General features: G+C 40.8%; 13 protein-coding genes across 14 annotated transcripts in view; 6 read left to right on the top strand and 7 right to left on the bottom strand.

The window, feature by feature from the left end:
- The window catches only part of LOC109622522 (NADH dehydrogenase [ubiquinone] 1 beta subcomplex subunit 7), an 11,352-nt gene extending 8,073 nt beyond the window's left edge, over window positions 1-3,279 (bottom strand). The window contains exons 1-3 of the mRNA XM_029870430.2: window positions 3,139-3,279; window positions 2,907-3,064; window positions 2,448-2,616 (exon numbers count right to left, since the gene is read on the bottom strand). Of these exons, the coding sequence (XP_029726290.1) occupies window positions 2,448-2,616; window positions 2,907-3,018 (281 nt within the window). The 5' untranslated portion in view covers window positions 3,019-3,064; window positions 3,139-3,279. The remainder of the gene's footprint in view (window positions 1-2,447; window positions 2,617-2,906; window positions 3,065-3,138) is intronic.
- Window positions 3,280-7,823: 4,544 nt separating this feature from the next.
- Window positions 7,824-20,770, top strand: LOC109408976 (vacuolar protein sorting-associated protein 8 homolog). Its single transcript, XM_019682374.4, has 4 exons — window positions 7,824-8,132; window positions 8,196-9,718; window positions 11,904-13,380; window positions 19,545-20,770. Exons 1-4 carry the CDS (start codon window positions 8,028-8,030, stop codon window positions 20,220-20,222), a joined length of 3,783 nt encoding a protein of 1,260 aa, XP_019537919.3. The 5' UTR covers window positions 7,824-8,027; the 3' UTR covers window positions 20,223-20,770.
- Window positions 20,771-25,236: 4,466 nt separating this feature from the next.
- On the bottom strand, window positions 25,237-27,070 carry LOC109408956 (uncharacterized). The gene is made up of 2 exons (XM_062849378.1): window positions 26,687-27,070; window positions 25,237-26,612 (listed from the first exon to the last, which is right to left on the bottom strand). The coding sequence occupies exons 1-2, from the start codon at window positions 26,708-26,710 to the stop codon at window positions 25,695-25,697; spliced, it is 942 nt and encodes a 313-aa protein (XP_062705362.1). The 5' UTR covers window positions 26,711-27,070; the 3' UTR covers window positions 25,237-25,694.
- A 957-nt stretch (window positions 27,071-28,027) lies between these two features.
- Window positions 28,028-28,907, top strand: LOC109622582 (adenosine 5'-monophosphoramidase HINT3). Its single transcript, XM_020076974.3, has 3 exons — window positions 28,028-28,409; window positions 28,483-28,679; window positions 28,754-28,907. The coding sequence occupies exons 1-3, from the start codon at window positions 28,199-28,201 to the stop codon at window positions 28,811-28,813; spliced, it is 468 nt and encodes a 155-aa protein (XP_019932533.3). The 5' UTR covers window positions 28,028-28,198; the 3' UTR covers window positions 28,814-28,907.
- Window positions 28,908-40,100: 11,193 nt separating this feature from the next.
- Window positions 40,101-48,772, bottom strand: LOC109408903 (regulator of MON1-CCZ1 complex). Its single transcript, XM_019682281.4, has 4 exons — window positions 48,408-48,772; window positions 41,258-42,131; window positions 40,329-41,198; window positions 40,101-40,265 (listed from the first exon to the last, which is right to left on the bottom strand). The coding sequence occupies exons 1-4, from the start codon at window positions 48,519-48,521 to the stop codon at window positions 40,204-40,206; spliced, it is 1,920 nt and encodes a 639-aa protein (XP_019537826.4). The 5' UTR covers window positions 48,522-48,772; the 3' UTR covers window positions 40,101-40,203.
- Window positions 48,773-48,941: 169 nt separating this feature from the next.
- LOC109622517 (folliculin) lies at window positions 48,942-57,928 on the top strand. The gene is made up of 4 exons (XM_020076883.3): window positions 48,942-49,162; window positions 49,403-50,548; window positions 57,370-57,472; window positions 57,554-57,928. Exons 1-4 carry the CDS (start codon window positions 49,120-49,122, stop codon window positions 57,669-57,671), a joined length of 1,410 nt encoding a protein of 469 aa, XP_019932442.3. The 5' UTR covers window positions 48,942-49,119; the 3' UTR covers window positions 57,672-57,928.
- On the bottom strand, window positions 57,686-58,869 carry LOC109408924 (large ribosomal subunit protein eL18). Of its 2 annotated transcripts, none has more exons than XM_019682319.4 (3): window positions 58,821-58,869; window positions 58,427-58,513; window positions 57,686-58,275 (listed from the first exon to the last, which is right to left on the bottom strand). In XM_019682319.4, exons 1-3 carry the CDS (start codon window positions 58,821-58,823, stop codon window positions 57,796-57,798), a joined length of 570 nt encoding a protein of 189 aa, XP_019537864.1. In that variant the 5' UTR covers window positions 58,824-58,869; the 3' UTR covers window positions 57,686-57,795. The 2 variants fall into 2 exon arrangements, with proteins under 2 accessions (XP_019537864.1, XP_019537873.1); XM_019682328.4 differs by lacking the exon at window positions 58,821-58,869 and adding an exon at window positions 58,766-58,811.
- A 5,270-nt stretch (window positions 58,870-64,139) lies between these two features.
- On the bottom strand, window positions 64,140-66,207 carry LOC109622518 (putative glycerol kinase 5). Its single transcript, XM_062854392.1, has 5 exons — window positions 65,971-66,207; window positions 65,812-65,905; window positions 65,257-65,756; window positions 65,103-65,195; window positions 64,140-65,023 (listed from the first exon to the last, which is right to left on the bottom strand). Exons 1-5 carry the CDS (start codon window positions 66,091-66,093, stop codon window positions 64,232-64,234), a joined length of 1,602 nt encoding a protein of 533 aa, XP_062710376.1. The 5' UTR covers window positions 66,094-66,207; the 3' UTR covers window positions 64,140-64,231.
- A 140-nt stretch (window positions 66,208-66,347) lies between these two features.
- On the bottom strand, window positions 66,348-86,206 carry LOC115265421 (putative glycerol kinase 5). Its single transcript, XM_029870434.2, has 8 exons — window positions 85,994-86,206; window positions 75,699-75,811; window positions 75,477-75,570; window positions 69,478-69,646; window positions 69,088-69,418; window positions 68,933-69,025; window positions 68,513-68,851; window positions 66,348-66,865 (listed from the first exon to the last, which is right to left on the bottom strand). Exons 1-8 carry the CDS (start codon window positions 86,046-86,048, stop codon window positions 66,398-66,400), a joined length of 1,662 nt encoding a protein of 553 aa, XP_029726294.2. The 5' UTR covers window positions 86,049-86,206; the 3' UTR covers window positions 66,348-66,397.
- A 476-nt stretch (window positions 86,207-86,682) lies between these two features.
- Window positions 86,683-87,474, top strand: LOC109408898 (uncharacterized). The gene is made up of 2 exons (XM_062854406.1): window positions 86,683-86,985; window positions 87,062-87,474. The coding sequence occupies exons 1-2, from the start codon at window positions 86,861-86,863 to the stop codon at window positions 87,243-87,245; spliced, it is 309 nt and encodes a 102-aa protein (XP_062710390.1). The 5' UTR covers window positions 86,683-86,860; the 3' UTR covers window positions 87,246-87,474.
- On the top strand, window positions 87,248-108,555 carry LOC109622400 (uncharacterized). The gene is made up of 5 exons (XM_062854405.1): window positions 87,248-87,384; window positions 87,494-88,983; window positions 102,020-103,932; window positions 107,845-107,997; window positions 108,063-108,555. Exons 1-5 carry the CDS (start codon window positions 87,248-87,250, stop codon window positions 108,183-108,185), a joined length of 3,816 nt encoding a protein of 1,271 aa, XP_062710389.1. The 3' UTR covers window positions 108,186-108,555.
- An 8,379-nt stretch (window positions 108,556-116,934) lies between these two features.
- On the top strand, window positions 116,935-130,295 carry LOC109622515 (Golgi-associated plant pathogenesis-related protein 1). The gene is made up of 4 exons (XM_029860798.2): window positions 116,935-117,215; window positions 117,297-117,618; window positions 129,794-130,032; window positions 130,102-130,295. The coding sequence occupies exons 1-4, from the start codon at window positions 117,160-117,162 to the stop codon at window positions 130,181-130,183; spliced, it is 699 nt and encodes a 232-aa protein (XP_029716658.2). The 5' UTR covers window positions 116,935-117,159; the 3' UTR covers window positions 130,184-130,295.
- Window positions 130,296-138,713: 8,418 nt separating this feature from the next.
- Window positions 138,714-139,516, bottom strand: LOC109622581 (uncharacterized). The gene is made up of 2 exons (XM_020076973.3): window positions 139,259-139,516; window positions 138,714-139,192 (listed from the first exon to the last, which is right to left on the bottom strand). The coding sequence occupies exons 1-2, from the start codon at window positions 139,264-139,266 to the stop codon at window positions 138,751-138,753; spliced, it is 450 nt and encodes a 149-aa protein (XP_019932532.3). The 5' UTR covers window positions 139,267-139,516; the 3' UTR covers window positions 138,714-138,750.
- Between the last annotated feature and the right edge of the window lie 2,786 nt (window positions 139,517-142,302).

Below are 142,302 nucleotides of genomic sequence, written 5' to 3'. Positions count from 1 at the left end.
TAACATTATCAATTTTACGTAAGTATTACTTGGAGAATCTTATCTTGAATTGAACCATTTGTAATCTAAATTTGAACTAGTGAGAGGGGGCGAGCTTCTAGTGTTGGCCTGCAGACTGCGCTAGTGGCTGCTTTGTTTACTCTTGGAAGATGAGAAACTTCAAATTTTGTTTCCGAATTCCTGAAGAATTCCGAAGATTGAGTTGAAATTCGAGATTTGAGTTGAAATTCCACTGCCTAATGAAACATAGTTATGGGAATTAGCAGATCCATGTGAATTTTAGTTGTTTAGCATGAAATTGGCTGCTGTGGGAAATGCTCGAGCTGCTGCCGACAGTAGTTCAAAACTAGATTAAAATTGGTTCAAATTATGATTACGATGGTTCAAATTAAGATTACGGGCTGTTCATAAACCACGTAGACCAAAATTCCGCAAATACTAGACCGATTTTGATGAAAATTTTATAATGTACCATTACTGATCCAAAAATCAGCTGTTTTGGTGTACGCAGTCTAAAGTTATGAAAAAAAAAAAGTGTGTAACCAAAATTTAACTTGACTTGACAAAATTTGACCACCCAAACAAATATAACTTTGTAACGGCTGGATCAAACTGAATGAACTGAATTTTTACACAACATTTTGATATGTATACTTTACATACAGAAAATTTTTCATTGATATTGGTTTAGTATTTCTGGCTCTATAAATAAAAGAGTAAAAATGTATTCTTATTTTTTAATCCTCTTTGTACAAAATTTTAAACTTGCAGTTTTCAGGATTCACAATATCTTCGCAAATACTAAACCGATTTTGATGAAAATTTTATGGTATAAGCTACATATAATGTATCATTACTGGTAAAAAAATCAGCTGTTTTGGTGTACGTAGTCTCAAGTTATGAAACAAATTGTGTGGCCAAATTTTGACCGTACACCCTTTATAAGGACATTCCACACATATCGTAATGAGTGGGAAGGCCATCAAAAATAAAGTAATTTCAATGGTACGTAATTTGTCAAACATTCATTAGATAACCCATTGTCTAAGTCATCAACTAATGAGCCTCTGCACTGATTTTTCATTTGGAACTAACTGACTTTTTCGAGTTTTCTTCATCAATTCTCTCTTTGTGTTATCACAGACTGTGTTTTGAAGTTTCCAAAGATTTTTTGGTTGAAATGCGAAGAAGACGACTACATGTTGCTATAGGAACAAAAAGAATAATGATTTTGTTTGTTTTGATCAAGTAATTAAGAAAGGTGTAGTTTCCCCCGGTTCGATGTGTCAATTTAGCAGGTGATCGGCGTCGCGTGCATTTTTCACCAACATTAAGAGGCGAGAACAGTCCGAATCAATAGATATATCTGTACCTCATTGAGTCCGAACTACACTTTATTTTCAAAATGACCGTTAAATCGTGCGATGATTGCGATTTGCGTACTATGCATGTTTGTCTATGGTCATACTACCCACGCTTATTGCGCCATTACATTGCAAAAACGGAGACTGAGTCTTGGCCTAAGTCTTTGCCTTAATCTCACCATACAATATGTAATTCAACTCATTTACTACAAATCTAGTACTTCACCGATTGTGTCATTTAGCATAAGGTCACTTGGCATAAAGACATTTGGAATAACGGCCATTTGGCATAATAAAGAAGGGTGCAATTCGATTATGCCAAATGATTTCATACCAAATGTCCCGATTGTGTACTATTGCGAAAGAATCTACTGCGAATATTAGTTTTTAAATTACTCAGCAACTGTGCGCAATAGGACAGATCGGTGAAGTACTAGATTTGTAGTAATGAGCTGAATTTTAGTATGGTGAGAAGGCCAATTCTCCGTTTCTGCAATGAAATGGTTCAAAAAGCGTGGGTATTATGATTTCTTGTCTAATTTAATGCTGTTTGAGCAAAACTTTGAGTAACCGTGTTGTTGTTTTCTCCATTTCTTGCAACATAAACAACATAGTTATCCAAAGTTTTGCTCAAACAGCATTAAATTAGACAAAGAATCACAATACCCACGCTTTTTGAACCATTTCATTGCAGAAACAGAGAATTGACCTTCTCACCATACAAAAATTCAACTCATTACTTCAATTCTAGTACTACACCGAACGTGCCCCATTGATGCGAGAGGTCAACAAATCGGAAATAAAGATCGCTTTTGACACTTTTGCGACGGGGATCAAGAGTATCTAGTAATCTGGTAATAAGACGGCAACGATCCTTATTAACCAATCCAGGTCTGGAACATTTAGGGAAGAGTTTAAAAATCCAAAATATATCCTTTACTAAAAGATTGTGGACCGACCCGGAATCAAACCCGTCACTCTTTAGCACGGTCTTTCTGACTACCCGTGCGTTCAATGTATATGGATCCTGTAGGACGGGGATAAACGAGCTTCTACGCACTGCAATCAATGTTCAATACTCACTCATCGTATTCACAGTTGAGATAATCGTGCTTTTCGTGGGCACACTTGTACGCCCACGGCCAAACGTCCGCTCGGCAGGCACGATAGGCGATCAGCTTGTGGGCACAGTAATCCCGATCGGCCAGTGGCAGTTTGGCGGCTTCCATTTCCTGTTCGGTGGCAATCATCACTAGAAGAAGCAAGAAGAAAGTAAAATTTAGAATCACACTACATCTCATCAACCTATTGTTTTGGTTTATCTTCTGAGTGGCTGGCTCATGTCGATCGCTCTGTCGCTCGTATCTCTCTTAACCTTTTTTGTTATGTAATTTTCAACGTAAACAGTCACGAAATTACGGACCAATTACACTCGATTTTACAATCCTGCATGTCCACCCAGTCATCGGCCGATAGTTTTCAGTTAGGCTCGGGGCCAAACCCGATTCTAACTCTTATTCTTTAATCCCGAAAGCCACATACCTCTTTCTTTCCGGCCGTTCGGGAAACCCATATTCGCATCGAAGGAAGGGTCCGTTAGGGGCTTCGGAGTTCCCTTCGGGTTGGTTACGTAGAGCGATAAATAGTTGCCCATTTTGTGACGTTAATCCTTTCCCGTGAATCGGAACGTCGAACCGTTGCTGTAAAATGTAGAAAAATCAGTTCGGCAGCGGAAAAAAAGTTACTTTTCTTCGTTGAGTACCGTTTTACTTACATCAAAACTTCCGACTCTTCCAGCAGCTAGAGAGTGTCGTTCTTTTTCTTTGCACCTGATTCGCTCGTCTGACAGTTCTCGGACGAATGAGACGCGGAAAGCAGAATGTCAAAGTACTGCCCCTTTGCAAAAACTCTGGAAGCAAAAGAACTAATTTTCTACCCAAATTTCTCTCCGTGCTTAAACAGCTGCGGCGCGCATCGCTACACTGAACGAAAACGTCTATATACACACTAAAGTGTCTCGAGTATACCAAAGTGGCGAATCCTGGTCGTTTTGACAGGTCTCCTGCTCGATTGGAACTATGGGGATGACAGCAAATCGGCTGTTCCAATTTTGACGTTTCTCCTCTTTGTTATTCCAGACTCGTTAATACACACTGCCTCCACCTCACGGTTGTTTGCGAAAACCCATTGATGGGTAAAACAACCCGCATAAACGATAACCATAAGATTTGCTTAACCGCCTATTCGGGATACAGTTTGAACAGTATGCGGTATTGTTGAACCGTCTACATTACGGTGCGTGTATTGTGTTGGTTTATTAGGGAACACCCATTTTCGAGTATCTTGCAGATCTGTCAAAACATGCGTAAAATCAATAATACAAAAAGAGTAAAAAAATACCCATGTTTGGAAACCATCCTTCACCCCATTAATGGGTGAAAAATAGTTGCAAAAGTTCGTCGTCGCTTCCTCGTTTGTCATCTTCAGTCTCAACTATTTAGAAGTTAATTATTCCCACGATACTCCTATTTTATTTTGGCGAATCATGTTCCGGTTCACATAAAAAGTAAGTATTGGGTCGACAAATTTCATTTTCAGGAATCTTTTACAATTTTCGTCGATTTCTAGGTTACGGCATCAACAAGATGTTTTGCACGATGTCTACAAGGCGAATTTCAATGCTCCCAGAACAAAGTCCGCTGCATCTGTTCTAAGTGGATGCATCAGACGCACAGCAGGGCCCAGACCAGACCAGGTTCCGAAAGCCTTGAGCCTTATCGCAATCCTACTATATGGATCCAGTTCTATACAGCGACCGAATGGAATCTGATGGGACGCCAAAGAACTTGACTGGGAGAATCCGGAGAAACTTGAGCAAGTGAATATGTTTTTAACAAGTTAATGTTGTATTATATGTTTATTATGTAATTCAAATAAAGCTCATACAAATCTGGCGTAGTTTTGGTTATTAATCATCATCTCACCATTTTGAAAACCCTGGACAATTTCTGACGGCAAAAATCGAGAAAATGGGTGAATTTTTACCCATTTTTTTCTGTAAATTCGTTTTTCATAATGGGTAAAAATTAACCCATCTTCTGACATTAACCGTCTTTACCCATTAATGGGTAAACCGCCTTTACCCATTAAATGAGGAGAGGCACTTCTAGCGAGAATGGGTGTTTTTTCACCCATTAATGGGTTTTCGCAAACGACCGTGCTCGCCCTTGCAAATCCCTGATAAAAAATATCATAGAGATACAACAGAATGTATTGTTACAATACGCTGAAATGAATGGTAGTTACCATGATTTCAATTGTTTAAAACGATAGAGTAACAACAGACCCTATGGTTTTCCACCTTAGCATGTATTGTAAATGTCACTTTTACAATAGAAAATGGGGGTTGTTATGTATCTTTACCATAAAAAAAATCCAAATTTTCTGGAGCAAATTCAAGTCAACTACCATTCAATTTATGATGTTTTTATTATTGAAATCTCTAGTGCCATTCATTTTATTGTGCACATATTGTAGTTCCAATTAATAATTTTCAGCAGGAAAATACGTACACAGTATGATTTGTTGTTGAACAATCAACTTTATCATTATTCAATGGAAGTTTATGGCGATTTTATTGTATATTTTTATCAGGGATTAGCAGTCCAATAGGGCACTGCATGAAATTCTCTCCTTCTCTTTCACTCTTACAGAAATTTTGTAAACAACAAGGCCAAGAAACGTCAAAATCCCATACCAAATCAAAATAATGCAGTGCCCTATAGACGGTCTTCTTTTTTTCCCCGAGTTGAGTATTCTTTTCTTCTGCAAATGCGGACACTGTTTACATAAAATGACGCATTCCTGAACATCCAGTGATCGAAAGTTCACCGGATTTTGCCGGATGCAAGATGCAAGCAGTGATTTTTGACAACAAGGCCCGCAGTTACCATTTCACGTCTTGCCGTTCGTTGGCGTGTGACGTCACCGTGGACAAGTTCATGTGACTTTTCATCACGTAACCAGGGTTGCCACATTTACATCTGCATATCTATAAGATTCTCAGCAAGCTGCGTTCGAAACGCGCAGCCTCAGATCGCGCCAGACCGCGCACGTATGGTTTGTACACGGTGTGCACTTGGGCTAAAACTGTTTTGCAGCCGCCGGGTGGAGCTGTCAGCCACCGTGTACAAATCAAACGAGCGCAATCTTATGGAGGCTGATTCAGATCAGCAGGATCTGAGTGATTAAGCTAGGATGCACAATATTCTACTTCAGACTGAATTGGGTTGTTTACTGAATAAAATATTGCTATTTTCTATATCCTAATCGATAGAGCTCATTTTTCTGAGTATAACGTGATTTTATTGGATTCCAATAGCTTTATTATGATGGTTAAAATAACAAAACAGTTTTAATTTTTATCGACAGAATGACAGTTCAATCGATAAAATGACAGTTCGACCCGAACAAAAAAATTTTCCCATACAAACTTTAAATGCATTTTAAAAATAGTTCCCGCACTCTAAAAATTATGAAATTTTGGATTCCGACTAATGTTTGGGTGAAGAATCTGATTATAGAATAATCCGGATACCCCTAAAGAACCCAATTCAGAAAAAGAGCTCGCTGAATAGTCAGTTCACAGCTTCGTGACGTCATCTTGCAGTATCCTATTACGAAACGACAACAGTGTTGATATCGTGGTTGATATTGATATTAACACTCACGGGCTTGGGCGCAACCTCCTGTCAAATTTTCATTCATGAAATGAGCGATCAGCTGATCCGAAACGTCTCGTAAAATGGCTCATTCGAGCAACCCGCGCTAGGGTTTTCCAGGAAATTCCTAGACGTTTGCCCTTAAATAATTTTTATTATTTTATTTTATTAATATTCAAAATAGTACAAATCTAGATTGAGTTTAAATAAGGGCGAAAGTAACATGAGAGAGTTCTCTTAATCGACTCTCTCTTCTGCAAATTAAAGTGACAAGATGCAAATTAAATCAAACTTGTTTACACTTAGGCGCTAGCTTGCATCGCAACCTAGCGATTTATGGCCTAAAAGTGCAACCAAGGGGAATGACATATCCTTTTCTAACCGGAATATCCGCATTTATCCGCTTCTAACCGTCGCTAACCGTTGCTAAGCGAGCTGCTAAGTGAGCAGAAGTTAGACGCGGTTAGCGACGGTTAGAAAAGGATAAATGCGGATATTCCGGTTAGAAAAGGATATGTCATTCCCCTTGAGTGCAACCATTATTTGCATCTTGTCACTTTAATTTGAAGAAAAGAGAGTCGATGAAGAGAATTCGCTCATGTTACTTTTGCCCTTATTTAAACTCAATCTAGAAATATTCAAAATAGTACAAAATCTAACTCCAGTAGAGTATATTCACCTTTCTCTTTCAAACATGCAGGTGGAATAGGATTTGTTGTCATCAGGAAAGGTTTCCCGATGAAAACAAATCCTATCCCGCCTGCAAGCTTGAAAGAGAGAGGTCAATAAACGTCAGCAAGCTCTCAGGGACCCGCAGCTGGGTGCCTGGTACTGATATTCTAAAAAATTTGACATTTATTATGCCAAACTAACGTGTTTTACACATGATTTCGAAAAGTAGATTCATGACTGGTTTGACACGTTAAATTGGGTTGTTTAGTGAATAAAATATTGCTATTTTCTATAGCCTAATCGAAAGAGCTCATTTTTCTGAGTATAACGTGATTGTATTGGATTTCAATACCTTTGTTTTGATGGTTAAATTAACAAAACAGTTTTAATTTTCGTGGATAGAATGACAGTTCAATCGTTAAAATGACAGTTCGACCCGAACAAAAAAAAATCCCCATACAAACTTTAAATGCATTTTAAAAATAGTTCCCGGACTCCAAAAATTATGAAATTTTAGATTTCGACTAATTCTTGGGTGGAGAATCTGATTATGAAATAATCTGGATACCCCTAAAGCACAGACAAACAGACGTAACTCTTAAAGGAAATTCCTCAAAAACTTTTGTCCGATGTCTTTTTTATGAGCACACTGCCACCTGTTGGTAGAACCGCGCGCGACAATGCGGCCATGATGAATTTCGATTTGACGTTTATCTAACACGCGCACTACTAAACAAAGCGCCTGTAATTTTCGTTTGCATCATTCAGCAACGTGTACACTGTCAAACGTCAAAGCGATCGAACACTAGCGCATCTGGTGGAAGGATCGCGCAAATGAAATGTAATTTGAATTGATCGTTAAATGCATGTGCCAAGTCGTTTTGAAGAGTATTACGTCTGTTTGTCTGTGCCTAAAGTACCCAATTCAGATGTTTCCCAAGTGGTGAAAATTCATGTTTGAAACATGTGGCTCGAACGTGTAGAATATTTTCAGTGTATTGTTTGAATGTTTTGTTTCAGTGTACCCGAACATGATCAAAAAATTTTTAATGTCAGAAAGTAGCATGAAAAGGAGATGAAAAAAAAATCGAAGAGACAAACGGGACGATAATCAGTCAAAAAAGCAAAGAATCGGTCAAAATATACGTGTGAGTTGGTTGGTGACGAGTCTTTTTTCTGAATCTAGAGCGAATAATCGTCCGTAATAGTTGCAAGAATGGCCGCATTCTAGGCATCCGGTTCAATTGGCAAACAGGAGAAGCTCGCAGTCATGAACAATTTGAAAGCCCCATCGTTGCATTCGCTGCTCGATTCCGACCATGGTTCGTCGAACGACAGTCTGCTGGCCGAATCGCTTCAACTGGACATCGAAGAGGTGGGTGGAGCATTCGCACTCTGATAAGAATGGTGATAATGGTTTTGATTGTGTGTGTTTCAGCTGGACGATGAGGAGTATTCGCTTCCTGCGGTGGACCAGCTTCCAACCTTGGAAAGCGTCCTCAGCGAGATCGATAGTGACCTGGATAGTGTGTCGACGGCGGCAGGGAGGAGGGTGGTGGATGGATCAGGCGGAAGCGCCAGCAGAGATCTGGGGTCGACGCCGACTCCGTCGTTGGCCGCCACTGAGGATTACCTACGAGTGGAATCGATTCTGAGGCATGTCGTACTGCAGGGCGTTACGGCTCAAGTAACATCTGCCGTGGAACGAGTAGATGCCGGATTGGCCACATCCTGCACGGTTTCGCAGATGATTGCGGTGGGGACATCCCATGGGCACATATTAGCATTTGACTGTTCCCAAACGCTGAAATGGTGCTGTCAGGATGGAAAGTCTCAGGGAGCGGTTTCGGCACTGGCCTTCAACGAGGACAACACCCGGCTGCTGGCTGGATTTGCCCGGGGGAGCATACTGATGATCGATACCTTTACGGGTGATGTTATACGGACATTGAACGAGGTGATAACGCCGAATACGGGGGTGTTACATCTGAAATGGACGAATCGACCAGCGCTGGCGCTTTGTTCCGATTCCGGAGGGTCAGTTTGGAGTTTGAGCTTCACCAGAAGGTTGGGAATTCGTGGCTGTGATTCCCGCTGCTTGTTTAGTGGAGCTCGCGGGGAAGTTTGTACGGTGGAACCGCTTCTGCTGGGTGACGAAGAGCATCCGCTGAAAAATTACACTTTGGTTGCGTTGGCCACATTGAGCAAGTTCTTTGTCGTGATGATCCGTCCCCGACTGAAGGTTATCAAATTCCATCCAATGGCTGGTTATCCGGATTGCCTGCCGCTTCTCGCCTGGCAGATGGTGCTGATTCAAGCTGCCGATTCGTCACGAACCATAGATCCTGTGCTGGCCGCAGCCCGCGGAGCCGATTTGTATTTCCATCAGATTAGCTATAGCAGCGGACGCATATCGCTCATCTTCCTGCGCCACATTCAGCTTGGCTACAATCTCCTGTCGCTACACTGGCTTGGGCCGAAAACGATCGCCTGTTTGGATACGATGGAAATGCTTCACCTGTCGGATGTTCGAACTAACAAAGAGCTGGAAACGATCGATCTGTCCAACGTGGGTCTGATGTACAACTCGGCGCAATTCAAGGGACTCGCCACCGGGGGAAACGTTTCGCCCGCCCTTGCCCTGGCAGGTGGCTCAGCATGCTATAACACAGTGGTCTCCCAGGGCAGCCAACTGTACCTCCTGGCGGGAAAAAGTTTACACGGGGTCAGTGCCCGGGCTTGGAGCGATCGCATTTCCTACCTGACTTCGATGCAACGCTGGGACGAGGCCATCGAGCTGGCCGTTGAGGGATTCCGAGCTGCCGCTGGACGACACCGGCGACTGGCTGCGGCCAAAGAGCGAATCCTTCGCATGTTTGACGAGTACTTGAACGCAACGCGGAAAACGCCCGAACTGTGTCTGGAAGCGATGGTGGCGTGTTTGATCGAGATTAACGAAAAGTAAGTGGTTTTTGATATTGTTTTACCTACCTTGATATACCTTGTTGGTTACATAGTAACTTTACTCCTGCGTCGAACGTAAGGTTGAGCACCATCTTCGTCGGTCTTGGACGATGTTTCTCCAGTCGTCCAGTCACCGACCTCTACCGGGTTGCCAGCAATTCTTTCTAAGATTTCTTCAGAAATACCTCCTGGGATCTTTCCAGGAATTTCGGCAGAGATGGCTTTAGTCCTGATTCTTTTAGGTTATCTAGTCAGCATTCCTCACGGGAGTTAGTAAAGGATCCCTTTAGAAATTCTTGCTGGGATTGCTACAGGAATTCGGCCGAGATTTCTTCAGGCAATCCTGGAGGGATTTTTTTAGTTGTTCGTAACGGAATTCCTGATGGGATTCCGCCATAAATACAACCCGATTTTTTTTCACAGATTTCTTAAATTATTCCATCCAGAATTTCTTCTACGATTATTTTGGGGATTCTTGAAAGGATTCTTTCAGGTATTTTAGTCGGCATTCTTTCATGGAATACTGCTGGAATTTCCTCAAAGACTACTTCCGGTGTTTCGTAAAGCATTCTTTTAGGGGTTCCTGCTAGGATTACTTCAGTGGTTCCTCCTGCTATGCTTTCAAAGATTTTTTTAAGGTATCGTTGCGGGATTCTTTTAGGTTTTTGTGACAGGATTCCTGCTGGAGTAACTTCAAAGATTCTTCTCGTTTTTTTGCATTCCTCAAGGAATTTCTTCAATATTTCCTCCTTTCTTTAATTAATATCTCAGGGATTCCTGCCGAGCTTCCAGCCGGGATTCCTTCTGTGATTTCTTTATGGATCACATCAGGGATTCTTTACGGGGTTCCTTTCAAGATTACTTCAGGGACTTGTTCCGTGATTTTCATTGATTGTTCCCGGGATTTCTACATGGAATCTTCCAGGGATTGTTTAGATGATTCCTCTTGAAATGTTTTCAGGGAAAAGATCCTGACGGGTTTCTTGCGGAGATTATTACCTGGATTTATTGAATGTTTTCTCTCGGGATTCTTTAAGGATTCCTCCCGGGATACCTTCCGAATACTTCCGGGATTTCGCTCTGGATTCCTTCTCTGGGATTTCTGCCGAGATTTCGTAAAGGATCTCTTTAGAAATTCCTGCTGGGATTGCTTCAGGGATTCCTCCGGAAAAGGGACATGAAAGAATATAGATTTTTGCTAAACACCAACTGATGGGATTCCTTTAAAAACTCTTCCTGAGTGTTTTTTTCAAAGATTTTTTCAATTATTACTTCTATGATTCTTTCAGGGATTTCAGCTCAGCTTCCAGCAGGAATTGCTGCCGTAATTCCATTATCTACGGAACTCCTTCAGTAATTACTTCAGGCATTTTTGCCGTTATTGCTTTAGAAAATCTTGGAAGGATTCTTTCAGGTATTTTGGTCGGCATTCCTTCATGGATTTCTTCAGGGATTAGGTAGAGGTATTATTTCAAAGATTTTTATCGAGGAATCGTGGCGGGATTCTTTTAGGCATTCGTTCCAGGATTTCTGCTGAAGTCACTTCAAATATTCTTCCCGTTTTTTGGTATTCCTCAAGGAATTTCTTCAATTATTATTTCAGAATTCCTGCCGAGCTTTAAACCGGGATTCCATCTGTGATTTCTTTATGACTCTTTACGGGGTTCGTTTAGAGATTACCTACTTCAGGGATTTCTTCCGTGATTTTCTGGGATTCCTCCCGGGATTTCCACAAGCAATCCACCTCCAGGGATTGTTTAGGTGATTCCTATTGGAATCTTTTCAGGAATCCTGACTGGTTTCTTTCGGAGATTATTTCCTAGATTCCTTTAATATTTTCTCCCGAGATTCTTTAAGGATTCCTTCCGAGATATATTTTTAATTTCTTTTCTTTTTCCGTGATTGAATTTTTTATTTCTCTAAAGTTTCCGCCCAGACATTTTATCCTGCAATTGTGCAAGTATTCACCCAGAAAACCCATCCGAGATTCTATCAGAGTTTCCTCCATGTATTCTAAAAGAGATGTCTTCGTGTATTTTTCCAGGAACTTCTTCATGAATTCCTAAAGACACTTGTCTTCAATTTATTCCCTAAATCGATGTGTTGCGAAACATTCAAAATTGGCATTAACATTTTTCGAACTGGAATGACTATTAATTACCCTTATCATCCCATATTCCAGAAACCTCCTATGGCAAGAGCTTTACGACCGTCTTCCATCCACGGATCACTATTTGGCCATCATCGCGCTTCATATCGAGAATGACAACCTGAGCTGGGTTGCACCGGCGGTGGCGCAAGTGCTGTGCGAACAATTTCTACGCAAACGGGACATAACCCGGCTGGAGAATATAATCCTCAAGCTGGACTGGCAATGCCTGGATTTGCACCAAGTGCTCACCATTTGTCGTAAGGAGAAACTCTACCGAGCCCAAATGTATCTGAACACCAAAGCTCTACGAGATTATGCGGTTTCCCTGACGGATTTGATTCCGCTGGTTAATGAACAGAACGATTCCCATCTGGGCAATTGTTTGCTGGTGTACGTGTCCAGTTGCCTCGCCGGTCGGGGCTATCCAACGGGAGACATTGAACCGGATATGATTGCCACCGTTAAGCATGAAGTTCTGCGCTGTCTGACCGTGATCCATTCGAAAAATGCTCCAGAAAGCGAGCTACCCTATCCATATCTGAGAAAACTTTTGGAGTTTGATACACGAGAAACACTGAACGTAATTTCACTTGCTTTCCAAGAAAAGGAGTTCAACGGAGAACTTGGACTGTCTCAACGGCAACGGATTATCAACATTCTTCTGGAAATACTCACTCCGGAACATGCCAGCTGGTCTCAGATCGGATGTTTGCTGAACTTCATTGCCCAGCAGATAGCGTCTCGTCAACTTCCAGAAAACGAACTGTTGCTTGAAAGAGTCATAACATACCTGACTAGACAAAGCGAGGAAATTGCCATCGGCCGTATGACCCGACGGGAACACTCCGAACAGGAGCAAACCTGGTTGGAACTGCTCCGGTCCAACTGCCTTAGTCACATTCCGAATGAAGATCTGCTGGAAATTTCCCGCCACGGTCGATGCTATCGAGTCACGGAGTACATTCTGGAGCAATTGGGACGATACGAAGAAATATTCGATTGTTATTTGTTGGACGAGTTTCGTCACGCAGAATTATTCAACTACATTGGCCAGTACAGCGAAGATGACCGGAGACAGGTGTTGCCACTATTCCTCAAAAATTTCAAGACGATTCTGGACATCAATTGCGAACAAACGACTCGAGTGGCGACGGACCAGTTCATGAGACATATGAATCAATTCCTGCAACTACTGCAAGATTGTCCAGAAAAACTATTTCAATTCCTCCGGCAGCTAGTGAAAAATGGCGTCCAGTTGGAAACACGTGACTGCGAACGGTATCTGGAACTCTTGTGTCAGTACCAACCGGAGGAGGTGATTGAGTTTTTGAAATCCAACGATTCCTACAGGCTGGACTTTGCGGTTCGGACCATTAAGGGCCACGGGATGAACACGGCACTGATCTATTTGTATGAGAAGCAGGGCGATTACCAGGCAGCCTACGGCGTGGCAGTGGAAGCTTTGAGGGATGCACCGGAAAGCACGGCCGAGATGTGTGCATTGCAGGTAAGACGAAACTTCGTAATTGCATTCTAGTAAATCTGGATTCTGTTCATCCTCTTGAAATCCCTAGATTATTGTCGGAAATTTGCCGGGAAAATCCGTTGAACAAAGTTCTAGTTGAACCTATGAAAAAGCGTACATACCTGCAAGAATAAAAAAAAATCTGCGAAGTCTTTATATAGGGATGTCAAGGGAAACTACTGGACGAATATCTTATCGAAAAACTTAAAAATACCATAATTAGCTTAGTGGAAATTTCCTATAGGTTACTGTTGGAAGAAATCAGAGCAAATGTTGAGCCATTTTTCCAGCAATTCCTCAAAAACATAACATAATTATAACAGGTCTTGATACAATTATAACAAGCTTATAACAAAATGAGATATACAAAACCAATCAAATTATATCACATGTTGTTATAAAGCAGTTATAAATATATTGGGTAAAAATTAAGTAGTGTAAAAATTAACTCATTTTTTGGTTATCAATTTTTAGAGTGAAATTTTATTTTTTGTAAAAAGTTACTGGCATCAAAAAACTTCTCCACATAGTATACATAAAACCCAGGGATTCGAACCTACGACGGCTAGAACCTAGAACAGGAGCTCGTCGTTTTTACCAGTGAGGCCATCACAGCACTTGAAGTGAGGGGCGATATATGCTGAAATGGTTCTTCATATTGGAAGCTCCTCTATAAATAGACTCGCTGATCCAACATACCGGAGAGGGAAAGTATGACGTCACCATACCCAGCTATGACGTCACCATGCATGTTACTACAGCCCATTTAGTCCCTCAGCTTCAATGTCGTGTGCGCTCGTTGTGCACTAGAGCCAGCGTTCACTACTTCGGAGCTGGAGCCCACATCGCTGTACCTACGAGAATGGACGTCACACGAAACTGTTCTCAATACAGTTGATAGCAATTATATCTTCGTATTATTAACTAAGTTGAACAGATAGCTAATGACTTTCAAATAGTGAAAAGTGTGTAACTAAGCACTAGATGCGCCAGCGTTTATTTAAATGTTTAAAGCGATTTTCGGCAAGTTTTATTTCATTATTATTAATTAATAATATTTCTTCTGCAAAGTTGTTCAGTAGTATTATGGCGCTTAAGTGGTGAATGTTTCGGTAGGAATATCCACCGCAAATTCTTGCAGGAATATTTCCTTGGAGGAATTTATGCGAGATTATTTAAAAGGATAGAAAAAAGCATTTCCATAATGAGTCATTGGTGTAATTGCCGATAAAATTTATAAAGAAACCTTTTGATAAATACTTGGAGTAATTTGTTTTCGAACACAGAGCGTTCAGGAAATTCAAAGGGATATCAAAACACTTCGTTTCGCTGTTGAACTGACTATTTTATTAACTTTAACAAAACAACTACACTTCATTTGCCAGTACATAACTATTTTGATTGGCAGATATGCATACACAGATTATCTATGCGGAAAAAAATCATATAAGTAGTTTAAGTTGAGAGCTCCAACAGATCAAAAGTGACGTAATCTGGCCGGTGAAATATAATTGGTGAATTGGAATGTGTTTTCGTGTTCTATGATCAGAGATGATGGTTCATATGAGTGGTTTACTTGGGATCTCAACATGTATATGAACTAATCTTCCAACAAATCTTTGGGGCAAAGTTCTTTGAAGAATTCAAAGAGCAGGTCATGGAAAAAGTCATGGAGGAATTGTTGAAGAATTCCTTAGAGGATTACCCGGACGAATACGTGGAGGAATTTCTTATGGAAACTCTCAGAGAGATCTCTGGAAGAACTTCTAGTGAGCTCCCTAGAAGACCTATAATAGAAATACTTTTAATATCCCTAGAAATATTCCCTGAAAGTACTCCGTGGTCATCCATAATTAACATTTAACCTGTAAGACATGTACAAAATCCTGTAAACAAATGTAAACGCCGCAGTTCAATTACATATAACATTTTCCAAATGAAAGCCTAGGACTTCTTCGCTGATGAGTGATGATCCGGACTTCCTAGGACAGCAGAATAATGAGATTTATCTTATCAAACATCTCATAGTAGTGAAAAAAACCCTAATTGGGGTATTATCGGTAGGTTTGTTCTCTTCGTCATGGAGGGTTTTTATCGACCAAATTGCCTGAAACTCGGCCATATAATTCAGCTTGGCTGGGAAGGATTGGAGGCCAACTCTGAGTTCAACAGGTTCAAAAAAAAAACCTAATATCGAAGAGACCAAAACTATCTTTGAAGATGTTCTTACTTCATTAACAGTATCTTTAATTTGTGTAATTATTGTTCAAACAAATTATTTGATTGTTTTAGGAATCCTTCCAGATTAGTGTATCACTACCTTAAAAAAATCGTTGATTGATTTGTCTTTATTTCAGAGACTTTCAGCCCTTGTCATACCAAAAAAAAATCGTCAGATATTCTACTAGGAACTACTTGTTTCATTAGTTGTTTTTTTCTGTCAGAAAAAAACCTTAATTTTGAAGTATTTTTACTTGGTTAAATAATTAAGAGATTTTCCTTCTTCTAATAAATAATCCGCACTTAAGTATAGATTTACAAAGATAGAGAGCTATCGTTTATTTGCTCGCAGTTTTATACATGCTTCGGTCACTCATAAACATTCTTCGAGTAACTCACAACCTCGTGCCACTTCGTATTATATATCGAAAAAAGGGATTTCCCTGTTGGTCAAATTACTTGTCCCGTAACGTGGGTAGATCACCTTATAAAGGTGCGTTACGGCGTAAGATCTACCATAACAAATTTTGATCTTGTAATTTTTTAGCTTTGTTAAATGCAGGAAAATTCCCAGATCACAATTTGGTCCGCTTTTTTTTTTAATAGTTTTTTTTTAATATTAATAAACCATTTGTTTCAGGAGGATTCAAGTAATTTTTGTCTATGTCTAGAGAGATTTATTTCCGAAAACGATGTAACTGTTGTGAGCCTATCACCATTTAATACTATTTTTTATTTCAGATGTACAAGCGGCAGCCCTACAGTCGGAATGACGAAACATCTTTCTTTTTTTTTTTTTTTTTTGAAGGATCATGATCGCCATATCTTTTGGTGACGGGTAGACCACGTTGTTCGCGTCGTTTTTCTTCGAGCCGAGTGTCGTAATGTCGCGGGTGTAGATGTGTGTGTGTTTTTTTAGAAGAATCGGTTTTTTTTTCGAATCGCCAACTTTTTTACTCGTTTATTGCGCGATTTTTTAATCTATTTTTTTTTAGATAAATTGAGATGTTTTTTGTTGTAGTTTAACGCGATTTTTTTTTCTTTTATTTTATTATTTCTTTAGTCGCCATTTTTTTTCCTCGCGCTTTAAACATTGCAAAGTTCTGAACACCCTGGAGGGTTCGGTTCTGCTTGTGCCTCGCACTGAGCAGAAACATAATTATTTAAACTATAAATAGAAACAAAACACTTTTGATTTTATATTCGCTCAACTCGTTTTACGTATTTTTTTTTACACTGAGATGTTTTTTTTTTGTTGTTTTCGCGTTTTATTTTTATGTAAATTGAGTTTTTTCTCGGATCGCCAACTTTTTTTTTCACGCGTTTCAAACATTTATTGTAATGTTCCGATGATCCTGGAGGGATCGGTTCTGTTTGGGCCTATCACTGAGCAAAAACAAAATTATTTAAACAATAAATAGAAAAAAATCTCTCTTGATTGCCGGCTTTCAAAAGATTAAATTTTAACCAAGTAAACAACCAATGCCGTGGGTCCATCGCCAGCTTTTCAGGCGAATCCTTGACCTACATAATACATCTCCCAACCACCCACTCCGTAGTACTTATGGGAGTGTCACTGAGTCGGAGGCCTCTTATATAAGTGCTACATCAACATTTCCTTCCCCTATCCCAAGTTACGGTAAAGATGGGCGTGGCCGGGAATAATGACATTTGTGCTTTTGGTATTCTTGCATAAGATTGGAGCAAAGTTCACTCCCCGGCCTTGTTCCAAAAAGCAATCCGAGCAAGATTAGCAAAAGGTACATGAATGTTGTTAGTATCTAATCTACGAAGTATACCGTAACTACGCTAACGCTAGCGCTAACGCTAATAAAAATAAAGAAATTTCTGGAGAGTCATCAGAGAAATTTCCGAAAGCAGCATTGAAGGAATTTTAAACTAATGCTATCAATTTATCGAGGGGGCTCCCTGCCGGTGGACGCATACAGAGGATAGACAAAATGATCGGGACATGCAAAATTTTCCCTTCTCAAAAAAATTTCAAATAGCTGTAACTTTTCGAAAAGTGCATCAAATATTCTCAAATTTTGACTGTAAGTAGATCAACTATTTGTGTATCAGTGGACAAAATTTGGAACAGATCGAACTATTCTGCACGAAGTCATAAAGATTCTAAAAGAAGGTATAATTATCCGATTGCCAACTTTGAGCTGTTATATCTCCGGATTCAATGAACCGAATGAAATAAAATTTTGTCCATTTATGTCTTATATAATGAACTTTGAAAAACTTTTGGCATAACTTAAAATTCTTTATACGGAAGAAAATTATAACGATTAGATTATTTTTCTAATAAAACACTAAATTATCCAAAATTTCAACATCGTTTCAAAATTCAAGATGCTCATGTTCATTTAAATCCCCTCTGATTGTCTTGAATACATATATGTTTTGAAAGAAAATAACAACATAGACGGCAATTCATTGAAAAAGTAATGGGATGCATATTAAAAATAGACCAATTTACTTAAAAATCATAAAATCAATGAAATCGCTATAACTTTTTCCTTTGTTAATAATTTGAAGTTCAGTCAAACGTTTTTCAGAGCTAATTATATATATGAGTCAAAAACTTGAAAATGCCATATTAAATGACCTCTTGGAAATTTCCCATAGGTTATTGCTGTAAGGATTTCTTCCAGATGTCGAACTTGGAAGGAAGAATGTTGATGCATTTTCCCAGCAATTTCTCAAGAGCAATTATAGAATTCTTACACCATGAATTCTCCAAATTTCTTAAAGTGATCTTCTAAACACTGTGTATTACAACCTTAAAAAATTAAACTTTTCAGATATTCTACAAGGAACTACTTCTTCTTTTTTTCTGTGAGAGGAAACCTCAAGGATTTTTTCTTATGGATTTCTGGAAAAAATCCTCAAGAGATTCCTGGAGTGTTAACAGAGTTGTGCATGTTTTACATGTTCGCATGTACAAGTCGAGGGGACTTCAGTATGAAAATTTTAGAATGCCATCCACAAATTTGCCTCCACAAATTTTCCCAGAGGTTACTGGTTATAAGGTTACAAGAGGACATATAGGTGAAGTACTAGATTTGTAGTAATGAGCTGAATTTTAGTATAATGAGAAGGCCAATTCTTCGTTTCTGCAATGAAATGGTGCAAAAAGCGTGGGTATTGTGATTCCTTGCCTAATTTGATGCTGTTTGAGCAAAACTTTGGGCAACAAGGTTGATGTTTTCTCCATTTCTTGCAACATAAACAACATTATCCAAAGTTTTGCTCAAACAGCTTCAAATTAAGCAAGGAATTATAATACCCACGCTTTTTGCACCATTTCTTTGCAGAAACGGAGAATTGACCTTCTCACCATACAAAAATTCAGCTCATTACTACTAATCTAGTACTACACCGAACGTGCCCCAGTGAAACAAGAAAGAATTACTTGAAGAATCTTTGTCATTTTTTTAAAGATACCTAAAAAAAATGGAAGAATAGGAAGCAATCAGTGAAGTACTAGATTGAAAGTAGTGAGCTGGATTTTTGTATGGTGAGATGATCAGTTCTCCATTTCTGTAATGAAATGGTACAAACAGCGTAGGTTATATGATTTCTAGACTAATTTGATGCTATTTGAGCAAAAGTTTGGGTAACTGTGTTGTTGTATTATTTATTTCTTGCAACTTCAACAACACAGTTACCCAAACTTTTGCTCAAACAGCATTAAATTAGGAAATAAATCATATAACCCACTCTGTTTGCACCATTCCATTGCAGAAATGGAGAACTGATCATCTCACCATACAAAAATCCAGCTCACTACTTTCAATCTAGTACTTCACTGATTGCGTCGTATTCTTAGAATAACCAACATGAGTTTGTTTGTGAAATTCTTAGAAGATTATTAAAAAAAGCAAGTTTAACATTGAACCCATCTCATCTTGCAGGTGTCCGGTTTGTGTTCACGGGCTTCCGGCGTTCTCTCAGAAGCAGACCGACAAGAGCTTTGGTTTTCGCTGCTCAAAATCGTCCTGTCCCGAGCCGATCTAACTCAAATAACAAAAAATATTCTCCATTCGGCGAGCGAATTCGTCGATCTGGCCAAACTGGTCCAACTGGTGTTGACCTCCGGAACAAAAACCGGCAACTTCGGTGACATTAAGCACGTTCTCATTGGAATGCTGTCCAATTCGGCCTACGAAACGGTGCTGCTGGAAACGACGTCGCAAATCCTGGGCAGGGACCTGCATGCGATTCTTGCCCGAGAACGCCGTTTCGCGAGGAGAGGTCTTTGTGTGAAAACCATCAAATGCACCATCTGCCGCTGTAAGCTGTACAACGGCACCAAAGATGCCATTGTAGTTTTCGGTAATTGTGGGCATGCGCTGCATAAAGATTGCGCCAACCGTTACTGCACCGTTAAGGGAGCGGATTCTCCTTCGACGGACGAAGCGAAGAGTTTAACCAAAATGAGATGCCCCAGATGCGACGTGGTGATCAGCGAACGGGAACCGGTTAGTACCTCCGAGTGTCGCGTCGATCTGGGGCCGGTCATGGTACCCAGTGGGCACGGAATCGAATCCAGTGCACTGAAATTGAGCGCTCCTCCGCGCATCGGCCTGTAGTGTCGTCGAACGGTGTTCGTATTGATCTCTCAATTGTTCTGCTTCGCTGATCCTACTTCCGCCCAGCAGCATTAGCCATCTTCTTGACCCTGACCATCGGACGGACGGGGTAAGTTTTTAAAGACTCTGCTATATATTGTTACATTCTGTATTATGTAATTATCTCTATCCATTCATGATGATTTGGCTGATTTTAACAAAAACACATATTTAGCATTTTCAAGTCATGCCAATCAAAACCTATGGTATACTCTACAAAGTCTTTAGCAATTCCTGCTTATTCTATAAGCTAAATATGATACATTCATAGTTTGTTTGTAATTAACTATATTATTTATTACATTTATATAACTAGATAATTGAAAAAGGAAAGCGATAGCAAAAACATACACACATTACACAAAGTTACAATTGCAAATAATGTTCACCAACAATCGATAGTAAACTAATACATATATTGGTAATGTTAGTCCACGAAGTAAAGCAACTCAAAGTCCGTGGTGTTTTGTATGCCGAAATATAGACGAATAAATGTTTTCACCATTACAGATAGAGGCATTGGAAATAATGGTTTGGTGATGATGACGTCCTTCTGATCGAATATCTCTCAGATCGAATGCTTCTCAGCGGTGTGGTGTTTAATGAGCACTTTCTCAGTTATTAACTGAGAGCTTCCTTTGCTGGGTTTCCTATCCATATGGGACAGTTAGACGATCATGGGCAGTACAGTACAACACAGGAATTCTCGGAGGTGCTGTGCACATTGAGAATGGTAAGCTGTTCTGGTCAATCACGGAGTTGCAATTAGGTACGCGTTCCGAAGGCTACCTTGGAGGAACCTGCTTCGCCTTTCGAGTTACGAAACTCGGTGTCAGTTGATTGACTTGACTTGTAACCTCGAAGAAATGTTTGTAGACCTCTGACCGTGGCTTCCTCTTTGTCGCGTAGCAATTACCGGAAAAGAAGTGCTTTGCTAGATTTGCAGAGAACTCTCAACCATGTGGCATCAGTCTTCGACTTCCATATGACAAGGAACGTACTTAAAGAGAAGGTTAACTGACTTTTTTTAACATTTGACATAATTTTAAGTAGCAAGTGACTCGTAATGTTATTTCTGTTTGTGATTTGGCAGAATTTTTATCAAAAGTTTTAAGTTTTTAATATCATTGGGATAGTAATAATAATAAACTATTTTTTTTAGATAATCCCTCCCCCTGGATATTCAATCTTGACGCGATGGGAGGGCTTAACCCATTAGCACTTTAGCGCCAGTTTATTCACCACCGCTTGAACTTTGAGCTAGATGTAGGTATCTGGTTTACGAGTTGAGGGTAAGTGAAGGAATCGGCCGTAAGTGCTAATGGGAACCAAAGGAGTATCCGTTGTGCATTTATCACAAGCCACAGACAAGTTATAATTAAGCTTGCACAGACCTAATCTGTGCATTCTTTGAATTTTCTCAAATTTGACAATAATTGTTAAATTTAACGTAACGCAAGAGTGGGTAGGAGAGGTCTATGCGTTACACTCATCATTCATCATTTTAATACGAAAGTACACAAGACAGGGGACGCTAGGATAAGTAGACTTACAGCCTTACAGATTAGGTTATCTTAACAACTAAATTTATTAGCATTAGACAATTATGGACTGATTAGGTAATGATAAAACTGTGATTGTTGAAATGATTTTATATTTGTGTTTCTTATTTTTACCTACCTACAAGTGTATATATATAAAAGTTGACAAATAATCTTTATCATTTTTATTTTTGACACAAAAATCAGCTGACTGAACTTTTTTTTGTTTTTATATCTTAGACGGTATTATAACACTGACCAAAAAAAAAGCAGGAATTTAGTTACTTGTTTCTTTAGGACTTAGGACGGTTGACAATGTAAAGGGTTACGGTGGATATAATAATTCTTCGGACTGAGATGATCACAGATATGCAGAAGTCGACTAGCGAAATTAATAACACAATTTGACACATTATAGACTACATTTTGACATGAAGGGTTTGACTGATTCCTTTTCAACATCGAATGGAAGCTCAAAAATTGTTATCTAATACTAATATGAGAGTTATTTGGGGGTGATGCTGGTGCTGTTAATGACCAACACCGGTTATTGACACTATTGGTAATGAGCTTGAAATAATTCTCAGAATATATTATAAAATAACTTAGGATATTATTTGATTATTGTTTAGGGAAGCTGTCAGAACAATTAGTTACCCATATCGGCTAAAAACGCTAACTCTGGTAGCTGTCTCCAAATATTTTTTAGAAATATCAAATCTTTAATAATTAGCTATGACACATTTCTTTGCTCTTCTTTGTAATAATTCTCAGTACTTTTCAAAGTACTTTTCATTGAAGGCGTTAACATAGACAGCCTTCTTTTCTCTGAATTTTCGATTATTGAAATATTGTTCAATTATCAAATCATCTTTGGAGCTTCCATTCGGTCAAAACACTAGTGCAATGGGAATAGTTAAAACACAGTATTTTTAAAAACTACTATGACTCAATACTAATTACTACACACTTTGCTCAAGTTGACGACATCGTCTAGTCCATCGAGAGAATTGGTCCTAGTAGGGGGAACGTTGGGAAAGGGTCCAGGCTTTGCTATCAGCTGTCCTGCAGCTCCACCTGGTCACTCTACAAAAAAAAACTATTTTTTTAGATAATGCTAGAATAATTGCCCCAAGGATTTCACCAGAACTATTCCATTTAGCTTCTCTTTTCTCCTTCTAAGAGTTCCGAGCTTCTCGAAGCAATTAACAGAAATGCTTTCTCTGCATTTTTCTAGAACTCCGTAACAAAAATTTCGCTTGGAATTTTTTAAACCGTTCATAATAGAACTGCAAGATGGTGAGTCGAAAAGGAGAGCGTCCAACATAGCTCTGGTCCTCACAAGTTCCTATCTTATGCTTCCACGTGTCAAGCGATGACAAAGACCGCCAGCTAAAAGTTGTGTGCTTAGCTGGTAGAGTAGCCTGGGCACTGTTGTCCTTCTGACTTCAGCTAGATTGAGGAGATACGTCTCGAGCGTCTGTTCACCAAGGAGGTGCGGCTTAAACAGCGTCTGTTCTGGCATCCAGCGGCTGAGTATGAAATGCACCTCCACCGGAAGCTATACCTAAGGTGGCAGGGCAGCCTCACCAGGACCTTAGGCCAACAACCTACTGTTTCCGAACCCAAAAAAAAAAACGTTACAGAAACCGAAAATGATAGATTGTTAACTGGTTCAACGGCAACGACATTTAGCGCGAAACAACGGATAAGAATTGGAACTTGGAATGTATTAACCCTAGCCCAGCAGGGTAAACTGGCACAACTAGCCATTGAGGTATGCCGTATAAAGCTTGAGATCCTAGGACTGAGCGAAGTCTGTTAACCGAACTTTGGAGATCACTGGTTGGCGTCGGGTCAAATTCTGCTAGGGTAGAAGCTTCAGTTTTGGCCAGTCCGGAGTTTTGGCCATAGTGCGGTATTCAGCCTGTTACGATCTAAATCGGCATAAATTTATTTTTTACTAGTAGATTCTAATATAATATGATGATTACAGCTGTGAAAACCATACATTTTGATTAAAAACTGGAAGAAAAAAATAATTTTCCTGAAAAAATCAGCTCCCATATATCTATTTTGGCCAGGGTGCTTCTAATTTGGCCACTCCCATAAGAAATACACGTGATTGGCCAAAATAGAAACCAAAGCTGAGAATATGGCCAAAACTGCGGCAATGCTTCTATTATGGCCAGTGGCACTTTTAATACAAAAATCAAGTATTAGCTTGATTTCTGCATTTTTCTAATAAAGTATAGATTGAAACCTTTCATTTAACACATTGGTAGTTTTCATTGGATTATTGGTTATTTTTATAAAAATGATTTCCCTTAGACTGGCCAAAACCGGTGCCCGCACCCTATACTCTGGCCTACGAGGTGAACACGCTCCTCGCCACCGTGGTGGAGTTGGTTTCCTGCTCAGCGCTCACGCCCACGCTGCGCTCATGAAGTGGGAACCTATTGTTGAGAGGATAATTGTAGCCAGATTCAGAACACGGGTTCGAATCTTTACCAATTCAACGCGAAGGTTGGTTCCGACAACTCGGACAATGAGCATGTCATGGGACGCCATGGTCTCGGAGAAATGAGTGAAAACGGATAGCTGTTTGCAACAATAACATGGAGATTGGGGGATCGCTGTTTCCTCATCGACCAGTGCACAAAGTGACATGAGTTTCCCGTGATGGCGTCACGGAAAATCAAATCGATCACATCTGCATCAGCCGAAAATGGAGATGGAGCCTTTTTGATGTGTGGGTGTGGAACAAACGTTGCGTCGACATTGCGTCTGACCATCATCTCCTAATTGGCGAGATCCGACTGCGCATTGCTAGGATCTATCGACAGGAGGAGAAAATCGGGCATCGGATCAACACACGTCGACTGGCAGACGCTGCGGTAAAAAGGTCCTTCGTCGAGGAGCTAGAGAACCGTGCTGCGAATATCCCAGAAGGTGGAAACGTAGAAGATCAATGGAGCGCCATTAAGAACGCCTTCATCGCCACCGGCGAGAATAATTTGGGGGAACTACTCAGCCGAACAAAACAATGGATCTCAGATGATAACCGCGATAGAGAGAGCGAAAACACGAGGAGCCAAAGCCGTAGCCCTTCAGCGCTATTCAGCTCTCGTGAAGCAAGTTATAATTGTGCTTATTCTACGAGTGGAATGACGTGATGCAGCTTGCATAACGTGGTGAGAAATCTCGACGCGTAAATCAAATGGAAAGTTTTCTCGTTCTAGTCGAGAAATCTGAAGTGCCAAATAATGTTGGTTCCCACTGAAATGTTAAGCGATTGATTACTCGCTATCATTACAAAATGGCAATAATTAAAGTAGATTACTCATATAGGGGAGCAAAACATAGTTTAGCGATTAAGTCTGAAACTCAAACATGAATTTCTCTTCTGTTTAGTATGATTGCGACAAAAGACATTCTCGACATTATAGGTATTTTATATTTCTGTATTTCTATTGTTACATATTTTGTGGTGTTCAGCAAAATGTAAACTCATCAAATTATATGTCATTCACAGTCACTTTTATGTAGAAACACCTAACGTTATGTTTTAAAAGAAGCGTTAGAAATAAATTCGGTCTGCAGAAATAGGATGATTTTGTCAAATTAGCGTACGAATATAAATCACAAAATATACTTAGGGCTATCAAACTTACACATTTGAATCTCGATATATAGAATAAATTTTTAAATGGATTTTTCCAAATTCGTATGGATGCTAGTTGGCGAGGTGACCTAAACTTATAACCTATAGATTGCCGTGCAGCTATTCTCCCGAGACCTCCTAACGAATGCACGTCCTGTCTATCCATTACTGTATTTCTACGAAGATGATGTTCCTATCCTATCTTTCAGTTCTACTCAGCAGCAGTTTCTAGTCGTCCCAACTGTTGGACTCCTGTTTGAACAGCAGCTCGTAAACGGCTGCCGGATTGGGTATTTGTCCTCCATTTGGTATACTGCCACTGGCAGAACCGCCAGCACCGCCACTGGCCGCAGCCGTTACGGCCGCATAAGCCGCTGCTTGCTGTTCGGCGTGCAAGTGGGCCAACGCTTGCTGGTGTTGCTCCAAGGACATCATGGTTCCCGGTGGAGGTGTTCCAAACGATGAGTTCCAGCTGCCCGCCGCCGGCGATTTCGGGGGCAGTGGGACCTTCCGGTGCATCCGGTTGTAATGTTTGATGTAGTTCGAATTGGCAATGGCACCACTGCTGTCCGCGTCCGGAGCTCGGATGTAAATTTTGATTTCCATTCGGCAGAAGGGACAGATGACCGATCCCTGCAGCTTGCCCTCTTGCATGGACACGTTGATGTTGATGTCCTGGAGTTCGATTTCCTTCGTGCCGACTTCACCGTGGGTGGTCAACCACGAAAGAATATTTTGCTGCAGCTTGGTGCGATACATTTCGACTAGGGTTTCCGGTGATGGGACAGGCCGCGAGAGTGGTGGTTCATCCCGAGAGTCACTGCTCGTTGGGTTCGGAGGTGTTGGCTTGGACACCTTGACAATGGTAGTTGCCTGGCGGTCCAGCTTCCGCAGCAGCTTCGCTGTCAGGTCATCGATTCCCAATTGGTTGATCCGTTCCGAAAGGACCCTTATCAGCCTGCGATGGCCCATGGGTAGTTTATGCTGAGCGGTGATTTCGTCCAGATCGGATTCTCGCATCGCCGACAGCGACAGAAGGTTGTCGAAACCCGTGGTTCGCAGGGCCTCCTTCACCGGTTGGGGAATGTATCCCAAGGGAGAGAGGATCTCCCAAAATACCCGAGTGGCCATGTCATCTTCTGCTGGCTGGAAAATTAGACGATGCATTATCAATCAAGCATATCATTCTTCGGAACGACCCAAGCGATTATTATACTGACCATATCTAGTTTGATATCCGACATAGTTCCGAAAGGGTTTCACTGGATTCAATTTAAATAGGCGGCACCGTTTTTGATTCCTATTTCCTGTTACGTTTCATTCTGCAGAGACAATTGCTGTTAATTATCCGTAATTACCCATAATAACACTGGGTTTGGTTGGCACTAGTCAAAGATGAGCCTGGTTGCAGTACTAGCCTAGGTACGTTCTACTTCTGCGATCTGGTCGCTAGTGTTATGGACGAAGCTTACTAGACTTGAAAGAAATCTAAGATTTCAATAATAATTCTTATTGTTAACTCACTAGGAAAACACTATAAATTTCTTCAACAATAATTCTGCTTGTTATGGATTCACAGACATGTCACTTGGCATATTCACATAGACATATTCACAGGTAATGCAATTCAATGACAGCTCTAATTTGTGAGATAAGGAAAGGCAATTGAGAACCCTATTTCGATGCGAACTGACTTGCATGCAAGATGTGACTGGTATTTAATTTTACCGTTTTGTGAATTTACAAAACTTTCTTCGAGCTTGAACTAATGCCAACCACGTTGTCGTAGTGCTCGCTTGTAATGCCTGTATTGAACATAACGACCATGAATTCGACTAAGGAATTCTTACAGGTATTTCTGTAGAAATGCAACCAATATTTTCCAACGGTTCCGGGGTACTTTCTATAGTTTCGTTTCCAAGGGCCGGCCTCAAAAGCTGCTTTGCATTCTTCATGGCCGCCTTCCAGATGCCACCCTGATATGGACTGGATGGCATAATGAACCAAGGTTGCTGAAATTATAGTACAGTATTCTTTCTGTCAGCCTCTCTATGTCTCTGGAGCCGGCCCTCTGATACCAGCTTCTTCGTAGATTATTGATAGGCACAGGCTTTCGTTGTTACACTATCCAACCAGATCTCGTTAACTTTTTAACTCACTAACCTTACCAAGAAATCATTTGATCGAGCTCCTAAAACGTACCAATCGAGGGGTCATCTGCAATAATCTATACGTCTATACGAATTCTTGGGATTATTAGAGGAACTTCTAGTTATCAGCTATCACAATCAACTCTGGAAGAAGGTGTTATGCGATAACACTATTAAAAAACCTTCGTATTTCTATGAAACCATAGGTTGAACAATAGTCTGATTGTACCTATTGCCCCAGTATTCATTCACCCGAAGCCCTTATGGATTTATGCAGTAGTTCTAAGTGAAGTGGGCTTACTTACAAATGGTTTTGAATGGGTCAAAACGAATTGCACATTTTGTTGGATACAAGTTTTTTACAAGTTGCCTAATACATTACAGAGACGCATCATGCAGTTTTATTTAAAAACCATATAAATAACTGTTCAAAGTTCAAAACAATCAACGTCAGTAGTTGCAATCTGTGAAATCACCTGTGATCTAGTTTTTAATCAACGCATAGCAAGTTGTTCCTTCTTCAAACTACTGCCTTCAACACCCTTATCAAATAGACTAGAAACAGCAAACTCACTCCAGATAATGACATCATCACCAACCCGTACCGTGCTAGAACGATGCATCTTTTGCAAAATCGTCACCGGTCAGGACCCGAACGCCTCGATAGTGTACCAAAACGAGCGCATCTGCATCTTCAAGGACATCCGTCCGGCGGCAGAGCAACACCTGTTGGCCGTCCCGAAGTACCATCTGGATGACGTGCGCGCACTGACCTCGGCCGAACGACCCCTGTGTTAGTGCTGCTTTCTAATGCTAATCGTCTGTCTATGATTCTGATGATATAGGTATTCTTACTTATCGAACAGTGGAGGAAATGCGAAAGGAACTGGGCAATGTGCTGAAAGACCAATTCCAAATTGATCCGGCGGAGGCACTGTTCGGGTTTCATGTTCCACCATTTACGACGGTCAAGCATCTACACATGCACGGCATGGGTCCGGTGGGCAGCATGGGATTCCTTTCCAGGATGATCTTTCGACCGAATTCGATGTGGTTCAATACGGTAAATATGGGATTGATAGCCCTTTTGGCTTGTATGTATATATACCTTGGGATAACACAGATTTTTTCTTCTAGGATCAAGCTGTTTTCAATCGGATTCCAGCGGTTTCCCAGGATGAAACAGGAAGTCAGTAAGCTCAACATTTCTTCCAAGGTAATTTTATAGTGTTATGAGATTTTAATGCATACTATGTTAAACATGAGAGGTTGGTGTTGATCATCTAATTCACGGAGTTTTATTTGTAGAACTGTATCACGAGCCTTGCACTTTCGGCGATGAGACTCGCTCACTATCGCTGAAAATTATCTCAGAAGATTGAAGATTGAGCATTGATCAGTACTTACTTGCATACATTTCAAGTTTCATTCCGTTTTATTATTTAAAAGAAAAGCTTCGACGGTTTAGTCTCTAAAAATATCTCCTAACTTACCTTGATACCTTGTTGGCTACGATCTTCTTCAACCGCGTGGAATCACGAAATCACCGACTTCTACCTGGTTCCCTGCTGAATATTGTTTTCGCTATTCTGTCTTCCGACATTCGTACTACGTGTCCAGCTCACTGAAGTCTGTCTTATTTTATACGTCAAACAATATCCGCATCTTTGTACAGCTCGTGATTTATGCGTCTGCGCCACACTCCATTTTATTGTGTTCCACTGTGGATTGTTCGCAGCTTTTCGGTCTACCTCCTTTAACGACCATGCCTCGTGGCCAATAGGAAAGAAAGCATTCGGCAGAATCAGCGTGTTATATAGAGCGAGTTTCGTTTGAGTTTGCAAGTTACGGGACCTAAGCTGGTTACGCAAACACATTTCCATAAATCACTACTTCAGCACTTACACCACTAGGCCTCTCTCTGTCTATACCCACTATCATCTACTTCGTCATGGTAGAGTTAATCGTCAAGCCTAACACTGCTCTTCAGAGGAGCATAAGCTGCAGTGTTGTTGTTTTTTCCATTTCTTGCAAAACAAACAACATAGTTATTCAAAGTTTTGCTCAAACAGCATCAAATTAGGCAAGGAATCATAATACCCACGCTTTTTGCACCATTTCATTGCAGAAACGGAGAATAGGAGGCAATCAGTGAAGTACTAGATTGAAAGTAGTGAGCTGGATTTTTGTATGGTGAGATGTTCAATTCTGCATTTCTGCAATGAAATGGTGCAAACAGCGTGGGTATTATGATTTCTTGGCTAATTTGATGCTATTTGAGCAAAAGTTTGGGTAACTTTGTTGTTGTATTATTTATTTCATGCAACTTCAACAACACAGTTACCCAAACTTTTGCTCAAACAGCATCAAATTAGACAAGAAATCATAATACCCACGCTGTTTGCACCATTTCATTGCAGAAATGCAGAATTGAACATCTCACCATACAAAAATCCAGCTCACTACTTTCAATCTAGTACTTCACTGATTGCTTCCTATTGACCTTCTCACCATACAAAAATTCAGCTTATTACTACAAATCTAGTACTACACCGAACGTGCCCCATTGACACAATGTTTGGAACGCGATGAAATACGTATAGTATCTATCCGTCTACAATTCAAGGCAAAAGGCTTGGAATAGGAGGCAATCAGTGAAGTACTAGATTGAAAGTAGTGAGCTGGATTTTTGTATGGTGAGATGATCAATTCTCCATTTCTGCAATGAAATGGTGCAAACAGCGTAGGTTATATGATTTATTGGCTAATTTGATGCTATTTGAGCAAAAGTTTGAATAACTGTGTTGTTGTATTATTTTTTCCTGCTACTTCAACAACACAGTTATCCAAACTTTTGATCAAACAGCATCAAATTAGTCAATGAATCATATAACCCACGCTGTTTGCACCATGTCATTGCAGAAATGCAGAATTGATCATCTCGCCATACAAAAATCCAGCTCACTACTTTCAATCTAGTACTTCACTGATTGCCTCCTATTGACTGAGTTAGTGGTTCGCTACCCTTCCATTCCTATGCACGCTAGACCTCCTAATTGCGCTTTCGAGTGCAATGTAGAGCAGCAAACTTGAAAGAGCATCACCCTTCTTCGCTCCATCCAAGATCACAAACGAGGTATATACTTCGTCTGCGATCCGAATACTTGAGTTTGACCCATCCAGCGTTGTGCGTGACAACCTAAATAGTTTCGCCAGAAAACCTTCTTTTTTATGCCAAATTCAAATGGGCATAATTGGCACACTCTAGTGTAATTGGCACACTCTAGTCTGTGCCCTTGCTTTTAGATTGGTCATATGAGGCCATCTAACCAGCCATTCTTCATCCTCCGAAATATTTACAATAATCTAGTGTATTGATTGATGTAGTGTGGCGTTTTTATTTTTCCAACTATTCGCTACGCTAGCTGAACAGGAAGTGTGCTGGCGGGAACGTGTGCTCTACAAAACTCTCCAAAAACTGCACCTAATTTAGGGGATAGAACTGACAGCCCGTGGTAAACCAAGGTGATAGACACTTTTCAAGTTTCATCTCTTCCAGTAGCTGCTCGCATCCATGCTTAACAAACCTTCTTCGTGCATTAGCTTACGCACACCTTGCTGACCTAGTGCACGTTTAGGGGTCATAATTACCCCAATGCACGACTAGGATTAAGAAGCCCGACCGGGAGTCCTTCCAGCAGCCTTGCTGTTTTTCAGCAGGGATTTTGCTTTGCTCTTCGGCTGAAACTTATCGCTGATAATCAAAAGACTTTGGACTTTGCAAGCTTGGTTGGATTGTATTTTTTTACTTTATTCTAGGAGCCTTGCTCTAGCTCAAAACTCAATGCCATTAAAGTTGGTATAACACCACCTCATTGATGTGCTGGAACTTTGTTTTGTGGTCAAAACACTTGATTGAATCCGGTTATGAGTTTAGATAGGACTAGGTATCCGAAATTTTACAATCTTGAAATATTTCATTCCCTTACCAACGATTATGGTCTGCGCCTTTTGACATTCCCTGCTGCAAGGTGGATGACAATCAGCAGTACCTACTTAGCACGTAAGGATACCCGAAAACACACCTGACGACACCCGAGTGGTGAAACTTACTCCAAGATAGACCACGTGCTGGTCGACGGGCGACATTTTCTGGACGTCATAGATGTGAGGTCCTACAGAGGTCCGAACATTGACTCGAATCATTACCTCAAAAATTCGAGCGCCATTATCCAGCATCACGAGTTTAAGAAACAACAGAACGTGCGTTTCAATATCTAACGCTTGTCAGCCGAAGGGGTTGCTGCGCGATACCATCAGAAGCTGGACGAGAGGACAGGACAGACCAACGAATCTGGAGGTGTCAACAGTTTATGGAGAATTAGTGTACATAATCAGTTTCATAACTTTTACACTCTGATTACACTTATTCGAAGAGGGTATTCTGCTCAGAGACGGTTCGAAAAGTCGGTACAAGAGTTTATGGAGGTTTATCTATGAAGCAATGTCAACAACAGCGCAAGAGATGGTAGGTGTACCGCTCAGCGACACCAACGTAATGGTTGGTTCGACGAGGAGTGCCAACACGAAAAATATTTTAATGATTTTATTTATGAAGATTGATTAATATTTTTCATTAGATACTACGTTATTGATTTCATAAAGACAACTAATTGTGTTCATGGAATGACCTTTTAATAGCCATAACATTTCCTTATACCATGTATAAGTTTTGTGTTATGGCTAGAAAAGTATAAGATTTAACTAATAAATTCTCTAAGGTTTTGTTTTGAATTGCAAAAACCAAACGGCGCCAGATTTTTTCCAACGTGGGCCATCGTGGCACGTTGTATTTAGCCGCCGGCAATATTATAGGAGTTTTTTGAGCCTGCGAAACACGGTCGGAGATCACGGTAGGTGTTAAACTACTTATTTTTTGTGCCTTTAACTTATTCAGCATTTTTTTTTCAACAGGCTCCCTCACAAAACAGACGGCAGACGGCGGACCCACTCGCTTGGTCGCAGCCGGAGCGGAGATTCCAGCTGGCTTTACTACTCTTCGGCGTTCCAACTGGTGAAAAGCGGCGCCACCCGCTCCCGGAATGGAGATCCCAGCAGGTTCCGCTTCTTCTCGATACTCCGCCAAACTAAGAGCACTATCACCCACTTCTTTGCTGCCGACACAAAGATTCCGGCTGGCACTGCTACTTCTTTGTGATCCGGCTTACAAAGGCTCCATCACCCATTGCCGGAATGAGGATCCCTGCTGCTCCGCTGCCCTTTGCCACTCTGGATAACTGAGGCACTGCAATCCGTTTGTTTCCTGCCGGAGCGAGAATTGTGGTCGGCTCTGCTGCTTCTCGTCATACCGGCTAACTAAAGGCGGCGACACCCGTATCCGGAACGTGTGATGAGCAAGGTTTTAAAAATTGGATCAACTCTAACGTCTTTATTAGTATATAGCTTATACTATGTTGATTATATTAAATAAATTATGTACGAATCGTAACATAATTGTTTTAGTAAAAATAAGGAAAAAAATAAAATATTAGGAATTTTAAACAAAATATACGATAATAGATTATATTAGGTTAGATGCATACAATTTATGAGGAAATTCTAATACAAATTATTCCAAAGAACGAATGGCATTCATAAGTTAAAACTTATACTTTTTATTTATCGTATGTTATGTTTCATATAACGCACTCAGATGAGCTTCATTAGGAAAACGAAATGGCAAAAATGTATAACATTTTCTTATATATTCCATATGGAATTTTTTTTTCGTGAACGAGTGACGAACGAAAAGAATGCCGCCAAAAGTCGAATGCTACACTGAACGAAACCCCCCGCCCAAGATCGACTGAGAGGCGATACGATCACGCCCCTTAACGATATTCGGTCGGAAACCGTATGGTCCGCCGACCAAATGATGTCATCTTGAAACCGGATGACAGCGATATGAAAATAGAATGTCGACCATATGGTCGAGCAACTTTGTTTTTTAGCGATTGATAACAATAATGTCACCGCTACCTTTTTCAAAATATATGTGCTTAGTATGGCCAAGGCGCCCTTGCGGGCACCCTTTCAAAAAATATGACATGTTCAGGATAGGACATGCGAAACAAAATCGTCAATGTCCCGGGTGTCACGATCAAGGAACTTGTTACGCTATCGATGAATAAATTCGGTGCATCTGTGTGGCCTTCGCTCTGCAACTAATATTCATTCACATAGCGTGCGTCGACTCATACGCGAATAAGATGATCGTCATCCGCTTTTTGGGATGATTGCCGTATGACTGATTGGTCATTCGAAAACACGATTTTGGTAATTTGGACTGGATGGTCGGACAAATCAGTCGATTTCGGGATGGGGTTTTCGTTCAGTGTAGTGGCCGGTACCCGGCTCAACAGGGAGCGCTACAGAGTAGACCTGTGCGCCGCCGCGCCACGCCGCCGCCGCCGACACTTTTTGTCTCACGCCGACGCCGACCGAGGTATCGGCGGCGCGCCATACGCCGCTGTTTGTCACGCCGCCGATTTTCATTTTTCACGCCGGTGATCAGTGCACGAACAAAATTAAGTTAACATAAAGTTGAGATAAAAAAATCTCACGTTCACTATCATAAAAGATTGATTACAATAACTGATTTCTCAACTCTTAGAACACACATTCACATCTCTCCAGAAGTTTTTTCTTCCAGAAGGATTCAGTAATGCCTCCAGGAGATCCTCCTAGGATTCCTCCAGAAAATACTACAGACATGCCTCCAGGATGATTTTTTTAGAAGAATTCTCAGGAAGATCTCGACAGAAGTAACTTCAGAAATTCATTTACAGAATTCAAAGATGCCTCCTAGAGATACATCAGAGATTTATCCAGAAGAAGATCCTTCAGGGATTCTCATAGGAGGTCATTCAGAGATTAGTCTGAGAGTTCCTTCATGGATTCCTTCAGAAGTTCCTTCAGGAGTTCCTACAGGAGTTTCTTTGGGAACTAGTCCAGTAGTTTCCTCAGAGATTCCTCCAGGAGATCCTTCAGAAATTCCTGGAATTTGTTCAAGAATCCCTCCTGAAATTTCTTCGGAGATTTCTCTTGGAAATACTTCGGGATGCCTAGAGATTTTTTTTTCAGAGATTCTTTCAGGAGTTCTTTTAAGGATTGCTCTACAAGTTCCTTCGGTGATCTCTCAGGGATCTCCCTAATAGCTCCATGAGGATTTAGGGATGCCTCCAGGTGTTTATTAGGAATTATTTCAGAAGTTCCCTAAGCTATTTCAACGGGAGTTCGTTCATGTATCCTTCCAGAAGTCCCTTTAAAGATTTTTTAGGAGGATTCATAAATGTCACCTGGAGATCCATCAAGATTCCCGTGAGAAGTTTCTTCATTAGTTCCTGCAAAAGGTATTTAGAAATTAGTCTAGGAGTTCCTGACGGGATTCCTTCTGAAGTACCTTTAGAAATATCAACAGGAGTTCTTTCCAGAAATTCCATCAGAGATTTCTCCAGGAGTTTCAGGGATTCTTGCAGATGTTTCCTCAGAGATCCCTCCTGAATTTCTTCAGGGATTCCTACAGAAGTTCCTTCAGAGAATCTTATACGAAGATCCAAGGACACCTCCAGGGGAATTCAGGGATTACCCCAGAAGTTTATTCAGGGATTCCTATATAAGAGTTCCTTCCAATATTACTTCAGGATTCCTTAGGGGATTTCACGAGAAGTTCCATTAATAATTCTTCCAGGGATCGCTCTTGGGGTTCCTTCAGATTGTAGGTTGAGATTGAGATTTTTTCAGGAAGCCTCACGGATGCCTCCAGGAATTACATCAGAGATTTCTCCAGAAGCTCAATCAGAAATTCCTACAGGAGTTGCCTTAGGGAATCTTGTAGGAGTTTCTTTATTAATTCCCTTAGGGTTATAACTAGGCATATCTCCAGGATATTCTTGAGGGATCTTTCATGGAGTTTCCACAAGAATCCTTCAAGGATTTCCTTCTTTAGAGGAATTCTTTAGAGAATACCTCCTGTAAATCCTTCCATCTACTCGGAAAGATTCGTTGAAAATCCTTCGAGGATTCCGCCTGGAAATCCTTTGGATATTTCTACCAGAATACTTTCAAGCATTCTCCTGAAATCCCTGCAAGGATTTCTCCTGCAATTTTTTCGGAGATTCCTCCTAGACTTCCTTCAGTAGTACCCCTGGACTTCCTTCGAGGATTCCACCTGGCCTTTTTTCTGGAATTTATTCGGGGATTTCTCTTGGAATTCCTCCGGAAATTCTTCCTATACTTTCCTTCGGGGTTTCCTCCTAGACTTCCTTCGTGGATTCCTCCGGTAGTTCTTTGGGGGATTTCTTCTAATATTTCGTCAATTTTCTTTGGTGATTCCTCTCTAAATTCCTTCGGAGATTCCACCTGGATTTCTTATGGAGTTCCTCCTGAAATTTCTTCGGGGTTTCTGTCTGGAATTTCTTTGATGGTTTCTCTTAGAATTCCTTCGGAGATTCCTTCTGGGTTGGTTCAGGTATTCCTCATGGAATTCCTACAGGAGCCTTTCTGAAATTCCTTAGGGGTTTTCTTCTGGAATTGCTTCATTGATTTCTCCTAGAATTGCTTCGGGGATTCCTCCTGAAAATCCTTCGAGTATTCCGCTTGGAAATGCTTCGGAAATTCCTCCCAGATTTTCTGCAGGCGCTCCTCCTGGGATTTCTGCAGGGATTCCTCCTGTATTTTCTTCGGGGATTTCTCCTAGAATTCCTTCAGGAATTCTTTCAGGGATTCCTTCGGGTATTCCTGCTGGACTTCCATCAGGGATTTCTCCTGCGTTTCCCTCGGGGACTCCTCCTGAAATTCCTTCAGGGATTCCTCCTGGATTTCATTCGAAGATTCCTCTTTAAAACCCTTCGGGGATTCTTCCTAGAGTTCCTTCGAGGATGTCTCCTGGAATTCTTTCGGGAATTCCTCCGGAACTTTCTTCGAGGATTCCTTCTGAAATTTCTTCGGGAATTCCTCCTAATATTCTGTCGGGGATTCCTCCTGAAACTTCTACGAGAGCTTCTCTTAGAATTTCTTCGGAGATTCTTCCTGGAATTATTTCGGTTTTCCCCCTTGGAATTCCTGCGGGAACTCCTCCTAGAATTATATCAGGGGTTTCTCATTGAATTCCTATGAGGGTTCCTACGAGAATTCCACCTGGATATATTTCGATGATTCCTCCTAGAAATATTTTGAGGATTTCTTCTCGATTTTTTTAAAATCTGAAATTTCTTTGGGGATACCTTCTGGACTTCCTTCATTAAATCCTTCTGGGATTTTTCGGGGATTCCTCTTGATATTCCGTTGTGGATTCCTCCGGGGTTTCCTTCTGGAATTACTCCAGGATTCCTTCTGGAATTCTTTTGGTATTTCCTTCTTTAATTTCTTCGGTGAGTTCTCCTACAATTCCTTCGGAAATTTTTCCTGGTATTCGTCGATTCTTCCTTCTTGAATGTCTTTGTAGATTCCTCCTGGACTTCCTATGGGGATTCTTCTTAGAACTCCTCCGGGGTTCCACTTTGAAGCAATTCCTCCCGGAATTCCTTCGGAGGTGCCCTCTTGGATTCCTGTAAGGATTTCTCCTGTAATTTCTTCGGGGATTCTTTCTAGACTTCCCTCGAGGGTTCCTCGTAAAATTCATTGCAAGGTTTCCTCCTGGAATTCCTTCGGTGATTCTTCCTAAAATTCCATCGAGAAGTTCTCCTGAAATTCTGTCGGGATTTCTCTTGGAATTTCTTTGGAGATTCCTCCTATAGTAATTTTGGGGATTCTTCTTAAAATTCCTTCAGGGGTTTATCTTGAGGGGTTCTTCCTTCAAGGACTCTTCTTAAAATTCCTTAGGAATTCCCGCTTGGGGTTCCTTTGGTGATTCCTCTTTGAATTTCTTCGAAGATTCCTCCTGGAATTCTTTCGGGGATCCTGATTCGGAAATTCCTCTTAGTATTCTCTCAGGAATTTCTCCTGGAATTCCTTCTCGCTATTTTTTGTTGATTCCTCCTAGAAATCCACTGGGGATTCCTCTCGAATTTCTTTTGAAATTCCCGCTGGGATTCCGTAGGAGAATACTCTGGGAATTCCTTTGGAAATACTTGCTGTTATTCCCTTGGGATTCCTGCTTGAATTAATTTGGGGAATCTTCCTGGATTTCCTTCTGAAGTTCCTCGAATACTTCAATCAGGGATTTGTTCAGAATTTTCTGCAGGAATCTCACAAAGAGCCACAGATTCCTGCAGAAGATTCTTCAGGGTTTCAAACAGCAATTTCTGCAGAGATTAGTTCAGAATTTTCTTCATGGATTGCTTCAGGAGTTTCTTTCAGGCTCCTCCTAGGATTCCTTAGTGTAAATAGTGTGACCTTATTATCAAGTTTGATTGCTTCTGATGGTTCTGAAACAACCAAATAAAAAAAATTAGGATACCGGTAATGTTTCAATATTCCTTTCCAATTATATAGACTGTTTCAGAAATTATAAATACACTTTGTTTATTAAATTAAATGAACTTTTCTAATGATTTTTACCAACTTCCTTCAGCGTATAGCATATTGTACTCCTTATTTTTATATTTCCTTTCAATAGTCATGATATTTCATATAACAGTCGAGTTCTCTAACAAATAACTTAATTTTTCAAATTTGCATTTGCTGAAAGGTGGTTTTTAATGAATTCAACATTATTTATCACTAAATACCAAAAATTATCTTAATTTTTATCACATTCGCTTTCTTAACAAGTTGTCTAAGAAATGCCTTGATCGAAATTTTGGAAAAATCGATTAAGGCATTTCCACAACATTTTTTCGGAGATCAAGTTTCTTATTTTTTTAAGGTTTTCTACGGAACATAAGAACAACCGCACAGTTTCTTAGCTTTCCTGAACGCATTTAGTTTAAACAATTTTATTTTTTCAGCTCATTCGATCCTTCAGATGGCAAAGCTTGTCATACCATAAAAACAAATGCAGTAAGCAGTAATTAAGACAATCGTTTGCTTAACGTTTGTTGCTACTGGTGTTGTTGAGAAATTTGAAACAAAAAATTTTGTATTGAGGAGGCCCGTAATGGTAGCTCTTGATCAAATATTCCAGTAAAAATTACTCTTGCCAATCGAGAAATATCTTTTATTATCGATACAGCAATTTTTATTGTGTTTGGAAATTAAATATTTTATCTGTGAGATTTTTTTTCTTTTCTACTATGCTACATTTTTTGACCACTTTGTACAACTTCAAATTTCAATCATCTAGTTTACAGAGCCCTATTTTTTAACTTTTACCAGAAACATCAACAAAATTGGTATTATTTGCTTCGTTAGCATGTTTACTATAAGAGCTAGAAGAAACTTTTTTGGATATTCTGCTCAAATTTAAATGGCAGTTAATCGTTAGTGTATTTATAATTTCTGAAATAGTCTATAAATATTTGTTATCCATAACCACGAAACAGCCGCGAGTACTACGGCTCCCCAAACTATTAGTATTATGGCTGTTGACAATTTGAAAAATTTAAACAACGTAAAAACAAAAATGTATTATACATTTTATTAAATCATTTCGGCTCTGTTATGTCCATGTGGCGCCCGAGCCTTCCAAACAAACGAATAAGTAAAAAAAAGTGTCTCAGTAGGTCTAATGCCAGTGATGGACCTGAACAGAAATAAAAAAAGGTATTCATTCTAATGTAATAGTTAATGTCATCAATAATGGTAATGTTCTTTGCTTTGCCTAAGTTGAAATATGGTCAAATTTTGGTCACGCCGATTCACGCCGCCGCCGCCGCCGCCGAAAGCTGCCACGCCGCTGCGTGACGCCGATGACGCCGCCGCCGCCGGCCAAAAATGGCCCTCACGCCGCCGCCGAGCAAAATATAGTCGGCGCACAGGTCTACTACAGAGTGGCATGGCAAGAGCAGCCGAGAAACGAATCCTCCACAGTAAAAAACGGCAGCACGAAGAGAATGTGATTGCTGAAGCGCAGGAAAGCATGGACAGGAACGATATGCGGTGGTTTTATGCAACTGTCAATGGTGCGCGGCACAAGACTGTGCCAGTGCCCACCACGTGCACTGACCAGGAAGGAAATTTGCTGACAGACAAAACAAAGGTGGCAGCCAAGTGGAAGAAGCACTTCGAAGATTTGTTGAATGGTAGCTGTGAAGGAGCACCCAGAACAGGATTACCATAATGGATGACGGTCAAGCAGTGAAACCATTAAGTGCAAAAAGAGATCTTCGGCTCCGTAAAGCGTTATACGCGATTGAGCCCCAAATAAATGAACTAGATAAAAAAAAAAAGCAGTGAAACCACTAACATTGGATGAGGTTAAGAAGGTGGTGAGTGTAGACAAAGGAGGCAGAGGAAGTAAAATAGGAAACCCCGCATAAAATCCTAACAGTACACAATTGGCTAACTAAGAAGGATTTTTCGAAGTAAGTTGTTAAACCGTAGGTCACAATAAATAGCTAAATTGTATATGCAATATAATCGGTTTAAACAAATCACATTAGAATAAAAATTAGAATAGATCATACCTCTTTTAAGTTATTCGACAATTACAAACATTGCGTGCTGATCAACGTCTGATAGTGTTGCACATATTCCCCACATTGTTCATCTGAAAAAAAAAATAAATAAATAAACTACAAACAGTCCACGAATTGCACAGATCTGAACTTACGTTTCAGGAAATCCGGCGAACCTCGCACCCTTATGTTCTTAGCCTGGAAGAAGTTGTACACCGAGTGGAACACGAGCGCGTCTTTGGTTTTGAACGCCGCCTCGAGATACTTTCTGGCCGGCAGGGAATCCGCTCCTGGCATTTGCTTGGCAATCCGAAGCGCCTCCACGACCTGTCCCTTCTCCAGCAGAACCTCCAGAATGATTTCGTTGGCATTGAGACGAGCCAGCATGTCCAGTGCCATTTGCGAAATCGAGGGATGCGAGTTGGACAGCGACAGCAGGAAGCATGCCAACGGTTTCGATTCGTTCAGCGCAGAGTACTTGAGCAGGTTCTGGAGTGTGTCGAACTGCTTGTGGTTCACCAGGTCGATTACGATCTGCTTGCTCAGTTCATGGCTCGGAGCAATACCGTGACGGGATAGGGAATGCAAGTAGAGCAGTAAGATCTTACCAAGTTGTTCGGCTTCGGTGATACAGGAGAACACGGCCGTATACATGTCGGCTTGGTCGATTAGAACCCGTGGAGTGACCATATGCTTTTGGGACGCAGTCTTGCTGGAGAGAGCCATCAGGGCCATCTGACTTTGCAGCTCATTGTCCAGCACACTTTTGTACAACGAGTTCAACTTGTTGAAAACACTTTCGATAATGGGCAGCATGGTCCCGCTATAGTTGGTACTCATCATCTCTTTGAGTACGTTCAGCAGAGCAGACTTGCCATCGGTTCGTTGCAGCAGAAACTCCACCAACCGGATCCGATCGGTGATGAGGGTGCATAGCGAGTTCAGCTTCAACAGTACAGACCAAAGACAACCCAGTTTGGCATCGATGACAATGTTCGGCTGGAACAGAACCCAATGTTGTGAATCTGCAATAAAGATTGAGTGTTACTTTTCTCTTTGAGGACTCAGCAGGAGGAATACTTACAAAGATCGCAATTGACTGTCTTCCCATCAAGCGAAATGCTCGGCACTTCTAGTGCAAAAGGTTTGATTGCTTTTGCGGGTATTATCGGCTGGTGGATAACCGCTCCGGAATTGGCATCTATCTCGCCTCCCCCGAGGGCTATGTCGAACAGCATCGAGGTAGCCGTTGCCTGGTGATGCACCACCACCACATCGTCGACGATGTTCATAGCGAAGCGTCCACTCTGCCCCAGCCGAAGAATGTGCGATTTGCGTGGGGCCAAACCGGGCCCGTTCAACAGGTAGATAACCACTTCGAACTGACGGTTCTGTAGCTGCTTCAGGATCATGATGGCGTTGGTTCCGTACAGCTGAGCCAAGGTTACGTCCCGTCCGGTACAGCTCTGACCAGCACCCAGTTCCAGACGGGGGAGTTTTGTGATGGTAGATGGTTTCAACAGCACCGGCGTCAAGATCGACCCATTATTTGAGGATAGTAAAGCGAAGTTCGATGTTGGACAGAAGCTGAACCAGCTGACCGATGAGTTCAGCGACTTCACCGATTTCAGAGTTCGTTTCTCCATGTTCAGCTGGAAGATTTCTACTCCGGCATTGGAGATTAGCGCCACCTGTCGGTCATGAACCCACACAAATCCGTAGATTGTATTCTTGCCCTGGTGGATCAGCATTTCGGCCACGATAGGCTGGTTACTTGTGTTGAATGGGACGAACTCGACCGCGGTTTCGTTCCGTTGAACGGCCAGTATTTGGTTGTCCGGTGCAAACTTGATCGACCGAATGGTACCTCGGTCTTCCATGCAGAAGGAGATGTTCTGGGCATCGTATGCGCTCTTGACCACGATTCCCGTCGCACCACCGGAACGAACGGCGAATACCTTAAAAACATGTAACTGTCAATGAAATTGTTTCATTGTGAGTTATAATCCGGACGCAAATTGACCACTCGTTTTAGGTCAAAAATAGATTCAGGTATCTATTCATACCTGGAAACAAGAGATGGCTGAGAAAATATTCTTTACTAAATCAAAGTGAAGTTTTCAAACAAAACGTCTATGTGTGCAGTTTGGATTAACGGGATGAGGGAATTCCTAGAGCAACTACAGGTCTGTAACTTGAGTCTTGTACGAACAAACGGGACATCCGCGGTAGATGCTGCCATCTGCTTTTCCTTTACTGGAGATGTGACCTCTAGTCGAGTGTGTACGACTCACTAGGTCTACTTGATCGTCTGCCTCGAGTCGTTGCAGACAAAGCAGCAATCCACTTATTACGTGAATCATATAGAACCCTACAAATACTCTATTTCATTTTTCACTTGGCGCCCAGCCGCAACAGAACACTACAAATTCACAATAAGACAACGTCACAATTTAACACTTACAACACGTAGGGTGGGGCGGGGCAAGATGGGTCACCTAAGGATGGATCACCATAACTTTGTAAATACAAATCGTATTGGTTTGTATTCGTCCGCTACTCTTTATTACACTAGTTAGCTATGCTAAAAGTCGATAAAAAGTTCATTAAATACAAAATATGACGATAAACAAGCAATTTTAAAAAGTGATCGATTTTGCACCGTGAAAAAAGTGCGGGGCAAGATGGGTCACCTCTTAAGTAATTCACATTTTCTCAACGAAAAACGTCAAAATATATTATTTGTTCCGCATTCGTATATGCTCCATATCCATACTGAGTAAACAAGAGCTACTAGTAAACATTTTATAAATTTATTTGGAATATAAAAAACTTTACGATTGGAGTGGTTCTAAGGCGACTTGAAAATCGATGTTTTCACTAAAAAGTTATCATAATTTTATGTTATAATTTTGAGCGTTCATTCCGCTTGATTGAAGTTATTTATGAGATAGTCTTGTAATAAAAAATAATTATCTTTTGAGTGCTCCAAAAATACGTTCAAAATTAAAGGTGACCCATCTTGCCCCGCGGCCGTTTATATGGGGATTATATGGAATGTATCGCATAAGAAAAATGGCTAAAAACCATTTTATTTTTTAATTCCAATGAGAGTGAATAATTTTTCAATCAATGCTTCAAACTTTTGTATATTCATGCTGGTCATCTAACAAAATTATTAACATAATCAAAACATAAGTAATGCGCCCGAAAATGGCACTGACCCATCTTGCCCCGCGACCCATCTTGCCCCGCCCCACCCTATCATAAATACAGGGGATAGACAAAATGATCGGGACAGGTAAAATTTTAACTTTTCACAAAATGTTCAACTAGCTGTAACTTTTCGAAAAGTGCATCAAATATTCTCAAATTTTTACTGTAGGTTCATCAACTAGTTGTGTATCAGTGGTCCAAATTTGGGAAAGATCGGACCATTTTCCACGAAGTTATAATTATTCTTGGAAAAGGTTAAATTAGCTATTTAACCTTGTTGTAGCTAGTTGAGCTATTCAATGAACCGAATGCAATGAAATTTTGACCATTTATGACTTATATAATGATCTATGAAAAACCGTTGACTTATCTTAAAATTCTTAACACGGAAGAAAATTGAAACAATTAGATTATTTTTCTAATAAAACACCAAATTATCCAAAACTTCAACATCCCTCCCCTGGATATTCGATCTTGACGCGATGGGAGGGCTTAACCCATTAGCACTTTAGCGCCAGTTCATTCACCACCGCTTGGATTTTGAGCTAGATATATCTAGTTTACGAGTTGAGCGCAAGTGAAGGAATCGCCGTAAGTGCTAATGGGAACCAAAGGAGTATCCGTCGTGCATTTATCACAAGTCAAAAACAAATTATAATTCAGCCTAACCTAATCTTTGCATTCTTTGAATTTTCTCAAATATAACAATAATTGTTAAATTTAACGTAACGCAAGAGTGAGTAGATGAGGTCTCTGCGTTACACTCATCATTCGTTACTTGAATTCGTTAGTACACAGGACAGGGACGCTAGGATAAGATGACTTACAGCCTTACAGATTAGGTTCATTACAATTAGAAAATTATGGACTGATTAGGTAAAGATAAAACTGTTGATTATAGGATTTATATTTGTATTTCTTATTTTTATGGGTTTTGTGAATTTATAAAAGTTGACAAATAATCATTATCATTTTTATTTTTGACAAAAATCAGTTGACTGAACTTTTTGTTTTTCTATCTTAGACAGTATTATTTCACTGATCAAAAAAAGCAGGAATTTAGTTAGGACTTAGGACGGTTGACATTGTAAAGGGTTACGATGGATATAATATTACTTTGGACTGAGATGATCACAGATATGCAGAAGACGACTAGCGAAATTAGAAACACAATTTGATACATTATTGACTATATTTTGACAAATAGGGTTTGACAAATTTCTTTACAATATCGAATGGAAGCTCAAAAAGTGTTATCTAACACTAATATGAGAGTTATTTGGGGATGATGCTGGTGCTGTCAATGACTAACATCGGTTATTGACACTATTGGTAATCAGCTTGAAATAATTTTCAGAATGTATTATAAAATAACTGAGGATATTATCTGATTATTGTTTGGGGAAGCTGTCAGAAAAACTAGTTGCCCATATCGGCTAAAAACGCTAGCTCTGGTAGCTGTCTTCGAATAATTGTCAGAAATATCAAATCTTTTAAAATTAGCTACGACACATTTTTTTTTCTTTTTGCTCTTTGTATATTTCTTAAGAATAGTACTTTTAAGGCGTTAACATAGACATAGACACCCTTTTTTATCTCTGAATGTTGTCCAGTGACCTCGGAGATTTTCGATCATTGAAATATTGTTCAATTATCAAATCATCTTTGGAGCTTCCAGTCGATCAAAACACTAGTGCAATGGGAAAAGTTAAAAACAGTATTTTTAAAAACTACTACGACCCAATGCTAATTACTACACACTTTGCTCAAGTTGACGACATCGTCTAGTCCATCGTGAGTATTGGTCCTAGTAGGAGGAAAGTTGGGAAAGGGTCCAGGCTTTGCTATCAGCTGTCCTGCAGCTCCACCTGGTCACTCTTCAAAAAAAAAAAAAAAAAAAAAAAAAAAATTATCCAAAACTTCAACATAGTTTCAAAATTGAAGATGCAAATTATAGGTGATGTTGTGGTGGTTTTACGATTCTTAGGTGAAACTGGCAACACTGGAAACACTAGCACAATATTAAGAAAATTTCGGGTAGAAGATCAGTATATATCGTGTAGGGGAATCAATTAATTCGGGATGAAGATACTAGAAAGTAAGTGTTAAACTGAATTTAAATATGTATTAAGTTTAATTGAAATAATAATAAAATTACAGCTTTGAAGCTGATCGCCAAATAATCTGCTGTCGAAAAGTATTCATTCATTCTGAACGAGATTGCCCCAACAGGTGATTCAATTACCCTCCAATTGAAATATATATAAATGTGTTTTGAAGGAAAGTAATAACATAGCCGCCAACAAATTGAAAAAGTAATGGAATACATATTAAAAATATACCAAATTGCTAAAAAATCGTTAGAAAAATAAAATTGCTATAACTTTTGCTCTTGTTAAAAATTTCAAGTTAAGTCAAATGTTTTTCAGAGTTCATTATATAAGTCATGAATGGTCAAAATTTTATTGCAATCGGTTTATTAAATCCGGAGATGTAATAGCTTAAAGTTGGTAATTGGATAATTTTACCTTTTTCAAGAAACTTTATAACTTTGTGAAAAATGGCCCGATCTTTTCCAAATTTGGACCACTGATACACAACTAGTTGATGAACTTACAGTAAAAATTTGAGAATATTCGATACACTTTTCGAAAAGTTACAGATAGTTGAACATTTTTTGAAAAGTGAAAATTTTACCTGTCCCGATCATTTTGTCTATCCCCTGTATGATACGATACAACACAAAACATAAATTCGCCCGGTTACCCTATTTGGGTAAAAATTACCGCTCACAGTATAACGAGATTGCAAAACTGATCTTGGTCCATTAGCCATCCTGGTATTGGGTTTTGTATGGCAGTTCGCCTATTAGTTCGCAGCATCTGTCACTGCTTTTATAGCTTGTTTTTATCTAGGAAAACTAATCCTAATTTGGCCACTGATTCGAGATCTCATATAAGCCGTCTTACATTATGATGTCCCTTAAGGTGGCCCACACTTATATGAAAAACAAAAATTTCGAAAAATGCCAAGTCTTACCTCCTCAATCAGTTGTTTTTGACTCCCAGAAGCTACGTTCAAAATTTGAGCAAAATCGGTTGAGCCTAAGGGGGCGCTCAAAACGCTTGAAGTTTGTATGGGAAAACTTGGCCAAATGTATGCAGAAATTTTTAGTTTTCGAATTTTGCCGCTAGGTGGCGCTGTAAGCGTTCAATAATCAAACCCTTTGGTATTATTGTAGGTGACTATATGCCAAACAACTTTGTCGAAGATCGCAAAGTGATCCAACGTCTGTGAAAAAAGTTATACCCTAGGAAAAGTGAGGGTAAACTTTATTTTTATTTTTCCAATACATGTAAAGGAATAATATCAATAATGAAATCTCAATACTTTGCCTCACTTTGCCTAGGGTATAACTTTTTTCACAGCCGTCGGATCACTTTGCGGTCTTCGACAAAGTTCTCTGGCATATAGTCACCTACAATAATACCAAAGGGTTTGATTATTGAACGCTTACAGCGCCAACTAGCGGCAAAATTCGAAAACTTGAAATTTCTGCATACATTTGGCCAAGTTTTCCCATACAAACTTCAAGCGTTTTGAGCGCCCCCTTAGGCTCAACCGATTTTGCTCAAATTTTGAACGTAGCTTCTAGGAGTCCAAAACAACTGATTTAGGAGGTAAGACTTGGAATTTTTCGAAATTTTTGTTTTTCATATAAGTGTGGGCCACCCTAATGTCCCTGTTAGGGAACGGATTGCTTGACTTTTAAATGATCATTGCCCAAAATGGCCTGAATATAGGCAATCCAAAATTGGCTGGATATACAGGGATACATTTAATACTAGAATTATATAAAATAAGATGTTTTCGTACATTTCTTTTCTTCTCGTTTTCGGTGCTTTCCCTGTCGATTTTCCCAGTATTTTTTTCTTACGAACACGTCGGAGCCCTGCACGAATGAAACACCGAAAGAATGGTGTAGATCCGTTCGCCCGTTCCCGAGCCTATTCGTGACATACAAACACCATTCCATTTTTATTTATTTAGATTTCTACAATGATTTTTCGTTGGGGTTTCTGTTCATTTGGGGAAGGGATCATTATACTTTTTTTCTCATTTCAGAGAGCGAGTAATGGCGCTTAAGCCTAGGCATTGAAGCCAGGACACATGGAGAAATGCCTGTGCCCCATCCCAGGAGAAGAGACGGAGTGTGCATTAACCTTCTTAGCAGCACCACTCCCAACAATTTTATGTTCAAACACCAATCCCCTAAAACAAAACGGTTGGTACGGTTGTCTCCGTTTCTTCCTTCATTCAATTCAAAAAAGTTTGTCAATCATGTTATTCATAAGTGGATAACCTGAATGCCTTAAGTTTTTGAATTATCTTCGAACCAATTAGTCTGCACAGTGGCCGTTTTGATATTTGTGTCACATCATCTCTGATATGCTGCAAATATTAATGCTGACAAGAAAATATCGGAAGAAATTTTGATATTTCCAGGATGTTTTCAATACTGGCTGAGGCAAGCACTAGATTAGATTAGATTAGATTTCTTTTCTTCATAACAAAAATTTAAACAAAACAAATCCGTAACACACTAAGCACACCCTATCTTCGCGGTCCTCCAGAATATCAGGCCTCCGCCGAACAAGAATACGTTTCCAGAATTTGATTTGCGACTGGCTGCATCGCTGTCGCTGACCCATTCTGCATCCACGTAAACCGGATTTCTGGGTTGTTATCACAAGTTTGTAGTTCATGGTTGAGTTCAGGCAGCGCAGAACACGCTTAGCTTCCATCCAGTCAGCTTGGGATGGTGCAGTACGATGTACTCGTACGATTCAGTTCAGTTCAGGAATTCAATTCTTAAAATTAAACCGATACCATTAAGAAATGAAAATTTTACCTTATGTTTTGGTTTACACTTTTTCAAGAATGTACTTCGGCTAAAGAGTGGTCAATTTGCCTCCGGATTACGGTAAATATGTAAATATCTCAAGAAACTCACTCACCTGCTGTTTGGCATCGTCGAAGAAAACATTCGTCAGCTGGCTTACGGCATCGAATCGTACCGGATCCGGCGATAGCTCCAGATAGTAATGCTGAAAGTCCGACGTTCTGTCCATTGTTGATCGTCTCGCTGCCGAAATTGTCTCTGAAAATCCTAAAAAGACATACTTTTTCAAACCAGAAAATCGTCACAAACTGCGTGTTATCAAAACAAATTGCTATGTGAATCAGCCGAATCAGCGATCCAAGGGAGCCGAATGACAGTACAAAGATAGAACGAAAAACATTGAAAGTCGCGAACATTCAGATGAAGGCAAGCGAATGGGTGACAGTGGAAACGAGTGAGAAGGTGCAATGTGACGATAATCACAAAAATGAGCGCTTGCACGCTGACGTCATCATTGTCTCCTTCTCTTTCTTTCCTTCGGCGTCGGTCCATAAAGCCGTCCTTGCCCTCAAAAAAAATTTGAGGGCAATGTTTACAAATCGTATGAGAATTCGATGAGGTTATGTTTTTGATGCAAGCCTCTATACAATCAGCTGTTTGAGAGTTAATTGAAGTTATATTTTTGCACAGCATTTTTGTTTCTCGAATACATTTTGAGTTTAGTAATTTATTGTTTTTATATCGATGGCATTTATTTAATTTTGTGTTACCAAGCTGATAAGTTTCAATCATTTGTGTAGTTATAGTGAAATTCTTAAGTGCTACAAATGAATGCTATTATTGCGTTGTGCCATTTCTGTGAAACTCATGGTAAGTATCCATCGATGGTATGAGCTTCGCATTAAGTTGTATAATAGGGTCTAAGTACCAGAATCAGAATAAGAGCAATGCATTGAAGAGACCAAAAATTGGCCAACTCTTCAATTCATAATCTCACTCCTAAACTACCCCCAATCGCATAATATGCGAGTCAATCAGAATGTTATACCTACCTACGAAGTAGAGCCCCACGAAATTTACCACAATGCATATCATAAAACCCCATTGCAGGTCCCGGAGCGGTGTTCTGCACGCAAACCCTTCGCGAAACCAACATCCAGCTGCTGGACATCCACTTCGATAGCGAGAAAAAAGGATGCGCAGCCTGCAACTCCGTCGGCAACAGCATCGGTCTGGTCAGCAAGGACCCGGACAGCAATGCCCACTTCGTAAGCAGCCAAATCCCGGTCATCAACGAAACGATCGAACTGGTAAGGAAAGCTGCCTTCCGAAGTATTAGCAGCGAGGTCAGTTCCGGCGGCGAAGGGGGAGGCGGATTGGTGTTCTTCGGGGATGCCCATCGGGGCCACGTGCTGAGTCATAGCTTCCACCTGATGGATTCGGAAGCCCGTGGATTTACCAAGCTGTTTTCGATCGTGATTCTGATGAAGGACAAAATGTTTCTTCTGAACATACAACCCTTTCTGGCCGATTGCTTGAATAAAATATCTAAAGAATTGCAAGGATACGCCAAGACGGTCCATGACGAGGACCTGAAAGCACAAGGATCACAACGAGCTCAGAGAATAACCCAAGGATATGCAAGCAATCCATCCAAAACAAGGTCGCTGGTCGAATTAACTGGAAAGGAATCAATCTTTGCGTATTTGCATGCTCACTTTACCTTTGTCCTGTGGGCAGGGGCAAGATATTTAACGGAAAGTATCACTTTGGGAAGCCCATCCGTTCCAGCTTGGTTGGGGCGGGATACCGAGGAAGGCTTCACGATGGTTCAAACAGAAAAGGAAGGTTACCTAATGAGACGCATGGGCTACGGCAAGACTGAGGATGAGAGCGATCGTATCGATGAACGATCAAAGGCCAAATACTCGCTGAAAGCTTTCCGACAGATACTGAATTCGGACTTTTCCTCAGTGTGCTTCTGCGTCATCACGGGAATCCAGATAGTGATCCGGGGACCGTACGTGAAAGGGGCTTGCTTGGCGAGGAATCTGAGAAAGATGCTACCGGAACCGTTGCACAAACTGGTCCGAACACAGGCGGAATCCTACAAGGCTGCCAACGAATGCAGAATCATTAATCTGAGCCAAGATGCTGTGGCTCCGAATCCATCGGCTGGGATCATGAGAATCGATCTGCTGGATGACCGGGAAACCGTAGCCGTTTGCGTCTGGGATGGCGATTTACCCAAAAAACGTAAGTTTATATCCTACACACCAAATTTTTTGAAACGCTTCCAGCACAAAAAAAAATCAGCAAAATAAATTGCTGAATTTTAGCAATTTTTTTGCTGAATTTCAGCACAACGTTGCTGATCAACTGTCAAAATTGCTGGATGATTCAGCAAGTTGAAAAATAATTGCTGATATTCAGTAAATTCGCATTGCTGAATGAAATCAGCACAAAAAAAATCAGCAAAGTTTGCTGAATACCAGTAAACAAAATTTGGTGTGTATAGTAGAATGCTAGAATGTAGTGTCGGGCAAAGCAATAAGACCACCAGTCAGTGAATCAAAATAGAGATAAGTGACATTTCAACACACGAACACTAGCGCAAATTTTTCCTCACACAAAAGTGCACGCCGATTGAAAGGCTATTCAGATTGCATATGCAAATATTACCCAATCGAATTGGGTAAAACGGGTAAATAATGATAAAACTAACGTCCGGGGTAAGAGTGCAAATATTTTCCTCGCAGTTTCACAACTACATCTACAAAAAAGGCACGCATACATTTGAACGTGATTACCACTATTCAACCATCGTGCAACAATAATGACAATGTCGCAACCTGTATTTGTTGTGACAATCCACCCAATGCGACATAAGTTTATCCCAACTTGAAAATAATAGGATAAACATCGTACACCACGAGTTTAGAGATTTTCAAGCCTTGCATTGCGATTTTTGAACGGTAACTTCGAGTCGGCAAACTCTGCAACTCTGCTGAAGATCTATCATCAAACAGTTTCGGACTTTAGGTTAGTAATAATTGATTGTTCACGAGTTGAAAAGTACGCAACAAATTCAGCTTCCGATTTGTCTGCAACAAAAAAAAAAATCGAGATTATGTCATTATGTATCTGTTACGAGTAGGGATAAAGAGTAATCGTCGCGCCTTCTTTGTTGCTTGTTTTGTGCATCTCAAGGTTTTTATATAATGGAATATGTAAATACCTTGGTGCCTCTTGTCTGACAATTCCCTTCACTGCCACCAGTAGATTTTCATACAAAATGACTAACTTTGTGGATATGGTGCTGGGTTCATATCACCAACCTATACCATTACCCTTTCAGATGATGTTCATGTGGTCCACACGGACTGTTACGGCCGTTACCCCTCCTTGATCTTCGGTTATGGATTGACTTGCGCTCTGATTGCCTCACCAACTGCTGAAAAATTAAAATAAAGAAAAGAGGGATCTCCACTAAAATTTCTCTTCTCTTATCGCAGAATTTTTGTTAGAGTTTCTCTCCGGATTCCTGCTCAAATTTTTCTGCAATTCTTTCCACTGTTACTCTTAAGCAGCCTTGTAAACATTCGACATTTTTCACTACCTTCATTTCGTTGCCACAGTCGAGTGGCAGCTTGCTTTGCTACATTCATGCGCTACCGTTACCTCTTACACACAACACGAGCGGTAAAACGAAGTTCAATAAACATAAGAAAGCGTCGAATCATTGTCGTCTGACACGATGACATTTGTCTAATTCTAGCTTTTCGCATATATTTTCAGCCAATCCCGATTATGAATGTTAGTATTAGTTTATTCTTGCATGTTGCATTGATTACGACACACTTTTGGCCAACACAGCTCTTATTATGGAAGAAGATAGGAATAACAAAAACAGAACCGTCTCCCGAAGACGCTATCGTGGTGAAGCGCATTCGTTTGACTTTTTGTTTCATACAGTAGTTTGATTGCTTGTGTGGCGAATGTCGGAAACAAAGGAGGCCGAATATCGACGAAAACGTTCAAATGACTGTAATCTCTAACAAGACTGCTCTTAAGACTTTCCCAGTAGATCTTCCAGGGATTTCTTACAGCGTTGGTACAGGAGTTATTCTTGAAATTTCTACAAGAGCTCCTCCAAGGGATTTAAAGAGTTTTCACTAATTTCCTGCAGGAATTTCTTCCGAAGTTTCTTCTGTAGGTACTTTCTTCAGGAACTTTCCGATGGTTTGCTTCATGAGTTTCTTCTTGGGGTTCTACAAAAGTTTCAGCAGAGATATTTCCTAAAAGCTCTTGCGGGATTTCTTTTGTAGTTTCACCTGGGATTTCTCTCGGAGTTTCTGCCGGGACTTTTCTCAGAAGAGACCTTCCGGTGTCGATCCTGAGATGTCTCTCAGAGTTTTGCTGAATTTACCCTGGACTTTATCATACCTAAGATTTATTCTGGAGTGACGTCTGGGATTTGTACAGGAGCTACTGCTTGTGTTTCTCATGGAGTTCTTCTCGCGATTTCTCTAACAATGATCCACCTGAGATTATTTTTTTTACAGATTTTCTCAGTATTATTCATAGAGCGCTTCTCGGAATCCCTACCAGACATTTTCTCGTGACTCTGCAGTTGCTGAGTTGCTCCGAGTTCTTGCAAGAGTTTTTCAAGGAGTTTCTTCTCAGAATGTCTTCTGGGATAAATTACGAGATTTTGTGTCAGAAATAACAGAAGCAATTCCGGGTAATACTTGCGGAAAACTCCGCAAAGACCTTTTGGAGAAATGTCGAGAGGAACTTCGAAAGAAATAATGCGAGAAACTGGGACTGGGACTCGAAAAAAAAAGTTCTAAACCCAGGAATAATAAAATAAAATTAAGAAGGAACTCTGACAACCACTAAGACAAATCCCGGGTGGAACCTAGGGGCGGAATCCCGCGAGAAAATTCAATGGAAATATCGGAAAGTTCTCAGGAACAAATCCATGGAAGAACTTCTGCAAAAATCCTAAGAGAAGCTATTGAGAAGGACTTCGGTAAAATTTTCGAAGGATCTCCTAGAGGAATTCAACGAAAAGCTTTGGAGACCCGTGAATAACTCTCTGCTGAAATGCTGGGAGGAACCTTAGTGGAAATCCTAGTAACAGCTATCAGAAATCCCGACATGTTTTGTCGAAACATTTTTGGATAGATTTATTTATGGAAGCATGTAAAAACTTCTAGATACATGTGGGAAAATCGGAGAAAGCCTGAAAAAAAACAAAACATTTGATAATTTCAAGGAAAAACTCGCGGTAATAATTCTGCGAGAAACTGGGCAAGAAAAGTCGGATTGCGGTAGAAATCTAAGGAGGGATTCCATGATAGAATTTCGAAATCTCAACGATACTACATCATCCACCAGCACAAAGAACAGACATCCAAGTTCAGTTTTGAAGCTGTGTTAAGAATTTAATGGTCATATGGTGTGCTTGGACTTCTGAATGTTTTTCTTCCTGATTTTTCAGTGTTGGGATGTCATTGTACACTGTACACGAAAATATTAAATCGATTTTTTGCAGATAATCCAAAAGAACTCTGGATAAAATCTAGGAATATTCCCCAAACGATTTTAGTATTTTATTCGAAAGAGTTTTGTAGAAAGTTCTTGGAAGAATTTAGCGATTTGATGGAATCCCTTGGGGTTTGCAGTGTTGACACTTCGACGACATGGATTGCACGTAGAACATAGAAGCGATAATACGTTACGTGAACTACTCTGCAATCTAAAGGATAGGTCCCTCCAGATGAGCACTCAGGGATTTATTAGATCCCATGCGGAGACTGCTCCGCCAGGTCAAACGCGGCGGAAGATAAAAACGAGAATAACAGAACACAAGAATGCTGTAGACGCCATACAGGCCCATACCTCAAACACCAACTACAACATAAATTGGGAAGAAGCGAAACATTTGAGTGCGTGGGAGTCCATGATCATCACAAACAGCAAAGAGCCATTGATGAATGAGGATGACCCCCCAATCGTATCGTGCCTTTTCGGCCTAACCGACCTGACAATACAGTAGGTAGCATCTCTTCATTTTTGGACGTGTACGAACACGAACAACGTACGAAAATCAACGCAGTCAGTCGAACATTGTCCTGTAGATGCGCTACCCAGAAATGGACGGAAACCGGTATACTGGTGATGTCCATAAATCGCAGAGCTCAGAGCGTCCTGCCTTAAAAGCTAGGAGGAGGATGCAAAGAGCTCGTACCGATGAGAGTAGAGCAGAAAGGGGTATGTGAGGCCTACAGGGCGGCTAAACTGGCACTGAACAAAGAGATTAAGACACAAAAACGAGCGTGCTTCGAAAATCTCTGCCAGGCAGCCAACACGACACCCTGGGGCGATGCCTACAGAGTAGTCATGGCCAAAACGAAAGGAGCGTCAGCGGCCCCGGAACGCTCACCCCAGATGCTGCAGAGGATCGTGGATACGCTGTTCCCGCAGACCATGGGCTGCCAAGCGCTCATTGAAGCAACTCGGAGTCATGATCGATGATAAGCTGAACTTTGGCAGCCGCGTGAAATATGCTTGCAAGAGGTCAAGCATGGCGATTATGACACTATCGAAGATAATGTCAAATAGTTCGGCAATATACATGGTCGAGCGTGGTTAAGCGAAACGTAGAGCGGCTCGAAAGTACGCACAGGTTGACGGGCCTTAGTGTCATCAGCGCATACCGTACGGTGTTAAAGGACACGGTATGCATGCTGGCGGGTATGATGCCCAATGCCCATAGCACTTGTGGTGTCAGAGGACGAGGAGTGCTTCGCAAGACGCGGCACAAGAGGCGCGAGACGGATTGCCAGAACATCGTCGATGTTGAAATGGCAGAAGGATTGGCCATCCTCCAACAAGAGTAGATGGACACACAGGCTCATACGGAACGTGTTCAAGTGGACGAGCAGGGCCCATGGCGAGGTGAATTTTCATTTGGCACAATATCTGTCAGGCCATGGGTGCTTTAGGTGGTATCTGCATAGATTCGGACATACAGGCTCTCCTACGTTGCCCACGCTTCGTGGAGCAAAGGTCGAGTATGCAAGAAGTATGCGGTAGAGATATCACTCCCGACAACATTGTTGAAAGGATGTGTACGGGGGAGGACAAGTGGGATGCAGTTTCTTCCACGGTATCTCGAATCGTCCTTGAACTACAGAGAAAGTGGCGAGCCGAACAACAGCTAGTTGAGTTGGTTCCCCCTCCCCATCCAGGAGCTTGAGCCCAACGGGTATTCTATGTACTAGCCAGGGCCCGAGCCTCCGGGGAATAAAGAACAAAAGGCGGTAGCAGGTGGAACGCTTACCATTAGACTATTAGAGTGTACTCATTGTACGAAGTCATCCCTAACGGGCGTACCGCGAAGGTAAGGCACAGAGAGAAAGATATTTAAGTGTCGACCCCACATAACCTGAGGACCCGCACCTCTCGGGTATCTGTAGAAGCAGATTTCCTCTTTCTATAAAAAAATGGGCTAGATCACGCCCTAAATCAGGCGACGTAAAGATAATTTCAATCTTTTCTTGATGATTGCAAGAACGATAAGTGCTATGTCTTGACTGGATGATCCTTCCTTGTTTTCCAGTTGGGATTCATCCTCTAAATTTGTTCGCAGTTTTCCTACAGGTTTGTCGGAGTTTTTTGCTCGCATAAATTGTTTTTGTTTTCGTGTTCTTCTGGGGTTTCTGATAGTTATTCCTGGGATTTCTACCAGAGCTTCTCCCAGAATTTCTGCAAGAGTTGTTTCAGGGGTTCTCTACTGAATTTCTTCCAGAGGTTTTACCGATATGCTTCCAAAATTTATCCTGAAGTTTCTTCCAAAACTTATCCAGACAATAACGTCTTAGTGATAATAATGACTTAGTGATTCTTGGGATTTGGGAGTTTCTTGCAGAAGTTCTTTCAGGGATGTCTTCTATATTTTTTAAATATTTCTCTCGGGATTTCACACGTAGTTTCTTCCGGAATTTCCATTTTATCTCCACATACATATTGGTAAATGTCATCGACTACCTTCGAAAGATGCCAATTGATATTCATCATGAATAACAATTGATATTTTTCGAAGATAGTCAATGACATTGACCCTTAATGTTAAAGTGAGTCTGGTTTTCCGTGACTTCCTTGTAGAACTGGTCAAGCCGCACAAGTTTTCCATATAACATATTTTCAGGTTCAGCTTCTGAAATGAGCTGTAGGTGATGTTGGAATGACATGCTCAGCACTGACCATAAATACTACTAAGAATTTTAAACTATGTATATTTTCAAAGGTTGGTATTATGTTTGTATGGAGACCAGTGCGAAGAATCAGAAGTTTAACTGTGACTAGTATTCCGTTTCCTTGACCTAAATAGAAGTACCTAATGGGGCGTAGATCGAAACAAATTTCTTAGTTTATCTCGATGCGACGAAAATTCCGGCAAGGCATCACTCAAGAAAAGAGCAAACTCTGCTTTGACTCCAGTACGGAGCCGAGAATACACGTCAAATCAAATGGACCTGGGGAAGTGGAACCATATCGGCAGGGGTCCTATTTTGGGCACTTTTCTGTTATAACTCAGCCAATTCTGAACCAATTGACACAATATTTGGAACGCGATGAGATATGTATAGTATCTAACCGTGTACAATATTTCAAGTCAATTGGTTTGGAATTGACTGAGTTATAGCAAAGAGTGCCCAAAATACCGGCCGCTGCCCAAGTGGTTCACTACCCTGTACAAAATTTCTTAACGTTCCCGGTCAAGGAAAAAAAATGCAATGACCTCAGATAACTTTAGCATTTTACGTGCATACCTAGCATAAAGAACTAGTTTGCTCTCCCAGAATTCTACTTTAATACCCCTTTATTACATAAACAATAGAAATTTGTATAGAGTGAGGGAGTAGGGCAGTGGCAATATTAGTTCTTTTCGTTTATGGTTTTTACCTTTGTGACGTTAATAAAAGCCACAACCTATCAGAACAGCTCACTTTCCAATACCACAAAAAATCGTTCAATAATACTTCACCTGTTTCTCTCGCTTTCAGTACCAACGCTGCATCAAAAAATCATCAACGCTGTAGACGAAAAACTCTTCACGGATTTGGTTCTGGACAAACATCTCCGAGCATTGATTGAGGAATGGAAAAAGTAAGTCGCTTCTTGAATCCGTCAGACACCGACAACTTCACTCCCACTAATATGGCTTTCTTTCACCTGTAACACTTCCAGCAAAGTGGTCTGCATCCGGAAGATGAGCTCCAACCAGGACGTGGCCAAGATGAAGAAAATCCTGGGCATCCAGCAGCACGACCAGGTGCTGCTCAACTACTGGCTCAGTCACTTATGACGCACTTGTTCCGATTTCATGGAATATTTTTTCGTATATTTTCACTTAAATACACAAAACAATAGCAGGAAAGATGTTGTTTCCTTGAGAACTGACGATTGTGAAACTCCTTTTCCATCTCCTCTTAGTTCTTGAAACCACAGCTGCTGCGGCGACCACGAGCCTTCTCGTATTTGCGTCCCTTCGACTGAACATAGGGCCGGGTGTTGGAGTGTGGCACACCAGGGGCACGTCCGAAGTGGGTGAATGCTTCGCGAGCGGTACGTTCTCCTTGCATCAGGACGGTGTTCTTTCCGGTTGGGGCAACCAGCGCCAACTGATCGAAGGTGTAGATCTTACCTCCCCACTTGAGAATACGCTCACGGGCCTTCTCCGTCACACGCAGGGCACAAACGTTCATCTTCGGGCAGTACAACTTGCGGTCATCGTTGGTAACGGTGCCAACAACAACGGCGATGGTGTTCTCATCCTTGCCGCGCAGCTTCATCAACTTTGCCACTCGGGACAGCGAAATTGGTGGCTGATTAGTTCTGCTCATAAACAGACGACGCAGAATAATTTTGTTGAACTTCTTGTGCGTTCTGCGGTACAGGAAGCGGTAGAGCTAGAAAGTAAAACAAAAAGAAATACATCAGTACCAACGCTGTTTACCTTCGCATCGTAACTTCCTGTCAGAGGGCTAGCATGTAGCCATAACCTCCGCCACAGACTCACGTAAACAATGCACTATTATCGATCGAAATCTGGCAACTTACCTTGACCAGCAGCCGCAGGTACACGTCCAACGACTTGGGCTTGGTACGGCGAACCTTACGGTCCCACTTGTGATTGATATCAATACCCTAGCGGAAGAAAAACACCAAAATAATCATCCATTAGCGAAATGATCAACATTTTTCCGGGGCTCGAGTGACGAGCGACGGTGGTGACAAGTGGAGAAACCGACGAAGCCGGAGCCACATGCAATCGACACTTTGAAGCGTAAATTTTACACTTTTTCCTCAAAATATCACTGTTTTCACTTATTCTCCACTTGCGCCGCCACTGCCTCGGTCGTTTCATCAGCTCGAAACAAAAACTTCGCGTATTTTTACCATATTTCTAGCTAAAAATCACAGCGAACAAATTTGCAAACAGAACGACTCTTACCATCTTCAAGACCGGAAAAAGAAAGAACCAGAGCTACCAACCGAAACTTTGACGAAGCTGTCAAAGGTGACGGGTGACGTTCCGCGCACGAGAACAATGCCCACCAAAATATGACAGAGCGGGCTTGACTGTGGCGGGCGTTGATAGAATCGGCGGGATGAATGAAGGGGCAGGGCACGTTTAGAATAGGGTCCTAAAGCCCTATCTATAGATTTTTGATTTAAATCACTAATATAATCCAAAAGTATTCATATTTACTCATATTTTGATGTTTTCATTGGCCGTGGTTGAAAATATATAATTTTTAAATTTTAGATGGTTTGTCCCACCCCTTGCTTATAACACATACTTTAAGCACAGACAAACAGACGTAACACCTTGAACACTTTTCATGGAAATCCATCGCCCAGTTCACACTACCATCACCTGGTGGAAAAGTTGCACAAAACACTGTGTTGTGCAATATCGTCAACAGAAGGCGCTAGTGTGAAACGTCAAACGCATAGAAAAACGATGCGTGCCCCTCTGGTTGTGAAAGCCACAACTATGTAAATTTAAAATGATCGTTAAAAGCGTGGTCGATGGAAATTTCGCAAGTGTTACGTCTGTTTGTCTGTGCTTTAAGTGATGTTTTTTCACCGTGTACGTCAGATAAGAACATTTTTAAATACCCAGTGCGAATAATGTCGAGTTCTATCACGTCAAGGTTGACCTCAAATGTCAAACTAGAACCATAGACTAATTTCAAGACCTCGATGTACCAAAGAACACCATTCAATTTTCTGTGTCCAGTCCGGTACCCAATAAATATTCATTACTGTTGGATCAGTTCGAGTCATAAACGCCGGACACACTGATTTTTGAGAGCTTTATTTGATTTGCTTCAAACCTGGAATTAGATAGCGTTGTTACAAAGTGGTTGTTTTTAAACATAAAGTTCGCTTACAATTCAGTGACCCGATTATTCGCGGGGCGTTTTTAGTGGCGATCCAACTAACCTAACCTTAATTCCCCTGCCAAGCAGAAATAGAAGATTACAAAATAAAACTAACATTGTCTTCTAGAAACTCACTGTTGGAATGTTTATCGGTAATATCAACGTCTACACCGAAAAAAATTCAAACTTAAAGATTATGTAGTTGCCAACCTTATAATTCATAAGACTCCCGAAGTATTATTTTTATGTGTGTGGCTATAAACAATATGTCGAGCATTTTAAACTGTATGCGTTGGTCAATAAGAAGTATGTGCGTCTATATATCGTTTATATTTGCGCAAACATAACAATTATAACGAATTTCGTTATAGTTAAAAATTATAGAAGTTCACACATAATTATAATGTTTGGTTAGATTCGGTTTAGACACGGTTTCTAACCAAGTTTGCAACGGCTGAAAATTCTGCAAACGCCATCACAGCCAGAGTCGAAGGTAAAGTTAATTTCTGATTAATTGTATGCCAACATAATGAACATTTTCTATTATTTTCAGGATATCATCATGCGGAGGCCGGCCAGCTTGCAGTAGCTTCGGAGGATAAGCTGGGGACAACCATCAAAGCGGTACTGGATAACAAGAGTTCGGATAAGAGCAAGGGGAATGACATATCCTTTTCTAACCGGAATATCCGCATTTATCCGTTTCTAACCGTCGCTAACCGCGTCTAACCGCTGCTCACTTAGCAGCTCGCTTAGCAACGGTTAGCGACGGTTAGAAACGGATAAATGCGGATATTCCGGTTAGAAAAGGATATGTCATTCCCCTTGGATAAGAGTGGAATCCGGAGGAAGCACCACCAGTCCGGAGATCAGCGAGTTATGGGATTTTAGCAGCGTTATCTCCTCCGGAACCGCCGTCGGCTGCCTACTCCATCGTGGACACTTGTCCTTTAATTCTCGGTTAAAGGACAAAAGAGACGGCGAGATGAGAAGTTCATTACCATCGTACCCACTTCGACGACAGGTGTACCTCATTGCGAACTGTCCCAGTGTCCGGACATTGTTTTCCCTGAAGATATTTATCAGGTAATTAAAGGTAATTGCTGTTGGTGCCACTGTTATTTCTCAAATAGTTTTCATATTTTTGATTTTCAGAATCATATCCCTAGAATGGGGCAGCCGTCAAGGATCAAGGAACAGAACAAACTTAGTGGGAAACAGCATCCCCTGGAACGACGGTGGTAAAGAAACAACATCCCCTCCTTCCTTGCTTCTTTCCGTGGCTGGAACCTAGGCCGGAATGACACGACCAGCAGCGGGAAAAGGAAAAATGGCAACTATTATAATTATATCTAGTTTGTATTGATTTTCACTTGTTTCAATAAACGATTAATAATATTCTGATAAAATTGTTTGTTTTTGTGTGTTTATGGCCCGAATAATGATTTGTATGTAAAATTCATACATAATTTTTATATACCGCTCATGCATAAATGTCATAAACCTCAAACATAAATTTTATTCATCACGCTAATAAATTTCATTTGGTTTCATGCATAAATTTCATGTGTAAGAAAATTAATAAAATTTATGTTTCCGAACATACTTTTTAAAGGTGATGTCAAATTGCAAAAAATTATGTAGTTTCACACATAATAGTTATACGGAAAATATCCTCAGTGTAGTATTATAGGTATAAAATCAAATTCTTAGGAAAACAATTACTTTTAGGAACAAATTTTAGAAATAAATCTGCCGAAATCAGCGTTGTTTTGTTTTCTGTGCACTTTTCGATCTGATGTCTACTCTGTCCGTGTTGCCGGTTTTACGGCCACGGCAACAATTACCGTTTAACGAAAGCGAAATTTCGCCTTTAATTTTAGGACCCTATTGCATCGAAAAAGAGTTTTGTCGGATCTCCGCCACAGACTAAGTCCATAGTCCTGTTCAACGACGAAGGTTGAACTTGCTCGAAGTTGCTGCATCTTGCTCTTACCCATTTGTTGACAAATAGGTAAGAGAAAGATGCAGCAACTTCGAGCAAGTTCAACCTGCGTCGTTGAACGGGACTCATGTAAACAAGCTCACTGAACTGTCAGTGCACGGCTTCGTGACGTCATCTTGCAGTATCCACTTAGGTGCCGGCCAGAGTGGACGCGTCACGCGGCGCGGCGCGGTGCAATGCGGCATTTGACAGGTCGCGCGTCGACGCGCGGCAGAACTCCGTTCATTGGAATACAAGGAAAACAATCATAACATGCCAGAGTGCGCGCGGAACGATGCGAAGCGGAAAGCGTTTAGCCGCGCGACGCACGACAAAACAGTGCATGCACTGTTTTTGATGCGGAATTCACGCGGTTCGCGCGGAGAATTTTGTATTTTTGTGTGGATTTCGTCCGTTTTTACCAAACCATGACGTTAATTTTACGAAATTGTTTTTCAAATGTATTCAAATGTGAATATAAAAAATATTTACATAAATAATACCACATGTTTATTATACGGTGGCGTCTCGTAACCTCACTTTTCACCTATTATGCGAAACAAAATCAGTAATTTCTTCAAATTTATGACTAAAGACTTAACGGAAATAATCGTAATCTCTGTCATTCTACACCCATTACAAGCAGAGCTTTCACATTAGGCCTACCCATGTTTCATGCACAAAAAGAATTGATACCCTCTCGTTTATTTTACTATCTCAAAGTATTCTACTAGGGTGTAAGCTTAAAAAATAGTTTCAAAATAAAAATACACTATTTTTGAGTTAACAAACTTGTTCCATTGCCTTGCTGTTTGAAAATAAACCAAGGGGCGTCATTTTTAACGTATACAACCCTGTGGTAACTCTGACTACAAGCTCACTTGTTCATAAAATTTCAAAATTTGTACCTGTAGGACGGGTAGATTTGAGGTTAGGGAATCACCATTGTCCCAAATGTATATCTCTTCTGAATCATCTGAAGTAAATAGCATTTGAGGGTAAATTTAGATAAATGATTTATTTTTAATTTTAGGTTGAGCACAATAATCACATATCTCTTGGAAATTTTTCATCAGATAACATGTACTCATGTGCAAAGGTGACGGAAATTATGAAAACTTTTCAGTTTACTTTACGAACAGACGCTTTGCACCGCGTTCACTCTGGCTATCAAGCCGCGTTGGAAACCGCGTCAAAAACGCGCCGCACCGCGTCGCGCCGCGTGACGCGTCCACTCTGGCCGCAGCCTAATCCGCGAGCGGTAATGGCCAGGGGACCCGCATGCGGCGAGGTAGGCCTACTGCTCATCTTTTGCGAGTGTGTTAGTGTGACTGGCAACGCGACCAGAAGCCTGGTCGAATCCTGCTTGGAAATCGGTTTGTTTTGTCGATGGGAATGGCCCGCGAAATCGCAGTGTGTTGTTTGGGTAGGCCCGCTCGATGCATGTTAGGTAGGCGTAGTTTGTTCGAGTTTGACGTGCCTGCACCCTCCCTGGTAATGGCGGCGGCGGCAAATAACCGATTCAAATTTTGACGTTTCTTGGGGATCGCAATCGGTTGGCGCCACTAAACGGTGGGGCCAGGAGTGAGGAGGAGAATGAAACTGTTTTGACCAGGGGTAGAAGCTGACTGTCAACTGGGAACAAATTGCCATTAAACAAAAGATGTTTACAAATTAGAACCAACAGTAGATGGCGCGCAGGTGGGCATGTTTGGGTAGGAGTAAAGGGTAGGATCTTCTACCCCTGGTTTTGACTTTCCCCCAAGAAACGTCAAAATCTGAAGCGGTTGGATATACCCGCCATCGCCATTACCGCTCGCGAATAAGTGGATATGAGCCTCTGTACGAATTTTCCCTGTCCTGCTCACTCCCACAGAAAATTTGAAAACAGCGCGCACAGTAAAAGTCACATTTGACTTTTACTGTGCGCGCTGTTTTCAAATTTTCTGTGGGAGTGAGCAGTACACCAGATTCGTGCAGAGGCTCATACATCCGATCTTTATGTAACAATATATTATCCTGTTTTTGTTACGTTTGAACCATTCACTTTTCCGAAATATTATTTTTCCTTGCATTTCTAATTCAGTTTTATATTTTTCCGTGCTTTGCAAGGTTGTCTCTTCAATAATGGCATAACCGAACAATGATGTGAAACGAATAAAACACGGCAGACTTCAGTGGATTGGACTATACGTCCAGTGAAACTGGAGGACAATCACCCAAAACTGAAAAAAACCCTACTGACAGAAATTGACGGACTGAAGGTTAGACCTATAATGCACTGGATAGTAGTTATGATTCTCAGAGCGCAAAGTCTTTCGTTAGGTCCACTGTATGGCTCACCTAGAAAAAAATATTCAAATTTCGTGTGTTGAAAAATACAATGTTCAACAGCGCTAAAAATGATTTTCGAACAAAAATAAATAAAATATGAAGTTACAGCTTAGAGAAGTGATTTATTCAACCTGATATCTTCCATCAACTTAAACCTTACTGATGCTCTTTAAATTTTTCTACGATATTTTCCCAGCACCTCATGTTCCTAAGAAGCTTCAGCTTGTAGTTTGGATGAGGTGTGAATACCTTGTCCACCTTTCGCAGGCTCATGGCGTCTTGTTTGCTCCGCAGCAAGCCCTCGTTAATACCCGCCAGCAAGACGGCACCGAATGCTGAAGCATCCACAACATCGGATCTCTCCACCGGTAGCCCTGTGATGTCGGCCAATGTCTGACAGATGAAGTCGTTCCGGGCGACGGATCCATCTACCTTTATTTTGCGGAAATCGTCGATTTCTTGATTCTGAATTTCCTTGTGGGCGCTGACATACAAAAGGGCAACTCGGTAGACGAGACTTTCCAGCAGCGCGCGAACCAGATGTTCTTTGCGGGTGGATTTTTTCATACCGATGAAACTGGACCCTGCGGTTATGTCACGAACACCAAATACACTGAAGGCAGGTATGTAGAAGACTCCATTGGTGTCGGGTACAGAACTTGCCAAGGTGGACGCATCGTCAGGGTTGGTGAACAGTCCGATCTTTATGCCCCAGTCAATGACGGTGGTACAATCGTTGCAAATTTTCTCCAGCACGTAGGATCGTTCTTCGTGATCGGAGATACGGTGAGTCCACATGTAGGCGACCGTCGGAACTAATCCATGCTCTGAACCCATACAAGTGGGGCCCGTAATGATGTTTACTACGGCAGAACTGTCAATTCTGATATAGAGATCGGTACGGTCGAAGGAACCGGTGCCCCAAAGCGCGGCGGAAATGTTGGACATCTGTTGATGGGTAATGAGAATAATTAAATGACTGTAAAAAAACAATTAAAAGATTTTTTTTTCGAATTTGCAGACATACCGATGTTCCTATCTTGATAGCACTTCCGAAAAGGGATGCGTGAATGTATCCAAAATCGTACGAGTTGTTCACAACTTTCGGCAGCATGTCTTTCTAAAATAATTTCAGTGAAAGTTTACACCTGTGCTGTTTAAAATCATACTTGATTGAATACCTTTATGGGATACAGCATGGGAGCCCACTGCGTCCACTCGTGTGTAAAAGGATCGTAGAATCCAGTAGCAGCACAGCTAGTCACATCGCTAATATGTTCCACTTCACGCTTTGAATCATCACCTTGCCTAAAACGATACAACAACCACGCATCGATAGTTCCAAACAGAACATTTCCTACTTCCTGATCGTGCTGAATTCCTGGGCAGTTCTCTAGCATCCATGCCAAACGCATAGTAACGTGAGAATTCGTGACTTCGAACTCCTTTTGGCTTAGATATCGTTGGTTTCGTGTAACGTAATGCAACAGACCCGAACTGGCCTTGAACGTTTTGAACATGAACTCCTCGTTGCACTCTTTCACCATTTGATCAGCACGTTGATCTTGTGCGGTGATAAAGTTGTGATACACCATTCCGTTCGATCGATTCCAGCAGGTGAACGACCCTCGATGTGCAGTCAAGGCGAGGAACGCAATCTGCTTGGCCGTCAGATTGGCCTCTGGTGAATGAACTATTGTTGAATTGATCTGGACTAAATTTTCAAAATGTCTTACCTTCCATAGCTGTTTTGATCGTATAAATAACACTGGTCCATAGTTTAGCATGATCGATTTCTATACGCCCTATTGCTGGATAGACAAACGTGATCTACGGAAGATCGTGAGAGGTTGTATTCGAATTCGTGAAAATTTGCTCTCCAAGATCATGCTTACGTGATCGCTGCCCGATCCCACGACTTCCAGACGGGATGAATCGCGAAACACTGCGTAGACATAGCACTTGACCAGCGTTGCATCTACGTTTAACGCTGCGACGTATTTCACCGCGGTTCCCATAACGATCCCTTTACAACAAATCTGCTATCTTTTCGGCACACTTGGTAAGGAAAAAAAACTAAAGCTAACCAGCTACGACGGTTGCAAGTCAACGACTGTGATGGTGCTGTAAAGCAGTTCCCATCCTATCCGCTAAGGTAAACGCAATTTATGAATTATTAAAAATTTAGCGAGGCGTGGCAATGCGTTTGGTCAGTGCTTTAAAAAGTGTCAGATGTGATATGTGAAGGAAAACGAAAGGAAGATATAGTTCGTTCGGTTTAGGTTAAAAACAATTTATTGCCAAAGTAACAATATCACAAGTTCAGTTCAGACTGTTCAGCTCTTCGGCGATATACCACCGCTTGAATCGTTCGACGGCTCGTTCCCACGATCGCATACTCTTCAGGCAATTGTTCTTGTTGGCTGCGTTCGGTTCGAAGACCCGATCGATCTTTCTGATATCGATCAGTTCCTGTTTGCTGTGCCAGATGCCTACATTGAGGCCAGCCAGAAACATTGCTCCCAGTGCAGTAGAATCGGCCACTTCGCCTCGTTCAACGGGCAGCCCGGTCAGGTCGGCCAAGGTTTGACAGATGAAGTCGTTACGAGAAACTCCTCCGTCGACCTTGATGCGGGTGAAAGTGTAACGGGTTTCCTCCAAGGCACACACGTAAAGCAGCGCAATTCGGTATGTTAGACTTTCCAGAATCGCTCGAACCAAATGTTCTTTGCTGGTAGACGCTTTGATTCCTATGAAACCGGTGCCTGCGGTGTCATCACGAATCGGTGGCTAAAATTGATCAAGTTTAAATAATTGATGTTCTGAAACCGTTGCGCATCGGATGCGCAACACAGCGCCTTATGATCGACGTTAGGTCCGACGCATAATTTAGGTGATAAATCGATTTTCGCGACTAGAAAAGAGCGGTTCTCAACCGAATTGATAATATCCCACACCATTGTCATTTGATTTCTTAGAAAACTCGAAGAACATATCCCAAGTAACCAAAAGTTCAGATAAAAGGGTACTTTATAAGCTAAGCAGCTTGTTCGAGGTCGCTCATTAGCCTTCTAAGCAGCTTCATTTTTAAGTAATTTTGGAACTTGAAAGTTCACATAAGCACGCTGGATAGCCTTCTAAGCAGCTTCTGACAGAACTTTGACAAAATTCATGCAGAAACAAAAATGTGTTTTTCAGAATCACAACCCTGTTGGTGAGTTTGTGATTCACGTCTGGAAATTGCTTCTGATAATTATATTTTCACACATGTCGCTGCTATGTAGATTTGAACTGGATCCTTCTGCGTGATAGCCTGCCGACTTACCGCAGCGCTGCTGAAGACACTTGACAAAGTCAAGCTAACTTCCCTACTGTACAAATGTGCAAAACTAGCTGCCGACAGAAAATCGATTCAAGTCAGACTTTACCTGCTGTCCATTCAACCGCAGCTGTAGTACTGTGGTAGAGCGTAGGGTTCTCATGCAGCGACTATCGGTTCGAATCCGATGGGCGGCAATTTTTTTTTTGCTCGAGCCTAGTATTCATTGATTTGATAAATTCATATTTGTCTTTTATTCGTGTACGCTTAAATAGTTGTTTTCTGTAAAAGAAATAAATTTAATCTTCATTGAAACACAATGCTAATGAACTGAACTTCTATGAACTTGAAAGTTCCGACAAAGTTCCGACATAGCATCTTAAGCAGCTTTGAAGTTCCGCGAAGTTCAGATAAAGTTCTGAATGGAACTTTCTGGCTGCTTAAGAGGCTAACATTGAGCCTTGCCGGAACTTGTGACCGAAGTTCCAGCAAGGCTCATCGTTAGCCTCTTAAGCAACCAGAAAGTTCCGTTTGGAACTTTATCTGAACTTCGCGGAACTTGAAAGTGCATTTTGTCATGGGAAGCGGAACTTTTGGTTACTTGGGATATTTCTTAGTTTTTAAGATGTGGCTTTCGGAAAAAACGAATGGAAATCTAGAAATCAAATGACGATTGAGAAATTGACAAATCTGAAGAAAAAAACAGCTGCAAACTCCAATATTTGAGAAAGATCTGATACACATCTCGAAATGTCAGAGTAAGAGAATACACAATTATGGTTTTGATCTCACAATCGGACTTAAAGTCTGAAAATTCGCAAAAATACACTAAGAACAGCCACATAAAACAAAAAATGTGGCTTCGTGGTCGTGTCGTGTCGTGGCTAGTGTCACCAAGCATTTAATCGCATCGTGCTAGGAGCGCGGGTTCGATTCCCGCCGCAGCTGTCAGGAAAAGTTTTCGGCTGTGTCACTGGGCGTTGCATGCTAGTCCGTTGTCTAGTGTCGTGCTTCCTTCAAAGAGCGAATAGCTCACTGGAAGTACTAAACGTGTCCGTGTCTTTTTTTAAATGCTAAGTTATAAGATTCTGGGTTATTAATTTACTAAGATTACATACCCCAAGCCCGCTGAATGCTGGAATAAACGAAACTCCGTCTGAATCGGAAACGGATAGAGCCATGCTGGCACTGTCACGTGGATCCGTGAATAGTCCTATGCTCATAGCCCACTCAATGATGGATCCATTGTCATTGGAAGCTCCTTCCATGAGGTATACCAATTCGGTGCTGTCACAAGTGGCCATCTTATATCCCACCAAGGGATACAATCCGTGAACGGAAGCCAAGCACGTTGTGCCAGTGTTCACGTTTAAAAACGAACCCGTACCCATAGTTATCTTGACTTCACCTTTATCGAAACAGCAGTTTCCCCACAGCGAAGCAGATTGGTCGGAAATCTGAGGAATAATTAAAACAATTTACTGAATTCTTAAGGTAACATCCCGGAAATGCCCAGAAATAAGAATAATAAAACATACCGAAGTTCCGATTTTGATTGGACTGCCAAACAGCGATTCGTCAATGTACCCGAAATCATAGGAGTTATCAACTACCTTCGGCAAAAGTTCTTTCTGCAAGACAATTCAACCTGTAACACTCTATGACTGATACATACAAAAAACATCTCACAAACCTTAATATTGAACAGATTCAGTGCCCATCCAGCCCACTCCTGTCCAAAGGGGTCGTAGAAACCCGTCGAGGTACAGTTTGTAACATCTCCTATATGTTCCACTACTCGTGATTGGTCCAAGCCCTGTCGCAGCCGATACAGCAGCCAGGAATCGATCGTCCCATACAGCACATTGCCGTCCTTAACGTCCCGCTGAAGTTCGACATTGTTCTGCAGTACCCACGCTAGACGCATCGTAACCTGTGGATTCATCAGTTTGATGACACTCCCCGCTAGGAAGCGCTTGTTGCGGGTGAAGAAGTGCAGCAGTCTGGCACCCGTCTTCAGTGCTCTGAAATATACGAATGTTTTCATAAGGTTCACTACTGTATCAAGGTATACTGAATGTACCTCAGCTTGAAACTTCGATTCCACTGCTGAACGAGCTGGTCCGCACGGAGGTCTTTCCAGGTAATAAAGTTGTGGTACACATTTCCGGTCAGTTTGTTCCAACATGTGAACGTGTTCCGTTGCGTTGTTATACTCAGACAGGCGATTTGTTTGGCAGTGAGTTTAGCACCTGGAGATCGTGAGTAGGGGGAAAACGTTTTAATATTTGCTATCTTCTAATTCTAACATATAACGAGACAAGACGAAGCTGTGATTAACAATTTACATACAAATACAATATTCCCTGTAACTTTTATCTGTTTGAGTATTCTTTCTGTTTGAATTGCACGCGTTCGCTTAGCCATCAATCTAATGATTTGCATATCTACTAATGTAGACCAATTAAACTGTTGTGTGAAATTTCACAAACAAATGATAAATATTTGGATAAACAGAATAAATAAATACTTAAGAATAGCATCAGCATATATCTTCATTTATATCATTATACATATATTCATTATATCTAAGTTTATAACATAGATTTTTGTTCGGTTAATTTTGAAAATTCCTAAATTAAAAAAAATAGGCTCCATATATAGACATCAGTTTCCAAACCAAATAAAATATCATATGACTGTGCAAATCAGCGATTGATGTGCACTATGTTTAATGGTTCAATGGAAGATTTTTTTTTTCAAATTTGACATACAGAAATGAGAAGAACTTCTGGAAGAATGTAAACAGTTCGCAAAATAGCTTAAAGGTTCAATATACAGGGAATAGATAAAATGATCGGGATAGGCAAAATGTTCATTTTTCTAGAAATTTTCAAATAGCTGTAAATTTTTGAAAAGTGCTTCAAATATTCTCAAATTTACACTATAAGTTGATCAACTAGGGTATTGGTTCCTTTATTAAGCATGTGGCTCCCATTTTCATTTTACGAAAAACAAAGGATTGAAACGCTGTTTGTTTTGTTTCTTATTTTTGAATTTTTTGTTAGAAGTGAGCACCCTTGAAAACAAAAAGAACGGAATCAGTCGATGCCGTAATCGTTTGTTTTCGAATAGGATGAACATGGGAGCGTGAGGTTACTGATGGAACACATACCCTAGTTGTATATCAGTGGTCAACATTGGGAAACAAAGTTATATAGACTCTAGAAAAAGCTATAATGGATCACTAAAATAACTATAACGGCCGCTATGGAATGAACAGATAGCGCCACCGTAGTCCTGTGTTTGACATAACTCCGCTGCTGTCACAATGTTAATGTCCATATATGGTGGCGCCTTTGTTTACATGCGGTGAACGGTTGAAAAGTTGGCTTTATTGATCCATTATCCGATAGCTAACTTTGAGCTGTTATATCTCCGGGTTCAATGAACCGAATGCAATGAGATTTTACCATGACTTATATAATGAGCTGGGGTCTCATTATATAAGTTAGCCTAGTGGTTAAGGCCACTATCGCCAATCCGGAGACGGTGGGTTCGATTCCCGTTCTGGTCAGGAAAATTTTCTCGACACCCTGTGCATTTTTTTGTAGGGTAACTTATCACTGCGACCATTTCTCTGATCTATTGTGATACACGCCCCACTTTAATGTGTATCTCAATGCGGTAGGTCACTATGAGTAGAGACCCTCTGCACATGATTATCGGTATTTTCCCAGCAGTTGTTCAGAGGTCTCAGTTTTCTCATTGCAAAAACGACAAAGATGTTTTGTCGACTATTTTGATAAGCCTTAAGTGATATTTATTTTGATAAGCCTTAGGTGGTATTTAACAGTGGCCTGTTATTAGTCATGTACACAGGTCTTTCTTTGACAGAGCAAGACGTTTTTGTGTAACAGAAATATTTGGAGTAATAAACTTTTTGGATTGTCGTGCACCTAGGGTGTTATTCCAGTTGGTTATCATCATGATCTTTTCCCAGTTCCTGAATTCCATTTTTATGGAACATGGAGAGGTCCCACAAAAAGGCTCTGGCCCTAGTAGAGGTTTAGATGATCCCATTCTTGCAAGCTCATCTGCTTTTTCATTCCCATCTATTCCATGGTGACCAGGCACCCAGTAAATGTTAATGGAATTGTTAGCAGACAATTGTTGCAGCAAGAGGACACATTCCCATACCAACTTCGAAGTACAGTCATGACTCGCTGGTTGGGGGCTTAATAGTTGGGTGACTTTTTAGTTGGGGCCCCGTTAGTTGAGCTGTCAGCCAACTAAAAAGTACCTGGATGTCGTAATAGTCCATTTTACGAGCCGATTTTATGAATGAATTTTGACAGAAGGTAGCGTCCAATAACCCGTGAAAACCAATATCATCATCAACATTGTTGTCACTTCGTAAAATGGCTCATTCAATGTCAAACTGAAAATGACAACCAATCTGTAATTGCAAGGGGCGAGCTAATGAGTTTTTGGTTTCTTTAATTTTACTGATAATCGAAAAGAATTTCTATTTCATATTTCTTCAAAAAAAAAGAATATGTACAATTACTTCGAAACAAATGCAAAACATCGGTAATCTTTATTTTGTCGATCATTGAAAGCGTTTTGTGCTTGCTTTTGGTCCGGGTGGTTTCATAAACATCTATATTTTCACTTCACCGACTAAAAATGGGTGAAAATAAAATGTTTCTCGCATTGGCCATATATGTATCTTGCAAAACGTATAAATGTTGCTCTAAATGTGAAACAAATTGAAAAATTTTCCTTTTTGCTTTCAACCTAAACATGATTTAAAATAAACAATGCGCATGCCCCTTGTGCTGCTGTCACTTCACCCAACCAGCGAATCGAATTCGTTGGTTGGGTGCACTGCGAATCCGGCATTACCTTTTAGGGAATAAAAAGAACCCTTTTTTGCTAGTATATGAAACTGTCAAAATAAAGGGTACTTGTCAAATTTTGAAAATGGGTAAATTTTGCCCTTATCTTAATTCCAACCGAGTACTCTTCAATGAGTGAAAATTTTGTTGAGCATTTTCGAGGTGCATCCAATACTGATGTAAGTGATTTTACTGATTTTTGCGGGTAAGTAAAACAAAATATTCAACAGCGTTGTTAAGTCGCGAACTATTTAGTAAATTCTTTATTTCATTAGGATGTCGATGGCTCCGAGAGTGGCCTTCCTTTTGACCTCCACCTGGATCAAAGTTGGGCCCAGGATTCCTTCAAGCAGGCGCGGTCCGTGGTCCGACTGGCAAAGCCCACATGAATAAATAAACATTAAAAGGTAAAATAACAAAAAATAATAAAAAGTTTGCCAAAAAATATTTAAAGTTGTTTTTTATTTATTTATTTATTTAAAAGTTCAAAAATTTCATAAAGTCCCCATAAAATGAAAAAGAGGGTAAATTTTACTCTCTTCATAATTTAAAATCGTTCCAGAAAAAGAGTAAAAATCACACGTTGATTTGACGTACAAGCAGTTTACCCTTTAAAGAGTAAAGACCGTTTACTCTTTTTATGAGTTCACCTAGTTACTCTCGAAAAGGGTACTTTTTCACTCTTTAAAGAGTACTTTGATCTCTCAGTGTGGAGGTTGTGGCTCAACGAGCGGGTTCCGACTGTACATGTGTGTCGTGACCGGCCCAGCAATCTTACTGTTACGGCCATTTACAACGTGTGATCTCCGTTCCGAAAAGCGAGATCGGTTCTACCCGCTTCTCGTCTTCGGAACGGGTGATGCCACGATAATCTGCTGCTGCTGCGGCTGCACATCCGCGTCGTTCTGCCTCTGCGTTCGTCTATCAACTGACTGGTCCACGAGCAGCGCGTCATTTTGTTTTATTGATTTCGTTAACGTTTTCCCTCTCTTCGCTTTTAACGGCATTGGAAATGGAGTTCGTTTGTTTTGACTTTTGTGCCAACGATTAATAGTGGGCGCTCTCATTTTGATTTCGATCAAATAGTCGATATTATTATTTATTTTTCTTTTATCTATTTTGCTGTTCATACCACAATGTGTATGATTTCAAAGCTGCTAAAGCTGCCTGACTGTCCGAGAAAATGCATATGTTTGAATGTTTGTATTTTCTTTTTAAGCAAATAGTAGCGCATTCTAATATTCAGGGTGTCGACTCAATTTTGAAAATCAAATTGCCTGACTTTCCCTGACTTTCCAGTCTATTTCACTGAAAATTCCAGGTCTTGTAAATCTAGGCTCAATAATGTCTGCTAATGAGATAATATAAAACTCTCTGATTTTTCCTGGTTTTACTAAAAGTGGAAAAAAAATAAACATGCAAGGTTCACAAGATCTTTTTCAAGATATTGAAGGCATATTGACAGTTTTTCTTCAGAATTCTTTTTCCTGATACGCTGTGCTGGAAATAACTTTTGACATGTCTACCAATAGCTCCTTAATTTAGATTAAATCTATTTAGAAGACCAACTAAAAACTCTTAAAAATAACGCCAAAAATACAACTTGGATGTTCGATAGACATCATTAGAATGACATCTTGACTTTGTTTTATTAGTTAGAGCTACTCCAGATGTTCAGATATTGTGGCTGCCATTTAGTCGCAAATTTGAAAAATTTTAATTTGAAAAAAAATCTTTAAAATTTGATCTTGATTTCCGCCGAGCACGGTACGAAAATCTTTCATCAAAAACTCATCCAAAAGTCCTCTACGGATACGAGACATGGACCATGCTCGAGAAGGACCTGCAAGCACTCGGAGTTTTCGAGCGACGCGTGCTAAGGACGATCTTCGGCGGTGTGCAGGAGAACGGTGTGTGGCGGAGAAGAATGAACCACGAGCTCGCTGCACTTCACGGCGGACCCAGCATCCAGAAGGTGGCTAAAGCCGAAAGGATACGGTGGGCAGGGCATGTTGCAAGAATGCCGAAAAACAACCCTGCAAAGCTGGTGTTTGCAACTGATCCGGTTGGCACAAGAAGGCGTGGAGCGCAGAGAGCACGATGGGCGGACCAGGTGGAGCGTGACTTGGCGAGCATTGGGCGCGACCGAGGATGGAGAGCGGCAGCCACAAACCGAGTATTGTGGCGTACTATTGTTGATTATGTCTTGTCTTAATGATGTTGAACAAATAAATGTATGTATGTATCGATCAACATCCGTGGAGGATACACATTAGAATGTAAGAAAAAAATAAATAATTACTAAACAAAACAAAATTAAAACAAATACTGCTATTATTTTGAACATTTTAACATAGTATTTTACTTTTTTGCAAGTGCTTTGAAAAAATCCAAATTTTGCTATAACAAAATTGTAGTTCGCTGTCAAATTTTTGACTCAATAAGTCATAATAGAACGAAAATACAGAATGTTAAAATTTTGTATTTTGTATGAAAATTGTCTTTCACTGCTATTTTTATGAACAAAGTTATACGTCTACAGATATGTGTCTTACGAAATGGCTCTCCCACATTATTACATAAATCAATCATCTCCTACAATCAATAATAATTGATCCTTCAAGTTACATCACGGTCATCCCGTCGTCCTGTTGGCATCGTTGTACTATAATGGTAATGCAGGTATCTGTCATTGAACTGTCTTTTCATTTCGAGCTTCATTTCAATAACCTCATACGCGGACGCGGTGGACTTTCACTGGTCAACGCGACAGAAAAAAAGTGGCAGACATCGTAATTGCAGTTTTGCAAATGCATGTCTTATACGCGCATGAATGCATCCTTAAATGGAAATCAATCGTTTTTTTTGTCCAAAAAAGAACATGATTTTTTGTAGCACAATTTGAGCGACTTATTCAGTAATACCGAGGTCATTGTGGCCACATAATCTTACTTAATACATAGTACAAGATTATGAACAGGCGCTTGATAAGATATACATACGAACAGTAATCACAAAAAAATCTGATTTTAAAACTCGAGCTCGTCATCAAGCTCCCAACTGAAATTGGCCTCGAGCACACCTTATACAGATCATATGTCACATACCCACCCCTCGAGATGCACACTTGCAGTCATCATTAACTATTTATTCATGCATGGCACTGCACGCGGTTACTTACTTTTGATGGCATTTGCGATCGTACTGATCACGCTATCCCACAGTTGACTGGGAACGATCTCCACTTGTCCCGGCGCTGGATATACCAGCTCGACCTGTTCGAGAGATGCGATTACACAAATAGGGAAGAAAAAAATATCACTTCAGTAAGTGGACTTGATCAAATTGACTTAGCAGCACATCAAAACAATCAAGTTTAAATAGCATTCTATAGAGTTCTCACTTGCTCGAAGGCACTCCCGACGACGTCCAGTTTGCCGATATCGCGCTTCGCCGCGTAGATAAAACATCTTATCGTCGTGGTACCAATGTCCAACGATGCAATGTACCGCTCGGCTGATTCCATTTCGTTTCGTTTGTTATTATTTCCAGCCGAATGCAGTTTAGTCCAGAAGCGTGCAAGGAAAACGAGAGAGAAATCGCTAAACTGTACTCTACTACCAACTAGACTTGACTTAAGTGGAAATGGGCTTGACGGAAACCGTAGAATGCGCAGACAAATCACGCTACGCAACAATAAGTACAGACGCGACGAAAACGAAAACACTTAAATCGCAAAAAAAAAAACAAATTGACCGGCTTGGTGAAATTATTAAGTGCGCGAAATTGCTGCCGAATTCGATCGCCGGTTCGTTCGAGTGACGTCGTTCAACTGCGCGCGAGACTCTTGCGGTAAGCGATGATGACCACCACGGTACGGGTATCCCCAGCAGACTGCGTATCGGCGAGCGAGAGTACATCGTGCGCTATCGCCGGTTTCGAAATCTACATGTACACATGCGCTACTACATTTACTTGGTGTGGGATGTACGACACCCATGCGCTGCGCCGGTCCGGCTGTGTGTAGGTTCGTCCATAAAGTACGCTTCTGGTGGAAGAGGCTTCCTTGAGGGTATGATAAAACCTTGAATCGAGATCCTCAAAAAGATCAGTGACCTCATTTAGAAAAAAAAATGTAACGTCATGATTGGTCAATCATTATTCTTGTTACACGGGTACCATGTGTTCGAAAAGAGAAGTATATCACACACATGGCAAACTGATAAAAGAAATGCTAATTAAATTCATTCAAACGATTCAAACTTCAGTTCGATGTGTATTGGTACGTAGCGTAGGGTGCAGTGTAAGTTCACTATAAACAATTGTTTGGCGATCAGAAAGTAAGGGTTGCGAAATACCAAAATTTAAATAAATAACGAAAATTAATATTTTTCATAAAAAGCTCGTCAGTACCATCAAAATGTAAAATATCCGTAATTTATTTAATGAGGCACAAGGGTGCCCAGGCTTTACTTTAGCTGACAATTTTTGTGACTAATGGCCGGAACAAATCTCATTTTCTTCTTTTGTCATTTTGCTCGTTGACTCCTGTTGACTCGTCAAGGGGGGGTTGGGATGATAAATAATAAATGTATTCGATGAAAAAAAAAAAAAATTTTTTTTTTAACCAAACAATTAGGCAAAATCGTCAAACTCATCGGATTTCCCGCATAGTTGGCAACAAAAAGCATACTATCTGATATGCTGTCCGCAACCACTTGCTACCATTCCCGAACAATATGACATGATATCCAGCCTAACTTCAAATGGTAGTGTTAGTATATTGTAGTATACCACTTGGCAAATTGTAATGGGCTGTTTCACAATATGACGAATAGGCTGTTAAGTTAGGTTACAATAAAAAATCAGCTTTTTTCTCGAACAAAATTTTCGTAAAACAATAAGCCAAGGTGTTGACTTATTGTTCATTTTTTGCAGCGATAATTTCAAGACCTATTGTTGTAAAATTGTTGAACCATACATGGGCATCATGATGCCTGGTCTTATGGTATATTGTTCGTTTACAGTTGCAATGACAATATGTAATACGGTTCTCTTTCATTTGTTCTATTGACAGCGAAATAAGAAAACAAATAAAATTGCAGTAGTACACCAAGTTTTATTGATTCCTATCCTATTGGAAAAATCTATTTTTTTATAATAGTTTTTAACAAGACTTACATTGATGGCGTTGCATCTCTATCAAGTTTCCGAGGGGACCTCCGGCAGTCATAAACCACATATCCTGTGGCGACATATGCATTATTGAGTTGGTTATCCATCGGTTTGTACCCGTCGGTGAAATCCAGCTGGTGTTTCAGCATTTTCTTACTAGTATCCCCGGTCAGCGCCGCGTGCTGTTGCGAGAGCTCCTAGCGTGATCGGTACTCGTGGAGAACTTTTTTCCGGGAGGAGCTGAGGGGAGGTTGTTAATTTGACCGTTGATAAGCTGTGCGACCAACGGCAATAGCATTTACCGGATTTATCCTCCACGGATGACTTGACTAAACCGATCCTGCTGGCGGCCGTTGGAATGATGTTTCCAATTGTTCCGAATGGCAATCGTCGACACCATGAGAACATCCGTGAACATTGGTTATCTGTAGAAATATATATTACCATTATTATAGAATATTCATAGAAAATAATCTCACTACTCACCGGTCTAGTTCAAATAATAATTATTTGCCGAAATCTCCTCCCGACTCAACTGTTTTGTTTTTTTTTTCTTTTCAATTCCACTCAATTTCTCACCCGAGCTTATCGATATTCAAGCCGATACTCACACATAGCTTGTGCAACATTATGACAAATCATTCAGTTAACATTGAACAATAATTTTCTAGAATGTGTGCGTGACATCATGTTTGCTTCGCTTTCGATACGAACAATAATCAGTTATAATTGAGCTTTATGTCATAATGTTAATCCATGTGGAATTGTTGAGTAACTATTCCTTGGTGTTTACAGTTGAAAACTACCTTGCTTATGAAGCACAAACAACTGTAAATGAACTATGTGATATGCATCAACAATTTGATAAATGGTTGTAAAGGAGTTCTATATATTTTTGATAACGGTCATTATTAATGTTCGATAATAGGACACTTTTTACACATATGTTAACAACATGGCAAAAAAACAAGTATATGGTAGGAACAATATGTCAAGTTGTTTTTTTTTCTATGCGGGTTGTTAAGAAGTTTTCTGGATGACCCTAATTTCACTTTAAAATTTTTAAATTTATTGAATAATTTATTTGTGTCCCCCCTCAAAATATCGAATTCCGATCAAAAATTTCCGAGGGGGGGTTAAGGGTGGTGGGATGTGTGTGACATAACAGAAATTTGTGTCAGCCTTAGTAGATTGTTAAAGTTCAGTTTTTACGCTGGTCATCTAACAAAATTATTAACATAATCAAAACATGAGTAATGCGCCCGAAAATGGCACTGACCCATCTTGCCCCGCGACCCATCTTGCCCCACCCCGCCCTATATTCTTCTACTCAGTACTCAGTAAAAATTTGTCATTTCTGCGATGGTGTCCTGGTAAGGGCTCGTTCAAATATTACGTAACGCAAAGGGAGGAGTGAGGGGGTCTAGCACTGCGTTACGCTTCATACAAAATTTGAAAATTTCTCTAAAATTGTTAAATTTTTCGTTACGTAATATTTGAACGAACCCTAAGCTATATTTCTTGATTTCTTTCAAAATAAAAAGTTCTAATTCTCAATAGTGGTTTCTGCTTTTAGTGGTGTTGCATGTACGTACACGTTGCATTACACGAACACTACCTGAGTTACTGGTTGAAAATAATAAACAAAAATCAGCTGTTCCCGGCGAAATCAAATGGGCATATTTTCAACCAGTAGATTTGCATTAGTGTTCGTGACGCCGCGCTGCGAAACCACTATAAGAAAGCATACATTGAATCAAGGGGTTTCCAACTATATTGATTACCTGTCACTACTGAAAAAAAAATACTCTGATTACTCATTGATTACTGCGATATAGTAATATTACTATGATTACTTATTGATTACCAAGATTACTATTGATTACTCAAGATTACTACAGATTACTTCTGATTACCATGATTACTTGTGATTACCTTGATTACTTATGATTACTTATTGATTACCAAGATTACTATTGATTACTCATAATTAATACTGATTACTCAGATTACCTTTGATTATCATATGATTACGACTAATTACTCATGATTACTTTGTTCGATTATACCGTTAATTGGCTTCTTTACCGGTGTTGAGATATTTCGATATTCGGAATCTGCATGTCAAACTGAGCCGAAATCAAAATTTTCATGAATTTTGGAGCCCGAGAACCTATATAAAAATCAATTTGAAGTTTGTATGGGAGCGGTTAGTCGAATCGGCCCTCGCCGCTGTTTGTACTGGGTGGAGCTGTCAAACAGTTGCCCAGCTGTCAAAAGGTGATATTGTAAAATCTCTTTGAAATTGATTTTAGGTACCAAAATGAGGTTCTAAAAATCTGAAAAAAATCATAGTGGCTCAGAAAAAAATGCTCTTTCGTATGAATGGTTTTGAGCTGATGAATGGCATCTTCAACTTCCCTCAGCGTGGGAGTTTGTTCATTTCTGTCCTCCGCTACACTGGCGTCGTTGTTTCCTCCGTTGTTGTGGTCTCCCGTGTTGTAATAATGTTATGTAGCTTTTGGTTGACCCTTAGTTTGTAATTTGTCAACGCTCCCTTCCGGAGTCACGCACACTAGCAATCGGTCATAGCGAGACAGAATGTGTAGAGACTTTGTATCGTACGGACGCAGTGAATAAAGCTCTTGTTAATTTGTTAAACCGGTGTTTTCGTTCGTATTAAAACATGGTGTCAGAAGCAAAAGGCTTCTAGAAGTGTTTCCGGCGTCATTAAATCGCGGAAGTTGGAATCGAGGAGAAACACGAACTCGGGGAGTGAAAAATCATTTGCCTCGGTTCGAATAACGGTGTCCGTCGGCGTGTTCGAGAGTGATCCGGTCGGAGCCGGTGCGGCAGCCATATTTTTTCGCGTCTTGCCGAGTGTTTTCCCGGACGGTATCAAAATGAACAACGAACAGTTCGAGCGCTTCATGCAATTGCAGAACGGTGCATTGCGAGAAATTGTAAAATCGTTCCAGAATGTTCAAGTGCAGCAGCAACAGCAGCAGCCAGCTGGGCAGCAGCAAAATTTGCAAATGGCTGCCAATTCGACAGCTTCGTCTGTCCCGCTTCCTCCGCCGCTCGAGCTTAGTGGAGACATGGAGGAAAATTTTGAATTTTTTTCTACGAACTGGGAAAATTACGCGAGTGCTATGGGAATGGATGAGTGGCCCGTGGACCATGACAAGCAGAAAACCAGTATTTTGTTGTCGGTAATCGGTAGTGCGGCGCTCAAAAAGTATTTTAATTTTGGGTTAACGGATGCACAGCGGCTTTCCCCAGATGTGGCTGTGCAAGCTATAAAAGCGAAAGTAGTGCGCGAAAGAAACAAAATCGTGGATTGGTTCGAGTTTTTTTCGCTCATGCAGCAGCCTGTGGAATTGATCGATGACTAGGTATGTGGCGCGTTTGAAAAGTTTGGCCAAGTTGTTTAAATTCGGTGCACTTGAAGAAGATTTGATCGTGTACAAAATCGTTACCTCAAACAAATGGCAGAAATTGCGCGCGAAGATGCTGACGATGCCAAACTTGACGGAAGTGAAGGTCGTTGATCTATGTCGAGCAGAAGAAATCGCAGAAAAACATGCTAGTGCAATGGGGGCGTGCAGTGTTGAAGTGAACATGGTGAAGAAGAAGCATTTCAAATGCAAATACTGCGGTGATCGGCATGAATTTGCGAAGGGGGTTTGCCCGGCACTGGGAAAGAAGTGCAATGTTTATGGGGGCAAGAATCATTTCGCGAAAGTATGCAAGTTGGACCGAAAGCAAAAGGGCAAAAGCCGCAGAAAAGTGAAGAAAGTGCAAGAAGAAAGTTGTGACTCTGGCGATAAGGAAAGTGTGAACAGTGATAATGGTGAATCGGAGAGCAGCAGTGATGAAGCAGTAATTGGAAAAGTGTATGATTTTTCGGAATCTGGCGGAAATGTGCTGGCGGATGTGGAGCTGTTCATTGGCGGCAAATGGAAAATCGTGCAGTGCGAGTTGGACACCGGAGCCAACACCAGTCTGGTTGGCATTGACTGGATTAAAGGAATGGCCGGCTGTGATCAACTGCAGCTGTTGCCTTCAAAATTCCGACTGCAGAGCTTCGGTGGTGGAACCATACCGGTGCTAGGTGAAGTAAGGTTGCCATGTAAGAGGAGAAAGCGTAAGTACACACTCGCATTGCAAGTCGTTGATGTTCCCCATAAGCCGCTCTTATCCGCAAAAGTTTGCAAAACGCTGGGCTTCATTAAATTCTGTAACTCGGTTTCGATCACCTCACCACCTTCGGAGGAGCATCTTTTGAACGTGTATCGCATCAAAGCCCAGCAAATCGTTGACCAGCACAGCAATATCTTCGAGGGGTACGGTAAATTCCCTGGTGTTGTATCGTTGGAGGTGGATCCGGATGTCACACCGTCAATTCAGCAACCACGGCGGGTACCAATAGCAATGCGCGACAAGCTGAAAAAGGAACTAAGAAAGCTGGAACAAGATGGCCTTATCATCAAGGAGACTCAGCATACGGACTGGGTCAGTAATATCGTTTTAGTGAGGCGTGGCGGGATAGAGTCGGATTCCATTCGAATTTGTTTGGACCCGATTCCGCTGAACAAGGCTCTTAAGCGACCGAATTTGCAGTTTACCACGATCGACGAGATATTGCCGGAGCTCGGAAAAGCGAAAGTTTTTTCCACGGTGGATGCCAAGAAGGGTTTCTGGCATGTGGTTCTGGATCATCCCAGCAGTCTTCTCACTACATTTTGGACTCCCTTTGGAAGGTACCGCTGGACTCGCTTACCTTTTGGCATCGCGCCCGCACCTGAAATTTTTCAGATGAAACTTCAGGAAATGATTCAGGATCTCGAGGGCGTAGAATGCATTGCTGATGACATTTTGATTTTCGGAACTGGAGATAATCTACAGGAAGCTTTGGAAAGCCACAACGGCTGTCTGGAGAGGCTTCTCATACGTTTGGAGGAAAACAATGTGAAGCTCAACAGAAATAAACTGAAGCTGTGTATGACATCAGTGAAGTTCTACGGGCACGTACTGACTATACGAGGACTACAGCCAGACGAAAGCAAGGTGGAAACTATCAAAAACTATCCCCGACCCCAAGACAAGAAGGAACTTCAGCGATTCGTTGGGATGCTCAATTATCTTAGTCGTTTTATTCCGAATTTAAGCTCCAATTTTGCTGTTTTAAGACGACTGATCTCGGACAAGGAACCTTGGGTTTGGGAAAACAAGGAAGAAGAGGAGTTCGCTCGTATCAAATCTTTGGTAGCAGATACTCGTTCCTTGCAATATTATGATGTAACTCAACCACTGATCATCGAATGTGATGCGAGTTCCTTTGGTTTGGGCACAGCTGTCTTTCAGTCTCACGGTGTGATCGGATACGCTTCTCGCACTCTAACATCGACAGAAAGGAACTACGCACAAATAGAAAAGGAGCTGCTGGCTATTCTCTTCTCGTGTATTCTATTTGATCAACTTATTGTGGGTAATCCGAAGACGATTGTGAGGACGGATCATAAGCCTTTAGTAAACGTGTTTCCAGGGCCGGATCTAAGGGGGGGCCAGGGGGGCCCGGGCCCCGGGCCCTTACATTTTAGGGGCCCCCACAAAAACATTTTTTTATTACTAACATTAGCTTTATTTTTCATATTGCTCAAGTACTGTTCGAAAATAAGGAAAAACATTTTTGGTCATCTCTCCGAGGGGCCTCCACATCCGCTCGGGCCCCGGGCCCCCACAATCCTTAATCCGGGCCTGCGTGTTTCAAAAACCACTCTTGTCGGCTCCGAAGCGGTTGCAGCACATGCTGTTAAGCCTACAGCGCTACAATTTGGAGATTCAGTGCGTCAAAGGAAAGGAAAACATGGTAGCTGATGCCATCTCCCGAGCTCCACTGGATGAAGGCCGCCCTGAAGATCAGTTCAACAAGCGAAACATCTATCAAGTATTTCGACAGCTGGAAGATGTCAACCCGAGCAAGTTCCTCAAGATCACCGATGAGCGTTTGACAGAGGTCATACAGGAGACAGCGAAGGATCCATCGATGCAACAGATCATTCGTTACATTCGTGATGGTTGGCCTGTGTCAGCGGACAAAGTTCCGGACGGCGTAAAGGTATTCTTCAAGCATCGGGATGAACTCGGTCATCAGGATGGAATAGTTTTTCGCAATGATCGTGTTGTGGTTCCGTATCATCTGCGACGTAAACTGACTGAGAAAGTACATATCAGTCATAACGGAGTTGAAGGGACACTGAAGCTAGCTTGCGCCAACTTGTTCTGGCCAGGCATGACTACGCAGATCAAGGATGCTGTCGCCCGTTGTGAAGTGTGTGCTAAATATGCAGCCTCCCAGCCAGTTCCTCCAATGCAAAGCGTTGCCATACCTGTACACCCATTCCAACTCGTGTCTATGGACGTGTTTTTTGCGGACTACCAGGGAGAGAAGAGGAAGTTTTTAGTCACCGTGGATCACTATTCAGACTTTTTCGAGGTTGATCTTCTGAAGAGTCTGACTCCAAACAGTACCATCACCGTCTGCAAGAAAATTTTTTCTCGTCATGGGAAGCCACAGCTGGTAATCACAGACAATGGAACCAATTTCGTCAACAAAGAATGGAGACTGTTTGCTACTGAATGGGAGTTTCAGCATTCCACGTCAGCCCCCTATCATCAGCAAGCCAACGGAAAATCTGAGGCGGCGGTCAAAATTGCGAAAAGATTGCTGAAAAAGTCGGAAGAGTCTGGCGTGGATTTTTGGTATGCTCTATTACACTGGCGTAACATACCAAACAAAATCGGGTCTAGCCCTGCAGCCTGCCTATTCTCGCGTAGTACACGCTGTGGTCTGCCAACGTCTTTGGAGAACTTGATGCCGAAACCTGTTCAGAATGTACCCAACAGTATCGAAGATGCCCGGCGAAAGACCAAATTTCATTACGACAAAGCAGCAAGGAAGCTACCGGCTCTGGAAGCAGGTTCGCCGGTCTACGTACAGTTACATCCTGAAACGACAAAGCACTGGATTCCTGGCACGGTTACCAATAGGATGAATGACCGTTCTTATCTTGTTAACGTGGATGGAGCAGTTTATCGTCGCGATCTGGTCAATCTGAAGCCACGAAAAGAACCTGACATGCCTGTACAACCTTCGTCTTCAGCAAAACAATCAAACATTCCGGAGGACGTATCAACAGGAGTCGTTGTTGAAGTTCAGCCATCTGTTCCGGACGACGTCGTTGTGAATCAGCCTTCAACTGAAATGACCGAATTGCCGATCGGATTGGATTCCATGGAGATTCCAATGCAACAACCAACAAGAACACCAAGCAAGCCGGACTATCCGTCTCCAAGAGTACCGAAGAAGAATGACCGACCAAAAAGAGAAATACGTTTGCCTTCCAAGTTGAAAGACTATGACCTTAACTAATGTCGTTTTCGTTTTTGCGGTGGTGCTACACCGGTGCAGCACTTTTGCACCGAAAATGTTCGTTTTTGATTCTCGTGCTACACCGGTGTAGCACTTTTTCTGCACCGCTCATGATAGTGCAGCACTCAAAAAATCGGGAGTGTAGCAGGTGTACACCGCGTCCGCCAATCAGCGTTTGCAAAGTTGTCAATATTTTGGTTTTTATACACGCACACCAATGCAACTACACCAAAAACGTTCGTTTTTTCAGCGAAAAGTGCAGCACGAAACGGTGTAGCACCGTCGCAAAAACGAAAACGACATTAGTATCGTACGGACGCAGTGAATAAAGCTCTTGTTAATTTGTTAAACCGGTGTTTTCGTTCGTATTAAAACATCCCGTGCATACGTTCTCCACGCCTTTCAGGTGCTGATCGAAGTGCTGCTTCCACCTTTCGATCACCTCACGTCCGTCCGTCCTTATCCCTGCATATTTCGGCTTGCGGCACGAAGCCCTTGCGGAATGCGTTGAGCTTCTTTTAGAACTTCAGTGTTTCTTGGGAACGGCACAGCAGTTCCATTTCATCGCACTCCGCTTCTTCGAGGAGGTGCTTTTTCTTCCGAGAACTAATCATATTTATCTAATTAAGCTGCTGCAACACACGCGAGCTGAAAACAGTTTTCATCGTGATGGATGATATGCGGAGGTGCGTGATCAGTGGGTGCCGACAAGAGTGCAGCTTGAGGATCAACGTCCGGTTCTTCAACTTCATAATCAACGTTCACCAGACCGCACTCCGGAAGCACCGATGATGATAATGTTAACATAGACCCTGACCGCTACCTGGCGATGGTCCAACTGCGTCCAAAACTTCCCGTCATCAACAATGTACGGTGCCGGCCGAGATACCGGCGACCGCCACGGTTGAACTTTGCAATTGTTGCTGCACCCTTTCCACATGTTGGTCAAGAAATGGACTAAATTCTGTTTATTGTTAATAATGGTACAGGTTCTTGTGTTGAACCAAAAACAGATCATATTCACGGTAAACAGTGCCTGGGGGCTTGTTTGGACAAAACAGCTACCAGAATGGATTTTATCATCTCACCTGTTAATGCGAAGTCCTTATCCGTTGCCGTTGAACATCGCAATTGCATCCGCATTTCTCGTCCTTGATCAGCCGACAACCTGGCGGTTCATAACATTAAATAAAGGATTTGCACTATTTTTTACCGCTTCTAGACACAATTAAGAATGTTTTTGAGAATCAATGGCAATGATTTGACACTCATAATTTTGTTTTCACTATCGGACTGTCCAGAGCGCATGTCTGGCGTTCAGTTCCGCCGGCTGACGAGCGCGCGAAATTTTCCCGCTACGCGAGACAACACGTGTTTGCGTACAAAGGATTGCGCGCCACCAAGCGCGCTATCGTTTGCTCTCCGTCGTTCACTCACACTCTTAAAATATGCCTCTTAGCCAGGTCTGGCTTTATTTATATTGAACAACTTTTGCTTCTAAACTTGATACTAAAATCAAAAAAAAATGTTCCAATCATTAGTTTTAATTTCTTCTTAAATACAACAAGTGAACTTTAAACAAATTATTGAAGGCATAACTTTTAAATTTTTACATGTTTCACCCGGTTAGCCTAAACGCAACAGAGTAGGATTTTCCAAAAGTGCTCTCTCCCGCTGTGGTCGACATACCCGTGTGTTTTGTCGGCTTCTCATGACAGAGTCAAACTCAGGACGCCCGTCAAACCTATGTCGACATAAACGAATTTGACAGCTGTTTATTTTCGTATCCGCAGTTCGGGCGCGATGTTCACGTAATTTCTTGTGCCGGTCGTCTGTTTTTTCGCGATTTTGAGATAAAGTACCAAATTTTGTGACGTATTTTAGTGTGGAATTGTCGGAAATCAATTCGTCGAAGGCGGGAGCAACTGGGAAACTAGAGTTGAATTGTTTTTGTAATGGGTGGAGTCGATACCAGCAAGTGGAAGCCACGACGAACTCACGGCACGGTTATCAACAAAGCGCGTAACAAATTTGCCTGGGCAGTGCTGGCCATCGGGAGTGCTACGTTCGCTGTTTATTAGTAAGTTTTTCTTTCCTCTTGTGTATTGAATCCTAAGGTCATTATAATAATCCTATTTTGTTTGCAATTCCAACAGCTCCATCATCAGCTACATTGGAGGAGACGAGCTGAAACAGCGATTGCGGCGGAACTTCCTGGAGCAAACCGAGGAAGAAATCGACCGGCGGAATTTGATGCGATTCAGTCTGCTGGCGCCCAAAAAAGGCGATACCATCCGAAAGCTGCTGGAAGATCAGGAAAACGAACGGACGGAGAAGTAAAAATGGCAACCAGCAACAGCAGCAAAGGCACTAAAATTAAGTACGCTAAGTTAAGACTTTTCAAGCCATCGTCATCGTCCTCGTCGTCTTCGTCTTTGGCTTCTGGCGGCAGAAGTCAACCATTGCAGGAGCATGAAGGGTAATATTCTTACTTAATCGTTGTTATTTACCGTTGAGGCTTTTAGACCAAATCCAGGAAATAAAATGTAGACAAATATTACAGAAGAAATCCATATTTTGTTTTGTAGGACACATCCGAAGACTCCCTCAAGTGAATCGATCGAGCGAATGGAACAAGAAATCATCAACCTCTCCGATTCGGAGGAACGCAACCCAGCAGAGCTTGTTGGCGAACCCATCATCAAGCGCACACGATTCGACGAAGTAGACAAGCCAGTGGAGAAACCAAAATTGCCCAAATTTCCCAAAAAACCTCTTGAGGATGGCACGGAAGGAGTAATAAGCAAGTTTTTCAAAACCTCCGAGGATGACTTCGAACCACCTAAACCGGAAGCTCCCGCGAAAGCGAAGACGAAAACCCAACGAAAGGCAACTGTCCCTAGAAAGCCTCGGGCGCCTCGCAAACCCAAGAATCAAGCTGACATCCGGAAAGTGTTCCAGAAGTACAAGGACAACGATGAAGGCCTTCTCAAGAACCTCATGCTGGAGCACACGCTGGCGGACCGGCTGGATCCGGACGAGTTCCAGCTAGCTGTGGCGATGTCACGATCGCTGGTCGATCAAAGCGGCGGCGGTTCCCAAGTGGAATTGAACGCCGAAGAAGTCGCTGAAGCTTCTTCCAGTTCCGGTTCTTTATCATCGGAGGAACGTCGAATACAGGGAATCAGGACCACGCTAGAGCATTACGGATTTAAGTGCAAGACCAGCTACTACGATTCCGATTTGAATGTGATATTTGGCAGTGCGCCGAAAAACGCGAAGAGAAGCAAACACAAAAAGCCCAGCATGCTAATTCGGAGGGATTTTGAGGACACAGTGGGGTTCATGGAACGTCAGGCCAGGCGTTTGTTCCCAGGGGATTTGGACCGACAATTTCCAGAATTCAGTGAGAGTGATTTAGGTTTGCGGACTTACGGTAGTACGGTGTTCTTTACAAGTCAACATGCTGGAAATAGTTGGCAGGATCGAAGTGACTATTATGTAGAATTATTGGTTGATATGAGTGAAGTGAAGGCAGACTATCTATTGAAGAACTGGAGCAGGATTCCCGGAAGAGAACCGACGCCAGAACGGCGACTGTCAGATAAAATACCTTGCGAAGATGAAGAGCCGTTGTTATCCCCAGCAAAATCAGAAGGAAAGGAACTACTGGAAGATCCGGAAGACTCACTGTTGGACATGAATACCGTTCCGGAAGAGTACCGCCACAATGAAGTTCCGGTACACCTGAGGGTTCGCAAGACACCTGAGGGCAAAACGACAAAGAATGAAACAACGGCCGACGAAAACGAGCACAGATCTGCTTCGCCCGATCTCTTCGGATCGGACAGTGATGCGAGAGACGATCCGATGGAAGTGGAGGAAACGCCCCGTACTGAAAGTCAGCCAGAAGCAGAAGATGCCAAGTTCCTTACGGCGCAGCAGGGGAATGAAGTGGCACCGGAGGATGTTGAGCCTGTTGAGTCATTGGAAGGCGTTGTTCGTGCAACAAGCTCGGAAAATATTTTCGAGGACTCGGATCCCATCATCGATTACGAGATGTACAGCAGCGAGGAAGGTAATTACTAGAAATTTCCGTATTGATTTCTAAATTAGTACTGAATGAGCTCTTAACCTAAATGGTTTGAAATTTTGTTACTTGATATAATTTTTTTTATTAATAAATACTGGATTTGATTAAATTGCAAAATATTTCGGTATTTTGTTCTATGATGCTGAAGCTAATGACTTTACATTTGATTGCATTCAGTTCCATTCCGTTTGATACGCACCAAGAAGCTACAACGTCGATGTCCTGTTGCAGAGCGGCACAGTCTACTAGTGAACTTATAATCCAGTAGATCTTTAGGTCGTCAGCGTACATACATGAGGTGATGAGAACTGATTCGGTGGCTCAGATCATTGACGAATAATATAAATATCAACGATCCGAGATGGCTACCTTGCGGAACGCCTGAAGGTGTCGAAAAACGTGTTGACTCAACGGATTTCAATTTAACATATGCAGATCTACCATGCAGGTATGAGCGTAGCCAAGAGATAAACCAATCAGGAAAACCTAGAACGTTGAGTTTTCTCAGTGCTAGATCATGAGGAACTTTATCAAATGCTTTGGAAAAATCCACGTTCAAAATGTCCACTTGGCAGCGCTTGTCTAAACTGGAATTCAGCAAGCTAGTGTACGCCATTAGGTTATTTGTGGTGGACCGGTTTTTCACGAAGCCATGCTGGTATTGCGAAATTATGGGCTTGGCAGCAAGGTACATTCTTTCGTGAACCAATAGCTCGAGTGTCTTCGCTAGACAGGAAAGAATCGAAATTGGCCGATAGTTTTCAACGCTATCACAGAGAACAGACATCCAAGTCCAGTTCCAAAACTATGTAACTATGTGTGAATTTAACGGCCATTTGAAATCGGCAACACAAGTGGCAATAGCGTGGCACTGCAATCGGTTAATTTCCCATACTAATTTAATTCACCACTTGAAATGTTTCAAGTCACCACTGACTGTGGCAATATGGTGTTTGATGGCGTTAGTGTTGTCATCGTGTATTGGTTTGCAACCTTACTCAAGCAAAGATTCAAATCCTTACACAACTTTCCGAATGAAATTTGTTCATGCCTGGATGTCTGCAGCATACCCAGCCTTTACCGTGCCACTTGTGTTGCCGATTACAAATGGCTGTTAAATTCCTTACACAGTTTCGGAACTGGACTTGAATGTCTGTTCTCTGTGCTTTAAGTTCTGATCTACATTACCCTAATAATGGCCCCTCAAAGCCTAAGCGCGCATGGGCCTACCAAATAAATGAACTAATAATAAAAAAATACATTACCCTAATAATGTCAAGGATTGGCTTTCAAGTTTCAAAGAGATTCCAAAATATTGAGTTAACATTCTGCAAGGAGCGCCCAACATAAATCTGATCTTCACAAGTTCCTACAACATGCTTCCATGTGCCAGTCGATGACAAAGATTGCCAACTAAGAGTTGTGTGCCATGCTCGTAGTGCAGCGTGGGAATTGTTGTAGGTCTGACTTGAGTAAGATCGAAAAGGTACGTCACGAGCATCTGTTTACAAAGGAGGTTATACAGACAAACAGGCGTCTCACTCCAATGAGAGTCTAACAAAGGTAGGGAAGAAGATACTTCATGCACAGAGAACAGACATCAAGGCTAGAACAAATTTCATTCGGAAAGTTGTGTAAGGATTTCAATCTTTACTTGAGTAAGGTTGCAAACCAATACACGATGACAACACTAACGCCGCCAAACACCAAATTGCCACAGTCAGTGGTGAATTGAAACATTTCAAGTGGTGAATTGATTTAGTATGGGAAATTAACCGATTGCAGCGCCACGCTATTGCCACTTGTGTTGCCGATTTCAAATGGCCGTTAAATTCCTTACACAGTTTCGGAACTGGACTTGGATGTCTGTTCTCTGTGCTTCATGTGCGTGAGATCCGTGTCTGGTGCAAAACATGTCACTACAGTAGACGTTCGGTCGGTGCAAACGGTTTAACTGCAATGCTTTTTAATTGCAAGCCCGGTAAGTGCAACAAATTTGCAGTTATCGCACCGCCAAACGTCAAAATCGTGCGCCATGTTAGCCCTAATGATCAGTCGAATGAATTTTTCGTTCATTTTACGTCAATTGATGGCTTGTTGACACTGTCAGGCGTTGCAGTTATCGATTTTTCGTTCGCTAAGTGAAACGTAAACATGTTGCAGTTATCGAACGTCTACTGTACCACAAGCAAAGCGAGCTCCCATTAGAACGCGTGTCAAATAGTGACGTCACTATTTGTGTTTACATTTTTATATCGTTACTAATACATAGCCATCTCTTCTTCTTCCCCACCTGTAATATACTCTTATTGGTCTCACTCTGCTCACTTCCAATCGTTTCCTTTTTTAACGGATTATTCAAATATTCCGTAGTATGCAAACCGCTCGCTCATGGCGCTCGCATCGTTTTTGCTCCTCACAGCAAAAAATATGGAAGTTAAACAGCACGTAAATTGAAGATCAACTGAAATTTGCGACAGAAAAATGTAAATCACCTACATTTAACATCAGCCGAGCAGCCCGCTGCTGGTCAGACGGCTTGTTTACAGATTTTAAAGCATATTCGCTTTAAATTTACATGTATCTGCTATAAACCATGCCAGCCACTCTCCGTCGTCAGCTAAAGAATGACTGCTCGCAGCTGTGGCGGTTTCTCCGTTGTCTCTCTCAGTGCTCTTTGCTGCAGTCGGAGCATGTTGGGAATGCGTGCATTATGGTAGAAGCATCAGTTTAACTTTGACTGTCTGCTATTCTCTGCTTTGCTCTGAGCTGCCTGAATGTAAATTCAAAGTGGAAAATATTTGATTCTAATATTCAATTTCATTGAAACAAATATATTCTGCTATTCTGCTATTATCAACGCATCCCCTGGCTTTCGCCCATCTGCGTTGTCTTTTCACTAGGCAATACGTCTACCAATTGGTGTTTATGGGCTTGCCGGACCAAGTCATGTAGCTAAGCCAAACAGCCCACCTACAACTGTTGGGTAGGCACCGTTTTCCCGCCCACTGGTCTTTTACAGCTAGTTGTAGGTGCATGTGTGCGTGTAAGTGTTGGTGTATGTGTGTTAGTGTTGGTGTATTGTAGGCGCCAACTCGTTCTAATCCACTCTGATTGCTAACACCCTATTGAACCATTACCCTCAAATCTGGCAATCTATGAAATAGAATGAGTTAAGCACCTGGACATAATAGTCAGTTAATTAAACAAGGAATATTAGTATTAAAGCGAAGATACAAAGAAGCTACGCCACGAACCTCGAGAGCACAAACCCCAAGAACCAAATGACAGGCTGCGGGAATAGTCGATCGACTGGCCACCACCAGTGAACAACCAATCGAGCGAACCCTCCAGCACAAACCGCCACCAGCTCTCCAGACCTGTGCCCAACAAATCCGAGGCACAGCCCAGCCATATCTTCACCTTAAAACCAAAATCTAGATGGAGAGCACAATACTTCCCAAGTAACCACGCAGCTCGGGCCGCAAATCACGCACAACACGTCACAAATACGACAAACACTACCCCGTCCGTACAACCGAAACCGATTTAGGGTAGAGAAGGGTCTCTTTTCACTCCAAGCCGGACTCAACTGCACCCACAGGGTAGCGCACACCACACACACTGCACTCATGCATCCATCACGACCCGAGCCGCACGGTCACCTGGGTTGCTTCTATCTGCATGACCTCACCCAACCCGTAACACAGAGTTTAAATCCCTCTCTTGCATTACAAAGCAGTCCCTCTTCCCCAAGTTTGTGCGTGGTATATAGCTGAAGAAATCGTCATCAACCAAACCGCCAACAATGAGCACTCAATGGTGTCGTCAGAATCAATGACGACTCCTTCAGTCCCAAACCCAATATCCTGCACTACCCAAGTAACCACAATGCTGAAGCCGTGCGCACTACACGTACGAAGTACATAGAGACCTACCCGCACCGCCTAAACAAACGACCAACAAGGCCGAACACAAGCGAAAAGCAGCGCCAAGACTGTTGAATCACGACTATACCAGTAGGTATAATCGCAATTCAGCAATCGTAGATCCATTCCCCGCTCCTACTCAGCCCTAACGATCCATAGCAATGCTTGCCAATATATGCACCCCACACACGCAACCCTCACAACCCAACAGTATGGTCACTTGAGTATCCCTGGGATTTTGATTACATGATGGTCAGGGATCACAGCCATCAAAACGTTCCACACTTTGCCAGGGCTTGCGACCTGTAACCATGATGATTTCCACTATGGGAAACCATGATGGCTAGCGGTGTTAATTTCATTGAAACAAATATATTACTACTTTATTCCAAAAATATTTATTTTTGAATCAAAAAACACAAATTATTGAATCAAATACAAAATTTATTTATTTTAAAAATAACATTATTTGATAGTAATATATTTCAAAAAGGCCATAAAATATGTTTTGAATGGATTACCTTTGTCGATTGATTGCGATCTAATAAATACTGAGAGCATAAGATCGAAATGCTCTCAATAGTTATGAGATCGTATTCAATAAAAGCAGATAATCCAATGAAAATGAATAAGACTTTTAGGAGACAATATTTGCGCTATTTACATAACCAGGCAATCTCAACAATAGTTTTTAGAATTTTTCAGTTTTATATTTTTCGATGATGGACCTTATTCTTTGTTGATGTTTGTAGCACGTAAGCTCTTGTGCAGTTGCCCAATAGTTGCCTCTTGTTACATTAGCAACAGCCGGCAGAGGTGAAGGCGACGTAGTTACAGATGTAGATTCAGCGGAACATCCAATAGATAGCGGAGGAAGATTCTGTCAAACAAAAAGGGTTTCCTTAGCAAATATAATTTTATGAACAGCAGTTGATGCTTACCAGGCCTTTTCTTTATTACGACATGATGCACCTCATCATATCCGCTAGAAACGGCTGCGGAATGAGTTGCAGAACTTCCTTGCACTCGATTATCCTGTGTTGCTGTTATTCAGAAGAAATTATATGAATTTTAGAAATAAATAATATCTTTCACTCTATTGTACTTACCAATGAAAGCACTCTCTGTAACATCCGACAAACCACACGTTTTCAATAAAATAAATAGGGTATTGGTTCCCTTATTAAGCATGTGGCTCCCATTTTCATCCTACGAAAAACAAAGGATTGAAGCGCTGTTTGTTTTGTTTCTTATTTTTGTATTTTTTGTTAGAAGTGAGCACGCATGAAAACAAAAAGAACGAAATCAATCGGCGCCGTATTCGCTTGTTTTCGAATAGGATGAATATGGGAGCTTGAGATTACTGATGGTACACATACCCTATGTATTATGTTTTAACTGCGATCTCTTGATCAAAAATTTCGTCGAGTAAGTTATTTGTTTTCGCTTTACAACAATAAAAAGAAAATGGCACCGGATAAACTTGTGCAAAATGTTATATTTATTTCAAAGTTAAATATCACTTTTTCAAATCAAAGACACAACGACTTTGTTTTTAATATATTTATTTTAGAATCAAAGTCGTTTAGTATTAGACTCAAATATCAATATGCTTTGATTTAAAAACAGTATTGGATTTGAATCAAAGTGGTTATGCATTTGATTCAAATATGCGACATTTTTTTGCGTGTTGATGAGGACTACGGATAGTGCCTATGACATTGAGGCCAAAATTATCAACGGAGCTCAGGGTGTCTACTACCTGGAAAAACCTGGAAAACCTGGAATTATCAGGGAATTTTACTCGACCTGGAAAAATCCTGGAATTCTCAGGGAATTTTGGTGGCAATCAGGGATTTTCTGCGTTTATCATTTTAATACAAATTTTCAGTTAGAAATGCCTCAAAGCGAATAAAAATTTCGGCTGCGCCGCTATTAACTACCCGCTAGTTAAATATTATTTATCAGATGTAATGAATATCTGACGTTGAAGCTAACTTGTACTTTTTTCACAGCAATCTCCTATTTTATGTTTTACTTATTTCGGAAAACTGAGTTGACATGCTTTTATTGTTAGGATTTCAAATTCTCAAAACTTTCAATATATTGCAGCGTTAAATATTTAGTGACATAAATTGTATAAGCTATTTTTTTTTTATTTCCATGTGAATGAGCTTACTGTCTTGCAAAATTTATTGAGGTTTGCATAACAAATTCACAATCGCTTGTAGATGTTGGAAAATACCTGAAGGAACTTAAAGATACATTTTGTGCGTAGTTCCTAAAATTCCTGCAGAATATTATTGATCAATTGGAACTTCTGGCGGATTCGATGTTAGTATTTCTAGCGAAATTAACTAGATGACTTCTGGAAGGCCATTTCTGAAACGTTTTTAGAACAACTTATAAATGATTCTTAACAATGTTTGGTAGAATTGATTGATTTAACTTTATTATAGAGATTTTCAGCCCTTGGCTGGTTCGTCTCTTTTTGAAAGAATGTTCAACTCTCTCTTTCCCATAGTTGCTTCTGAGCTCCACATATTTTAACGAACTCGAGAGAAACTATTTTCGATGGACATAATGCACTAGTTTTGAAACATGATTACCAACTCATTAGTATATTCTAATTGTCAATCACTTGTTCCAAAAGTGAAACTATTAACAACCAGAGCTATCGAATTACAAATTTTTTTCTATTAATTTTGAAAGTAGTCCATCTGTAACAATGTTTGTTCATATACTTTTGGTAAAACGATGTTTTAACGTAAAGTAACACAGCGTAACAAAAAATAACGTTTTGTCTCTCTCAAGAGCAAACTTATGTGTCTCCGAAGGATTTTGGGCCGCTGAATCCGAATCTGGGCTCAGATTTGTTCTAACACGTCACTATTTTGAGCTATACCTCAATTTATAGGGCAAAATATGCGATTTTGGGCTTTTTTGACTGCAAGCTATTAAGCAAGGTTTTTATTTTTTTTAGCAATCAAAAGGTTAATTGGTCAATTAACATCTAAATTAACGACTTATGCAAAATATTTCGTTTTACCAAATCGAATTTGATAGTTTTAAGCGATTTATGTTAGGTACGATATTTCCCATACAAGTCATCCTCCAAAAGTTGCATGCAAGTTTTCATACTAACATAAAATGCTTAAATCTATCAAATTTAATAAGATGAAACGAAATATTTTGCATGAGTCGTTAATTTAGATGTTAATTGACTAATTAACCTTTTGATTGCTTAAAAAAATATTTCCAAGCTTAATGGCTTGCAGTCAAAAAAGCTCAAAATCGCATATTTTGCCCTATAAATTGAGGTATAGCTCAAAATTGTGACGTGTTAGAGCAAATCTGAGCCCGGATTCGGATTCAGCGGCCCAAAATCCTTCGGAGACACATAAGTTTGCTCTTGAGACAAAAAAATGTTGCGCTGTGTAATTGTTCAAATATGTTGTATTTTCTCCACAAGTTAAAATATTCTGAAAGAATTAAGAAATTCCTCTAGTTGAATTTATGTGGACATTTTTAAAATTTTCAAGTGTAACTGGCAGTATTATTTGAAGTAAATTCTTTTGAAATTCTGAAAGGATTTTCTGACTGATATCCTATAAATATATCTAACATTGTTGCTAGCAATTTCTATAAGTAGGAATCACTGGGGAGAAAAATCTAGCGAAATACCTGAAAAATACATACTTGAGCGATTCGTTTGCGAAACCAATGAAGGTCTTCGTGCGCAATAAACTGAAGCTATGCGTGAAAGGTTTCTTTGAGGATTAGTTTAAAAGCGTTAGCTGCAATTTTTAAAATGTCCGACAATATTAAAAAAAAATTGCACAGGAACTACTCGAAAAAAATTCTGCTGGAACGGCCAAGCTTACATTTTATAAAAATATAGTGTAATTTCTTGTTGTTTTCCTTGCTAAGTTCCTTCATAAATTCATGAACAAAATTTTCAACAAATTATGCAGAAAATTCTTCAAAAGTATCACCAGGATGCCGGCTGTTCGGGCTCTAAAGAAGTTGATCATCAATATTAATTCCTATTCCCGATCAGCCTAGATAGCCGTGTAGTGGCGGTAGCAGTTACCTCAACTGGCTAAGAATATCACTACGGATTGCCTAATCCGGTGGTAAAAGTCCACCAAACAAGCGACCCCTAATTCATGGTGTTAAGCGTACCGTGCCTAGGAATGAATGGTTAGGGGGGTTCTAATAAAAACTTAACCGTGAACGGAGCCTGTGGAGTACCAGGGCACCCTCCACAGTATGTTGCCCTTACTGTGTTAAACGGAGCAATGACGCAGTGGACCTTATTTGTCTCCGGGATAATCGGCCACTTTTCTTACGTCTCAATTCCGAGGTTTAATAAAAGTGGGTAAATGAAATTATTTTATGGCGGGAATTAAGTTCATACAGGTAAACCTTCATCACGCAAAAGGTGCTTCTGCTGTGTTGAGTCGAAGGTTTAAAAAAGAAGGACTGGAAGTGGCGCTTATTCAAGAGCCGTGGTCCAACAAACGAAAGATTCTTGGTATTCTGACACAAAATAGTAAACTATTTTATGATGAGCAACAAGATTCTCCCAGAACCGCTGTCTTAGTACGCAAAACGTTAAAATGCTATCCTATTACAGAGTTTATCAGAAAGGACATTGTTGCGGTCATGGTAGAGGTACCAACCACTAGAGGTAAAACTGAGATCGCTGTGGCTTCAGCTTACTTTCCTGGTGATGTTCCTGAGGTACCTCCTCCTGAGATCGCATCATTTGTTCAATTCTGTAAAGAAAACAACAAATCGTTTATCATTGGCTGTGACGCCAATGCACATCACACGGTTTGGGGTAGTACGGATATTAACAGTCGAGGTGAGTCACTATTAGAGTATCTGTCTTCTAACAATATAGACATTTGCAATAATGGTGATAAACCTACTTTCTCAAATGTAATCAGACAAGAGGTCTTGGATCTAACACTGTGCAATGCTGCAATCTTTGACAAGATCACAAACTGGCACGTGTCAGATGAGATTTCTCTATCTGATCATAAACACATAATCTTCAATTGGAGTGGTGGAGATTACTCTAGAACCGCATTTAGAAATCCCAGGAGGACAAACTGGGATCAATATGTAGAATTGTTGAATACGCATTCATTTACAATGGGAGAACCTATTGATTCAACCCAAAAGTTGGAATCATTTTCTCAAAGGGTAAATGAAAGTATCATCAATTCCTTTAACGGAAGTTGTTCCACCATACAATCGTCTTCTACTAGAGACGTGCCATGGTGGAACTTTAAACTGGATCGCCTTAGAAAATTTTCTCGTAAAATGTTCAATAGAGCGAAACAAACGGGAGATTGGACTCAGTACAGGAAAGCCCTGACTGAGTACAACAACGAAATACGAAAATCTAAAAGAAAGTCTTGGATGCTGACATGTGAAAACATAAACAGCACTCCTGTAGTTGCAAGACTACAGAAAACGCTCGCAAAAGATCATTCAAATGAATTGGGAAACCTGAAGCGCGACGATGGAGCTTTTACCAAAACTCCTCGTGAAACTTTGGATTTGATGATGGAAACCCATTTTCCGGGTTCGGTTCTAAGTGTGGATTCCAATGATACTATATCTCTGGAAGGTGAAGGATGTCCTAGTATAAACTCTTCGGAGTCAACTAGGACAATAAACACCACCTCAGATTTAGCTGATGAAATCTTCACGAAGGCCAGAGTGGAAAATGCAATTAGATCTTTTCAGCCTTTTAAATCTGCAGGAGTTGATGGAATATTTCCAGCACTGATTCAAAATGGAGAAGCGGTGTTGGTACCATCACTAATTGAGATGTTCAAGGCTAGTTTAAGATTGAATTACGTTCCATCAAAATGGAGACTTGTAAAAGTTATCTTTATACCAAAAAAGGGGAAGCGAGACAAGACGCATCCCAAAGCATACAGGCCAATTAGTCTTTCTTCAGTTTTGTTGAAGACTATGGAAAAGGTTTTGAAGGATTTTATCAATTCTTCTTACATAAAAGACCATCCCCTATCTGACTTCCAGTTTGCTTATCAATCTGGTAAGTCAACGGTTACAGCACTTCATTCGCTAGTAACAAAAGTGGAAAACACGTTTTCAGCAAAAGAAATAGCTCTATGCGCCTTTTTAGACATAGAAGGAGCATTTGATAATGCCTCCTATTCATCTATGAAGCGTGCCATGGAGAACAAAAACTTCGACCAATGTATCATACATTGGATTTATACTGTGCTTGCAAAAAGAGAAATCACCTCTGAGCTGGGAAGTTCTTCTATAACAGTAAGGGCAACGAAAGGTTGCCCTCAAGGAGGAGTCCTCTCACCACTATTGTGGTCCTTAGTTGTAGACGATCTTCTAAGAAGCTTGAAGGAAAAAGGTTTCGAAGTTGTGGGCTTTGCAGACGATATAGTCATAATAGTGAGAGGAAAGTATGACGAAACTGTTTCGGAGAGAATGCAAAGGGCCCTAAACTATACACATTCATGGTGTATTAAGGAGGGCCTTAGCATCAACCCGTCAAAAGCCGTAATTGTCCCTTTCACTAGGAGAAGGAAGATCAACCTAAAAGCTTTTCGGCTTGGAGGGATACAAATTCATCCTAGTGATCGAGTCAAATACTTAGGTTTGATTCTGGATGCCAAACTGAACTGGAATGCTCAAATTGAGTCCGTGATCGGTAAGGCAACAAGTGCGTTCTGGTTATGCTCCAAAACTATTGGCAGGAAGTGGGGCTTGAAACCAAAAATAATAATGTGGATTTATACTGCCATAACCCGCCCAAAAGTGACGTATGCTTCGTTTGTCTGGTGGCCGAAAACGAAAGAGGCTACCACACAAACAAAGCTTGCGAAAATTCAACGTCTTGCGTCCATTGCTGTTACAGGAGCGATGCGAAGCACTCCATCAAAAGCTTTAGATGCGATTCTCAATCTGCTACCTTTGCACGAGTACGTGCAATTAGAAGCAGAAAAGGAATTGCTGAGACTTGAACGAGTTGAAATGTTTATGCCAGGTGATCTTGTAGGTCACCTGAGCATTTCACAATACTTCCAAAATAGGCCAGTAATGAAAATGATTAAAGACTGGATGAAACCTGTGGAGAACCATGATGTTCCTTACAAGTTGCACGAAACAACTCGTGCAGATTGGGAAGTCGGAGGTCCCACTGTTCGTCAAGGGTCAATCAAATTCTTCACAGATGGCTCAAAAGTTGGAATAAAAACGGGAGCGGGAATCTACGGCCCTGGAATACAAATTTCAGTGGCGATGGGACACTATCCTACGGTGTTTCAAGCAGAGATTCTTGCTATTTTGAAATGCGCAAATATCTGCCTTGAGAGAAAATACAGAAACGCAAATATTTGTATTTTCTCAGATAGTCAAGCTGCACTAAAAGCATTGTGCGCTTACAAATGTACTTCAAAGCTTGTCTGGGAATGCATTCTTTCACTGCGCAGGCTGTGCCAAGGGAATTCAGTAAACTTATACTGGGTTCCAGGTCACTGTGGCATTGAAGGAAATGAAATGGCAGACGAGCTTGCTAAAAGTGGTTCCAATTTACAGTTTGCTGGTCCAGAACCATTCTGTGGTATATCAAACTATACAATTAAAATTGACCTGAAACGCTGGGCTGAGCAGAGGGTGATATCCAATTGGATGGACGTCAAAAATTGCAATCAGTCAAAACGATTTATAACACCAAATGCTTCTAAAACCAAAAAGCTCTTAGAGCTCAACAAGAGAGCTCTATGTACATACACTGGCCTAGTAACTGGACACTGCCCGAGCAGGTATCACTTGAAAAATATTGGCCATATTCAGAGTGATATCTGTCGTTTCTGTAATACGGAACGTGAAACCTCGGAACATCTGCTTTGCAGTTGTGGTGCTTTATACACGCGCAGGCAAAGATTTCTAAATAGTGGTTGCTTGCAACCCAGTGAGATCTGGTCTGCAAAACCTGGGAAGGTCTTGGAGTTTATTAATTCCATTGCACCTGACTGGGAGACGACGCGTCGTGGCAGTAGCTGATTACTTGACACATGGTAATTAGCTGGCTAGATGCGAATATCAAAACGGGACATGCCACAAAAGTTCAGCCTATTGGACGCAGTGGCTTAATTTCCCCAACAGGGGAGGAAAAAAAAAAAAAAAAATCACCAGGATTGTATTAAGAATTTCATCAAAAAATCATCTCGTGCTTCCGTCCTAAATGCTGGGGGAATGTTCTCCTTAAATGTCATTATAGTTGGAACTAGAAATTTCCGAAAAAGTAGCGTTTCCACGTATTTCTAGAAATCTGAAAACATGTTTAGTTTAGTCGATTTGTTAAACCTGGAATTATTTTCAAAAACCTGGAAAAATCCTGGAAATATCAAGGAATTTCATTTTCATAATTGAGTAGACACCCTGGAGCTGCACATGCGCAGATTGGCAGAGAAAGTTTCTTTTGACCTTTGCCATTTGGAACGGAAAGCCAACATTTGAATTGGAATTTGAAAACAAAACACTACTACACAGGTAGTTGAATTGGTCTATGGATGAGACTTACCTACCACAAGTTAATCCAAAAATAAACAAAAAACCGTAAACAGTGGAAAAGGTATTACATACCGCATATTTGTTTCATTTTCTATTTAGGAATTTAGGTACGCTAAATAAGGTAAGCCAAATAATGCAGGCTAAGTGATGTTTTGTTAAAAATGTTTTGTTAAAGTCGTCAAAGTTGTTCCATTTCTATGGAGATAAATATTCATCTGTTTGTACTCATTCGCGAAAGGGTTACGAGAAGTTTCGATGGATTCGACACACACCTACATACATCTAAAACACAATATCAAATTTGCTCACATGGTCCAAATACAGGAAATTGTATTACATACATTACATGTATATTATAAGTATCTTTGTTGGAGTTGCAGTCCTAATTAATTTTTGCAGCAGTAACTTCTGCTGAACGCTGCTCAAAATGCCTTTCTTGTTTAGCTCTTCATGTCAAACTTCTCACGAATTTTACTGATAGATTCCTTTTTTCTTTCTCTGCCTTCTGTCAGCAAAGATGCATACTTCCTTTTCGGTACAGCACGACCGTAGCGAACATCATTTGCCCGAACAACAGCCACCTCCCGACAGGAATCGAGACAGCTCGAAGGATGTCGTTGTGGTGCTCAGTTCTACCGATGACAGTAACAGTAATCAGCTCCCCGACCAAGCTGGGCCACGTGTCGAAGCGGCGGTGACAGGGGCATTTCCTTCACTCGGGAAGGATTTTTCCTTTCATGCACTGGCGATGAAGCAGCGGTTGAGTGAGGTATCGGGCAACGGAGGGGAGATAATTGAAGTGGTGGATGATGATGACACGAGTAAGGAGGAACGGTACGACGAGTCCCAGGAATCTTCGAAGTCAGTTAAGAGGGCAACCGATGTTGGCATTCGTCAGGTGGGGAAGCGAACATCCGACAATTTCGTTGATTGTGGTATTCACGAAAAAGAGCAACGTTTCGATAGATCTGTGTTTCCTTCACCAGGGAAGCAATTTTCTTTTCATGCACTGTCGGTTATGAATCAGGACAATATGAGTGAGAATGAAGATGTGGAAGTTGTTGAAGCAGTCGAGGATGGTTCAGAAATGGTTGAAGATGATAATTCTAAATTTTCTGATTCACAACAAAAAGAACACACATCAGACAATCAAACCAAAAATGATTCCAATGTAGCAGAACAGCATGTCGATGATATAGTCATCTCTTCGTCTAGTAGCACTGTTGCACCCAGTGAAAGTCAAATCTTAGAAGGCTATGAAATTGAAAAAGATGGAGAGGACAATACTCGTGAACGAGTCAATGAATCATGCGATTCATCTACTTGTGAGGACGATCCCGCAGACGTACTTGTAATTTCTGATGATGAAGTGAACTATTCCATCCGTCAGGACTTTTCAATTCTTTATAACGTTAGTCCGCTATCGCCTACTGCTGCCAATCCCGGTGAAGCATCGAATGCTGCTTCATCCCCAAGTATGCCATTAAACGGTGATGATCTCGACGGCACCAAAGTCTACTTCGATGTAGATGATTACAAAAGACTGAGTTCTGGAGTTGGTAATTCAGATGAACATCAAAACGAATCCCCGATAGTATCAACAGACGTTGGTGCCGAACCTAACCCAGCGAACGAAACCAATCGAGCTGACAATACGCTGGCCTTCTTGGATGGCATAATCAAAAAGTTTAACCTGCCCACCACGTTAACAAAGCAATCGACCCACGACGAAACGAAGCCTCCCGATCTGGACGAATACATGAACAATTACGAAATCCCGGACTTTTCCGACGACAATCACGACGATATCGGGGACGACGTGCAAACAATTCCGGTGGAAACGCCAGCGCCGATTCCATCGGAACAGCTAGACTTAGAAATCGAACATGTACTTAGCCAAGCGCGGATGACATGCACTCAGCTTGAGCAACAACGGCAGCCACCACGTGCTAGTCCCATCAGACGAACGACGTCCGATTCCGTGTTGCTAGGCAGCAAAACAAGCAAACAGCCGCCTACTGCGCAGCGTAGGGCCGGGTTCGACGAAAAGTTCGAAGACCTTGCCAAGGATGCTCCATCATCTCAACCAGTCGAAATCGAGATCGAGTTGGACAGCGTGAGTCCACGACCCGACTATGACGGCATGGAGTCGCCTCTGTTGCACCGGGAACTGTTCAAATACGGCATGAAACAGTTGAAAAGGAGTAAAGCTGTGCAATTTTTGAACTTCATCTACGACCAGACGCATCCGATGGTGGAAGTCTTCGATGTGGATGAATGTAATTGCGATGGCGATGACGCTGAAGGCGTGGATGTAGGTCTGAGCGATGTCGATGAGATGAGGCCGATATACAGGGGAGATAATTCCGTGCCTTCGGAAATCGAAGGCGAAGACTACATTCTTCCATCGAAGCCGAGAAAAAAGGTATGTAATGCTAACAATAACATATTTTGCGTATTCTGATAATCATTTTGTTGTATTTCCCAATTAGTAAGTGAGTTGGGCGCAATTTCGTTATACCATTGATTATAATATTCAAATTCGTGGTAATACCTTTGGGATATTCTTTGGGAATCCCTGAAGAATTTCCAATGGGAATCCCTGCGTTTTTTGTGGTATTCTCTTGAGGTGTCTTGTGGGAATCCTTGAAGGATTTCCTATGGCAATTCCTGAAAAAAATTCTGTGGGAGTCCCTGAATTATTTCCTTAAGAATACATGAAGAATTCCTATAGGGATGCCTGAAGTTTTCTAATGAGAACCCCTGAAGTATGCGCCTGAAGGATTCGCTCTGGGAATCCCTGAAGAGTTTCCTGTGGTAATCTCTGAAAAGTTTATTTTTGTGAGATTTCCTGAAGAATTTCCTGTTGAAATCTTAATACGATTTCCTCAGGAATTTCTGATGAACTTCTTGTGTTCTTCTGAAGGAATTCCTGCAAATAATTTTCTAGGGGAATACTGGTAGTATTTCCTGTGGGAATACCTGCAGGATTTTTTTTTGTTTCCCTAAGAGGTTACCTGTAGGAATTCCTACATGGGAATCTCTGGAGGGTTTCTTGTAGGAGTCTCTAGAGGGTTTCTTGTAGGAATCTCTGAAGAATTTGCTCTGGGAATCCATGAAGGATTTACCGTGGAAATTCCTGAGTTTTATTTGCGGGAAGTTTTAAAGGCTTTCCAGTAGGAATCTTTGAAAGGTTTCTTGAGAGATTCTGCCTGAGAATCTTTCAGGGATTTCTCCAGAATTCTTTCCGGGATTCCTCTTGGAACTTTATTACTTTTTTCGGGAAGTTAGGAATTCCTGCCGAAATTCTTTCATTGATTCTTGTCGAGATTCCCTCGGGGATTTCTTCGCGGGTTGCTTCAAGTATGTTTTCCGGCATTCTCAGGGTTCCTTCCGAGTTCTTTCACGGATTATTACTGATATTCCTCTAGCATTCTTCTGGGAGTTTCTCCTGAGATTCTTTCAAGCATTCTGTCCGATATTCCTTCAAGATTTCTCGCGGGATTGCTTCCGGCATTCTTTCGGCTATTCCGTCCGAGATTTTTTTTTTTAGATATTCCTTTGGGGATATCAATATTCAATATTATTAGGGATTTCAATATTCAATATTCAATATTATTAGGGATTTCTCCATTATATTCTACGTTGATTGTTTATGAATTTTTTTCCGGGGATTCCTTCGACATATCTTTCAGGATTCTTTCCAGGATTCCTTTATCGATTCTTCCGGGGATTTTTTTTATTGATTTCTTCGTTGGTTTTTCCAGGTTTCCTATAAAGGTTCTTTCCGGGATTCAGACAGAGATAATTTGTAGGATTTTTCCGGGATTCCTGCTGAATTCTTCCAGGTATCCCTCTCAAGATTCATTAAGTGAATCTTTTGTGGATTCCTTCTGAATCTTTTGTAGATTCCTTCAGAAATTTCTCTCATGAAACCTAATTGATTCGTAGTTTCTTTAGGAATTTATCTAGGTATTCCTTCTAGGGATTTCTTCAGCATTTATTTAGCGATTCCTCCAAAGATTATTTTAGGTATTTTTTCCGGCACTCCTTTAGGGATCTCCCGGAATTTCTTCAATGATTTCTGCCGAGATTCCTTTATAGATTTCTCCTGGGATTCCTTCCGGCATTCTTTCAGGTATTCCTCCCGAGATTCATTTAGGGATTCCTCCTGAATTTTTGTCAGAGATCTTTTCCTTCCGGAATTCTTCCAGGGATTCCTGCATGATTTTCTCAGGGACTTCTCTTGAGTTTCGTTCGGGATTACTCCAAGAGTCTTTCATGGATTCCTCTTGGATTCTTTCAGCGATTCCACAAGGGATTCCTTCGCCGATTATTTAGGAATTCTTCCCGGAATATCTCCAGGTATTTGTTGCTTTACTCCTTCAGAGATGTCTCCCGGAATTCTTTGAGAGATTCCTCCCGTCATCTCCTACGATATTCTTTTTAGGATTCCCGCTGAGATTTTTCCCGAGACTGAATTCATGCAGATAATTTTCTCCAGAATCTAACGAATAGAAATTTACCCGGTATTCCTTCGGGATACCTTCGAGATTCTTTAAAACATTTTTCCAGGCTTAAATTTAGGGATTCCTTCCGAGATTGTTTCAAGGATTTTTTTGGAATTCCTTTAGGATTTTCTCGGGATTCCTTTATTGACTCCTTCAATGATTTCTCCTGGGATTTCTTTATAGATTTTTACGGTATTCCTTTCGACATTCTTTCAACAATTCCTTTCGAGATTTATTTAGGGGTTCCTTTTGTTGATTCCTCCTGGATTTTTTCAGGGATTTCTTCAGGGTTTCTCAGGAACATCTCTGGAGATTCTTTCGGGGAATACTCCAAAAGTCTTTCAATTGTTCCGGGATTCCTCCCGGAATTTCTCCAGGTATGTGCTGTTTTTCTCCATCAGAGATTTCTCCCGGATTTTTTTTGAGAGATTTCTCCCCTTATTTCTTCCGATATTCTATTTAGGGTTTCTGTTGTAACGCTAGTATAAAAGTATAAAAATAGGTCTAGAGACAATTATTAGATGTTGAGGACCTATATTGAGGATTATTTTGAAACTAAGCCATAGACTTCATACTTTTCCTTGAGTTCATGTTCATTTTATTGGAAATTATAACATACATGTATTCAGACTAAAAGGACACGTTCGGTGTAGTACTAGAATTGAGCTAAATTTTTGTATGGTGAGAAGGATAATTCTCTGTTTCTGCAACGAAATCGTGGGTATTTTGATTCCTTGCCTAATTTGATGCTGTTTGAGCAAAACTTTGAGTAACTGTGTTGTTTAAGTTGCAAGAAACGGAGAATTGACAATAAATCAGCTCATTACTACAAATCTAGTACTACACCGAGCATGTGCTTTTGGAAATTTCAATTTTTTTTGCATACTTTACATAAGCTGATACAGTTCCTGAAGAATTTCCTTTGTATTCCTGAATTTGCTGGTCCTGAGAGGTTTTTTTTTGTGGGAATCCCTGAAGGATTATTTGTGGGAATCCGTTAAGGATTTTCTGTAAGCATCCTGTGGTGACCCTCCACATCCCTTAAGGATTTCCTATGGGACATCCAGCAGGATTTATTTTGGGGATCACTAAAGGCTTTCCTGTGGGAATTCCTGGGGAGTTTGTGAGGAAATTCTTGAAAGGGTTTTCTGCGGAAGTCTGCATCGGATTTCCTGTGGGAATCTTTGAAGGATTCCCTGAAGGAATCCTCAAAGGCTGCGTGTAGGAATCCCTGGAAGATTCCTGTGAAAATCACCGAAAGATTACTTATGAGAATCACTGACGGATTTCCTATGAAAAGTCGTGATGTATTTTCTGTGAGAATCCCCGAAAGACTTCCAATTGAAATTCCTGAATAATTTCTTGTGAGAATTCCTGAATGGGTTTCTGTGGAAACTCTGTACAACTTTCTGTAGGAATTTTGGAAGATTTTTTTATGTGAAACTCTAAAGAAATTCCTGTAAGAATCCTTTAACCCTTTCAGGACGGTTGGGTCATTTGCACCTCGCTGACGCGTTCTACAGCGGCGAGGTTGATGAAGAAAGTCGTCCCGAAGTGGTTAAGGTTTCCTTAGAAAATCCCTGGAGGGTTTCCTGACGAAATACCTATGAGAGTTCATATGAGAAGGTCGGAAAAATTTCCTGCGGATATCCCTGAAGGGTTTTGTTGAATCTCTGAAAAGTTTTCTGTGGGTTCCTATCCTCGAATGATTTCCTGACAATTTGCAAAGTGTGACTCTTTATATATTCAACTTTTGCTAATATTTGAGTGCGCAAATTTCAGGAGGAACATGAAGGTTTATATCATTTCAATATTTCTATCAACAGACTTTTTGGTGCGCCGTTCCTCTCCACATCGCGTTCCACAACATGGTCTTCGAGAAGCCTGAAATTCGTCGCCAGATGCTTCGGTATGAGCCAATCGATTTGGATGCGATCTTCTGTCATCTAAAGGAGATCGGCCTGCGTTACGAGAGCAATGTGAGTATTAATAACTAAGTGTTATTCTCGAAAGAACCTATATCTAATTTTTTGTTTTCCGATAGGATTTGATATCGTTTTTGGACAAACGGTGTATCACTTTTCGGACTGTTCAGGGCAGTGGAAGCCGTACTAAGAAAACGACCACTAATCAATCGCAAGCTGCACGCAAAACGGTCGGAACGTGACGAACGGAGATCCTCGTTGAACAACAAACCTTCCTTTTTGGTATGTGTTATACAGTGGTTCAAAAGTTAAAACATCCTTAGAGGATCAATGGTTGAGGGAAACCAATCTACTTGTTGTGACATGTTTTTTTTTGTACAATGATCTGTTCTTATTCCATGGGATTCCTACAACCGTAGTTGTTAATACAATTTTATGTTACTTGCAAAATCGTAGTGATTATTTATCTATTTTGATTGTTTGCTGTAATTAGTGCAGCAATTACGACTGTATTGAGTTCTACATGGAATTGGGGCCGAAAACGAGTGTAGCATAATAAGGACGTGATGTGCTTCTCCCTTGAATATAACTCAACATATATCAACTACTCCACATTGCTTTAATTTCATCTATATTGATTGAGAAACCCATTAAAATGCATCATTGTTAGCTATTGGGGACTACGAAGGTGATGATTTTGTTTGTGGTTTTCTGGACATACGATCTACTTCTAATGAAAAAATAAAGAACGAGAAACCTCTCCGAAAGGCTGACCCAAGAGAAATCTGAGATAGTCACCAGTAACTGACAAGGGAAAGGGACATACAGGTTAGCTTTCTTGTCTCTAACGGAAATGGCCCATGATCTGACATAACTCCTATCCTAGCCCTAGCGATGTCAAACCAAGGATACCCAGAAATAGCTCCGAAAATACATAGGTAGTAAAAGCCGAAACGTGACCACAGATGCACCAATAAAAATGACAAACCTCAGCTTCTTCTGAAGAAACCTTGATAACTCGCGAACTCCAAAGAAGAACGATATCCATCCGGAAAAGGTGGTTTCTCCGAATAATGCCAGTTGAGGCAATGGGTCAACCGAAAACCGAGTACAAGTACAAACTAAACTCATGCAGGTTGGTATGATGACGGCCAGCTCTCTTCTAGAGTAGATACTCTAATGCATAGGTTCCCAAACTTTCAGGTCGTGCGACCCCCTTTTGCCAACAGACATGACTCAGCGAGACATTATGACCGCCAGGATGATGGCTCTGTATAACCATTAAGGGAAGCGCTGAGATAATCATTGCTAAATTATGTTTTCCTGGTAATGCAGCCGATATTCCTCTCCCAGAGATAGCAGTTCTTATCTCCTGCAGCCATAACCCATAACAAACTCTTTGTGATCGGCTATGCCGCAAATGCACATCACACCATAAGTACATACTACCATAAATTCTATAGGTGAGTACTTCCTACAGTTTCTTTCATCCAAATCCTTAGACATATATGTATGTGATATCGGTAACAAGCCTAAATATGAAACTTTGAATGATCCCTTTGGCGTCGCCTCCAAGTAACCGCATCCGGCCCGAACCAGTTCCATTCTATATGGCATGGGACGTTTTATAGATATTTTCTAGTCAGCATTTTTAATATGCTTTATTCGCAATAACATTTTGTCAGTTCACCAGCAGAGAGCTTTGCATATAGAATTATATGTATGTAGGTTAATTGAGTTTCACTTAACGAAAAACCCATATGAGTATGGTTTACACTGACCCTGGGTAATTCCTATACTTTGCTGAACAAAAATAGCGCATAGCGTTCACCACTGGACTGCGCACTTACCGCAGAAATTTCTACAAGTTCAAAAACGTAAATAGAAGTACGTAATTGCATCAAATCAAGCTGGTATCTTCAGCGCACTATTTATTCTATCCAATTATGCAGCGGAATAAGTGACATGAAGACACCGAATTGATTTGATGCAATAGTTCACTTTAATTTACGGTTTTTGCACTCGTGACAATTTTTGCGATAGTCGTCCAGTGGTGAACCTAATGGACAATATTCTGTTTTGAGTTGGACACGCGATGCAAAATTGATACACTGATAACGTTCCTGATAATATTGCCTTCCGCGCTCTAAATTACTTCCACCAACACTTTGACCTGGAAATTTGCTCTAAGGAAATCAGCAATTTGCGATTCCAAGAAGGATTTAATCAAATAGCATGTTCGGGATCGGTGATGTACCGCAGGTGTCGATAAGATAAAATGTACAGTAAAATGACTAGTCTAAGATTGGTTAATTACTACATAGTTGCTGCCGCCAAGCTGACCTTCCTTATCAGAAAAGGTGAAATATTCTTGGAAGTGAGTTGGGCATGATGGAATCAGTTGCAGTTTTGATTTCTGTTTTTTATTTAATTTCCGTGGAATTTGTTATTGTTATTGTTATTTATTTTCAGCTAAACTTTTTGAAATAGGAAAAAAAGCCCATTTTAGTGAGTTTCTTTCAATGGAATTGGTAAAATCAATCAATCCACCTAAATAATGTTTTTTTAAAGTTAAATAAGTCTGAAGAATATTGTTAAGGTGGCATCACAAATCCAATCACAAAGTTGCATACATACTTTAGAAGCACCAATATGACGAACGAAGCATCGTATATAATTGCATTTACATTATTTATACTCTGGATGAACAAAAATATTAGTATATAGTATGTGGTTCTTCGTTTTAGATAAAACAATGCTCCAGAAATGCTTCTGAGATTTCGCCAGAAATGTCTGGTGGGAGCCTTCCAGGATTTTTTACTGGGTGTCTTTAGACAGTTTTTGCTGGGCATCCTCCAAGAATTCTTGGGGTACACTTGAGAGTAAATACTAGATAAATCGAAGCTAGAAATGCTTAAAAAATGTCAGCAAGAGAAAATTCAGCATTTGAGTAAATATCTGGAGCAATCCTTGAACTAAACCCTGATGGTGTCGCTGGAGTAACTTATGAAAGAATTTCTGGAAAACCCCTTGAAAATTTTTATACTGTTTCAGAAATTATAAATACACTTTGTTTATTAAATTAAATGAACTATTCTAATGATTTTTGCCAACTTGTTTCAGAGTATAGCATATTGTACTCGATATTTTCATTACCTATCAATTGTCTTGAAATTTCAAAGAACATTCGAGTTCTCTAACAAATAACTAATTTTTTGCATTTGCACAAAGGTGTTTTTTAATGATTTCAACATTATTTATCACTAAACACCAAAAATTATCTAAATTTTTGGCACATTCGCTTTCTCAACAAGTTGTCTAAGTAATGCCTTCATCAAAATTTGGGAAAAATCGATAAAGGCATTCCCACAACATTTTTTCGGAGATCAAGTTCTTTTTTTTTGTGAAGCGGACCTGGTGTGATGGTTAGAACACTTGACTATCACGCCGAGGACCTGGGATCGATTCCCACTCCCGACAAACTCACTACATGTGGGTTCTTCCTTCGGAAGGGAAGTAAAGCGTGGGCCCCGAGATGAACTAGCCTAGGGCTAAAAATCTTGTTCACCGCAGCAGCCCATCGTATCGAACAGCTCTGCGTTGAGCCACTGTGAGCCACTATCTCGGCCCAATGGCCTGCTTGACATGGGTAAGGATGACATGCAAGATTGAATGTAATATGCAATTGACGTAGATAATTTGTTTTGATCTCGAATATCTAATAGTGAAAAACAGGTGAATTTATGAGGTAAATTTAATGTAATTTATTTGGCTATAGAAGTTAATTCAAATATTTCTTGTAGAATTAGGAAAGAAAATCTTATCTCTGTTTGCGAATTGATTATAATTAAACTAAATCGGAGACTAAAATGTAAGTACTTGCTTTAAGCGCAGTTTCGAGTTCAAAAGGAATCGCTCAAGAAACTTCTTGAGCGATTCCTGGCAGAAACTTTCAACGGTGGCTGCCATTTGAATTGTCATTTCTTCGCTACTGCGTACTGCGATGGAAGAAAAACGGTTTCTTGGGCGATTCAGGCAAGGAATTTCCCATGCATCAAGATAGGCCGAGAAATTCCTTCTGAACTGCAAACAGCCCTTTGAGCTGAACAGACTCCAAATTGCGAGTTTCTGCTACGAGAACTCCGAAAGAATCTCTTCGCAACAAATCTCGTTAATACAGATAAAAAAATCTTATTTTTTAAGGTTTTCTACGGAACATTAGAACTACCACACAGTTTCTTACCTTTCCTGAACGCATTTTATATAAACAAACTTATTTTTTCAGTTCATACGATCCTTCAGATGGCAAAGCTTGTCATACCATAAAAACGAATGCAGTAAGCAGTAATTAAGACATTCGTTTGCTTAACGTTTGTTGCTACTGGTGTTATTGAGAAATTTCAAACAAAAAAAAATGTATTGAGAAGGCCCGTAATGGTGGTTCTTGATCAAATATTCCAGTAAAAATTACTCTTACCAATCGAGAAATATCTTTTATTCATCGATACAGCCATTTTTATTGTGTTTGGAAATTAAATATTTTATCTGTGAGATTTTTTTCTTTTCTACTATGCTACATTTTTTGACCACTTTGTGCAACTCCAAATTTTAAGCATCTAGTTTACAGAGCCCTATTTTTTAACTTATACCAGAAACATCAACATAATTGGTATTATTTGCTTCGTTAGCATGTTTACTATAAGAGCTAGAAGAAACTTTTTAGGAAATTATGCTCAAATTGAAATGGCAGTTAACCGTTAGTGTATTTTAATTTCTGAAACAGTCTATAAATGAATCCTAGCAGGCGTTTCTGGAGAGGTTCTAAGAGGATTTCTGGGATGAACTAAAGTGGAAAAACTCCTTGACGAGTCACAAGAAGAATTATTGGAAGAATTTTAGAAGACGTTCCTGGAGCAGTTTTAGGCAAACTCCCAGGAGGAATCACAGTAAGAATTTCTGGAAGAGTCTGAATTTATGAAGAAATTTCTTCGGTAATTCCCACTATGATTTCGCCAGGTATTCTGGTTAAGACTTTTAAGCATTTCCAGCTAGGTCTTATCCAGTATTTGCTTTTAAACGTCCTCCAGCACGAACTGTTCAGATCTAATCTCTTTAAATCACAAGAAAAAAATCTACAGATATTCCAGTAGACATTCTAAGAAGAATTTATAAATGAATTCCTGAAAAAAAAAATCAATTGGAGGGGGAACTACAGCAAGAATTTTCAGAGGAACTCCCAGAGGAAGCACAGCCCTGAAGCCATTTTTGAAGAAATTCATTCAAGACATCCTTCATAAGGAATTCCTGGCGAAATTCACTTGGAATTCCTCCAAAAACTTCAGCTTGGATTCCACCGGAGATTTTTCCCAGGATTTATCTAGGCATTCCTCTTGGGATTCTTCGTGAGATTCCTAAAAAATACTCCAGTGATTTCTTTATGAATTTCTCCAGCGATTTATCTAGTAATTACAGAAAAAAATAACTTGAGGGGTTTCTGGAGAAATCACAGCTGGAATTTTTGGAAGAATTTTGGGAAATATTACTGGAGACCTATTAGCAGGAATTTATGGAGGAATTCAGGGGAAATTTTCGTTCGGATGAATCCCCGCAGAAACTTCTAGAGGAGTCCTAGAAGTATGTCATGGATACATTCTAGAAGCCATCCCAATAGGAATTTCAGGAGCAATCTCTGCAGAATTTCCTGGAGGAACAACATCAGGAAATTTTATAGTTATCTTTGGAGGAATGACAGCGGAAAATTATGGAGGAATCCCCCCCGAATCTCCTCCCTTTTTTTCCCTCTAGATACACGGGATACTCAAAATAACTGGGACAGGTAAAATTTTCACTTTTCAAAAAATGTTCAACTCGCTGTCACTTTGCCAAAAGGGCATCAAATATTCTCAAATTTTGACTGTAAGTTCATCAACTAGTTAGTGTATCAGTGGTTTAAATTTGGAAAAGATCAGGCCATTCTACACGAAGTTATGAAGATTCTAGAAAAAAGTTTAATCATCCGATAGCCAACTTTGACATTTTGATCATTAATGACTAATTCAATGAACTTTGAAAAAGACTTAATTTGAAATTTTTAATAAGAAAAAAAGTTATAGCGGATGGTGTGTTGTACAGGATCCATGCGAACGTTTAGAGGTAATTTCTTGTAGAGGTTCGACTGGGAAGTTGACTTATTTCTCGGGGATTTCGGATTTCAGTCAAAGAAAAGCGTTGATTTTCTTATCTCATCGTAAACGTTTCGATCCAGATGTTGGGATCTTCTTCAGGGCTCGAAATTAATCAATTTGAGAGGTAATAATGATAATAAGGACGCATTTTACACGCAGCTCGAACGCTAGTACGACCGAGCCCAAGCCACGACGTCAAGATGATCATAGATGACCTAAATGCTCAGGTAGGCCAGAAGGAGGAATTCAGGCCGACGATTGGAGAGCTCAGCGCCCACCAGCAGACGAACGAAAACGGCCTACGACTCATTAATATCGTCATCTCCAAAAATGTGGCCCTACGTAGCACCTTTTTCCAACACAGCCTTCCTTGCCGTTACCCCTGGAGATCACCACAGCAGACAGAATTGCACGATTCGACCATATTCTGATTGACGGACGGCACTTCTCCGTCAGCCCTTATCGTGGCGCTAACATCGACTTCGACCACTATCTGGTGATGGTCAAACTGCGCCCAAAACTTTACGTCATCAATAATTTACGGTACCGGCGACCGCTACGGTACAATCTTGAGCGACTGAAGCAACCGGATGTCGCCTCACCACCATGTACGCGCAGAATCTCGAGGCAGCGTTGCCAGGGGAGAGTTCGAGGTGGCCCTTTTAGAGGACTGCTGGAGAACAGTAAAAACAGTTATCAACGACGCCAGCCATCAACGACCTGACGTACCATCGGGTACGTGGAGCGGATTTGACGGAACGACGGAGGAGAAGAACGCAGCACGGGCGGTAATGCTGCAGCAAGGAACCCGGCAGAACGTGGATCGTTACAAACAGCAGACCTCTTTCAAAACGCCGCCTGGAAGAAGCTGAGTGTGAGGAAATGGAACTGCTGTGCCGTTTCCATGACATACGGAAGTTCTACGAGAAGCTCAACGCATCCCGTAACGGTTTCGTGCCGCGAGCCGAAACATGCAGCAAAATAAGGACGGGGGCATCTTGATGGACGGACGTGAGGTGATTGAAAGGTGAAAGCAGCACTTCGACGAGCACCTGAATGGCGTGGAGGACGCAGGCACGCGAAACCACGACAACGGAGGCGACGACTACGCCAATGCAGCAGAGAACGAAAATGAGTCAAGTCTCACGCTGAGGGAAGTTAAGGATGCCATTCATCAGCTCAAAACCTACAAAGCAGCTGGTAAGGATGGTATCGCAGCTAAATTCATCAAGATGGGCCCAGAAAAATTGGTCACCTGTCTGCACCGGTTGAAAGTTAGGATGTGGGGAACCGAACAGCTACCGGAGGAGTAGAAGGAAGGGGTAATCTGACCCATTCACAAGAAAGGCAACCATTTGGAATGTGAGAACTTCAGAATCACCATTTTGAAAGCTGCCTAAAAAGTGCTACCCCAGATCATCTTCCGTTCGTGGGAAGTTATCAAGCTGGCTTCATCGACGGCCGGTCGACAACGGGCCAGATCTTCTCCTTACGGCAAATCCTCCAGAAATACCGTGAATACGAAGTCCCATCGCACCACCTGTTCATCGACTTCAAGGTGGCATACGACAGTATCATCGACCGCGCTGAGCTATGGAGAATCATGGACGAAAACGGCTTTCCTGGGAAGCTGATTTGACTAATAAAAGCAACGATGAGCGGTGTGCAAAACTGCGTAAGCGTTTCGGGTTAACTATAGAGTTCTTTCAAATCTGGGGACTGCGACAAGGTGATGAACTCTCATGCCTACTCTTCATCAGCTCTGGAAGGTGTAATGCGACAAACCGGGGTACGATTTTCACAAAATCCGGTTAATTTGTGTGCTTTGCGGACGACATGGACATTATCTCCAGAGCATTTGGAACGGTGGCAGAACTGTATACCCGCCTGAAACGAGAAGCAGCAAAGGTCGGACTGTTGGTGAATGCGTCAAAAATAAAGTACATGCTGGCAGGCTGAACCGAACACGACCGAGTCCGTCATGTGATGATCGTAATGTGATGACAGACGGGGATACTTTCGAGGTGGTGGAGGAATTCGTCTACCTTGGATCCTTACTGAAGGCTGACAACAATGCTAGCAGTGAAATACGTAGGCGCATCATCAGTGAAAGTCGTGCATATAACGGGCTCCAGAAGAAGCTGCAGTCTAAAAACATTCAGCCACGCACCATGTACAAAACGCTAATAAGACCGATGGTCCTCTACGGACACGAGTCATGGACCATGCTCGAGGAGGTCCTGCATGCACTTGGAGTTTTCGAGCGACGCGTGCTAAGGACGATCTTTGGCGCGCGGTGTGTAGGCGAATGGTGTGTGACGAAGAAAGATGAACCACGAGATCGCTGCACTCTACGGCGGTGGCCAGAGCTCCAGAATCGGGTGTGATCAATGATGTAGAGCGTCTGCCGCAAAGCCGAGTATGGTGGAGGAACTTATGTGTTATTATCTGTTGTAGTGTATATAAATGTGCGTATGTGTGGCGGGTGCTATCGAGAATCACTCAGCTGTAAAAGTCCCAAATCTTGTATCGGTATCCAAAGGTTAACGCTTTTTTTCACTGATAGAAATGCGAAAATTTTAACTATCAGTAAACGAAAAAAGGCGTCAACCGCCTGATAGAATGTCGGATGTACATACCCCCTTACTAAATATTATCGATAAGGACCGATAAGGAGATAACATTCCCGTAAATTAATGTTTGTATATACGTCAACCATAGATTCCCGGACGAAGTGTAATAAATTCCTTATCAATTAATCAGGATCGCTTTCTGTTACTTGGCGAAATTTGTGTATAAACACACTTATCTGCTGCATTGACTCTCCAGTCTGCAATCGACACTTGCCCAGCGCGAACTTATCGTGGTGGCTCGTTAGAAATTTGCGCGTTCCCGTCCAGTCTCGCTCTCTCAGCTTGCGTGCTCACATTAGTTCGCGGTCACTTTGACGAGTTGATTAATTTAATCGTTTCAATAACGAAAACATTTGCCACTTCCCATCTGTGCAGTTGACATAGTGTTCAGTTGAGTGATGTCGTACACGAGGAAAGTGATCTATTACAAGACTTCAGGATGCGGTTCAACCCAGTAAGTCATAAATCTTCAATTAGGATCGTCCATTCAGTCCAATCAGTGACACGTGACTTCAATTTCGCGCGCATCTTTCAGACAGCATAGTGTAACCACCACCTTCACCCAGCAATCATCCAACGGCTTCACCAGTTCGGGATGGGTTCAAGTTCCCCATCAGCAGCAGCAGCAGCACCAACAACAATCGCCGGCGGTGGTTTGGCAAACTGTCCAGCCGACGACGCAGCAGCCGCACCAACCGATAGTGACTAACAGCACCGGCGGCGGCGGCGGCGGATCCAGCTCAACGCCCTTCGATGCAGCCGTTTTGGAGGAACACAATCGGCTACGTGCGAAGCACTCGGCTGCACCGCTGACGCTCGATCCGGCCATTAGCCAGTACGCACAGGAATGGGCCAATGTAAGTGACCTTTCACAATGTACATATGTAGATTCCTTTTCTCCGAGGGGGCAATGTGCGCGTTAGACTGATGCAAGCAGGGGAAGATTTGTCGTGATTTGGGTGGATGACTTTTGCAGTGAATTGGAGAGTAGTTAACTTCTTTGGCTAATAGACTCTACGACAAATTAGGATTTTCCAAAGAAATGAACTATTATATTCAAAAAATTGTTATAAATTAGGTGCTGGAGAATAGTCCATTTTACGAGTTGATTTTACGAATGAATTTTGACAGGAGGTAGCGTCCAATAACCCGTGAAAATCAATATCATCATCAACATTGTGTCACTTCGTAAAATGGCTCATTGTTGTGCAAGATCTTTTCGGATCTGGATTAACGCCCATTGGCATTCACTTGGGTCTCAGTCTCTTCACAGCATCAATGAAATCAGAAGGAGGCGCGTGGTAGTTTTTATGTCGATGCCATATGATCCGTGCGTCATCATAGTTTGTCACGCAATTCATTCGTTCTCGGATTTCACCTGCTTAGTTTCTAGTGTTTCAAATCTTAATAACCCATCTTTTTTTTTTGTCTGTATTAACCCTAGGCTAGTTCATCTCGGGACCCACGTTTTACTTCCCTTCCGAAGGAAGAACCCACATTTTGTGAGTATGTCGGGAGTGGGATTCGATCCCAGGTCCTCGGCGTGATAGTCAAGTGTTCTAACCACCACACCAGGTCCGCTCCGCCAATAACCCATCTTAAATATAATGAAATACTGTGAAGACGTTTCCAATCCAAAGGAGGTGTACTTAGAAGTCCACCCAGACAACCAGTAATCGTATAAGATGTAACATAAGATGATAAAGTGGAGGCCATATGCGTGCATGCCTCCATTTAGGCGCATGTAAAATGTACGCATATCGCCTCCACTTCAACATCTTATGCAACATCTTATACGATCACTGGTTGACTGGGCAGTGTTTCGCCGATGACTTAGTCATACTATATGGCCTTGTTATCACTAACAGGATGCAAACTGCTTTGCAGTTAGCCTCTTCGTGGTGCGATAAGGAAGATTCAAATGTAAATCCTTTTAAAACCATGGTCGTTCCATTAGAAACAAAAGAGAAGAGAGATCTGAAAAACTTCTGAAAGGAACTCTTTTGGATCTCTCAGACACATCTTGACAATAATTGGTATATGTAGCTACAAATGCTCTATGGATAAGTGAGAAATAAATAACTCACGGTAATTGTAGCCTAGAGTTACCTATGCATCACCAGTCTGGTGATCTAAAACTAATTGAAAGTTATCTTTGAAGAAGCTTGAAAATATTACAGGTGCAATACGAAGTACACCAACTAAAACGCAAGACACTTTACCTACTGATGATGATGAACCCGGGCTTGTTAGTGGAAGTGTGGAAAAAATGTGTAAATTAAAAGGAAATCGGGATAAGTACTCAGGGTGTCTACTACCTGGAAAAACCTGGAAAACCGGGAATCCCCAGGGAATTTTATTTAACAGGGAAAAACCTGGAATACTCAGGGAATATCTTGAGTACTCAGGGGAATTTTACTCCGATAATAAAAACATAGGGTCGTATAAAACCTGCTAGTTAAAATCCATACAGAAATTTCGCTACAAGTATTTTTTCCCGAAATTCCGTATGGGTTTCATTCTTGAACTTCTTTAGAAATACCTCCTGGAATGTCTTCCAGAATTTCTTATAAAATTCCTTTCGTATTTTCACGCAATTTTTCTTTGTATTCTTTTTTAATTATTTCTGGAAAGGTATACTTCCGGATTCCTTCCAGGAATCCTGAATTCCAACCGATTTCTCCTGAAGTTTTTCACGGGGTGCTATTTCTTCCCGGTGTTGTTCCCGGAGTTCCTCCAGTGTTTTGCTCAAAGAAACCTTCGTAGGATTTCTACCAGAATGTATCCCAAATTTTCTATAAGAATTTCTGTTATGATAAATCGTGGAATTTCTTTCGGGATTCCTCATGGAGATTTTACGCGATTCCTACTCTTGGGACTTCACCAGCAGATCTTTCCAGAATTTCTTTCAGAGTTGCTAAAGGAGTTATTCCTGGGATTTCTACTAAAGCTCCTCCAAGGGTTTCTGAAAGAATTGTCACGAATTTTCTGCAAGAGTTTCTCAAGAGATTTCTTTCATTTTTTTTTCCTGTGATATCTTCAAACAATTTCTGTCGACTTTCTTCGAGATGCCTTCCTGGTCTCCTATAGGAATTTCAGCTGGGATATTTCCTAAAAGTTCTTGCGAGGTTTATTTTTAAGTTTTACCTGAGATTTCTCTCGGAGTATCTCCTGGAACTTCTCTCAGAAGATTCCTTCCGATGTTGGTCATGAGATGTCTCTCAGAGCTTTTCTGAATTACCCTGGACTTTCTCTTAAGATATTTTTTCTAGAGTGCTTTCGGGATTTCCACAGGAATTAATGCTCATATTTCTCATTGAATTCTTCTCTTGAATTCTTTCAGTGCCAGGCTGTTCCTTGTAGTTGTACCGGATTTCTTGCAGTGAACAACTTGAGATTTTTTTTACAAATATTCTATGTCTTAATCCCAAAACTCTTCTCGGCATCTTCACCAGAAATTCTCCCGAGGTTCTGGATACTCCTTTAGGGATTTCTCCCAAAGTTATGGCAGGGATTCTTCTACCGGTTTTCCTCAGAAAATCTCCTGAGCTAACTTACGAAATATGTACCTTATAAGATATTCCTGGAGACATTTTCGAGGGAATTCAAATAAAATCTTGCATGAATCTCCGCAATGTCTCATTGAAAAAATTTCGACAGGAACTCCAGGAAAAACCTGAGAAAAAATAAGACATCTCGAAAAAAGTTCTAGGTAATAGTAATCCCGAAAAGAAATATTAAGGACATCAAAGGAGGAATTCTGAAGACCTCATGGAATCCTGAAAGCAGTTATGGACGAAATTCCGCGAGGAAAACAAAAGAAATATCGGAAAACTATTAGTAAAAACCCCGACATAAACTATTGGATAGCTATCCCGGAGAACCACTAAAAAAGACACGAATACTGTCTTTAGCCAGCGGCTGTACCGACTGAACGAAACTTAACACGGAGTGGCTACGAATTAGAAGCTTTTCTCGCGAAAAAAGTCATAGCTCGGAGCGGGGGAATCGAACCCCCACTCATCCGGATGGCTACGAGCCTCTACCAATGACATTCTTGAAGAAACTTTGATTAGTTTTGGATGGATCTTCAGGAGAACGGGAAGTACCTGTATCGGGGAACCTCTGCAAGAAATATCGGGACATACTCTAACAGATATCTCGTGAAAGAATCCTGCGGGAATCCAGGAAGAAACTTTCAGAAATCTTGAAAGAATTTTTGAAGAGTAGGGGAACTTATTTTCGGCAGTTTTGTTCTCTTCGTCATGGGAGGTTTTTGAAACCTGTTGAACCCAGAGTTGGCATCAAATCCTTCCCAACCAAACTGAATATGATCAAGTTCCAGGCACCTTGGCCGACATAAACCTTTCATGATGAAGAGAACAACCTGCCGATGATACCCTAAGTCATCCTTCATATTTTTTTAGAAAATTTGGGTATTTTATTTTAAATTATAAACTTTTAAAATTTCATCTGGAAAAACCTGGAAAACTCAGGGAATTTTAATTTGAGTTATGAGTATGTTCTTCAGAAGATTCTTGCCAAGGTTTCATCAAGCGTTTCTGGAAATATACGTTCAGAAAGTCCGCCAAGGATTCTATCAATGCTATCTCTGAGGATTTATCTAGAAATTCTTCCAATGTTTCTCTCGGAACTAGATATTCTTCCTTTCTTTATGTCAGAATTCCGCCTGAGAAAGAGTGGTCCCTCTAGGATTTTTTCAAACATTCATTCATGCTTTCCTGTCAAAAATCTTCTAAATATTCCTTCAATGATTTTCCGAGAAAGTTAAGTATTTCTCCAAAGATTCTTCAAGAATTTCTTAGTTGTTTCTTCACATAATCAATAATTTCGTCCAAGGATTTATCTTGGCATTTGCACAAGAATTGGCATTCTTTTAATGATTTCTCACTACATTTTTTTCCAAGAAATCCTTCAAAAATTCCTAGAAGGATTCCTCCATAAATAATTGAAATAATTTCTTCGAAAAATTTGACCAAAGAATCTTCAAGGTTTTTCTAAGAGATCCATCCTAGAATTCCTCCAGGAGATTTCCAAGGAATCCATCAATCTGCAGAAGTTCCTCCAATAAAATCTATAGAAATTCTTTCGAAAAATCCTTCTGGAATTCCTCCAAAATAATCTTAAAAATCCATATACTCTTCCCCAAAGTTTCCTTCAGAAATGTTTGCTAGCATACCTCTAGGAACTCTTCTAAAAATTCCTATTGCGATTTTTGAGAGGACTCTTTCAAAATTCCTTTTATGTTTCCATCAAGCATCTCAGTCGAGAATTTTTTCAGAATTTGTTAATAATTCCTCCAGAAATACCCATAAAAAAACATTGAAGAAATCTCTGAGAATTCCTGGTTTCCTAAAAAAATCGAATGACTCCTTCAGATGTTCCTCCAAGAGGATTCCTTCAGATAAATTCCTGTTTGTCACTTTCTTCGGGAATTCCTCAAGAATGACTAAACGTATCTAAACGTGATACTGTTAAACAGTGATTTCAAAAAATCTCTTTGTAATTGATTTTAAGTATCAAAATAAAGTTCTAAAAATCTGAAAAAAAATCATTGTGGCTTTTTAGAATAAAATTTCAAAATCAATACATTTTTCTAAATTTAAAAACCCCAATTGTTCAAGAATCACTTCAAGAATTTCTTCGGGAGTTATTACAAGGATTTCTTAAGTATTTATTAAAAAGAAATCTCTTGAAAATTATACATAGATTCTCTCAGAATTTTTCAAGGATCTTCTTTCAAATTCTTCTTGATTAATTTATTTAATAACTTCTCGAAGAATTCTCTCGCGTATTCCTTTTGGTTTCCAAGGATTGCGTCAGGAATTCTACTATAAGATTTTATTCGAAATTCTAAAAGAATTCCTTCAAAGATGCCTTTGAAATTCCTCCCAAAATACCTTCAGAAACTTTTCCAAAGATTGCTTTAGTACTCCATTCCATAAGTCCTCTTGAGATTTCTTAAAAGATTCTTTTAGAATTTACTCAACTATTCTTTTAGAATTTTTTTTAGTAAGATTTCATCAAGCAATCCTCAAAGTATTCCATTAGAATTTAAATACATTGCTTCCCAGGAATTTCACCAGTAATTTCTTCGGGAATTCTCTTATGCAAGGATTTCGACACGTATTTCTACAATTTGTCATGCAAGAAAATACATAGGAATTTCTCAAGCGTGCCTTTTAAGTATTTTTGCTTTAAATGCTTTAAAAAATCCCCCTCCAATAATCATTCCAAGGATTTTGGAATTTTTCCAATGATTACCTCAGAAATTGAAATAAAAAGTGTAAGATTTCTGTCAAGAATTCTTACAAAAATTCCTCCAAGAAATTCTACTGGAATTCCTTCAAAACATCGTTCCGAAATTCTACCAAGGTTTCCATCATAATTTCTCTGTTAGTACCTTTAAAGATCTCTTTAGCGATAACACCAAGGATTCTTGCAGATTTCCTTCACGAAACCTCTAAGATTTGTTTCTTTCGATTTCATCAAGTATTTTTCCAAGTATTCTATGAGAAACGTTTCCAAGAATTCTTACTTGGATGACTTTCATGACTCATCTAGAAGTTACTTCAAGGACTTCTTAACAAATTCCTTCAAAAGTTGTTCCAGCGATTCAATTGCTTCGGGAACTCCTCAAAACGTTGTTAATAATTAGACATTAAATTAGCCATCTGTCAGCTCCATTCCAAAACCCCTAATTAATCTACCTAGCGGTGATGGCGCCTTTCTCGTGCCTTCGAAACCCCATTTAAACAAAACTCAAGTAACATGTTGATGAACATATATCGCACTTTCATACGATTTTTTTTTTTGTAAAATATGGTTTATTTAGTTCTAGCGCATAAATAACATATTCGAAATTAAAAACTAATCCTCTAGATTCAAAGTGAAATCTAGCTCACCTACATCGATTCTATTATTAACATTGGCATTAATGAAGTTGATGTAGTTAATAAACATTCTAAGGATTTTGTTTCTTCTTGTTTCGTCGATTCGGTACAACGTCGGTCGAAAGAGTTCTCCAAAGGTGAGCAAAAATTCATTTCATGGAACTAGAAATCATATCGTTTATCTGCCTGTTGATTATCTTAAACTCTTAAAACTCTTAAAAACCACTATCTTGAATTTTGAGTCGGCATTTTGAATTTAGGTTCGCCATATTGGAAATAGTTGCCATTTTTGGACTTCAAACTTCTTCCCAATACTAATCATACACATATTGCATAGTTTTAGGGACTGAAACTCCATTAAGCAGCCACCAGCCTGGATGTCTGATCGTCGTCTTGCATATTCTGATCGCCATTTTTGGACTCCGGTCATCTTCCCCATACTAAATATACTCATATTGCATAGTTTCAGTGCCTAAAACTCCATTAAATAGCCGTCATCTTGAATTTTGTGCCGCCATCTTGAATTTTAGACTGTCATCTTGGATATCCTGGTTGCCAATTTTGGACTCTGGCCTTCTTCCCCATTTCAAATATACCCATATTGCACGGTTTTAGAGTCAAAAACTCCATTAAACAGCCGTCATTTTGAATATTAGATCTCCATATTGAATTTTGGACCGACATCGTGGAATTTCTGGTCTCCAGTGTTGATTTCTGCACAAAATTCGTCAACCATGCTAAAGGTTACATAAATTGGCGCAGTTTGATGTGTCGCATGATAGAATTTGGTTCAGCTTTATATGACCGACCAGTTCACCGGTGCTGGTCCGGATCACTAGAATGACCATAACTCCGGAACGCCTTGACCGATCCGTACCATTTTCAGTAGTAAATATTGCGGTGTTTGAGTGAACTTTTTTAGCGCACATACATACATACACACATACAGACACCATCTTCATTGGTCGAACTGAGTTGATTGGTATATGTGACACGACTCTCCGAGACTTACATCGAAAATTGTTTTTTTTTGAGTGAATATATAGCCTTTCAGTACACTTTGGTGTACGAGTGTAAGGATTTGATTTCTGCCCTTACCCGCTGTTACCCGGCAGGGCGGCCTTAAGCAGGGTACCTCCACTAAATCTTGGATTTCGGATGAAATTAAATGAAGAAATAAATGATTTTGCAATTTTAATTACTTATATTTTAATCTGACCTTAGGAGTGTTTTGCCCCGTTTTCCCCCAAGGCACTGGTCGACGTCACTCGTTGGGGCCCTTGCTGCTATGGTGGTGGTGGTCGCTGTTGCTCCCGCACGGACTATGCGGAGCTTCTTCCTTCTTCTTCTTCTTCTTTCTTCTTCTGCTTCTTCTTGGGCACTATAAGGCTACCGAAGTAGCCGTCCTTGACTATTAGCTAGGGGGAAGAGCGGGCTCCTTTGTCGGATCCCCCCTAGCGACGGTGGTGTATAAACACCGGACCGGTCTACTCCGCGTAGTGGTCCAGATAGTTACCGCAGTAACTATCGTAGGCAGTACGCCCCTTTGCACTAACCTACCTTCGTTCTCCTTGGCTTTTAGCTACGGCCGTGAGACTGGCTCATTCGGCTGAACGGCCGTAGCGAGTGTAGGGTTTGTACTGGCATGCACTCTCTATGTTTACATTGAGTGTGCAGATAGTGCGAATTGAGCAGTTACGAATGAGCGTGTAGAGTGACAGTTGCGATGTGTGGAGCGTCGGCGGACGACGGACAGCGAGCCTGGTGGGAAGTCTGGTGAATCCAAACGACCGGAGAAAAGCTTCTGGACTCCCCAGCTCCCCAGAGTTTGCCGTTGCGAGAGTTTCTTCCGGAAGTGGACCCTATAATTGGCGACGAGGATTGGATGGAAGGCCTCATATACGGTGAATATTTTTTTGGCCCCTCGAACGTGTTTGTTTTGAGATGGATTGCTGGCAGGTTGGTTGGTGTTGTGATGATGGGAGAAACGGTGCAACAATTCGGCAGGTGAAGTTAAAAGAGGAAGTGTATTGGAAGTGTAATTATTTCCACGGATTTGATGACACAGTGTTTTGAAAATGCAGTTGTTGGTGAATAATTTTTAGACAGCTCATTGAGAGAGCGTGCATGTACACTGAGGATATTTTCCGTATAACTATTATGTGTGAAACTACATAATTTTTTGCAATTTGACATCACCTTTAAAAAGTATGTTCGGAAACATAAATTTTATTAATTTTCTTACACATGAAATTTATGCATGAAACCAAATGAAATTTATTAGCGTGATGAATAAAATTTATGTTTGAGGTTTATGACATTTATGCATGAGCGGTATATAAAAATTATGTATGAATTTTACATACAAATCATTATTCGGGCCATAAACACACAAAAACAAACAATTTTATCAGAATATTATTAATCGTTTATTGAAACAAGTGAAAATCAATACAAACTAGATATAATTATAATAGTTGCCATTTTTCCTTTTCCCGCTGCTGGTCGTGTCATTCCGGCCTAGGTTCCAGCCACGGAAAGAAGCAAGGAAGGAGGGGATGTTGTTTCTTTACCACCGTCGTTCCAGGGGATGCTGTTTCCCACTAAGTTTGTTCTGTTCCTTGATCCTTGACGGCTGCCCCATTCTAGGGATATGATTCTGAAAATCAAAAATATGAAAACTATTTGAGAAATAACAGTGGCACCAACAGCAATTACCTTTAATTACCTGATAAATATCTTCAGGGAAAACAATGTCCGGACACTGGGACAGTTCGCAATGAGGTACACCTGTCGTCGAAGTGGGTACGATGGTAATGAACTTCTCATCTCGCCGTCTCTTTTGTCCTTTAACCGAGAATTAAAGGACAAGTGTCCACGATGGAGTAGGCAGCCGACGGCGGTTCCGGAGGAGATAACGCTGCTAAAATCCCATAACTCGCTGATCTCCGGACTGGTGGTGCTTCCTCCGGATTCCACTCTTATCCAAGGGGAATGACATATCCTTTTCTAACCGGAATATCCGCATTTATCCGTTTCTAACCGTCGCTAACCGTTGCTAAGCGAGCTGCTAAGTGAGCAGCGGTTAGACGCGGTTAGCGACGGTTAGAAACGGATAAATGCGGATATTCCGGTTAGAAAAGGATATGTCATTCCCCTTGCTCTTATCCGAACTCTTGTTATCCAGTACCGCTTTGATGGTTGTCCCCAGCTTATCCTCCGAAGCTACTGCAAGCTGGCCGGCCTCCGCATGATGATATCCTGAAAATAATAGAAAATGTTCATTATGTTGGCATACAATTAATCAGAAATTAACTTTACCTTCGACTCTGGCTGTGATGGCGTTTGCAGAATTTTCAGCCGTTGCAAACTTGGTTAGAAACCGTGTCTAAACCGAATCTAACCAAACATTATAATTATGTGTGAACTTCTATAATTTTTAACTATAACGAAATTCGTTATAATTGTTATGTTTGCGCAAATATAAACGATATATAGACGCACATACTTCTTATTGACCAACGCATACAGTTTAAAATGCTCGACATATTGTTTATAGCCACACACATAAAAATAATACTTCGGGAGTCTTATGAATTATAAGGTTGGCAACTACATAATCTTTAAGTTTGAATTTTTTTCGGTGTATGATGTTTCAGTGGAGAAGTGTGAATGCGCGTGGTACAATCGGTATTTACCTGAACATTTTTTTTTCAATCGTGGCGGGTTGCCGGTTGAAGAAAATTTTAACCGTGGCGGGTGCCGGTTAAAAGAACACATGAGACCGTGGCGGGTGCCGGTCGAAGCAAATTTAACTGTTGCGGGTGCCAGTTAAAAAGGACAAAAAGACCGTGGAGGGTGCCGGTCGAAGGAAATTCAACCGTTGAGGGTGCCGGTTGAAAGGACAATTGAGACCGTGGCGGGTGCCGGTCGAAAGGAATTTAACCGTTGCGGTTGTCGGTTATAATCGAGTCCGTGGCGGGTTGCCGGTCGAAAGAAACATTTGATCGTTGCGGTTGCCGATCAAAGAGAATGATTAACCTTCAAAGTTCCTGCGAGCAGGGCGTTTGGGAGCAATGTAGTGAAGAATTCCATGGCTTGGGGGCGCCTGGAAAAGGATTCGTAAATTCCTGCAATCAGGTGACATCGAGGTGTTGTGTTGTCATCACTTAAGGGTGCGTTGAATACACAATCGTAGTTGGTAGTGATTTTGGTAGTTCCTGTAACCACAACATGGTAACATTTCCATGGCTGGGGGCGCATGGAAATAAAGTAATTTGCTTTAGAATCTCCTTCCTTCAGGGAAGGGAATCGGGAAGTGCTTCCATTACATCTTGGAGAAAACCAGGGTTTATTAGTGGATCCATAGATTGGGAACAGGGTGATGTTTGGCTGGATGATGGAGAGGCGTGTTGTGTTTGAGGCAGTGTAGTGTTTCCATGGTTTGAGGATGCCTCTAGGAAGATTGATCTGATTTAGAGATTCCAAGTTGCGCTTGAGACTTTGAGAGCACTAGAAGTAAATCGTATTATCGCCTGATAGTTCTTGCGAGAGACGTGCGGGCGTGAATCATTGTATTCCATGGTTTGAAAGTACTTGTAATGGATAATACATGTATATAATGGATCACAAAAATAACTAAAATGGCCGCCATGAAGCAACAGAAAGCGCCACTGTAGCCTTGTGTGTTTGACCTAATTCCACTACTGTCACAATGTTAATGTCTATATACGCTGGCGCCTTTGTTTACATGCGGTGAACACTAGAAAAGTTTGCTTAATTGATCCATTGATTCAGGCTTGGAAGAGGAGAACAGGGTTTTCGTAGTTCGATGGTTTTGATGTAACAGTTGTCACAATTACACCAAGCGAACGTGTGATGTTTGATGGTTTGTGCAAGAAGTGGAAGGGAAAGCGAGGCATGTTTTGTTTACTGACCCGGATGCTGGATTCAAGAATGGATTATTGATTATACCAAGGGTTGCTGAAACTTGGTTGTTGAAGATTGGCTATCTATCTGTACGCGGATGGTTGGGATTGGAATGAGAAAATTTGGCTGGACTTTGTGCGTCATTGAATTGCGCACATGAGAAGTTGGCTGAAAAATAAAGTATCTAGTGTTGATGTCTAGTATCTAGTATCTATAAAGTATCTAGTGTATCTAGTCTATGATTAATAAATCTTACACCGTACACCAAAGGGGTCAGCAATATTATGAAAAGCAGTGTGTAGTACGAATAAAGCATAAGTTCGGAGAGTGACACACGTGGCTCCTATCAAACCAAATGAGTATAAGACACAGACAGAAAACGTAACTAAGAAGAAAAATAGTGACATCAAGGTTTGAGTTCATTGTGGGTGACCACGATGTGTTGTGCTATGAAAACTGCAATTTTTGAGAGGTAAAGAAATCCTTAAGGTATGTTTTTGTTTGGATTTGTTAAGTGTATGAACTCACATCGACCCGGAAACCCCTGCACCAATGGAAACAGTCAGCTGGGCTTGCATCGTTTTTTCTCATGTTTGACGTTTGCTCACTACCGTCATCTACTCAGTGGGTTTGCGAAACACTGCTATTTACGCTGTGCATTGGGCGATTCTGCTTTTGTGACGATGATTTTAATCGCATTTTGTTCCAAATGATACCCCCTCATCCCTTATTCCTTTCCCTATTTCTCGGGTAGATGATGAATAGGCTCGTATTTATGACGATGGCAAAACTTTCCCAAATGGAGGAGAACGTGCCTCTGGAGCTTACCTACTGCTACCTGATACCTGTTAGGGGCTAGAAATTTACTCTAGGTTTATGGGCGTGAGACATTAGTTTTGCCATGGCCAGATATTTAAACTGATCTAGATAGGTTTCGTTGAAATGAATCAAACAAAATTCTTGAGAAATACCCTACTAAGAAAATTTTCATTAGTCTAATACTTGTACTCCACTCTTTACCTCCCAAGTTACTCATCGTTTGTTTTTGTTACCTCAAAATTGATAAGGATGGCATTTGCGCAAAAAAAAACATGTCCCGAAACCTATCAGTTAAGATGACTAACAGCGACGCTGTTATCGTGTGGACATTTAATTGATTGTAATGTATTTGTCTTGTCCCCAAAAACAGAATATTGCGAGCCGAAATGTGATGCAACATCGGTCGAACAACCGGTACGGAGAAAATATTTACGCCTGCTTCGGAAAGACAAATCTCACCGGTCAGGAGGTCGTTCACAGCTGGTACAACGAAATCAAGGACTATCGCTTTGGGGAGTCCAATCCGTCCAATTTCGGCAAAGTGGGACACTTTACCCAGGTGGTGTGGAAGAACTCCAAGCGGTTGGGAGTGGGAATGGCCAAGAATGGGTAAGTTGTTGAAGATTTTGCTTTTGAAGGGCGAGGGCTCATTATAATTGGAAATTTTATATATTTTAGGAACAATGTTTACGTGGTCTGCAATTATGACCCTCCTGGAAACTTCGGTGGACAGTACCCTGCGAATGTTACTCGAAGCTAGTAACTTAAGTATAACTCTTGACAGTCATTTTATATACCTTTTTTATACACGATATATATTTATAATTAAGATACCAAAACTATTGTTTAAATATAAACTATAGACAAAAGCATTACCAGTATTACCATTATTGACCAATTCGACAACAATTTTCCATAAGGGCCTAACTGACTTGAACGATTTCTCTTCGTTGACTCTCTCTTTCGCTAATAACTTGATCAAAACAAACACAATCATTATTCTTTTTGTTATTATTGATTATAAGTACGAGCATAGATTGCCTTACAATTGTTAGTTGCTACTTCGTGATAGACCTGGACAATTTAAATTGCATAAGGAATCAACAAACGAAACTTGAGAGAAGCTTTACATTTTCTGAGAACTGTTGAAACAGACGATGTGAAGCTCAACCGACTCGAGAATTTGGACATAAACTAGTTGTGACGAACCTTTCACGAACTAACTCGGCATGCCTGGTTAGATAAATGTATGAATCGTGCTGTATTACGTATTTTCGGCAGTTTTTTAGTTCCCTTCGTCATAGGGGTTTTTTTGAAACCTGTTGGACTCAGAGTTGGCCTCAAATTCTTCCCAACCAAGCTGAGTTGTATGCCCAAATTTCAGGAAATTCGGCCCACAAAAACCCCCCATGACGAAGAGAACAAACCTGCCGATAATACTCTTCGTCACTCTATATCATTGATTTTTTAATTTATTGTCGCGCTTATCTTTTATTAGAGTCCTGCGGCGGTCGTACGCTCGCAATGCATACCGCCGCATGACAGTCGCAAGGCAAAACAAAAGAAAAAGTGTTCCCGCCAAAAACAAAAGCACGTGGGTTTCGCGAAGTGACAGATGTTTTTGAATGTATTTGTGACGAACGGCAAGAGTAGCTCAGTGGAATGAGTGTTCTTGCTGTCAAACCCCATATAGTGGAATTATATACTTCTAAATCTGGTGACGCTGTTATGATTAGTGACTGTCGCGCTAATATCAGAAGCCAGAGGCAGATAATCGCCATATTCTGATTTTTCTTGAGAGGCATAATATATGGAACGCGCCCTCGAAGCGCTTCGGTCACGGTCCTACAAAAACTCAACTTTTGTTCTGCCCAGCTCTAAATTTCACCTTTTCTGCTCCCGATTAGAAACTCATAAATCTGAAGTTTTGACTCTCCCCCTCCTGGGAGAGGGGAGCCCCTGATTTGAAATTTTGAAAAATCCAAAAATTCCGAGGTTTTTCGAACGCCATTTCGGCTAAATGCACGATATCAAAAAAGGAAAAGGTTGACCACGGAGCTTTAGGGGTTGTGCAACTACCAACAAAATTTCACGAAGATCCGTCAAGTCATTCTCGAGAAACGGTGTTTTTACGAAATGATGTTTTAAAGATTTCTTATATTGCACGCAAAGAATCCAGCCACTATATGGCACAACTGCTGATTTAACCATGCCGATTAGCATCATGGTGTCTTCGAGGAAGTTTTTCACTACAATAACATGCTTCTTTTAATCTGTTGGTAAAAATGACTAATCCCCCTAAAAGTGAGATAGAAAATTTACTTTTTGAATGTTTAAAGATACAAGGTTGATGTCTTCACAAGAGTTGTAGAAAATGCTGTTCTGAATAATTTTGTCGAAGACGCCAAAACTCATAACTCCGTTAGTTATGGAGCTATCAAAAAAGGTGAAATTTGGAGCTGGGTAGGTAGGGGGATTAGGGGCATAATGGACACCCTAAGCAATTGGCTATATTAGGCCTGTATAACAGACAAAAACTTAACATATTATCAGTTGGCTTACAACTTTAACTTGTTTCCTACGTATTTTAATCACTTACAGCAGGTAGAATGTCATTATTGTGAAGAAATAATGAATTGTAAACCGTGTGTTTTTTGGGGCTAGCAGGAAAGGTACGGGGCATAATGGACACCCTTGCATATTTTATGCTGTATCTTTGATAATATCGACCAGTTAAGTAATTTTCCTACGGAGATCAATACCACAGATATAATACTTCATCTTAGACGAGTTTACATAACATCCAAGTTAATTAAATAAATTTTAGGCTAAAATATTCGGATTGATTTTTTCCTAACTCTCTGTAACGCCTAACAGTATGCAACGCGCGTACACCCATTCATATTGCCAGTGTTCATTTCGCCCCGAATCGACTACAACATTGGAATTGCTATTTTGAGTAAGTTCCGATCAAAAATATAATACTTCATCCATTGCTAAATCTGCGTATACATGTAGATAAGCTAACAATTCACTTGTTTGAATGGTGGACACACTCAAACACTCGTAATACCTTATTAGCTGCTGCTTCAAAATTATAAGAAATCCACCATATTAAAACATACTTCAATTTCAATGATATTTTGGTTATTTTGAAGAAATATAAATGGAACTTTTGAAAAATAGAACAATGACTTGTTCCTTTACACTTATGCATTAAAAGTTTTACATAAAAATCAACGGTTTCAGCAAAAACAGGGGTGTCCATTTCGCCCCGGGTGTCCATTATGCCCCTAATCCCCCTAGGTATCTCTCATTGTTAGTTTTCTTACGACCGAATTCCGCAACAATTGCCTCCACCCAAAAAAAAATACGGCCGCACGGTACAAAGAAACTGACATGAACTGGTCGGCCTGTGTCGTGTCCCGAACTCCGAAATCAATAAATATTACCATGAATATTTCCTGCCATTTTTAGTATTAAGACAAGCAGAGAATTCGGATTTAGAAACAAATCTGTATGAAATACATATACCTACAACACATATTCGACACCAACATTTCAAAAGGGCGTAACTGCTTTTGGAATCATCACCTTCTTTTAAAGCTGTGGATCATGTGTTATGATTTCCATGTTTTTCACAACAAGTACCAGATGGGAAAAACTCTCCTCTTTCCGACAACCACGGTGGTTTGAGTGTAAGGGAGGCAGTACGACCTACAGCTTTGAAAGAAGGTATTACTTCCAAATGCAGTTACGCCCTTTTGAAATGTTGGTGCCGAGTAGATCGTATTTAAAAGATGAGTAGAATTGGTCGAGCGTTACGATTCACTACAGAAGTTGCATACATTTTGGCGAATTGTATTCCTTTTGGCAACATTTGCAAGTGGTGTATTTCACAACGGTGTAACATCAAGCTGATGTCGTTTCCCCATAAACGGTCCAAATATTGTATTCATAACCTAAATATTTAACTTAATGTATGGAAATATATTAACCTGTACGGATTTTTTTTATACAAACATAATATCGTATCGTGTGTCCCATCTACAAAAAGGGCGACAAGTTGGATTGCGGGAACTACCGCGCGATCACACTACTGAGCGCTGCCTACAAGATACTCTCTCAAATTTTATGCCGCCGTCTATCACCGATTGCAAGAGAGTTCGTGGGGCAATATCAGGCTGGATTTATGGGTGAACGCGCTACAACGGACCAGATGTTCGCCATCCGCCAGGTGTTGCAGAAATGCCGCGAATACAACGTGCCCACACATCACTTGTTCATCGATTTCAAATCGGGGTATGAGACAATCGATCGAGAACAGCTATGGCAGGTTATGCACGAATACGGATTCCCGGATAAACTGATATGGTTGATCAAGGCGACGATGGATCGAGTGATGTGCGTAGTTCGAGTATCAGGGACACTCTCGAGTCCCTTCGAATCTCGCAGAGGGTTACGGCAAGGTGATGGTTTTTCGTGCTTGCTGTTCAACATTGCTTTGGAGGGTGTAATACGAAGAGCGGGGATAAACACGAGTGGGACGATTTTCACGAAGTCCATTCAGCTGCTTGGTTTCGCCGATGATATTGATATTATTGCTCGTAAATTTGAGACGATGGCGGAAACGTACAGCCGACTAAAGAGTGAAGCCAGGCGAATCGGATTAGTCATTAATGTGTCGAAGACAAAGTACATGATGGCAAAGGGCTCCAGGGAGGAATCACCGCGCCCGCCACCCCGAATTCATATCGACGGTGATGAAATCGAGGCGGTTGAAGAATTCGTGTACTTGGGCTCACTGGTGACCGTCGACAACGACACCAGCAGAGAAATTCAGAGGCGCATTGTGGCAGGAAATCGTTCGTACTTTGGACTCCGCAGAACTCTACGATCGAATAAAGTTCGCCGTAACACGAAGTTAACCATCTACAAAACGCTGATTAGACCGGTCGTCCTCTATGGGCACGAAACATGGACCCTACGTGTAGAGGACCAACGCGCCCTTGGAGTTTTCGAACGGAAGGTGTTGCGTACCATCTACGGCGGAGTGCAGATGGAAGACGGGACTTGGAGAAGGCGAATGAACCACGAGCTGCATCAGCTGCTGGGAGAACCAACCATCGTCCATACCGTGAAAATCGGGAGGCTACGGTGGGCGGGTCACGTCATCAGGATGTCGGATAGCAACCCGACTAATATGGTTCTCGAGAGTCATCCGACCGGTACAAGAAGACGTGGAGCGCAGCGAGCTAGGTGGGTCGACCAAGTGGAGGACGATCTGCGGACCCTACGCAGAGTGCGGAACTGGAGACAAACAGCCATGGACCGAGTGGAATGGAGGCGGCTACTATGTACAGCAGAGGCCACCCCGGCCTTAGCCTGACCGGTAAGTAAGTAAGTATATATGTATATGAGAACAAAGCCCAAAATGCCATGATGGGGTACAATGGCCCAACTCATAAAATCATTCCTTAATGGGACTTGATCAGTACTATAGGAGGATGGAGTCAAGATATGTTTGCATTCAACATTCTTCTAGAAGCTAGGCCGCCAAACCCACGGAAAATCTTTTGATTTCCCAATGAAAATTGGCAACTTCCGGTTTTTTATGTTTGCAATAAAGGTCTTCGGGTGATTTTATTACCATCCATGTGTTTCCTAGGAGTTTGAGGCACACATGGAGGCGCATGGTTGTTGATTTTTTACGCTATCCATGTTAGGGGTCATTCAAATATGACGACCATCGTTTGGTGGAGAGGGAGTGACACTCCATTTATTGAATATACGAAAAAAGCGGGACAGAGGGGTGAAAGGGAGTCGGAATTGCCTAAAAACTGACGGACGTAATTTTTGAATGTTTTCGTGAAGTGGCATCTTACCCCATGGTGGATGGCCGTTTTACGACCCAGTTTTCTAAATCGCTAAAAATCGATGAAAATTGAATAGTTTGATGAAGCATCGAGCAAATATTGTCTAGTTGCTGTTACCACTTTGAAAGCCTAACAAATAATGTAAATCGATAGCGATCGTCATCGTTTCTTAAAGAATTTCAAATAAAAATGAAGTCTCGTCGTTAAAGATTGATATAGATTTGCATTGCTATATCGATACTAAAATAGTGGGTTCTGTTTTATCGACCCGCCAAAAATTTTGCCATAAAACTAAAAATAGCGTTCGTCCCACAATCATCAGCATCAGCCATCGTGCACATGAGTTTTTTTGCATACTTTTTTTATTATAAGAATTGAACTTACGATTACGAGAACTTCCGGATGATCCGCACATGTCTTACTTACTAAGCTACACGCTGTTACACAGATCGTGGGCACCAGAAGCATTCAAGAATCAAGTAATAATGCATAATAGCAACTATAAAAACTATATCCCGAAAAACTTTCCAGCATTTCTACTGCATGCTTATTTAACCGCTGAAGCTCAAAAGTGTTTCCTTGAGCTTTTTGCCACATATTCGCGACTCTAGCTGATGGAAATAGCGTTTTTCTGGCGAAGCTCTCACTGAAACATTCGTTTTGGAAGCAGCATAAAACGAAGAACTGGCTGGCATGTCTACTGGTGCTGCTGCTGCTCAGAAATGCTTTCACCTTGACTTTTGCAAAGTTTTCACCTTACCTACCTCTTCAATCATCCTTATAACGATGCTCTGCACCGAGCTCCTGGCATAAATCGTAAATATCGGGAGAAATCTCCCAAATAAACCTCCAAGATTCGTTTTCGGTTTCAAAAGTTTCGATCGTTGTAAATTTCTGGCGAAAAAAACAAAACATTGCTCTGTCAAATGCGATGCCGTAATACCTTTGCTTAGCTTTACCCATCGATACCGAACAGAACGATAAAGGTGTCTCGTGATCAATCTTTGTGTTTCGATACCAATGTGCAACGTTACGTTGGTATCGAAAATTGAATATATTCCGATAAATATTCGTGAAGAAAAACAAAGTTCTAACATAAAATTAAACGAAATGTTGATAAATTTCGGTAAGGATTTTTATCATATGAACGATAAAGACTCTTTTTCAAGTGTAGTTATCTATCGATAAAGTTGTTTAAATATATGTAACGAAATAATCTGTAAAGAATAGTCGGCACTAATCTTTATATTTCGGCAAAGAACTTTAAAGCAGTTCGTGAAATGATTGACCGGGTTGGCTCTGTCACAGACAAACAGACGTAACACTTGTGAAATTTCCATCGACCACGCTTTTAACGATCATTTTAAATTTTCATAGTTGTGGCGTTCACAACCTGATTCGTGCAACTTTTCCACCATCATTTCAAGATGGGAATTGTAGAAACTTTGGAGGACTTGAGAAACTAAGGGCTCATTCAAATATACGTAACGCTAAATTTGACAATTGGGTTGTTTAGTGAATAAATATTGCTTTTTTCTATAGCCTAATCGAAAGATCTCATTTTTCTGAGTATAACGTGGTTTTATTGGGATTCCAATACTTTTGTTTTGATGGTGTTAATTTACAAAACAGTTTTAATTTTCGTGGATAGAATGACAGTTCAATCGATAAAATGACAGTTCGACCCGAACAAAAAATTTTCCCCGTACAAACATTAAATGCATTTTAAAAATAGTTCTCGAATTCCAAAAATTTTGCATTTTCGACTAATTTTTGGGCGGAGAATCTGATTATGAAATAATCTGGATTCCCCTAAAGAACCCAATTTTGGACCCCCTCCCTTTCCACGTAACAACTTTTTGTATGGGAAGTTTTGAAATTTTGTATGAAGCGTAACACAGCGCTAGACCACCAACCGCACGCTACGGCTCTGATTACACAGTGCAACATTTTTTTGTCTCATGAGCCAACTTATGTGTCTCTGTGAGATTTTGGGCCGCTGAATACGAATCCGGGCTCAGATTTACTCCAGCACGTCACAATTTTGAGCTATACCTCAATTTTTAGGGCAAAATATGCGATATTGGGCTTTTTTGACTGCAAGCCATTAAGCATGGAAATATATTTTTTGCAATTTCTCATCGTAATAGGCTGTTTTACCTCACGCAAATCTGTTAGGAAAAGGCCTACTTTCTCACACCAAATTAGCAGTGCTGTAATGGTTCATTACCGCACTGATTTGTGTTGCGTAATGAACCATTACAGCAGTTTTTTTCAGTTTTGATCAACATCTTGAAGTTTTCTGGACGCATGCTTGGAAAATTGTGACAGCTGCACAGTACAAGCTGCTATGATCAGACTTTCTTGAACATGGCTGTGGACATCAGTGTGCAATTTGATGGATAAATTTTGTTAAAAACTATCCTTATGTGGTAATTTATGAAATTGCAAAAAACGTACGCAACTCGGTGCAGAACTTGATTTTTACAGCACTCGTCGTAATTATCCAACTCGGCAAGCCTCGTTTGATAAATTTTTGACTCGTGCTGTAAAAATCATCATTCTGCACCTTGTTGCGTAAACTACTATTTTAAGCAATCAAAGGAAAATTGGTAAATTAACGACTCATGCAAAATATTTCGTTTAACCAAATCCAATTTGATAGATTTAAGCATTTTATGTCAGTATATAAACTTGCAAGCAACTTTTAGAGGGTGACTTGTATGGGAAATATTGAAACTAACATAAATCGCTCAAAACCATCGAATTCGATCTGGTAAAATGAAATATTTTGCATAAGTCGTTAATTTAGATGTTTATTGTCCAATTTTTCCTTTGATTTGTTAAAAAAAATATTTCCATGCTAAATGGTTTGCAGTCAAAAAAGTCCAAAATCGCATATTTTGCCCTATAAATTGAGGTATAGCTCAAAATTGTGACGCAAATCTGAGCCCGGATTCGGATTCAGTGGCCCAAAATCTGTCAGAGACACATAAGTATGCTCTTGAGACAGACCAAAAGTCAACTTTTGTTACGCTGTGTGATTGGTCGGTGCTTAGTTACACGGGAAGAAGATAAAAACCCTACGTGTAGCTCTTTATAAGATTGTGTTAGCGTACCTCAGAACCCGGAAATCGATCTGTGCTGAATAGTTTCATTCCGAAGTTTTAATTTTCCTACGGATTATCAATACAATTGATGTAGTTTTGATACTTATTCACTTAGTGCATTATGTCATCAAAATAGATAATTCTTATGATTGTTGTTAAGTAACTAATATTTTCCTACTTCTGAAATAAAGTGTTTATTTACTTATTATTAAGATATAACAGATTTGTAAATTAAACCAAATATCAATAAGTAGATAGAATATTACACTGATATGAAATACATGTTAGAGGAGTGCTAGAGATGAGATTTTCCATATTATTTATTGTTTAGGCTTTCGCACTCACTTGCTGGTCACATTTTCCGCGTAACGATTCTTGAAATTTCCCGGTGGGTCGTAGTTACAAACCACGTACACCCCATTCCCTCCACTGGCGATGGCCATACCCACACCCAATCGTTTCGAGCTCTTCCAAACGACCTGCGTAAAGTGGCCAACCTTGGAAAACTTCACCCCCGGATCCGGTTGACCAAAGGTGTAGTCCTTGATTTCCTTGTACCAGCTCTGCACTGCATCCGCCCCGGAACAGCTTGCCTTGCCGAAAACGACGTACAGATTCTCGCCGAATCTTTTCTCGGTACGATGTTGAAGAATGTTCTTACTAGCCAGATTGTTGGCCCAGGCTTGTGCATACTGACACATGGACTCATCCAGGACTAGCGGTGCTGCCGAGTGCTGGGCGCGTAGACGGTTGTGCTCCGCGAGGACTTCCTGTTTGAATTTACTAAATAAAAGCACACAATTTTAGTCACAGTTTAGTTTTAGTGAAGCTTTGCAATCTGATACCTACTCTGTCATGGTTCAGCTCAGAAGTTGACGATCTGACTTCGTTCAGCACAAGCAAAAATGCAACTAGTCCACCACTGGAGCCACCCATTTCCATTTAAATGGGAAAATTCTTCCGCCACAATGGGGAGTGTTCCACTATTCGTGGTCCCTTGCCGCCAGCGGCTAACACACAGGATGCGTCATTGCCCACATTACTTGTGATGATTTTTTCCTTGATTTCAACTTTTATTGCTTTTAAGTGATAAGACTGCATTGTGCGCTATTAGTGGACTTAACAAAACTACCTCCACAAGAAGGTACGAATGAGAACACTTTATTAACGTTGATTAGTTGCTTTGAACTAAATGTTGATGAGGAATGTAGCCCCAATAAAAGAAGATGCTTACACTGCTACATATTCCAAATCACAACTAATAAATCCGTTTCAGCCAATGAACACGGCGAAACTAACCATGCGTCTCCTTCATTTACACCCTACACCGAACAAGGCGTAAAGCAACGTTGAAGTTTTCCTCGTTGCCTCACCAGTCCACGAGTGAGGTTCAATCAGCAGATATGGTTTGTGAGCAGCAGAAGGTGTGTTCGATGTGATGGGAGTGACATATGTAGGTTTTGTTATGCCGAGAAAAAAATTCGGTAGCCCCGAATAAGATTGTTTGGAGTTTTTAGCAAAGTAACCTCTTCAGTGCGTTTATTTTTTATCTCGATACATGATGTTCTGTTTGACGTGCAAAAAGCCCTGAATCAGACATACACCTCGTCCTCTTTTTACGTCCATGCTTGGCTGAGCGACAAAAAATTCTACCGCTAAGACAATGAGCAAACTCAACAGTTTTATATTTTTTAAAACATCTTCGTGATTAGGAGAAGTGTACAAAAATATAAAAATGTGTATTTTGATCATTATTTTGTCGGTAGAAATTTTTTTCGATAAGCCAATAGTGGACGTAAAATAAGGTTTAGGTGTACCAAATGAAGTAAATGCAGGCCACATGCAAAACATCAAAACCCCAATTTTCTAATGTTTCAGTTGGTATTTTTTTTTTAAATCGATTATAACCACAGGAAAAATAGTTCTTATTTATGTTTTTGTGGTATATTTTATTTAAGAGTGTGATTAACACGCGCTCTCATTAGCTCTAACTCGTGCTCTGTTCTAATACCTTTTCTTCCTCTGTCGAAATACCTCTTTATAAACAACGTAACGCAATTGTGAGGGATGGATCGTTATGTTTAACATAACATTTCAAAAATTTCCATACAGCAGGTTTTTTTTTAAATCAATCCCGGCAGAAATCCTTGGAGGAATCGCTGAAAGATCCCCTACAGGAATTATAGGAAAAATATCTCGTAGAATCCTGAGAAGAATCCCGGGAAAAAAATACAGAAGACACCCCAAGAGGAATTAGTGGACAACTCCCGGGAGGAATCCCTAGAAGAATCATTGAAAAAGTTCTAGAAAAAATCTTTCAAGGAATACTAGTAGGAACTCCGACACTTCTACCTAAAATAAATCTCATTGGATTCTCTGAATATATCTAGGCAGAAATCTTTGAAAGAATACCTAGAGGAATCCATGAAAGAATTCCGGTTAGAATTCCTGAAAGAATTGTTTAACGATTTTCTAAAACAATCTCGGCACAAATCCCTGAAGGATCTTAGGAGAAATCCCTACAGGAAATCCAAAATCTCGGGAGGAATCCTAGGAAGATTATCGCGAGGAATGCCTGAAGAAATCCCGCAAATACTTCCTGAAGGTATCTCACGCAAATCTCATCTCATCGTATCTTGTATCATTTCTTCACCCAACTCTCTATCCCAGGGATTTCCAGACCTTTTGGCCTGCGGTGCACTTTTTGGGATAGAAATGTTTCGCGGTGCACCTGTTAATCATTGCCATAGAATGCAATTTGAAATTTGTGAAAAATGCGGTCGTATCCTTCATAGCCACTTCCCTGGTGTATATACTGGGGCTTGCTTTGTGCATTATGACAAGGGCTTGTATTTTTTTTGTTGGAGCTTACTACGTCTGAAACAGTTGTTCGACCTGGATTTGTTTTGCTGGGGATGTTGTTGGAAATTTTTGGACAAAATCCTTTGGAATGCTGAGTGAGGTCCTGACAGTTAAGCTTCTTTTCAAGGTCATACTAATTGGATTACTTCTGATAAAGATTTCAAGATATTGTCGTTTTTCCACCTCATCGAATGCGACGATATGAATTCATCGAGGGGGGAAACGCTGCGTATCGTGTCGCGGTGCACTTGTCAAGGCTCTGTGGTGTACTTAGTGCACCGCGGTGCACGATCTGAAAACCCCTGCTCTACCCTAACCCTCTACTCTCTATACTGCCCTCTACGAGTCTACAGTATCCTCAATCTTACCGTCTATCCTAAACCTCTACCCTTCCATCTACCTACCTTGATACCTTGTTGGCTACAAAGTAACTTTACTCCAACGCCGAGCGTATAGTAGAGCACCATCTTCGTCGGTCTTGGGCGATGCTTTCCCCGGACGTAGAGGGATCGTAGAACTTCTTCAACTGCGTGTAGCCAGTGAGTTCGCGGCCGCCCACGAAGTCACCTACCTCTACCGGGTTCTCTGCTGAATATTGTTTTCACTATTCTTTCTTCATGCCGAAATCACTCAAAGGGGTTTTTCCCTCTTTCTAAATTTCAAGTTAAAATAAACAATAACAATAACTATTCTTTCTTCCGACATTCGCACTACGTGTCCAGCCCACTGAAGTCTGCCGTATTTTATACGTTTCACAATATTCGCATCTTGGTACACTTGGTACAACACGCGATTCATGCGTCTGCGCCACACTCCATTTTCTTTTACTTCGTCTTGGTAGAGTTAATCGCTAAACCTACCCTCGCTGTCCGTCTCTTCAGAGGAGCATAAGCTTCCTCCACTGCCCTACGATCGATGCCGATGAGATCAATATCGTCCGCAAAACCGAGGAGCATGTGCGACCGTGTGATGATAGAGCCATTCCTCTGCACGTCTGACCTCCTAATCGCTCCTTAGAGTGCAATGTTGAA

Source organism: Aedes albopictus, chromosome 2 (assembly GCF_035046485.1).
Source record: "Aedes albopictus strain Foshan chromosome 2, AalbF5, whole genome shotgun sequence".
Taxonomy (NCBI): Eukaryota; Metazoa; Arthropoda; class Insecta; order Diptera; family Culicidae; genus Aedes; species Aedes albopictus.
The sequence above is the reverse complement of the archived record's forward strand: the minus strand, read 5'-3'. Positions and strand labels throughout refer to the sequence as shown.

Coding starts and splice junctions, on each gene's coding strand:
- LOC109408976 (XM_019682374.4), top strand. CDS start 8,028: ATGAACAATTTGAAAGCCCCATCGTTGCATTCGCTGCTCGATTCCGAC. Junction 8,133..8,195: donor TTCAACTGGACATCGAAGAG/GTGGGTGGAGCA, acceptor TGTGTGTTTCAG/CTGGACGATGAGGAGTATTC. Junction 9,719..11,903: donor TTGATCGAGATTAACGAAAA/GTAAGTGGTTTT, acceptor CCCATATTCCAG/AAACCTCCTATGGCAAGAGC.
- LOC109408956 (XM_062849378.1), bottom strand. CDS start 26,710: ATGTCGGATATCAAACTAGATATG. Junction 26,613..26,686: donor CGGATATCAAACTAGATATG/GTCAGTATAATA, acceptor CTAATTTTCCAG/CCAGCAGAAGATGACATGGC.
- LOC109622582 (XM_020076974.3), top strand. CDS start 28,199: ATGACATCATCACCAACCCGTACCGTGCTAGAACGATGCATCTTTTGC. Junction 28,410..28,482: donor CTCGGCCGAACGACCCCTGT/GTTAGTGCTGCT, acceptor CTTATCGAACAG/TGGAGGAAATGCGAAAGGAA. Junction 28,680..28,753: donor ATTCGATGTGGTTCAATACG/GTAAATATGGGA, acceptor TTTTTCTTCTAG/GATCAAGCTGTTTTCAATCG.
- LOC109408903 (XM_019682281.4), bottom strand. CDS start 48,521: ATGGACAGAACGTCGGACTTTCAGCATTACTATCTGGAGCTATCGCCG. Junction 42,132..48,407: donor TCGACGATGCCAAACAGCAG/GTGAGTGAGTTT, acceptor CATGTTTTTAAG/GTATTCGCCGTTCGTTCCGG. Junction 41,199..41,257: donor GACAGTCAATTGCGATCTTT/GTAAGTATTCCT, acceptor TCTTTATTGCAG/ATTCACAACATTGGGTTCTG.
- LOC109622517 (XM_020076883.3), top strand. CDS start 49,120: ATGAATGCTATTATTGCGTTGTGCCATTTCTGTGAAACTCATG. Junction 50,549..57,369: donor TGGCGATTTACCCAAAAAAC/GTAAGTTTATAT, acceptor TCTCGCTTTCAG/TACCAACGCTGCATCAAAAA. Junction 57,473..57,553: donor TTGATTGAGGAATGGAAAAA/GTAAGTCGCTTC, acceptor TAACACTTCCAG/CAAAGTGGTCTGCATCCGGA.
- LOC109408924 (XM_019682319.4), bottom strand. Junction 58,276..58,426: donor ACCTGCGGCTGCTGGTCAAG/GTAAGTTGCCAG, acceptor TTTACTTTCTAG/CTCTACCGCTTCCTGTACCG.
- LOC109622518 (XM_062854392.1), bottom strand. CDS start 66,093: ATGGGAACCGCGGTGAAATACGTCGCAGCGTTAAACGTAGATGCAACG. Junction 65,757..65,811: donor GATCAAAACAGCTATGGAAG/GTAAGACATTTT, acceptor TTCATTCACCAG/AGGCCAATCTGACGGCCAAG. Junction 65,024..65,102: donor CTATCAAGATAGGAACATCG/GTATGTCTGCAA, acceptor ACCCATCAACAG/ATGTCCAACATTTCCGCCGC.
- LOC115265421 (XM_029870434.2), bottom strand. CDS start 86,048: ATGCGGATGCAATTGCGATGTTCAACGGCAACGGATAAGGACTTCGCA. Junction 75,812..85,993: donor TAAGGACTTCGCATTAACAG/GTGAGATGATAA, acceptor AAATGGAATCAG/CCGAGCGGTACATTGCATCG. Junction 75,571..75,698: donor TCGGGAGTGCCTTCGAGCAA/GTGAGAACTCTA, acceptor TCTCTCGAACAG/GTCGAGCTGGTATATCCAGC.
- LOC109408898 (XM_062854406.1), top strand. CDS start 86,861: ATGGGTGGAGTCGATACCAGCAAGTGGAAGCCACGACGAACTCACGGC. Junction 86,986..87,061: donor GCTACGTTCGCTGTTTATTA/GTAAGTTTTTCT, acceptor CAATTCCAACAG/CTCCATCATCAGCTACATTG.
- LOC109622400 (XM_062854405.1), top strand. CDS start 87,248: ATGGCAACCAGCAACAGCAGCAAAGGCACTAAAATTAAGTACGCTAAG. Junction 88,984..102,019: donor GATGTACAGCAGCGAGGAAG/GTAATTACTAGA, acceptor GCCTTCTGTCAG/CAAAGATGCATACTTCCTTT. Junction 103,933..107,844: donor CATCGAAGCCGAGAAAAAAG/GTATGTAATGCT, acceptor TTCTATCAACAG/ACTTTTTGGTGCGCCGTTCC.
- LOC109622515 (XM_029860798.2), top strand. CDS start 117,160: ATGTCGTACACGAGGAAAGTGATCTATTACAAGACTTCAGGATGCGGT. Junction 117,216..117,296: donor TCAGGATGCGGTTCAACCCA/GTAAGTCATAAA, acceptor CGCATCTTTCAG/ACAGCATAGTGTAACCACCA. Junction 117,619..129,793: donor ACGCACAGGAATGGGCCAAT/GTAAGTGACCTT, acceptor CCCCAAAAACAG/AATATTGCGAGCCGAAATGT.